A 118544-nucleotide genomic window follows, 5' to 3' on the forward strand; every position below is an offset into this window, starting at 1 on the left:
AGAGGACTAGTGGTTTTTAGTAGACTTGGACTATTTGTATTTGCTGTCTTGTATTAAACACTAGTTGGATGAATGTACTAGAACAAGATATGTTTGTAGGTTGTAATATAAATAAAGAACTTGTGCTTGTGTACCTACATTAGAATTAATGTTGTAAAACAAAAAATTTGACCCACTTTTTATATTAATGATCCATTTAATCCCAAAGAAAAGAGTTAGAGCCCGGGTCCCCACAACAGGTGGTATCAGAGCAGTAGGTTTTGTAGATTGAGATAGAGTAGAATGAGCGGGGTAGATCGAGTCATCTTCCTTGCTTTTGATTTGCTAGCATGATTATTGCCTTCCTTATTATGTGTTGTACTTTATCTGATTTGATTATAGCATGTAGTTGACTGAATCAGAACCGATTCTGGATTAGAGGTAAATGATCCAAGGAGGGCTGAGACAGTATATATAGACTATATAATAATTTGTTGACTATCAGATACATGCCTCCTAGAAGAGCAGCCGTGCCTTTACGACCCACAACACCAGAACAGGGTAGCACATCCGGTGATCCCATGGATGTGACTGCGACCCCTATGGAGACGCTATTGAAACGATTTCAGTCCTTTCGATCGCCAACGCTAAAAGGTACAGAAAATGCGATCGAGTGTGAAAGCTGGTTGGAGGATGTTGAAATGTTATTCGAGTCTTTGGAATATAGTGACGAGAAGAGAGTGAAGCTCATTGGCCATCAACTGCAAGACGTGGCTAAGTATTGGTGGTTGAATATCAAAAGAGCACTAGAACAGCGTGGCACAGAAATCACATGGAAAGTGTTCAAAGCAGAGTTTTATCAGCGATTTTTCCCTGTGTCCTACCGTAAAGATAAAGGCGCAGAGTTTGCAAACCTGAGGCAAGGGCAATTGAACATTGAAGAGTATGTCGCTAAATTTTCTTCTTTGCTTCGCTTTGCACCTCATGTTTCAGGTAATGATGAATCCGTAGCAGATCAGTTTATAAACGGCTTAAATCCAGATATCTTTACGTTGGTAAATACGGGAATACCCAACAATTTCGCTGATGCATTGAATCGTGCCAAAGGAGCTGAAGCAGGGTTGCTTAGGCAACGGAGTGTTCCGTATGTGGCTCCTGAGTCCGAGACCGCCACTACCTCCATTACAGCCTTCTCCCAGAGTTGAAAGTGGTGGTAGCAGTAGTGGACGCAAAGATCAGCTGAAAGCAAAGGGCAAACTGTTTAAGAGGGCAGGGAGCAGTTCGTCGAGCTCCAGCAGGTCAAGACAGAGAGGTCCTGGCCAGAGTTTAGAGGTGACGAGTGGATATTGCAGTACTTGTGGAGGTAAGCATGCCACAGAACAATGTCAGGGTGTATTGGGTAGATGTAATATATGTAAGCAACAGGGGCATTATGCCAAGGTGTGTCCTCAGAGAAGTGGTGCATCGAGATTTCAGGGTGCAGGGTCATCAACATCCGTAGCTCAGCCTGAGAGGCAAGCTTCCTCTGTTCACTCCTTTCAGCCGCCACCTGCACAGACTCAGCCTCGAGCCAGAGGTGGTCATACCGGGAGTCAGCCGACCCGACAACAGGCTCAAGTGTTTGCATTGACGGAAGAACAAGCACAGGATGCCCCAGATGATGTCATAGCAGGTAACTGTTTCCTTTGCGGTTATCCTGCTTATATATTGATAGATACGGGTGCATCGCATACATTCATATCAGAACGATTTGCATTATTGCATTCCTTGCCTGTTGAGTCTTTGTTAGATGTGGTGTCTATTACTTCTCCGTTAGGAAGTGGTTTGATATCGGTGACTACGGTTAGACATTGCATCTTACAGTTTGAGGGTCATGAACTTGATCTAGATTGCATAGTACTTGGGCTAGCTGACTTTGATTGCATTGTTGGCATTGATATGTTAACAAAGTATAGAGCCACCGTGGATTGTTTCCACAAGATTGTCAGATTCAGACCAGAAATGGCAGAGGAGTGGAAATTCTACGGTAAGGGTTCCAGATCTCGGATTCCCTTGATTTCGGCTTTGACTATGAATAAGTTGTTACAGAAAGGAGCAGATGGGTTCCTTGTGTATGCTGTAGATGTACAGAAATCGAGCCCGACACTGGAAGATTTGCCAATAGTATGGGAGTTTGTAGATGTGTTTCCAGAGGAGATCCCAGGATTACCTCCAGTGCGAGAGGTAGATTTTAGTATTGATCTTATTCCAGGTACCACTCCTATTTCGAGAGCTCCGTATAGGATGGCGCCGATAGAATTGAAAGAATTGAAAGCACAGTTGGAAGATCTGCTAGCCAAGGGATATATCAGACCTAGTGTATCTCCTTGGGGCGCTCCGGTGCTATTTGTACGAAAGAAAGATGGATCGATGCGGTTGTGTATCGATTACAGGCAACTGAATAAGGCCACGATAAAGAATAAATATCCATTGCCTAGAATTGATGATTTATTTGATCAGTTGCAGGGATCCTCTGTTTATTCTAAGATTGATTTGCGATCCAGATATCATCAGCTCCGAGTGCGAGATCTAGATATACCGAAGACAACATTTCGAACCAGGTATGGGCATTACGAATTTATTATCATGCCTTTTGGTTTAACAAATGCTCCGGCGGTATTTATGGGCTTGATGAATCAAATCTTTCAGAGGTATTTGGACGATTTTGTGATTGTCTTTATCGATGATATTCTGGTGTATTCTAAGAACAGGAATGAGCATGCAGAGCATCTCAGAATTGTGTTACAGACACTGAGAAATGAGAGATTGTATGCTAAATTGTCAAAATGTGAATTTTGGTTGAATCGAGTTGTCTTTTTGGGACATATCATATCTGGAGATGGTATTTCTGTAGATCCGAGTAAAGTGGAAGCTGTGATCAGTTGCCCGAGACCGACTTCTGTACCCGAAATACGCAGTTTCATGGGTCTAGCGGGATACTATAGACGATTCATCCAAGATTTCTCCAATATTGCAAAGCCAATTACACAATTGACACAGAAGAATACGTCATTCCTATGGTCTGAGGAGTGTGAATCGAGCTTTCTGGAATTAAAGAAAAGACTAACCAGTGCACCTGTCTTGATGATTCCTTCAGGTACGGGTAATTTCGTGGTATATTGTGATGCTTCTCACAGAGGTTTGGGATGTGTTCTTATACAGCGAGGTCATGTGATTGCATATGCCTCAAGACAGTTGAAGACTCACGAGACTCGATACCCCATTCATGATCTTGAATTGGCGGCTATCGTATTTGCACTAAAGATCTGGCGTCATTATCTTTATGGCGAGAAATTTGAGATCTACTCAGACCATAAAAGCCTAAAGTACTTGTTTTCTCAGTCAGAGTTGAACATGAGACAGCGTAGATGGCTTGATCTGCTGAAAGATTTTGATTGTGAAATCAAATATTATCCAGGGAAGTCAAATGCAGCAGCAGACGCCTTAAGTCGAAAGGTTTGCTCCTTATCCTTATCAACGATGGGTATTACCAAACTAGTTGAAAATTGCTGTTTCTCTGGATTAGAATTTGATACAGATAAGAGGTCACTACGACTTGCTGCTATTCGAGTTGAGCCTGATTTAATCATGAGGATCAAAGAAGCTCAACGAACCGATCAGAATGTACAAAGATCGATTCAGATGGTCAGAGCAGGACATTTATCAGAATATCAGGTACGTGATCATGTTTTGTACGTCAATAACCGTCTCGTAGTGCCAGATGTTTCAGACTTGAGACATCAGATTATGAACGAAGCACACTGTAGTCGGTTCAGCATTCATCCTGGTGGCAGGAAGATGTACAATGATCTGAAGACACAGTTCTGGTGGAAGCAGATGAAGTCAGACATTGCAGAATTTGTGTCTAAATGTTTAAACTGCCAACAGGTGAAGGCCGAGAGGAAGAAGCCCGGAGGTCTACTTCAGAGTTTAGCTATTCCAGAATGGAAATGGGATCACATTTCCATGGATTTTGTGACAAAGCTACCTTGATCATCTAGAGGCTGTGATGCGATTTGGGTCGTTATTGACAGATTGACCAAATCAGCTTGCTTTATTCCATACAGAATTACCTACAGACACGATCAGATGGCGGAGATATATGTTCGAGAGGTAGTCAGATTACATGGTGTGCCGAAGTCTATCGTATCAGATCGTGATCCACGATTCACTTCACACTTCTGGCACAGTTTACAGCAGGCCTTAGGTACGACATTACACCTGAGTACTGCTTATCATCCTCAGACAGACGGACAGTCAGAGCGGACTATCCAGACATTAGAGGATATGTTGAGAGCCGTGGTGTTAGATTTTGGCACTAGCTAACAAGATTCTCTACCTCTTTGTGAATTCTCCTATAATAACAGCTATCAGACGAGCATTGAGATGACACCGTTTGAAGCGTTATATGGCAAGAAGTGCAGATCTCCGCTATACTGGGATGATATCTCAGAAGTGCCAGAACTTGGGTCAGATATGATTCGTGAGATGACTGAGAAGGTGAAAATCATTCAGAAAAGAATGAAGACGGAACAGGATAGACAAGCGAAATACGCCAACATCAGACGTAGACCGTTAGTATTTGAACAAGGAGACAGAGTGTTTCTAAAGATTTCCCCATTCAGAGGCATTGTCAGATTTGGCAAGCGTGAAAAGTTGTCTCCTAGATACGTCGGTCCTTACGAGATCTTAGAGAAGATTGGCGACCGGGCTTATCGACTTGCTCTTCCTCCTTCGTTATCCGGAATACATGACGTTTTTCATATATCAATGTTGCGTAAATACATGCCTGATGTTTCTCATGTCATTCATCTTGACGAAGCTGAGCTTGATCAGACTTTAAGCTACATTGAGCAACCGATACAGATTCTTGATCGGAAAGACAAGAAGCTCAGGACGAAGACTATTCCGCTAGTGAAAGTCCAATGGAGTCGACATGGCATCGAAGAAGCGACTTGGGAGACAGAAGCAGATATGCGACAGAAACATCCCGAGTTATTTACATGATGTAAGTAATTCTTCAGTATTGATTATATTACTTTTCATGTATAATGTAAAGCCCAAAATCAGTATACGTAAAATCCATGCATATATTTAATTTATGAAATTTATTATTTTAATTATTTATGTTTATTTAATGTATGTTAAAATGTTTTCTAGAGTTTTATGTTTCAGACGATTATTCGAGGCGAGATCGAGGAAAAGAGATAGGGACGATTTTTTTTAGTAAATTTTAATGCAGTATTTTATTTAAGATAATGATGGAGCATTTTAAATAATTTAATTAATTTTAGTAATTTAAGAGCTTAATTATTTAAATGATTAATTGATTTTAAAATTTTAGAGTTGTAGTATTTGTGCATCTTATTTAAATTTAAAATTTATAATGGGGTTAATATGAGATTTATTTTAAATTAGTATGTTAAATGTTTTTAAATAGATTTTTAGTATATTAAATACATATGTTACAATTGTTTATATATATGTAGGTATATATATATATATATATATATACACATATATATATATCAACACACAAGCACACACACTTTGACTCACACACACACTCACACATTTACACACACATATACACGTACACACACACAACACAAAACACAAAACAAAACATGCTATTAAATTTTTTTGACTAAAGAGAAGGTTGTGTTTTTAAAACACTCCTCTCTCAATTTATTTATTTCATTTTCTTCCTTCTTCATTTTTTTTCATTCAACGAGCACATCTCCTCTAAAAATTTCCAGCATATATTTAGTAAGTTTTCTTTGAAGAAATTGAGCCAAGTTCGTCCCGGATCGTCTCCCGTATCATCTCCGCTTCGGTATCGTCGTTTCGGTATTTTTAAATATCAAAAGGCACGTATAATCTGTTCTTGCTACATCGATCATGTCATATTATGTATTGAGTTGTTTTTAAGCATAAAAACTTATGTGTGATGTAGTAGTTTGAGCAGGAAATTCATTGAATATGTTTTGAACCAATTTTTAGATCCGAAAACTCATGTTTCACTGTTCTTTCGAAAACTGAAATTTTTCTGTACATATTTTGAGAAAACTTTCAACTACAAAAACGTAGAACTTTTTGATACCTTCGATTTGATATAAAATTCGAAATATTTGGATAAGAAATAAGTGAGTTATGATTGTTTTCGTGGGACTGCTCAAACTATGAAAATGTGTTATTGACATGTTCTTGAAGTTATTTGTTGCAGGCTTCGTTGGACATCGCCGGGCATGTGTTACTGCATTTAGATATGTTATGGGATGTGTTTAGGTGTTATTTGGTGGTTCGTGTTGGTCGGGATTGGCTTGGAATGTAATAGAAGTCGTAGAAAGCGAAACGATATTGAATTACGGCTTATTGTTGTATTGAATTTACTTGTCGATGTTTGGGGACGTTTGAGGTGTTTGTACGGGTTTGAATCAATGTAATAACATCCTAAGATGAGTCTTGAGGTATTGGTTTATGGTCTTTAGGCTTAGATTGGAAGAATGAAGGAATAAGATAGTGGATTTTCGTGAGTTTCCATGTCTCGAGGCTACCCGGACCCCTTCCCGGACCCCAACACGGAGTCCGTGTCCTTTTTCCTTCAAAAAATTCGATTTTTTCGAGCCTACCCGGACCCGTACCCCTTTAAAAAAAATTTTTTTAAATTTTTTTAGGATTTGCTTCGGGGTTCTATATCATGGTTTAGCACCATGGTTAAATTTATTTATGTAAAAATATAGGATTTGTTTTTATGGTTTTATGTCATGGTTTAGTACGATGATTATGCGAGGTCAAGTCCTGAGCGAACTAGAATGTCATGAGCTACTTATTCACTTTGGTTGTGAGCTCGAGTACCTACGTCTAAGACATGTAAGTTAAGTATTTTAAATTCATGTTAGTATGTGCAGCAACGGCCCGATCGAAGTCCAACGAATCCCTCAACGTCAAGTAAGTATGTATGACGTGCAAAGAAAATATTTGAAGTTTTTGAGGTATGCTAAATGTCTTGTGACCAAAAGTGAATGGGTTTGGAAGTCGGTGAACGTGGCCGAGGACCTCTCCACCCCGTTAAATTATGAACGGGTTTGAAGTTAGGATTGGAAAGCGTTAAATTATGAACGGGAACCAATCCGCCCGTTAAATTATGAACGGGTTAGATCGTGGTTGTGAAGCATTAAATTATGAATGTGGATCAACTGGCCTGTTAAATTATGAACAGGGATCTCATGTATGTGGCAGTGGATACGTCCCTGTCAGCCCAGTACTGTGGTTTGTCTGATCAGATATTTATTATGTTATGGGTCACTTGCTTTGAAACATCCTCTACACAAAATGATGAAGTTAAGTATGTTGAAGTATGAAAGCATGTTAAAGAAAAGTTTATGTGATGGCACGTCATATTATGTATGCAAATATGTTCAAAGTTTATGCAAAGAGCAAGTTTATGAAAGTTTAAGTTTATTATGCAAAGTTCAAGTTTGAAGTATGTACGATCTATTTTGAAGTTGTATGCGATTTTATTATGTAGTACTCGTTATTCCCAGTTTATACGTGTTGAGTCTTTAGACTCACTAGACTTGATCGATGCAGGTGAGTATGTTGATGAGGAGACAGGAGGTGGCGACCAAGGGGCAGTCTTGGACTGAGCGGAAGGCTAAACCCGAGGACCACTATGTTTATGTTTTATGAAAACTTTAAAATATTATGTTTTTATGTTGGTTGTAAGATAATTTGGAATAAGTACTTTGTTGGAAAATTTGAGTATGGGATGTTGATTTTAAATATTATTATGTTGAATGATAAGTAACGACTGTATGAATTTTATGTTTAAGAAAATTTTTAATTTTTCCGCAAATTTTGAATGGTAAAAAGTACGGTGCGTTACATATAAATTAATAGATTGCCTGCGATTTCGAGGACGAAATCATTTCTTAGAGGGGAAAAATGTAAAGCTCAAGAGTTATTAGTCTTCAATAATGCGATATTTGAGGACGTGAGAATGCATGACATTTCATGAGAAACACTAAGTAAAATGGGAGTAGGAAAAAGATGAGAAAGGTTAAGAATAGATGTAAGGGACCGAAGCTATGGCGCATATGCGCGAAGAAATGCGCGCATATAAATGAGAATTATAGTAGCATCGGCGCATATGCGCGAAAAAATTGGCGCACATGCGCGAAACATCCAGAGGCATCGGTGCATATGCGCGGAAAGAAGTGGCGCATATGCGCGACCCCTCCAGTAGCCTTGGCGCATATGCACGAGAAAGAGTGGTGCATATGCGTGAGTGCCATATTTGCCAAACTGCCGAGACAGTAGGTCTCGCGCATATGCGCGAGTAGTGACCGCGCATATGCGCGAGACGTGTAGTGAAAAGGATTAGCCATGTGTTCGAACCATGCAAGATATATATAGTGTGTGGCTTATTTCCTTCTCATTTCAGCTGAAAATCACCGGGAAACTCCATAGAAATTCCTCAAGCTTCAATCATTTTAGAACTTAGATTTTACAAGATTTACACATCCAAACTTTGATAAAAGTGGAGATTCTTGTTCCTCTCATCAAAGGCTTTAAGAGGATGTAAGTATCTTTGAATTCCAACATGATTCAGATTTTATGTGTTGGAGAAATTAAGATGTGATAGTTATATTGTGTTCTTGATGTATTGAACATGATATATTCGCAAACGGATCAAAGAACGGATGTCATATGCTATTGTTGCTATTTTCTAGCATTTTTAGAAGTAAGATATTCAGATTTTGAGTAATATCATGTGCTTCTAATGATGATTAAGAGTTGATGAGTTTAGATTGATGAATTGGTTGAGTTATCGGTATCGAGAATTACGTCGTTATGCCGTTAAAGTTCATACCGAGATTGATCATTGATAGTATATGTATTGAATTGAGTTGGGAATTGATATTGTATGTTTCAACATTGCCATTTCAGATTTGGAGTGACAGTTTGTATCCCGACTTCGAGACTTCGATTTAGTTTACAACAAGAAAGGTATAAGCCATGTTTTGTTTGGGAAGCTACAACTCAAATAAGATATTATTTGAGTTCCCAAACCAAAATCACATACTAGAATTGTTGTACTTATTGTAACATGTTATGAATTGTTTATAGAATTATATTCAAATGTTGTAACATGATTATGCTTTGATTATAGAATTGTATTCAAACATATAAGATCATTGTGATATTCAGATATGAATATACGTATGATTTGTTTACAGATTGATATTCATTGCATTTAAGATAGGAGAGTCGTTGACAGCCATTGTCAACTATCTAGATGTTCGGTGTATCTCAGCTTAGGAGCAGCCCTGACTCTTATTGCAGCCGTTGATACAGCCCAGACCGAAGTCTAGGAATAAGACGTACAGTCACCCCGAGTGGGAGGGTAGGTGACAGCCATTGACATCTTATTCACACCGGGATCCCTAGAGTTATAGTCGAGTCGAGTCTAGACATGATTTGATTCGCCTTGCCTGTTTATATGATGTCATTCATAATAGCACGTTTCATGTTTTACATGTTTTAGATTGTTTATATGCATGTATACATGTTTATACTGGGATTTGTTCTCACCGGAGTTTCCGGCTGTTGTTATGTCTGTATGTGTGCATAACAACAGGTGGGGCAGGATCTGGGTCGAGACAGAGACGAGATTGATATAGCGTGGAGACTACGAGCGCAGCAGAGGACTAGTGGTTTTTAGTAGACTTGGACTATTTGTATTTGCTGTCTTGTATTAAACACTAGTTGGATGAATGTACTAGAACAAGATATGTTTGTAGGTTGTAATATAAATAAAGAACTTGTGCTTGTGTACCTACATTAGAATTAATGTTGTAAAACAAAAAATTTGACCCACTTTTTATATTAATGATCCATTTAATCCCAAAGAAAAGAGTTAGAGCCCGGGTCCCCACAAGTATGGACTTCATCAAGAGTGGCATCTTGAATGAAGAGATGAGGCGGAGATCTCAAGGATCCTCTACCTCACAGTCAGATGTTTTGGCTGCTGAGTCAAGGGGGAGAAGCAAGATCAAGAAAAACACAAATCAGAAGCCAAGATGAAGCAAGTCTTCAGGGAGATATGCCAACATAAAGTGTTATCGTTGTGGAGAAAACGGACATATTAAAAAATATTGTCGGTAACCGAAAAACAAACATGAAACCGACGATGAGCAAACAAACACCATTGACGAGTTCAATGTTGTTCACGAGCTAGAGCAGGAGTCCGTAAATTTGGCAACTCAAGTAACTAGTTGGGTGATCGATAGTGGAGCAACAGTCCACGTCACATCTCGAAGAGAATGCTTTACATCCTACACACAAGGGGACTTTGGTGTGGTGAGGATGGGGAATAACGACTTATCCAGAGTCGTGGGAAAGGGAGATGTGAGCTTGACTACCGTGATGGCTCTACACTGATCCTGAAAGACGTCAGGCATGTGCCAGATATGCGCCTGAGTCTAATATCGGTCGAAAGACTCGATGAAGAAGGTTTCTGTACAACCTTCCGAAATGGGGTATGTAAGATTTCAAGAGGATCATTTGTGGTGGCAAAAGGATTAAAGATGTCAAAGCTGTATGTAGTTCAGGAAAATCATTCTGGAGGTGTGAGCTACGCAGGGGAAGAAAACTCAACAGAGTTGTGGCACAGACGTCTTGGTCACATAAGTGAAAAGAATCTTAAACGCCTTGTGAGCAAGCAAGTTCTGCCCGGTATAAAGCAGGGTCATATAAAACAATGCACAAACTGCTTAGCCAGAAAGCAAAACTAGATATCATTCAAAAGTTCACCTCCTAGCAGAGCTGATAAAATACTAGATCTGGTGCACTCAGATCTATGTGATCTGATGCCATTGTTGCTCGGAGGAGCGAGGTACTGGGTAACTTTATCGATGATCATTCTCGGAAAATTTGGGTGTGGACACTCAAAACCAAGGACCAAGTTGCGGAAACATTCAACAATTTTCTAAACTTGGTTGAACGGCAAACAAGCATCAAACTCAAATGTATTCGAACAGATAATGGAGGAGAATACATTGGAACTTTTGATGAGATATGCAAAAGAAACGGAATAAGACATCAAACAACACCACCAAAGTCACCAAAACTCAACGGATTAGCTGAGAGGATGAATAGAACTTTGGCAGAAAGAGTCAGAAGCATGCTCTCACATGCAAAGCTGGCTAAGGAATTTTGGGGTGAGGCTGTGGTTGCTGCTGCATATATATTGAAACGCTCACCTTGTGTTCCTCTCAATTATGATGTCCCGGAGCAGGTGTGGCAATGCAAAGAAGTTTCCTATAATCATTTGCGGGTATTTGGTTGTGTTTCTTATGTTCATATACCAAAGGATGAAAGACAGAAGTTGGATGTCAAAACAAAAAAGTGCATATTTATAGGATATGGCGAGGATCAACTTTGTTACAAGTTTTACAATACAGATCTCAAAAAGCCTATAACAAGTCGTGATGCCATATTTCAGAAGAATGAATTCTTAGAGACTGCGGAAAAGGAGAATTCTGGATCTGAACAAGATCTGGAATGGTGGCCTTCAACGGTAAATCCACAACCGGTTGAAGATGAAGAATTGCAGAACGATCATGAGGATGATGATGAGATCCGTGTTCACAGTGAACCACCAGCAGAAAGTTATCATGGTACAATGACCACATGTTCTGGAAGAGAAGTGCGACCCTCAACCATATATTCCTCAAATGAATATATCCTGCTAACTGACGGGGGAGAACCAGAGAGCTTCGAGGAAGCTATTACCAGTGAACACAAAGATAAGTGGATGGAGGCTATGCAAGAAGAAATGCAATCATTGCATGAGAATGAGACATTTGAGCTGGTGAAATTGCCGAAAGGAAAGAAAGCTTTGAAGAATAAGTGGGTGTTCAGATTGAAGCACGAAGAACACAGTAGTCAACCAAGATTCAAAGCTAGGATTGTCATCAAAGGTTTCGGACAAAAACACGGGGTCGACTTTGACGAAATATTTTCACCTGTGGTGAAGATGACATCCATCCGGATTGTGCTAGGGTTAGCAGCTGAGCTTGATCTGGAGGTGGAACAAATGGATGTCAAGACCGCATTCCTTCATGGGGATTTGGAGGAAGAAATCTACATGGAGCAACCAGAGGGGTTTGAAGAGAAGGGGAAAGAGGACCTCACGTGCAGATTAAAGAAGAGTTTGTACGGTCTCAAGCAAGCACCAAGACAGTGGTACAAGAAGTTTGAATCGGTTATAACTCAATAGGGATTCAAGAAAACCACTGCAGACCATTGTGTGTTTGTCAAAGATACCTCTGATGATTATTTGATGATGCTTCTACTCTATGTAGATGATATGTTGATTGTTGGCAAAGATGCTTCTGAAATCAAAGGCCTAAAGAAGCAACTAAGCAAGACTTTTTCTATGAAAGACTTGGGGCCAACAAAAAGAATTATTGGCATGGAAATCCATCGAGACAGGTATGCCAAGAAGACCTGGTTGTCGCAGGAGAAGTATATTGAGAAAGTACTTCAGAGGTTCAACATGGACCAGGCCAAAGCGGTTGGATGTCCTCTTGCCAACCACTTCAAGTTGAACTCAAAGCAGAGTCCTATTACAGAGGATGAGGAAGAATAAATAAAAAGTGTTCCATATGCTTCAGCTGTTGGAAGTCTGATGTATGCCATGGTATGTACTCGACCGGATTTAGCTCATTCAATAGGTGTAGTGAGTAGATTTGTGAGGCCCGGGGCCGAAGAGGGCGGGGGGTGATCACCGGTGCCATCAGTTGCACGGACAATGAGCGGCTCCTGGCAGGCTTCTAGGTGGAGGTAACATGAATGAACCGACCCACACGGGAATGAGAGGGATTCCGAGACTGTGCAATGTAATGGACTGAACAGTTGAAGAGGGCTTAAAAGATTTGATTGGTACTACTCATATCACGAAGGTGCATCTTCTTTTCGATAGCTCATCACATAAGAACTCCAAAGTTAAGCGTGCTTGACTTGGGGCAATTTTGAGATGGGTGACCTCCTGGGAAGTTTCCTAGGGTGCGTGTGAGTGAGGACATAAGCACGCTGAAAAGACCCGTCTTGATATAGTGAGGCCAGTCGTCAAATCTGGGGCGTTCCAAGTGGTATCAGAGCCGACCTCTCTTAGTACGGTGTGGTTCGGGGACGAACCAAGCGGAAGCTGGTGGGCATGTGAGGCCCGGGGCCGAAGAGGGTGGGGGGTGATCACCGGTGCCATCAGTTGCACGGACAATGAGCGGCTCCTGGCAGGCTTCTAGGTGGAGGGAACATGAATGAACCGACCCACACGGGAATGAGAGGGATTCCGAGACTGTGCAATGTAATGGACTGAACAGTTGAAGAGGGCTTAAAAGATTTGATTGGTACTACTCATATCACGAAGGTGCATCTTCTTTTCGGTAGCTCATCACATAAGAACTCCAAAGTTAAGCGTGCTTGACTTGGGGCAATTTTGGGATGGGTGACCTCCTGGGAAGTTTCCTAGGGTGCGTGTGAGTGAAGACATAAGCACGCTGGAAAGACTCGTCTTGGTACAGTGAGGAAAGTCGTCGAATCTGGGGCGTTACAGTTGGTATAAGAGCCGACCTCTCTTAGTACAGTGTGTTTCGGGGACGAACCAAGCGGAAACTGGTGGGCATGTGAGGCCCGGGGCCGAAGAGAGCGGGGGGTGATCGCCGGTGCCATCAGTTGCACTGGATAATGAGCGGCTCGTGGCAGGCTTCTAGGTGGAGGGAACATGAATGAACCGACCCACACGGGAATGAGAGGGATTTCGAGACTGTTCAATGTAATGGATTGTACAATTGAAGAGGGCTTAAAAGATTTGATTTGTACTACTCATATCACGAAGGTGCATCTTCTTTTCGGTAGCTCATCATATAAGAACTCCAAAGTTAAGCGTGCTTGACTTGGGGCAATTTTTGGATGGGTGACCTCCTGGGAAGTTTCCCAGGGTGTGTGTGAGTGAGGACATAAGCACGCTGAAAAGACCCGTCTTGATACAGTGAGGCCAGTCGGCAAATCTGGGGCGTTACAAGATTCTTTTCAAAACCGGGAAAGGAACATTGGGCTGCAGTAAAATGGATATTCAGATATCTACGGGGAACCTCTAAATATAGATTGAGTTTTGGAGGATCCAGACTTGAGCTTTTAAGCTACACAGATGCATATATGGCAGGAGATGTTGACTCCCGAAAATCAACATCAGGATAGATGATTACATTTGCAGGGGGAGCTGTGTCATGGCAGTCAAAGTTGCAAAAATGTGTAGCATTGTCAACCACTGAAGCGGAGTTCATTGCAGCAACTGAGGCATGCAAGGAAATGTTATGGATGAAAGGGTTTTTGGAGGAATTATGTTTTGTGCAAGATCAATACAAGTTGTTCCGTGACAGTCAGAGTGCAATTCATCTTGGAAAGAATCCTTCAATGCATTCAAGATCAAAGCATATTGATGTTCGTTATCATTGGATACGAGATGTATTGGAGAAGAAGTTGTTGAAGCTTGAGAAGATTCACACGGATGAAAATGGATCTGATATGATGACCAAGACATTGCCGAAATGGAAGTTGAAATACTATAGAACTGTTGCAGGTTTGATCGAATTCACAAAATGGGCTTGAGGGGGAGAATTGCTAAGTAATCAATCAAGCAATCTTTGAATTCAAAGCCACCTAAATTTGAATTCAAAGAACACTATTTTTGAATTATAAACACATGTGTTGATTAGTCAAAAATTATGAGGTAAGTCATGATGTTTTATTTTTGTTTTTTTTCCCTAAACTTCACCTATAAATACCCATCCATTCTTCATTTCAAAAATACACCAAAACACAAAATCCTCTCATCTACAATCATAAGTGTAGAAGTGAGATAAAGGATTTAGTGTGAGATTTCTTAAGGAGTGTTTATCCTTGGAAAGAATAAGATTAGTGGAGAGAAAGTGAGTGTTAAAATCAGAGTGTTCTGAGTGAAATACTTTGTATTCTCAATTCTCTTGTTTTTTTTGTTATTAATAAAGAAGTGATCTCCTTGAGAAGTTTAGAGTGGACGTAGCCCAATCTTGGGGTGAACCACTATAACTATTGGTGTTCATCTTATTCATTGTTGATATCACTTATGATATTTCGCTGCGATGTTACCTCGTTTATTTTTCTGATATCCCAACACACACACGGTTCATACTTTTACAACTCCTTGCATTTTTGCACACATTAGTATACTTTTCTTCACTTTTTTTTTTAATAATTTCCTTATATATTTAATAGTTTTTTGATACTTTAGTGTGTAAAATCGTTTTGATATGGTTAGTTTTAATAAATTCGTTATATTTATTATTTGAATATATCCAACATATCTAACTTTATTTTTTAATTCATTTTTTGCTTCTATAGCCAAAGTTTGGCATTAATTTACACATGATGCCAACTATATAAAAATATCATGTTTAGGTATTGATCTTTCCTCCTATATAACCTGAGTTTCATTAAAATAATCATTATAGATGGGTTATTGTCACTTGCCGTAATTTCTACGAAAATTTTGATTGATCTCCATTTAAAAAGAAAAAGAAAAAAAAGAATAAATCAAAACTATTTTCACTTGTTAGTTGATATAGATCCTATGCATCTTAATTCCTAACAAAAATATTAAGGCACAATAAAATATGTAATTATATATGTGTATTTAATTTTTCAATCTTAATCAATTGCAAGTGATGCGAACAACAACGCGCGAGGCATATAATAAAATCGATCTTTCTTTGATACTAGGTTTGTCCTTTTATGATATGTTAAGACTAGAAGATGACATTAGTCCTAATTGTTATACGCACAATGAACATCATTTTTTTGGTTTGTTTTTATTGGGTATTTTATTTTTGTTATCTTCAATCTTCATGGTTTGAATTTGAATAAAATGTTTTTAATAGCTTAAATTAATTAGAGATAATTATTTATGACGAAAAATCCTAATTGCACGCAAAATTAATGCACGGAATTATTTTTCCAAGTCATTAATAGATTTATCATATTTAAAAAAGAGAAACTAATTAATTAAAATTATTATAAAATCAATGTAAAATTTAGAATCATACGGATTAATCATCCCTATAATTACTCAAACTTTATTCACAACTTCATCCTTGAAATTCAACTTCCCCTCTTGTTCATCAAAACCAGCAGCACTTGCCTCAAGATCCACGCATTTATACCACTTGGCGCACATCACATAAAACACAAAATCCACAACAGTTAGCGCTGCAATCAGAAAATAAAACTTGTCCATATGCCCCGTGTTCAAATCCTCTGGAATCCAACCAGGCTTGTTATCTTTTGCAGTGATTCCCATTACCATGTTCACCAGCATGCTGCTCACGAAGTTCCCTAATGAAATCGACGCCATGCACAGCGAGCTCCCGAAGCTCTTGATCCCATCCGGGGCCTGCCCGTTAAAGAATTCCAGCTGCCCCACATACATAAAAACTTCTGAGGCCCCGACTAGAACGTATTGCGGAATCTGCCAGAATATGTGCATGGAGCTGATATGCTCTCCGGGTATCACTTGTTTGAGCCTGCCGAGTTCTGTTAAGCCTGCAGCGACCATGGCTAGCATGCCGATCACGAGTCCTACGCCCATGCGCTGGAGCTCCGTCAGGCCTTTGGGGTTTCCGCTCAGTCTGCCGACCAAAGGGACCAGGATGTGGTTGTATATTCCTGTGCAGACGAGCACGCTGCAGATGTCGAAAGCCGACATGCTGGCTGCAGGGAGGTGGAATTTTCCGATTTGGGAGTTCATAACTTCACCTTGCTCGACGAATAGTGAGGCCATTTGCGTGAAGATTACCGAGTATACGATCGTGCAGAGCCATATTGGTAGCATTCGGAAGATGATTTTGGCTTCCTCGATTTGTGTTACTGTACAGAGGCGCCAGGGGTCAGCAGGGCCCAAGCGATCTTCTTCTGTCTCTATTGCTGCCTTATCAAGACACCTGAAAAAAATGATGTTTTATAGAACTTTTAAGTTCTAGAGGTACAAAATGATTCTAGCCAACAAGAATATGAGTGTTTGAAAAATCTTAGTGAGATCAGGTTAAACAATTTTGGCCATCAATGACACTTACGCAAAACCATCGGTATGACAAATTTTTCGACTTCCTTTGATGCTAGATTCAGTCCCTTGAACCTCATATAAAGCCTCGCCTTCTCTAAGAGTAGCATTCCGTTTCTTGTTTGCAGCAACAAAGACTTGCATAACTCGCGGTATCGGGTTCCCGCACGGCTCTACATTCCGGTAACAAGGCGAACCTAGAAGAAATCCTGCCAGTGCCAAAACGGCTGAAGCCGTAGCCGCCCAGAAACCAAGTGTCCACTTCCCAGTATCCTCGTAATACACTAATACAGTGTTTGAAAACAGAGAGCCTGTGTTGAGAGCGAAGTAGAAGTAGCAAAAGAAAGAGGCTCTAGACTTTCTCTGTTTCGGATTTGACTCATCAAATTGATCGGCTCCTAAGGTGGCTACTGTGGGCTGGTAGCCACCGTAGCCAAATGCCACCATGTATATAGCCAAGTAGAATACAGCGGAACCGTATGTAACGGCCGGCACACAGATTTTCTTGCCATCTCCACAGCCCTCAGGCTTTAGCAATAAAGTCCAGGATGACACGGATACAAGCACCAAGCCCTGGAATTTCGAAATTTTTGAGATAAATCATAACTTTTTTAATGAGTTATTTTATTTCAATCATAATAATATATGTTACCACGACAAATATGCATTGAAAAATTGCACAGGTGAGGTAACGGCCCCAGTATGAATCGCTGAGAAATGCTCCTATTAAAGAGCACAAATAAACAGTGCCGGTCCATTTGCTGACATTATTTGCGGCAGAAGCATTGTCTTGTTCAAGAACTCGAGTTAAGAACAAGACCAAGTTAACCCCAACAGCAAAGAAAGCTAGAGTTGCGAGGCCTTGATTTACTGCACCGTCGAAAGAGTCGAATTTATATAAAAAAAATTAAGATAGTAGAAAAAGACTGTAAAATCCGCGGATTTGATGAAAAGGAAATTAACCTAGCAAAATAAATGCTGCGCCCCAGCCTCCTTTTGAAGTGTTCTTGCTGATAAATAGTTTATAACCACCAGCCTTTTTTCCATTATCTTCGCTATTTACGGGACGCGACTCTTGAACTTTGGTGCTCCAGTTTCCTGAAAGATCAGAATATAAATTAATGATAACATATACTTAAAATTTAGACAAAAAGATCATTAAAGGGATGTGGTTATAACCTTTAGTGCAGTTTCCATGATCAAGGCAAGGGAGTCAATTGGAGTGAATCAAAGATTTCTCTGTAATAATGGACATGAGATAATTATTAGATATACATGCAGTGCAACACCTACAGCCCCTACATGAACCTCAATTCTGTGCAGCTGTATTTTTTCTAGTTCCAGCAACCTAGCTGCCACTACAGGCCATGAACCATCCTAACAAGACTCATCCTAGGACCCTTAGAGACTTCCTAAACTATAGCCAAGAGCCCTAGACCAGCCCATGTGCAGAATCGAACAACCAAACCCAAACAGCCCTTAAACTCAAAAAAAGAGGCAGCATGTGTTCTCCCTATCCCATGCGCAACCAAACCCTTCTAAACCATATCTAGCCCATACCAGGCTCCTAACATGTCCCTAACTCACGTCCCTAACCACAGCCACAAGCCCTAGACCAGGCCCTTCACCAAACCAGATCACCGAACAGCCACAGCTCCTACTCGCATGCGAAACGAATCGCACCAGATCATATTCACTTCCAGGGGCTGTGCTGTCCCTCTAGGCCCTTTTGAGTCCTTACCAGATTACTTAACCATGTCTAAACACATCCCCTAACCTAGCCATACACAGCAGCAACGTTCCAGAGGGATCCACCGAAGGTTCAAATCAAGAAAGCCAAGAACACGACAGTTCATGCACACAAATTTTCAGAAAAAGTTTCCCAATTTACTTTGATCTTAATTTTGCATATGACCAATAATTTCATGCATAATTTGACAATCACAATAATATGGATTTGAATGGTGCAAAAAGAATGGTTGAAAACGTGCCTTTGCATTAAAAACGCTCGAATCGTCGATAATCGTTTCGGAAAAGTCGGTGGGTGATCGAAGCGACGGCTATTTTTCTTGCATAAAAATTGCGTGAGACAATAGTGCTTCGTATGACGAAGGATCGGTGATGGCTGGATCGAAGGAAACAAACAAAAAATCAAAGTCCAAGGCTAGAAGGTTACTCGCTGTTTGTGTGTATTTAGTGTGCGTGAGTTTCAAAAATTAAATCTAGAACTAACTAATTTAATTGCTTCCGGTGGAAATATATATATACTGATAATAATCTTAAACATAGTTTAGGTTTAAGTAAAACACTAATACATAACTTAAACATTAGTTAGATAATTAAATTAACCTAAAAGTTTTATTTAAAAATTTAAATACATGATCAAGATAAGCTCTAATTTAAAAGATTGTTATTTCTATCTTCAAAAATTGCGATAAAAATATTAAATTTCACTTAAATACTAATTAAATAAATTAATTAAGGCGTAAAAATAATCATAAATATTTCACAACAATTTCAAGAATTAAATCCTTAATTTTCAAAAATTTACATTTTGAACACTTTAAATATTAATATTTTAAATCGTCTAACAACTAAATTCGACTTTTAAAATGCTAAAGTTCATTAATCATTTAAAATAAATAATTTATTGGTTTAATATAACTTTTAATTTTAGCATCGCCGATCCTCTTTCCTCAGTCTGACATCGATTATTCACCTGAAAAGCTAAAACTTGCGAAAATGTTTTAAATTGCTTAAAGTAAACATGTAAACCTTTAAAAATCATGTAAAGAAAATAAATCAGCAAATTTAAAGTTTTTCATGCATGTGTTCTACGTGGATGAATTTTTAGGGCGTTACAGTTTTCATGCATCATAAGCACAGTCCATGCACGGTTTCCTTACAATATATCCAACAAATATTTAATTTTTACAAATATGTGGCATAAAAAAATTCAATATAAGATTGATTTACCTTTTCCTGAATTTGACGAGAGATAGAACAAGGAGCTCTGGTACGGTACCGGATTCGAGGAAAGGTGTAGGTCTCGCGTCGATGATCAACGGTGGTGATGTTGGCCGTAAAATCACTCCACTCAACACAAAGAATTCAAAATAGGGGTGTCAAAATGCGACACGACCCGTCAACCCGACACGACCCAACACGAAAAAAATCATGTTTGGGTTGGGGTTTTTCGGGTTCGGGTTGGGTTCGGGTTGAGTTGATTCGGGTTAGTGCCATGTTAGGCGGGTTTCGGGTTGGGTCGGGTTGGGTCGCGGGTTGACCCGCGAAATTTTTTTTAAAAAATATTACCTATATTTTTATATATTGTATGTTTGAACAAAATTTATTGTGTATATATATGATATATTTTCTTCATTTAATATTTATTTTGCATATTTTTATTTTTTTAACAATTTTTTATTTGATTTAGTAAATATATTTTTAATTTTCTACGATTAAACATTCAAATTTAAATCGAAAATTTTGTTATTATGTGTTAAAATTAAAATATTATTATTATTTTTTATTTTTTTGAATTTTTTCATTAATTTTTTTTAAAAATTAAAAAATAAATAACATTCGGGTTATGCGGGTTAGACGGGTTGAATCGGGTTATACGGGTTCGTGTTCGGGTTGGGGGTTTTCGGGTTGCTTCGGGTTCGGGTTGAAAAAAAAAATAAAAAAAATTTCGCGGGTTGACCCGAAACCCGACCCAACCCACCCGATTGACACCCCTAATTCAAAACCAGTGATACTTGTTGTCATTTATGGTGCAAATAGGGATGTCAATGGGTCCGGATTTTACCCAGACCCGCAATGGACCCGTCCCGTCTGGGTGCGAGTTTGGGCATACTAAATGGGTTATGGGACGGGCCTCGGGTCCAATTTTTCAGACCCGTCTGGGTATGGGCGGGTCATGTGTCCTACCATACCCATCCCATACCCGTCCCATATATGTGGAGGAAGATTATCCTGAAGATTGTGTCTGAAATATTGCTAACAAATGTTTCTGAAATATTGCTTACTCGCTGATTTTATATTGATCTGTTTAAGTTCTACTATGAGTTATTTTTGGGGATGTCAAGACTTTTTTTTGGAGAGCTAGTAACTCTTTTTTTATGTAATTTATTATGTCGTGAAAATATTTTGTTTGTTATTATTAAGTGTGATCGAAGACATGAACTAGTTTTTATTATGTTGTATTTAAAGGCTTGTTTGTTTCATAATTCAGTCATGTGATAAGAAGATTACAGTTTTCATTTAAAAAGAATTCGGGTCTCACGGGTCTCGCGGGTCTACCCGGCCCCATTATGTATTCGAGGTGGGACGGGTCCGAAAAATATTGAACCGAGGTGGTGCGGTTAATGGGTTAAAATTTTCTTCATGGGGCGGGTCTTGGGTTTAGACATACCCGCCTCATACTCGCCCCATTGACATCTCTTGGTGCAAAAGAGAGAAAAAAAAAACAACTTTTTTTTTCTTAGCTAGTTGACATAGACAAATTCTGAAACTTTAATCTTAAATGTATTGTTCAATCCAAATATCTAAAAAAATAGTCGAAGAGAAAGAACCCTTTCGTCTGGAACAATTTTCAGAGCAAGTATATTTCGAACCAGAATATGAATAAATCTTTATAATAAGATTAGTATTTTAAAGAGTTTTCGATATAACAAAATTTCTATCAAGCTCCTATCTTCACTCAGTTTCTTAGGTTTCAGTTTGAATCTTTTAAACTCTTGGTGACATTTGGACTAGGACTTTACAAGAAATAGGGAATGACAAAGTTAAAAGAAAAAAATTTATTTGAATTTATACATATGGAAAAATATGAAAAAAAAATCAAAATGAAATATATTTGTAAAGAGAACTTTTTAATGTTTTATAAATGTCATATTATCATACAAGAATATCAAAATTTAATATTCCAAAACATCAAATTTCCCCCAAAGAATACATGAAAAATGAATTACATGTACTATTTTTACTATATTATGTGGAACACACAAAGTGTATTCTCCCATGTTTCCAATATCTAAATTATATATATATATATATATATATATATATATATATATATATATATATATATATATATATATATAAATAAAAGATTTGGTTCCATTAGAAGGCTTACAAACAGATTATTTATTTATTAAAAAATATTTTGCTTATTTATTAAAAAATATTTTGCTTAGTATACCATCTTATAATTTTATAAAAACTTGAATTAGAATGAATATTTATTTATCTATTTAGTATTTCATTATATTCATATATATTGTAATTATATATATTTTTACACGACAATTTTGTAAATTTTTATCTCAATTTCTAGCTAATTGATACAAAACCATGTCAATCTTATTCGAATTTAGATAAAAGATTTGTTCCAATCTTATCTAAGTTCAAATTATTATCACTTATGACATAAAAATAATTAAAATTTTCATATTTAAATAATTATTGGAATCGATCATTAAAAAGTAATATTAAAAACATACTATATATATATATATATATATATATATATATATATATATATATATATATATATATATATATATATATATATATATATATATATATATATATATATATATATATATATATATATATATAAAAGCAATACTAATTTTAAAAATAATTAAAGATAGTAGATAGATGATACGAGTCATCACTCGGAGGCCATGCAATTGCAACCAATTCCATAAATTTAGCACTATTTAATTTAATTTATTTAGTTTGTTTGTTTGTTCCGACGAAGATGTTGGTTTTAGCTTTTAACCAGTGATTCTCCTTAATCTTAGCATTATTTATTATTCTTCTAGTATGTTACCTTATTTTATTTTATTCGAAACGTTAAGAATAAGATATATACGAAATAATAAGATATATACGCAGATATTAAATCAATTTAATTATTTAGAAAAATCAAATTTGATTGATGATAACTGGGTGAATCGGGTGTGAACTTAGTGGGCGATTACACCGGGTCGGGTTGATGAATTGTAGGTGATTGCTCGAGAACCTGGACCTGCACTCTCGAAAGAAAAAGAACATTAATGGGTGCAAGAAAATTCTCCGTCGTGATTACTCTGACGCTCAAGTCAGTGAAGTGTTTTGAGAGAATCTTGTATTAAAAATTGTATGCAATATATGAGAGTGAATATATGAATATGCCAATCCATTGAATGTAAATCGAACATGCTATTTATAGGAGATAAATCTATGATTACCTCATTGTCAGTGACCACTTACTATTTAGGACAAGATGATTGCTCATACTCTACTTTCTGACAACTTTTCTGACACGTCAAACCCTTGTAATTTTGACAAGTAATGATTAACAAACATAAGACATCTCATACTTGTACACTCGAGTGATGTGCTACTTTCGAGGTAGCCCGGGATGATGATATATCGAGCATTAATTTGCCCGACTACTCACAATCCCTTGCTGCAAACTTACCATTATTCGGGTTATCCATTTAATGTCCCGGGTCATATGACCCGGGCTATTATGAGGTTATCATTGATATTCAACCAAGTTTATATTTTTTATGGGAAAAACAAATAACATTCGGTTCATTTATTAAGGAGATATGAAAATTCTGTATAGTTTTAGTGAATTATTATTAGCGACGGTTTTTTACATCTATTGCTAATAGCGACGGTTTTTATAATACGTCGCTAAAAGCAACGGTGAATAAACAGTCGCAAATAGCGATGGTTTACACCACCGTCGTCGATTCCACTTTGCGACGGTTTAACTAACCGTCGCTATATTGTGGCAAATTTTGAATTATTATCCTCTTCCACATCATGCTAATAATATGCATGCCGTGAATAATAATATTAACCCTACCCATATTTACAATAAAAAGTAGTACTCTTAACATAAAAAATAATAATTTTTCATGGATGACCCAAATAAGAGATCCGTCTCACAAATACGACTCGTGAGACCGTCTCACACAAGTTTTTGTCTATTTTGTTTATATAGATAAACAATATTTTTTTTGGATTATTAACGATATGTTCATTTAAATTTTAGATAAGATTAAGATAGTTTTATATATTAATGAGTTCATAATTATATAGTTTTTTTAATATCTAATATTTAATAAAAATAAGATATACTTGGTATTAAATAAAAATATGTGTCATCAAACAAAATTTTAATTAATACAGAAAGTTAATTCTTAATAATAATAAAATAATATATATATCATGTATTATATATATTAAAACAAATAACCTATATAGATTCATAAAATTTTAGAATTTATTCCAAATATATACTAGTTTGTATTCGAATTATTTACTCGGCTAGGTTTGAAATAAAAAAAATATTTAGAATTAAATTCGAACCCAACTAATATTGATATTCCGTTAAATATAAATTAAGAGATTTTGTATTGTATATATATATTTTTGAACAAGTTATATTGTATACTTAAATTAAAATCAAATAAATTTACAAATCCAATCTACAGTTTAAAATTTATATTTGTAATAATTTTGAATTCTATTAAGACGAATATCAAATATCAATTAAAAAATAATTAATTTTCAGACTCTCGACAGACCCAACAGCAAACATCTACCGCGCTCCTCTGTCCTCTGAAACCCATTCGTTTCAGGTCTGTATCTAGTCTGTAGGCTTTGTTCCCCTTTGAATGGAAGGATTTATGTAGAAAAAATAGTGAAATGGGTGTAATTTTACTCCATTAGCTTTGTGTGAAAATTTTTGGGGGAAGAACTGGCTATTTGTTGCTCATTTCAGGAGTTTTTTATGTGGTTGATAAAGTTGAAGAATTTGGATGCATTATTCTAGTGTTTGGGTTTTAGTGCATGTTGTTTGCTATGAACGTGCTCAAATTCACGGATTTGACTGTTAGTTTCACTCCCTTTCGCTTTCCTAATTATCAGTATTGTTAGGTTGGAGGATTAGAGAACTGGGAAGACTGGAAAAAACATTAAACTAATTGAAATTTGATGAGATACGACTTAGGAGTATTGGGTTTGATTTTGAGAGCTCAAGTTACATTTTTTGGAAAATGAGGTATACCTCTTTGAGTAAGTTTTGTTTGGCGTTACTAACTGGTAAATGTAATTTATTTAACTGTGTTGGTTCATTGGGTAACTTTTCATGCTAATGAAAAAGGAAAAGTAATGTATTAGCTGTCGGTGGGGAACTTCGCTAAGAAAACTATGCACACGATGACACTAAACCTAGTTCATTTGGTTATATAGCCCTAATCACTATTTGTTTAGTGAGGGGATATGTTTACGTTTTCTGAAAGGGTGGTCATGTTTTTAAATAAAGATCGACGGTCCATGTAACCGTGGCTAGAATTTTTTTTTCCCCAGTTTAGACCACTTTAGTTGACTTGGATGGAGTAAATGAATCAGATTGTTTTCGTCTTGTGGAAGTTTTGTATGAATATATATTCTGGACTTGCTTTGTATTATAGCAATGGGAAGTGTTCATTATAGCAATGGGTACATATTCAAATAGTTTTAATTAAAAAATGCACAAAACTGTGTTAGACAATAATTCCTGATTCAGCTTGACCGGCTGCCAAATAATGACTTGTTTTAGTTTCTTAATGGTAATCATCTCATCTTCATCCGACTATCTGGGATTTTGTCTTTATGCTTCTGAAACATAGTTTTTGGTCTTTTTGGCAAAGTGGTTCTAATTTGATGATATTTCATAGGTTTGCGCTTTGAAAATGGCAGCTGCTGCAGCTTCAAGCATTCAGATCACGGCATTGAAACCAGCTCTTTTCCCAGCAAGAAATTTTTTTAGAGTTAGTCTGGCAAAAGTTGGCACTGATTCCCAAGAAGCCCCCTTGTCCAGGTTATTACCCAGTATATCATCAGGACAATATCTCAGACGCACCCTCACATCATCTCCTGCAAGATTTGACAAAGTAATCACCAAGGCATCGTCTGAAGCTGGTGAAAACAAGCTTGCATCTGGATTGCCGATTGATTTGAAAGGTTTATTATTTTTTTCTTCTATCTTAGAATAGTTTTAGCATGAAGATATCATACAACCACATGATTCATCGGCATCGTCTGAAGCTGGTGAAAACAAGCTTGCATCTAGATTGCTGATTGATTTGAAAGGTTTATTATTTTTTTCTTCTACCTTAGAATAGTTTTAGCATGAAGATGTCATACAACCACATGATTCATTTTTGCTTCTATAAGTTATTAGTTGTGATTTGCAGGCCATGTCAGACAAGGTTCTAGTTTATGAAATAAATTCAGAGAAAAGGCTGGAGTTTTGCCTAAATTCCACAACTGCATTATTTTGTAAGTACAATTTCTTGAGTTTTGAACTGATTGTGTAATTTGCCACGCAGGCACTGAACATATTTGAAACAAGTCTACGTCGTGGGAAGTTCGATGAATCAGGCGTGTATAAATTTTAATTTACATTATGTTAAAGATTTATTTATATTTTCCACGTGGCAAAGCAAATATTCTTATGCAGGCTGCCTGATGGTTCTTTGATGGAGATCACCAAAGTCTATGCATTAGATGCGGTTTTTGACACGCCAGAAGATGTTCCTGAAGATGTAATTTCTACATATGTAACTTAAGTATTACTAACATATATTTTTCAAAAACGTTGTTTAACTCTGCTACTTTGTTCCATGTCCCCTCATGCAGATAAAAACAAATAAATGTTATGCAAGATCAAGTAATTGGACTGTCGCGGTACAATTTATGGTTTTGCCACCTTTTGTTCTTAAATTTACCCTGCACGAGGCTGTCATTTTGACGGATTCAGTTATAAGAACAGTCAGTATTGTCTTTGATTTTAAAACTTTCTTGGGGTTGTAAACACGTGCCGATTGTGATTCTCGTGGTTCATAGCACGACATATCCCTTGTCAATATCTGTGCGTTGACGAGTCTTGAATCATGAAAAGAATTAGTTATTAAAAAAATTACGTATGTTGTGGATTTGCTTATTACCAATTGTTGTCTCGAAATGGAGGTTGCTAATCTCAAAGTAATGCTTTGAAATTTTATCACAGGAAGTAGCAGAATGTGTGAGACGGGATTTTGGCAGCATTAACATTCTTGTTCACTCTCTAGCTAATGGGCCAGAGGTATTGATTGACTCATGAGCATTATGCGGGATATTATTCGTTGGCTTCTTTAACAAAACCATTAAAAACTAGGTTACAAAGCCTCTGCTCGAAACCTCTAGAAAGGGATATCTTGCCGCCATATCTGCATCGAGTTACTCTTATGTTTCCTTGCTAAAGCATTTCCTTCCACTTATCAATCCAGGCATGACTTTTTCAAGAATACTAGCTATTATTTATGTGATGATTATTTGGCCATATAATATCATCAAGACTTGGTATTTGAATTTAAATGATGGTTTTGCTGCAGGTGGTTCTTTACTCTCTCTAACGTATATTGCTTCTGAAAGAATCATCCCAGGGTATATATACGTTTTCAAAATATCTAATCTGGCTATGACCTTATTTCAAGTGTGATAATCCTGTAGATAGCTTTTAATCATAAATATTGAACAGATACGGTGGTGGAATGAGCTCTGCAAAAGCAGCACTAGAGGGCGACACAAGGGTGCTTCTTTTACTAACAATAACTATATACTTTAGTTTGTTTTTCATTAAAATTTCTCGAATTAGTTCATTGATTTCTTCAGGTGATTGCATTTGAAGCAGGAAGGAAACACAAAGTCAGGGTCAACACAATATCTGCCGGTATTTGTCTATCGCATTTTTTTTCTATCATAGCAATTTACCTGACGTGAATAAGCAAACTCCTTGACAATTTGTTGGGGAGCCATGTGGGATGTGTAATATAAACAGTTGTGCAGAGAGCTTCATATGCTTGTAATTTACGTATGCTGATTCTTGTGTCCAAAGTTCAGGCCCATTAAGAAGCCGTGCTGCTAAAGCGATTGGTTTTATTGATATGATGATCGATTACTCCCTGGAAAATGCCCCTCTTCAGAAAGAATTATCTGCAGGTAAATCAGGAAAATGCCTTCAGTCAGAAAGTACCCATGATTTGTTTCCTTTTGTTCTTTGCATCCACTTTTGCTCGGAACTAAATATCATTCTGCACAAATTGGACAGATGAGGTGGGGAACACTGCAGCCTTCTTGGTATCACCACTGGCTTCTGCCATTACAGGCGCAGTCATTTATGTCGACAATGGTCTGAATGCAATGGGTGTGGGTGTCGATAGCCCCATATTTAAAGATATTAACATACCTAAAGCCAGCTAGTTCAAACTATTTGGAAGCTTATTACTGGATTATAGAGGATTTTTTTGTCATAACCAGGAATAGCTCGGTTTGCAGCTTGTCTTGCCTCTGGATCTGTCAATTTTTGTTATGAGCTAGTTGTCCGATGTAACGTAAGTTGAGTTATTAATTCTTCACTGAATTGACTTCAATTTGTGATAATGACCTGACAAATTTTACTGTATCAGGTTGCATTTTTTGTAATTTTTATCTCGTTATATTTTCATTTCTGTAATAGTTACTCTTTCAGTTCAAGTTCTCATAATTTATATATATAAAAACTCTATCCGTGTCATAATTTAACTGTATATTAAATCTTTAAAAATTTATACACCACTAGAAAACTAAATATAACATTACATCACCCGGCCAACACAATTTTATATGATACACATGCGTAACCAAAATATTTTTGACGACAATTTTATATGATACACATTCATAACCAAAATATTTCAGTCAAAAACAAAATCGATGACATACTATAACGTCTGAAACATTGCACTTGCACTTACTACAAAAGGCTTTCTTAAATCTAATCCTAAATAGTAAGAGCAGTACTGCCCAAAAACTACTGGTTACTGCTAGATAAAGTCTTAAGCTTTGCAGAACTGTACATGCCAAAAGTTTCAGTCCAGGCTGAATTTACAAGGAACCAAGAAATGGCAACCACCACTACATATGTATAGCTCACATTTGGCTTCTTTTACGCTTGCAAGGGACATAACCAACTTCAGTCAACTCAGATAATTGCATAAAGCGGCCAAAGTTTCGGGAAAACTTCTTGACTGGTGGCGTATATATCGGTTGAGAGCCGTTAGAAATCGAATTCACTTGGCTCAAACCTTTACAATTTGGTTCTTGTTTTGCTTCACCAATGATTGCATCCCTGTGAGGCATCAGCTCCTTCCCCTCGGGCACATGACTCTTCATTAACTGGCATTCCCAAGCTCGTGATTAGATTTTGAAGAAACAAGATTTGGCTTACTTTCAAAGAACCAAATCAAATTGAAGTAGATGAAATAAAACCGAATAGGGTTTGGCGTAGGTGCAACTCAAGCACCATGTTTCACTATGTGGTACATAAATTGTTGCACAATTTATATAGGATCAAAAGCTTGTCTTAGCATTAAAAAAACTACAATTGATAGCGTGGAACCCAAATAAACTACAAAAAACAAAAGGACAATTATTGATATGGCTTCTTGTATAGTGTATCGATGAAAATGCAATATATCAGAACACATCTGTGTGGTTAGGGGTCTAGGGGTGAGCAACATTTCGGCCAAACCGAATTAACCTTTCGAATTGTTTAATTCAAAACTTGGGTTCAATTAATTCGATAGTTTAGTTATATATATTTTTAGAAAAATAAGTTAAATTGGTTTATTCTCGATAAATTGAATAAACATTAATTTTTTTTTGGAATTTGTTGGTCAGACAACTGAATATCACAAAATTCTAATAAAATTATCAAGATATAAAAATGAAGTATATGTTGTTTTTTTAACAAATATAATATTCAATTTTATTTAATCCATTTTTAATAGTGAACTTTTGAATTAGCACTTGATTTTTAAAACAAAAATCATTTGGTTTTTATAAAAACAATTCGGTCGGTTTCAACTTGTAAAAAAAAATCATTTATAAATTTACTGTTTTTGAAAACCATGGTCGGGTTTAACTTTAGAATCTTAGCACCTAAATCTCAAACATTCTTAGTAGATGTTTCTAATATTACCATATTTTGTTTATTAAATTTATAAATTTGTCTGATATATAATTTTTTTAAAAAAAATTGCTATTAAAATCTATAAATTTCTTATTATAGCCAACTCTCTGAATTTTTCTATCAAATTCATATTTTATGTTATTATTAATATATTAACATTCATAATTATTGATATAAATTCTATTAAATAATTTATTAAATTCTTTACTTTCAATTCTTAGTTAAAAAATAATAAAATATATTAGTAATAAATTTTATATTATTATATTATTATATACTTATCATGTTATTGTATTATTACATATATAATTATTTTTTTCTTATATCTTCTTATGATTCTATAGTTTATTACTTAATTAGAAACTATATTAAAATATTATTACAAAATTGCATTAAAATCATAAAATATATGTAGAAAGAAAATAAAAAAGATAAAATATTTAAATATAGTATAAAGATAGATTATTTGAGAAAATTAATAAAGGAGTTACATTTTATTTTTTAAGTGATATAAATTACTACAATCAATGTATATTGTAGTGATAAATTCATTAGAATTTGTTAGACTATTAATTATATATTATGTGGAATAATTAGGCTACTAATTAATTATATATTATGTAATGCCCGAGAATTTGATTAACGTAATCTGATATGAGTTGTTGATTATGAACTGATGTAATTATAGCCGGGCCATTCCGAGATCAGATTTGGGCAAAGCATATGGAATTATATAAGTTTGGATCGAAGGTGTTGCGCCCTCCCGAGCGCTATTTTCTAATGGAAGAAAGTCGAGAACCTCGCGCCCGGGCGGAAGTCTTTGTCCGCCCGAGCGCGATTGTTTAATGGATGAGGGCCGAGCATGCCGCGCCCGGGCGGAAATTCTTGTCCGCCCGAGCGCCAATCGATTTTCATGAAAAGTTAACACGTTGCTTAGACATGCAACCTGTGAATATATATATGTATACAACCTTCAGAATTCAGTAGAGAAGGAAGAAAGAAAATCGAGAAGCCTCCAGAAATTCTTACGCCTCTAGATTTCGATCCGCCCATCTGATTTTGAATCCGACTTCAATACTGTGTTCCTATCGATGCAGGCTACAACTGGACGTAAGTTTTATTGAGTTTTGGTATCATTTGAAAATATGATGTTGATGGAACTGAATAGAATTCATATATGATGTCCTCGACATGGTAAACATCGTAGAATCGAAACCGAACTGAAGAATAGATACTGTATGGAATTATTATGAATTGCGGAAGGAATTGATTGAGATTTGATATCAGATTTGTATCATTACTGATTATGAATTGAGATTTGATTATTATTATATGTTCTGGATATACTGATCAGTATATAATTGAAGTCAGATCGAAGAACAGACTGTGTATATAATTGTTTTGATTTTCAGAAGTAATATTACTGAGATGGTACAGATTTGGTATCATGATTTGTTATTATTGAAGATTATGAATTGTAGTGACACTGATTATGAGTTGTGATAGTATATCTGTGATATTGAGATTGACGGGGTTACTGAGACTGTATTATTATGTCGTCAGGACATCAGTAGATTGGGATTTATCAGATTCAGTATTGATTGAGACTGTATTGAAATGTTGTTGACATTGATCAGAGTGTGTTTTGATTTGAGTATTAATCAGAACAGGCCTTGAATTAAGTTATACATCGATACAGTGTATTCGATATTGTTATTGCTAGATTGATTTGACAGGCAGTGAGTTTGAGACTTCGACAGAACGAAACGAAAGGTATAAAATTGATGTTGATGCGGGATTGTACAACTCGAGTTGGATTTGACTTGAGTTTCCAAAAATCACATACTTTATGTTATTGCATTGTTATTTGCAATTGAATGTGATTGTTATCTTTGGTCTATGGATTTATAGACAATGTATGTGTTGAGTCCTGGGCGGATGTGCCTAGTCGTATACATTTGATCTCGTGACAGAGGTGCCTGATTGTGATGGAATCGTCACTGGCCCATTGCACGTTGTCACCGAGGTTTGGCTATATCGAAGTGGATAGAATTAGAGTTTCTTCTATTACTGATGTTCGATATGGACGCCAGGGTCGATAGGCCCAGTCTGTGGCTAATTCGCCAAGACACCAGACGTTTGGCTATATCGGAGTGGATAGAATTGGAGTTTCTTCTACTACTGGTGTTCGATATGGAAAGAGCCAAAGTCCGTGAATAAGAACATACCACCACCCCAATCGAGAGTGTAGGTGGGTGTATGTTCTTATTCCGATCGAGATTCCTAGATTAGGATTGAGTCGAGTCAGAGTTGAAGAGTCACGGAGTGTGATTCAGAGTTTGTATTGAGTTTTGTTTCTGATGTGATATATTATTCAGAGTATGATTTATAATTTGATATTGATTCATGTTTCTGACTTTGATACATGTTATGAATATCTATCCCATGCTTTTATAATTTTTTATATGAAATGCATGTATACATAATTTATACTGAGAATATAATTCTCACCGGAGTTATCCTGTTGTTGTCTTGTTTGTATGTGTGCATGACAACATGTGGGACAGGATCAGGGTCAAGACAAGGAGAGAGAGAGATCATGATTAGAGTGGAGACTACGGACTTGGATTAAAGATAGGGTTTGAACACTTGATAATTAGTTGTTAAACCTTAGTTTTTATTGAATGTAGAATGTACAGGACTTGTACTTTATTTTATACGAATATGTATATTAGTTCCATTCCATTACGTTCCGCATTTAAAGAAACCAAGTAAGTGGGCTTTTGCATTTGCAGCAACCTAGTCGAAGCTCTACCGCAACCTTGTTCGAACGAAGTTCTTTTAGCATGTCTTTCTAGCGCATTAATCCAAACGAAACCAAGTAAGTGGGCTTTTGCTATGTATTTCTTTGTAACTTAAACTTTGTATAAGTATTTCATGGCATATTTGTATGTGTGTCAAACCATTTTCGAAAATGCTATTATATATTTCATAAAATCTCGATCGATGTACGATATGTTTCTTCTATTTCCGAAGTTCTTTGATTCTGCTGAGTTCATTCAAAAATTCCGATAAGTGTTGTTCGATACATCTGATTCTGTGGTGCACTGTTATGATTCGAGTGGGATATGGAACGAAGATTGTAAATTTATATGGCCCTCATCAGTGGGATAAAAACTGTGTTTCGGCCCCCATCAGTGGGTATAAAACTGTGTTTCGGCCCCCATCAGTGGGTATAAAACTGTGTTTTGGCCTCACCCCTTAGAGGACTAACATATTGGGGACAATTTGACCATGGATAACGAGATGAATAACAGTGTTTTCGTTTGTTCTGATTCGCTCTGTTCTGAATTGTCTGATAATCTTTGTTTCGCATTTAAATTCCGATTTTGATCTGATATGAGATACTACGTTTTGAAAATCAGTTGCAATATGGGTTTTAAATTATATTTATATGTATTTGTGGTAATCGATCGGCCCCCACTTGCTGAGTGTTTTCCCAAACACTCACCCCTTACATTTCTCCCCAGATAAGAATGAAGATCAAGTAGACGAGGATGAATAAGACATGTTTCGGAGTTGGAGAAGAAGTTTCGAGATATGAAAATTTCTCACTTATGTTCTTCCTAAGTTTCGATTCAAGTTGTATAACGCTTCCGCACATTTTATTTGGTTTGGAATTTATCACTGTAAGACAAGATTATTTTGAGTTAATTATGAAATAGACTGGTTTTGGTTTATACTGAACTACGAGGCTTGTTGTTTGGCGATTATGTGATTGTTGAACAACGCCGGTGTCGACTAACCCCGGTCTCGGGGCGTGACATTTAAGTGGTATCAGAGCCGCCAGGTTCATAATCCGGCTGGGGATTTCGATAGACAAAATTTGACGAACAAATTTTGGCAAAAACTTAGTCATTCATATCCACCCCAATTTTTTATTTGAAAATTTTGACTTCCCATTGGAAATCCAAGAATTCGACTCCATTAAGTATTCTGGACTGTTCTCGATGTATAATCTTCAAACCATACGTCAATTCTCGAATTTTCCATCTTTGAACCTTTTCTAAATTAAAATCTCGAATGAGATGACTATGAAATTTACCATTTGATGTTTATTCACGACCTTATCATTTTGTAAGCCTTCCATTGTTTTCTAAGAAATGGCTTCATACGCTCTCGTAACCACGCTTAGTTTTTGCCATTTAGGGAAATTCTCGTAGAACTTATAACTCCGCATAGGAAAATCAAAATCCAATTCTGGTAATTGTTTTTTTTATCCTCATGAATTATTTTTAGTTCATATGAAAATATTCTGACTTTTTTTTTAATATTCCATTGATTTTTCGCCGAAAATTTGTTATCCATATGCATAGGCATGTTTAAAAAAAAAATTGGGAATATTGTTTATGTAAATCGGACGATTGGAATTTCAACCGTCTAGGAGATTTTTTGTTTTATTCAAGTTAAATTAACTGTATTGGGTTGTAGTTCGACTTTTAAGAATTTTATATTAGTGTCTGAATACAAAATAATAATGATGACAAATAGTGTTTACATCACATGGTCGAAAAAAAATAAAAATAAAATAAGATATGATTTTTGGGATTTATACGAAATCGATTCTAAGACTAGTCCTATGTTAAATGGTCAATAGAAAATTTAAGTAAGGTTAATTTTGGGACTAGTATCGGTATTAAATTATCGATAGAAAGTTTTAAGTCCTGATTTTTCGGATTTAAGTTAGATTGATAGTTAAGAAAAAGGTGATACTCATGACTAAATTATCAATAGAATCAAAAAATTATATGTAGGATTTTAAGAAAATATATGTTCTGAAAATATATGTTCTTGATTTGAAATATCGATCCCAATTCTATTTTTAATGTCAAATAACAAAATTTTCATTTGTTTAAAAATGGTCTTAAACTATTATTAAATTTTTGTTTGATAAATTTCATAACATCATAAATATTAATGCAATTGATTGAACCGTTTAATCTTTGTGTCTTAAATCTCTAATTTAATTTATATAAATTCTTCTTGAACAAAGGAACAATTCACATCTCAAATTTTTTTGTCCTCATTTTTAAGCTGCCAATTATTTATTGAGAACTAAATTTATAATATATTTCTTGGGTGGATTATATATCATGTCTCTTTTCTAGAATCTTATTTATTTATCTACTTGTTCCTATCCAATCCTACCCATATTTTAGAATTTTCATTTATTGTTCGAAAATTCTTCATCGAATGACGCTTCTTTTAATTAAGCATCATCATACCTCCAATCTTTGCAACATCATTATCGATCTATAAATTTTGAAAGCCACCTTAAACATTATAATTTAGCCTTCACATTCACCTAAATGAATAAATATATAAAATATATATAAAAAAAATTAAAAATTGAATCAACCGTAGCCTTACTTTCAAAAATCGTTTACTATAATTAACATGTGATTTAAGGCTTCTTATTTTTTTTTTAAATTTAGAAACATCCATTGACCCTAAAGTTAGCACTCAATTAAGTGCTAATTATAACAATTAGAATGAACTAATGACAAAAATTTTTGTTACCATTCATCTCACCGAAAGTAGTTTATAAATGAAGAAAGTCACACACACACAAAATTCACAATCCTCTCATATTCTCTCGTGGCACCATTCAAGCAATTCTTGAACAAAACAAAAACTTCTCAATTTCGTGTTCGCAAATGACGACGCAAGCCAAGACTGTTAGGGAACTCGAGCTAGAAATCGAGCAACTTAGGGGTACCACTACGAGTTTACTTCATGACAAAGAGGAGTTGAAGAAAGCTAGGGATCGCCTTCAAGTAGAAGTGGGACAACTTACTTTCGACAAGAAATTTGCGGAAAAACAACTCAAAGATTACAAAGAAGAGTTGCAAGAGTCGCAAAATATGGTCAACAAATGTTTGCCACCTCCGAAGCTTGGTGCAACCACTATCACGCTAAGAAATGGTTTTGTGACCAACTTGAACAGGAGTTCAATGCCTATCGTCATGAAATGGGAAACTATGTGCAACAACTTGAGCTCAACAACCAAAACTTGCGTGTAGAAATCGCCAACCAGCAAATTGCACTCGAGCATATGCAACAACCACTAAATGCACAAGGAGAAGACGATAACGAGGAGTTAGGAGACATAAACATTATTGATTAGATTAAGCTCCCATAAGTCTTTTGGAATAAGGACACTCTTGTCCATATTATTTCTTTTTACATCTCACTACTTGTGTTTTGAAACCTATCGTATTCGTAATATAGAATTCAAGTTTAAATTTTTCCTTGAATCAATTGAACTCGAACCATAGATCATTCAACATGGATTTAAATTTTGAATTTACCAATCATTTCATATCTACATCGAGTTAACTCAAGTTTCGAGGACGAAACTTCTAATAAGGAGGGAGGGATGTGAAGACCCAAAATCTTGCAACGAGAAAATCTATACAAGTCATAGGAAATTTCAACTCATTTTTGGCATAACATTTTTTAGTTCCATACAATCATAATAATGAAAATTTGAATAATCATTGTCTCTTCATTATTGACCATCTATCACCATATGGAAGTACACCAATCGTGGAAGTGATTCATGTAGCCAAAATCACTCTCCATTTGCACTTAAGGAAAACCAAAATCACTCATGAATCTCGGGTGTGTATCTTGAATCAAGAAGAGGCCATGTTCATTTAGGAGAGAAAAATGCAATCATCACGTTGATTAAGCAATCAGCGACATTCTTGGAGTGATACGAGCTTACCTTTATAGTTGATTATTCAAGCTTATATAAGAAGCAAACTCACTCTCCATAACTTCTAGAATTCGAATTTAGCATTTGCAGTAACCTAGTCGAAGCTCTACCGCAACCTTGTTCGAACGAAGTTCTTTTAGCATGTCTTTCTAGCGCATTAATCCAAACGAAACCAAGTAAGTGGGCTTTTGCTATGTATTTCTTTGTAACTTAAACTTTGTATAAGTATTTCATGGCATACTTGTATGTGTGTCAAACCATTTTCAAAAATGCTATTATATATTTCATAAAATCTCGATCGATGTACGATATGTTTCTTCTATTTCCGAAGTTCTTTGATTCTGCTGAGTTCATTCAAAAATTCCGATAAGTGTTGTTCGATACATCTGATTCTGTGGTGCACTGTTATGATTCGAGTGGGATATGGAACGACGATTGTAAATTTATACGGCCCTCATCAGTGGGATAAAAACTGTGTTTCGGCCCCCATCAGTGGGTATAAAACTGTGTTTCGGCCCCCATCAGTGGGTATAAAACTGTGTTTTGGCCTCACCCCTTAGAGGACTAACATATTGGGGACAATTTGACCATGGATAACGAGATGAATAACAGTGTTTTCGTTTGTTCTGATTCGCTCTGTTCTGAATTGTCTGATAATCTTTGTTTCGCATTTCAATTCCGATTCTGATCTGATATGAGATACTACGTTTTGAAAATCAGTTGCAATATGGGTTTTAAATTATATTTATATGTATTTGTGGTAATCGATCGGCCCCCACTTGCTGAGTGTTTTTCCAAACACTCACCCCTTACATTTCTCCCCAGATAAGAATGAAGATCAAGTAGACGAGGATGAATAAGACATGTTTCGGAGTTGGAGAAGAAGTTTCGAGATATGAAAATTTCTCACTTATGTTCTTCCTAAGTTTCGATTCAAGTTGTATAACGCTTCCGCACATTTTATTTGGTTTGGAATTTATCACTGTAAGACAAGATTATTTTGAGTTAATTATGAAATATACTGGTTTTGGTTTATACTGAACTACGAGGCTTGTTGTTTGGCGATTATGTGATTGTTGAACAACGCCGGTGTCGACTAACCCCGGTCTCGGGGCGTGACAGAAATGGTTATCTTGGATGCATTCGTTGATCACATAAATTATTTCAAAAGCAATATAAAATTTTCTAGTTCTACATCTTAAAACAATGATTACAAACTCCATGCATGTTACTTATTTCCATTTATGCCAATTTTCTATGCCCAAAAATATTAATGCATGCAAAATAATCACATAACTGTATTTATTTATTCATTTAATTCTTTTATGCAGATAATTTCATAAACTTAATAAATTGCAAGTGATGGCGAAAGACAACCACCAACAGATTCCCAACAACAACGTGGCATATAATACCGTCGATCTTTCTTTGAGACTAGATTTGCCCTTTTATGAGATGCTAAAACTAGACGACGATATTAGAATGCAATAGAATGGCCAGGTACTACACCTTTTGGAGTATGATTATGTATGATATGATTTTGTAAATATCTTAATTTCATAAAATATAAATATTAATTATTAATGTCGATCGGGTGAATGGGCCCTTGCATCCATTTCGAAGCTCTGGGCAACTTTGGTGGTCTATATGGACTTGACCCGGCAAACCTTGTGATCTACAATGGTCATGTACTGGCTCGAGCCGTGTCGGTTTGGGTAAATTTTTCATGGCTCGAATTTCAACGAAAAGTTACTAGCTCCTTAAGAAAAATTTTTGGTTAAACTGGTTTTTACTATAACTCATTCAATGATCAATTATTTCTAGACTCCAAAAAGCCTCGGAAGGGAATTTTAAGTTTATTTACACTTGTTTGAATAAGAAAGTGAGTTGTCGTACATAGTGTTTTTTAATTTTAAAAAACTCACCATCTCCTTGTATTTTCACCATTGCAAGATCCCTGATCACCACACTCGGTTCATACTTTTACAACTCCTTGCATTTTTGCACACATTAGTATACTTTTCTTCACTTTTTTTTTTTTAATAATTTCCTTATATATTTAATAGTTTTTTGATACTTTAGTGTGTAAAATCGTTTTGATATGGTTAGTTTTAATAAATTCGTTATATTTATTATTTGAATATATCCAACATATCTAACTTTATTTTTTAATTCATTTTTTGCTTCTATAGCCAAAGTTTGGCATTAATTTACACATGATGCCAACTATATAAAAATATCATGTTTAGGTATTGATCTTTCCTCCTATTTAACCTGATTTTCATTAAAATAATCATTATAGATGGGTTATTGTCACTTGCCGTAATTTCTACGAAAGTTTTGATTGATCTCCATTTAAAAAGTAAAAGAAAAAAAAGAATAAATCAAAACTATTTTCACTTGTTAATTGATATAGATCCTATGCATCTTAATTCCTAACAAAAATATTAAGGCACAATAAAATATGTAATTATATATGTGTATTTAATTTCTCAATCTTAATCAATTGCAAGTGATGCGAACAACAACGCGCGAGGTATATAATAAAATCGATCTTTCTTTGATACTAGGTTTGTCCTTTTATGAAATGTTAAGACTAGAAGATGAGATTAGTCCGAATTGTTATACGCACAATGCACATCATTTTTTTGGTTTGTTTTTATTGGGTATTTTATTTTTGTTATCTTCAATCTTCATGGTTTGAATTTGAATAAAATGTTTTTAATAGATTAAATTAATTAGAGATAATTATTTTTATTACAAAAAATCCTAATTGCACGCACAATTAATGCACGAATTATTTTTCCAAGTCATTAATAGATTTTATCTATTAATGTTGAACTTGCATATTCAAGAAAGTTTGATTCTTGTTGAAAAATCACTGATTTGTGCCCTGAAGTTGATGCCTTTTACTGAAGTAGAAGGTCTCAACATATTGAAAAAAGTCTCCAAATTTGAAGGGTTCATTCATTTATTTGAGCAAGGGAGCTCTTGCATCAAGAAAAGCTTATGTCTCATAGTGGAGGCAATTTCAACAAGACTAGATAATCGAGACCTCTGCGAAAAGATCGGTAAATCGACAAAGATTTCGACAGCAATCGTCCATCTCATCCTTCACGAATCCGAGGAAGTAGCAGCTGGGATCAGGGCAATGTCAGCACTATCCAACCTCGAAGCGAACCGCGAAAATCTAGTACTCGAAGGTGCGGTTCAAGCGCTGATATCCTACGTATCGAACTTCGAAAAGCACGAAAAAAAGTTAGCATCGATCGCAATCTCGACAATTGAAAGACTTTTATCAGTGGAGACTGCAAAAAGAGTTGTGGTAAACCATCCGTTCGGAGTCGAATCGCTCGTGAAGATGGTTTTCAGAGTGTCGAATCACGAAGGCAGCGAAAGCGCGGTGAATACGCTCCTGATCATATGTTGTGATTCAAGAATCGGTAGGGAAAAAGCCATTGTTAATGGGATTATAACTCAGTTGCTGCTGCTTCTGCAGAGCCAGTGCAATGGGAGGACTAAGACCAAGGCCAGGATGTTGTTGAAGTTGCTTAGATCCATGTGGAGTGAAAACTCTAGCCATGTGTTGTAGCCTTGAGTTTGATAATATCTTTCTTTTTTCTCTCTGTTTGTATACGATAATTGTATATTTTATTTTATTTTTGGATTTTTTGGGCCTTAGTTTGATTTACAATATCTGTTAAACAAATTTTTTTCCCAGTTATATAACCTTATGTGATATTTTGTTTAAAACATACAATCTCGAGTATGAGATTTGACTCGTGAAATAGAGTAGGTCTCTTGTGAGACGGTCTCACGAATCTTTATCTGTGAGATGGGTCAACACTACCGATATTCACAATAAAAAGTAATATTTCTTCCCACCAAACGATGCTCGAGAAAAATTGTATATATTATAGACTGGGTTCAATGATTAATATTTTTGTGGGTGGTAACAATGTTAAATTCCTTTTTAATATAAGAATGGATTTCTCCCCTAATTGTAAAATACAAAGAATTAAAAAAAAAAAAATCAAGTGGAAGATTATTCTAAATGAGATTGATTTATCTTGAATTTTCTAAGATAAATGTTAACCTCTACATAATTATTTTTAAAAATGATTTTGTAATAATTTTCAATAACCAAGATTTAATTTAGGAATTGATTAGGCCAATCTAACGTAACATTTTTATTTATTCCATGCAAAAATAAAAAAGTCGAACATATGTTCATCTTTTAGTCACTCTTTCGGCCTAAAAGTGAATATCCTTGGACCACAAAATGTTTGCTTTATGACTAATTTTCAGGCGGAGAATTCAGTAGGGAAACACCAACATATTTTTTTTTCATTATATATGTCACATTATAATATATAAAATTTTAAAACAATCCGTATATTTACACTCGTTCAGAAAGGGACAAATGTAATATTTTCCATATATTCATAAGAGTATTTTCGATTTTTTTTGGTTCGTTTGATACGTAAGATGGGATAATTGAATGATTAATAAGACGGTTGATGAGTTATTGATAAAGTTTGATGTGTAATATATTATGACGATTATATTATGTATGGTGTGAGTTTTAAAAGTGAGATAAATTAATAATTTTTAAATTTCTGACCAAAATATCACCACATTAAAAAAAATAGAACGACTTCTTTTATCTTCACAACATTTAGAAATATTTTGTTCCAAAGCATACGATGTTCGAACAAACAACAACATAATAAACTCTCTAGAGCTATGAAACTTGACCAACTACAATAGAAATCAGGAAAAAAAAATTGTGAGATGGTCTCATAGGTCGTATTTATGAGATGAATATCTTATTTGGGTCATCCATGAAAAAATATTACTTTTTATGCTAAGAATATTATTTTTTATTGTGAATATTGACAGAGTTGGTCCGTCTCACAGATAAAGATTCGTGAGACTGTCTCACAAGAGACGTACTCTAGAAACCAACCTCATTGATACCAAGTCACACGTTTGAGACGAGGTTTATGTTCAATTGTAACAAATCTATATCTCGAAGAAAAAAAATATAGAAAAAAATAAATCGTAAAATTGCTTTTTTAAAATAGCAATAATTTTGAAAATTAGAAAGCTGTAAAGCGGAGATAGGATGGCTGTTTTAATTAGGAATAAATGGTGCCGGGATTCTTGAATAAAGCATTCACTGATTCACACTTCTGTTGTTTCGGTCAAATTCTAGAGCTCCTATAACTTCAAATCGGTTTGAAATTCAACTTCCCCTCTTGTTCATCAAAACAAGCAGCACTTGCCTCAAGATCCACGCATTTATACCACTTGGCGCACATCAAATAAAACACAAAATCCACAACAGTTAGCGCTGCAATCAGAAAATAAAACTTGTCCATATGCCCCGTGTTCAAATCCTCTGGAATCCAACCAGGCTTGTTATCTTTTGCAGTGATTCCCATTACCATGTTCACCAGCATGCTGCTCACGAAGTTCCCTAATGAAATCGACGCCATGCACAGCGAGCTCCCGAAGCTCTTGATCCCATCCGGGGCCTGCCCGTTAAAGAATTCCAGCTGCCCCACATACATAAAAACTTCTGAGGCCCCGACTAGAACGTATTGCGGAATCTGCCAGAATATGTGCATGGAGCTGATATGCTCTCCGGGTATCACTTGTTTGAGCCTGCCGAGTTCTGTTAAGCCTGCAGCGACCATGGCTAGCATGCCGATCACGAGTCCTACGCCCATGCGCTGGAGCTCCGTCAGGCCTTTGGGGTTTCCGCTCAGTCTGCCGACCAAAGGGACCAGGATGTGGTTGTATATTCCTGTGCAGACGAGCACGCTGCAGATGTCGAAAGCCGACATGCTGGCTGCAGGGAGGTGGAATTTTCCGATTTGGGAGTTCATAACTTCACCTTGCTCGACGAATAGTGAGGCCATTTGCGTGAAGATTACCGAGTATACGATCGTGCAGAGCCATATTGGTAGCATTCGGAAGATGATTTTGGCTTCCTCGATTTGTGTTACTGTACAGAGGCGCCAGGGGTCAGCAGGGCCCAAGCGATCTTCTTCTGTCTCTATTGCTGCCTTATCAAGACACCTGAAAAAAATGATGTTTTATAGAACTTTTAAGTTCTAGAGGTACAAAATGATTCTAGCCAACAAGAATATGAGTGTTTGAAAAATCTTAGTGAGATCAGGTTAAACAATTTTGGCCATCAATGACACTTACGCAAAACCATCGGTATGACAAATTTTTCGACTTCCTTTGATGCTAGATTCAGTCCCTTGAACCTCATATAAAGCCTCGCCTTCTCTAAGAGTAGCATTCCGTTTCTTGTTTGCAGCAACAAAGACTTGCATAACTCGCGGTATCGGGTTCCCGCACGGCTCTACATTCCGGTAACAAGGCGAACCTAGAAGAAATCCTGCCAGAGCCAAAACGGCTGAAGCCGTAGCCGCCCAGAAACCAAGTGTCCACTTCCCAGTATCCTCGTAATACACTAATACAGTGTTTGAAAACAGAGAGCCGGTGTTGAGAGCGAAGTAGAAGTAGCAAAAGAAAGATGCTCTAGACTTTCTCTGTTTCGGATTTGACTCATCAAATTAATCGGCTCCTAAGGTGGCTACCGTGGGCTGGTGGCCACCGTAGCGAAATGCCACCATGTATATATGTTAGGTGGGATTTTAATAGGTGGGGCCCACGTCTGAATTTTATATTCATAAAATCTCTTATCCCATGTCGATATTTTTTGAAAACTGAATTTAGGAATTAGTTATAAATAGAGCTCAATTTATTTCGTTATTGTATCCCAAAATCAAAAGCTTTTCAGCTTTGATAAATAGAGAGTGCATAGAAAAAAAAGTGTATTTTTTTCTTGAGTGCGGGTATTCTCTTGTGTGAGTTAGAGAAAATATTTTCTCGGTTATACTCGGGTTGGGAGTGTGAGATATTGAGTGTCTTGTGTATACACTTGTTGTAATATTTCTTCCAGTTATAAAAGTTGTTGCAGTGCTCCGTGGACGTAGCCTATTTTGGGTGAACCACGTAAATCTTTGTGTCGTTGTTGGTTGTTTTATTCCGCAAGTTTGGGTACTATTATCATCGTGGTCGGCATCACTTCGGGGTAATTACCCAACAATATAGCCAAGTGGAATACAGCGGAACCGTATGTAACGGTCGGCACGTAGATTTGCTTGCCATCTCCACAGCCCTCAGGCTTTAGCAATAAAGTCCAGGATGACAAGGATACAAGCACCAAGCCCTGGAATTTCAAAATTTTTGAGATAGATCATAACTTTTTTAATGAATTATTTTATTTCAATCATAATAATTTATGTTACCACGACAAATATGCATTGAAAAATTGCACAAATGAGGTAACGGCCCCAGTATGAATCGTTGAGAAATGCTCCTATTAAAGAGCACAAATAAACAGTGCCGGTCCATTTGCTGACATTATTTGCGGCAGAAGCATTGTCTTGTTCAAGAACTCGAGTTAAGAACAAGACCAAGTTAACCCCAACAGCAAAGAAAGCTAGAGTTGCGAGGCCTTGATTTACTGCACCGTCGAAAGAGTCGAATTTATATAAAAAAAATTAAGATAGTAGAAAAAGACTGTAAAATCCGCGGATTTGATGAAAAGGAAATTAACCTAGCAAAATAAATGCTGCGCCCCAGCCTCCTTTTGAAGTGTTCTTGCTGATAAATAGTTTATAACCACCAGCCTTTTTTCCATTATCTTCGCTATTTACGGGACGCGACTCTTGAACTTTTGGTGCTCCAGTTCCCTGAAAGATCAGAATATAAATTAATGATAACATATTAGATATACATGCAGTGTCAAATCCAAGATTATTAAGTTTTCAACAAATCAAAATATTCGGTGAGATGAATATATATGTTACATGGAGTTTTGTTGTGCCTTAAATGGAAAGAAACAGGAAACTGCTCTTGAAGAAGCTTGGCAAACAAATGCACATTTATACACAAACATATCAGCAAGATTGGAATTTGGGTAATTTCCATTATTATATTTTGTGGAGACATGATAGTTTTTACCTAAACAAGGAGATGCTGGTGGACGAATACAAGGTTAAAAGTGCAACAGGAGTTGGGGCCATAAAATGTGCCACTTTCTTGAATTGTTTTCGAATATGATTTACAAAGTTTCATGAAGAGAAAACCACTGTGTTTCTCATCTTCAAGTGGACATCGCGTTGATTTTGCTAATAATCAACGCGATGGGTGAAACTATAAATCACGCTTCAGTGTTATCTTCTGACCAATAATTTATCTTTCACATCGATTATTGTTGTTTTCAAAAGAAACTTTTACATCATCCGTTATAGAATAACGCAACATACTCAAAAAAAACAGAGGTAACTCAATTAAATAGTCATCTTGATATACTTTTAGAGGCAAAATTATCAACAATAAAATCATATTTTCCAAAATATTATTTTTGATGCATAAAATTGCTAATTCATTCAGGATATCTCGAGTCGTGGTGGTCTGTAAGTAAGATTTTATTAATATTAGTTTCGAAAAACTTATTTCGACATATGTCACTGCTACATGTATTGTCAATTATATTCTACAAGCAATCTCCCATTCAAAATTTACTTATATAAGACCTAACAGAAATTTTCTGCAAGTTTATACAAATACACGACAATTTGATCAATTAGCTCATTAAAAAAAAAAAGAATCACTCAAATTTATGCTCAAGAATTTAAAGAACCATAAAGTATTATCTTTTAAAAAATAATCACTCAACAAAGCAATTAAATGATAATAATTAATAAAACTATCTGAAATTAACAAATGATCTATATGAAGACAACTTTACTCGATGTGTGAAAACTATACTTGTGTTATCAGTTTTATGCCCATGATAAAACAACCTTATTATCCCGAATCACATTCACTTGAAACACAGTATATCACTCTATTAAATATATTCTTAAATCATAAAATTTTACGAAATAAAAAACCAAAATAAAACACCATAAAACTGACAAAAAATATAAAAGCTGGCGATGGTGAAAGATGAACTTGTCGACGACTGGTCTAATATTTCTTTTTTAACAGCGAATTCCAATCGTTTTCATACATCATAAGCACTGTCCATGCACGTTTTTCTTACAATATATCCAACAAATATTTAATTTTTACAGATATGTGGCATAAAAAAATTCAATATAAGATTGATTTACTTTTTCCTGAATTTTACGAGAGATAGAACAAGGAGCTCTGGTATGGTACCGGATTCGAGGGAAGGTGAAGATCTCGCGTCGATGATCAACGGTGGTGATGTTTGCCGGAAAATCACTCCACTCAACACAAAGAATTCAAAACCAGTGATACTTGTTGTCATTTATGGTGCAAAAGAGAGAAAAAAATCAACTTTTTTTTACTTAGCTGGTTGACGTAGACAAATTCTGAAACTTCAATCTTAAATGTATTGTTGAATCGAAGGATCTCAAAAAGTAGTCGAAGAGAAAGAACCCTTTCGTCTGGAACAATTTTCAGAGCAAGTATATTTCGAACCAGAATATGAATGAATCTTTATAATGAGATTGGTATTTTAAAGAGTTTTTGATATAACAAAATTCCTATCAAGCTCATATCTTCACTCAGTTTCTCAGGTTCCAGTTTGAATCTTTCAAACTCTTGGTGACACTTGGACTAGGTCTTTACAAGAAATAGGGAATAACAAAGATAAAAGAAAAAAAAAATTATTTGATTTATACATATGGAAAAATATGCAATAAATCGAAATGAAATATATTTTTAAAGAGAACTTTTTAATGTTTTATAAATATCATATTATCATACAAGATAAACACCAAAATTTAATATTCCAAAACATCCAATTTCCCCCGAATAATACATGAAAAATGAATTATCTGTACTATTTTTACTATATTATATGGAACACACAACGTGTATTCTCCCATCTACGTTTCCAAGATCTAGTCAATATATATTTGTTCGACTCATAAAATTTGGTTCCACATTAGAAGGCTTAGAAATAGATTAGAAGGCTTTGAAATAGATTATTTATTTATTAAAAAAAATTCTTAGTACACCTCTTATAACTTTATAAAAACTTAAATGAGAATGAATATTTATTTATTTAATATTTCATTATATTCATATATATTGTAATTATATATTTTTTTACTCAACAATTTTGAATATCTCAATTTCTAGCTAGTTGATAAAAAACCATGTCAATCTTATTCGAATTTAGATACAAGATTTGTTCCAATCTTATCTAAGTTCAAATTATTATCACTTATGACATAAAAAATTAAAATAAGTAAAATTGTCGTATTTAAATAATTATTGGAATCGATCATTAGAAAGTAATATTAAAAACATACTTCATACATACATACATACATACATATATATATATATATATATATAAATATATATATATACACACACTAGAAATGATCACGTGCGATGCACGTGGGTGATTGATAATGAAAAATATAATAACGAGATTTAGATAATTTTTAATATCGTTTGAATAACATCTTGTTTATGAGTATTTATTAATCTAAATATATCAAAATACAATAAATAAAAATACTTCATGACGATAAATCAAATATATTCACTTAAATATATAATATTTTTCAATTTGCATGATTACAACATAATGACAGCTCTCTCAAATTAACAAGATATTTTTCATCCAAATATCATTCATAATGAAAAACAATAAAAATAAAATTAAGAGAATAGTAAATTTTACTAAAACCAAAATCATAATATATTTTCATCTTTGTATCGTGTTTCACCACGAATTACTCAAACTACATTTTCATATTTTTTTTGATATTATTTAAGAAAATGTCAAGATTCTGTTCCGTCGCAAGCTCACTGTATTCCAATTATTAAACTCGACTAAGTTTGAAATAAAAAAATATTTAGAATTAAATTCGAACCTAACTAATATTGATATTCCAAATAATTTTGAATTCTATTAAGACGAATATAAAATATCAATTAAAAAATAATTAATTTTCAGAATCTCGACAGACCCAACAGAAAACATCTACCGCGCTCCTCTGAAACCCATTCAGTTCAGGTCTGTATCTAGTCGGTAGGCTGTGTTCCCCCTTGAATGTAAGGATTTATGTAGAAAAAATGGTGAAAATGAGTGTAATTTTTACTCCATTAGCTTTGTGTGAAAATTTTGGGGGAAGAACCGGCTATTTGTTGCTAATTTCAGGAGTGTTTATGTGGTTGATAAAGTTGAAGAATTTGAATGCATTATTCTAGTGTTTGGGTTTTAGTGCAAGTTGTTTGCTATGAACGTGCTCAAATTCACGGATTTGACTGTTTGTTTCCCTCCCTTCGCTTTCCTAAGTATCAGTATTGTTGGGTTGGAGGATTAGAGAACTGGGAAGACTGGAAAAAAAAATTAAACTAATTGAAATTTGATGAGATAGGACTTAGGAGTATTGAGTTTGATTTTGAGAGCTCAAGTTACATTTTTTGGAAAATGAGGTGTACCTCTTTGAGTAAGTTTTGTTTGTGCGTTACTAACTGGTAAATGTAATTTATTTTAACTGTGTTGGTTCATTGGGTAATTTTTCATGCTAATGAAGAAGGAAAAGTAATGTATTAGCTGTCCGTGGGGAACTTCGCTAAGAAAACTATGCACACGATGACACTAAATCTAGTTCATTTGATTCGATAGCCCTAATCACCATTTGTTTAGTGAGGGGATATGTTTACGTTTTCCGAAAGGCTGGTAATCTTTTTAAATAAAGATCGATGGTCCATGTAACTGTGGCCAAAGTTTTTTTCCGGTTTAGACCGCTTTAGTTGACTTGGATGGAGTAGATGAATCAGATGTATGAATATATATTCCGGACTTGCTTTGTATTATAGCAATGGGAAGTGTTCATTATAGCAATGGGTACATATTCAAATAGTTTTAATTAAAAAAATGCATAAAACTTTGTTCGACGATAATGCCTGATTCAGCTTGACCGACTGCCAAATAATGACTTTTTAGTTTCTTAATGGTAACCATCTCATCTTCATCCTACTATCTGGGATTTGTCTTCATGCTTCTGAAACGTAGTGTTTGGTCTTTTTGGCAAATTGGTTCTAATTAGACTTTATTTCATAGGTTTGCACTTGAAAATGGCAGCTGCTGCAGCTTCAAGCATTCAGATCACGGCATTGAAACCAGCTCTTTCCCCAGCAAGAAATTTTTTTAGAGGTAGTTTGGCAAAGGTTGGCACTTATTCCCAAGAAGCCCCCTTGTCCAGGTTATTACCCAGTATATCATCAGGACAATATCTCAGACGCACCTTCACATCATCTCCTGCAAGATTTGACAAAGTAATCACCAAGGCATCGTCTGAAGCTGGTGAAAATAAGCTTGCGTCTGGATTGCCGATTGATTTGAAAAGTTTATTATTTTTTTCTTCTAACTTCGAATAGTTTTAGCATGAAGATATCATACAACCACATGATTCATTTTGGCTTCTATAAGTTATTAGCTATGATTTGTAGGCCATGCCAGACAAGGTTCTATAAGCAATGTAAAGGTTTATGAAATAAATTCAGTGAAAAGGTCTATGATTATAAAATAGAGTGAACACAATCACAACAATTTTGAAAGGGGATCCGGTAACAGTAGTATTTTTTTACTAGAGAATCTGGATCATCTGAATGAAAGTGCTGGAGAAAGCAGGCATGGATTCTGGTTATGGTTCTTAGATTTTGTTGTTAATTTTATAACCTGAATTCATGTTCATCCGACAAATGGAATCGAGTGATGAAGATTTTTTGATGAGTAAGATCATTTATGTCATGTTACAGGATATTATATATTATGGATTACCTGGTATGTAAATGCTGCTTGTAGGTAAGAGGGCATTTATTGCTGGTGTAGCTGATGATAATGGATATGGTTGGGCTATTGCAAAATCATTGGCCGCAGCTGGAGCTGAAATTGTCCTTGGCACGTGGGTGCCAGTAAGTTTATGCCTTAATTCCACAACTACATTATTTTGTAAGTACAATTTCTTGAGTTTTGAACTGATTGTGGAGTTTGCCACGCAGGCACTGAACATATTTGAAACAAGTCTACGTCGTGGGAAGTTCGATGAATCACGCGTGTATAATTTTTAACTTACATTATGTTATGATTTATTTATATTTTCCACGTGGCAAAGTGCAAACATTCTTATGCAGGCTGCCTGATGGTTCTTTGATGGAGATCACCAAAGTCTATGCATTAGATGCAGTTTTTGACACTCCAGAAGATGTTCGTGAAGATGTAATTTCTACATATGTAACTTAAGTATTACTAACATATATTTTTAAAAACACGTTGTGTAACTCTGCTACTTTGTTCCATGTCTCCCCTTATGCAGATAAAAACAAATAAACGTTATGCAGGATCAAGTAATTGGACTGTCATGGTACAATTTATGGTTTTGCCACCTTTTATTCTTAAATTTACCCTGAACGAGGCTGTCATTTTGACGGATTCAGTTACAAGAACAGCTAGTATTGTCTTTGATTTTAAAACTTTCTTGGGGTTGTAAACACGTGCCGATTGTGATTCTCGTGGTTCATAGTACGACATATCCCTTGTCAATATCTGTGCGTTGACGAGTCTTGAATCATGAAAAAAATTATTTATTCAAAAAATTATGTATGTTGTGGATTTGCTTATTACCAATTGTTGTCTCGAAATGGAGGTTGCTAATCTCAAAGTAATGCTTTGAAATTTTATCACAGGAAGTAGCAGAATGTGTGAGACAGGATTTTGGCAGCATTGACATTCTTGTTCACTCTCTAGCTAATGGGCCAGAGGTATTGATTGACTCATGAGCATTATGCGGGATATTATTCGTTGGCTTCTTTAACAAAACCATTAAAAACTAGGTTACAAAGCCTCTGCTCGAAACCTCAAGAAAGGGATATCTTGCCGCAATATCTGCATCGAGTTACTTTTATGTTTCCTTACTAAAGCATTTTCTTCCACTTATCAATCCAGGCATGACTTTTTCAAGAATACTAGCTATTATTTATGTGATGATTATTTGGCCATATAATTTCACCAAGACTTAATATTTGAATTTAAATGATGGTTTTGCTGCAGGTGGTTCTTCACTTTCTCTAACGTATATTGCGTCTGAAAGAATCATCCCAGGGTATATATACATTTTCAAAATATCTAATCTGGCTAAGGCCTTATTTCAAGTGTGATAATCCTGTAGATAGCTTTTAATCATAAATATTGAACAGGTACGGAGGTGGAATGAGCTCTGCTAAAGCAGCACTAGAGAGTGATACAAGGATGCTTTTACTAACAATAACTATAGTTACTTTAGTTTGTTTTTCATTAAAATTTCTCGAATTAATCCATTGATTTCTTCAGGTGATTGCATTTGAAGCAGGAAGGAAACACAGAGTCAGGGTCAACACAATATCTGCCGGTATTTGTCTATCGCATTTTTTTTTTCTATCATAGCAATTTACATAAGCAAACTCCCTGACAATTTGTTGGGGAGCCATGTGGGATGTGTAATATAAACAGTTGTGCAGAGAGCTTCATATGCTTGTAATTTACTTGTCCAAAGTTCAGGCCCGTTATGAAGCCGTGCTACTAAAGCGATTGGTTTTATTGATATGATGATCGATTACTCCCTGGAAAATGCCCCTCTTCAGAAAGAATTATCTTCAGGTAAATCAGGAAAATGCTTTCAGTCAGAAAGTACCCATGATTTGTTTCCTTCTTTTGCTTGGAACTAAATGTCGTTCTGCACAAATTGGACAGATGAGGTGGGGAACACTGCAGCCTTCTTGTTATCACCATTGGCTTCCGCCATTACAGGCGCAGTTATTTATGTCGACAATGGTCTGAATGCAATGGGTGTGGGTGTCGATAGCCCCATATTTAAAGACCTTAACATACCTAAAGCCAGCTAGTCCAAACTATTTGGAAGCTTATTACTGGATTATAGAGGATTTTTTTGTCATAACCAGGAATAGCTCGGTTTGCAGCTTGTCTTGTCTCTGGATCTGTCAATTTTTGTTATGAGCTAGTTGTCCGATGTAATGCAAGTTGAGTTATTAAATCTCCACTGAATTTGCTTCAATTTGTGATAACGACTTGACAAATTTCACTGTATCAGGTTGCATTTTTTGTAATGTTTATGTCATTACATTTTCATTTCTGTAATAGTTACTCTTTCAATTCAAGTTCTCATAATTTATATATAAAAAAAATCTACCAGTGTCATAATTTAACTGTTTATTAAATTTTTAAAAATTTACACACCATTAGAAAACTAAATATAACATTATATAACCCAGCCAACACAATTGTATATGATACACATGCATAACCAATATATTTTTGACAACAATTTTATATGATACACATGCATAACCAAAATATTTCAGTCAAAAACAAAATCTATGACATTCTGCAACGTATGAAACATTGCACTTGCACTTGCTACAAAAGACTTTCTTAAATCTAATCCTAAAGAGTAAGAGCAGTACTGCCCAAAAACTATTGGTTACTGCTAGATAAAGTTCTAAGCTTTGCAGAAATGTACACACCAAAAGTTTCAGTCCAGGCTGAATTTACAAGGAACCAAGAAATGGCAACCACCACTACATATGTATAGCTGACATTTGGCTTCTTTTACGCTTGCAAGAGGTATAACCAACTTCAGTCAACTCAGATAATTGCACAAAGCGGCCAAATATTCGGGAAAACTTCTTGACTGGTGGCGTGTATATCGGTTGAGAGCCGTTAGAAATCGAATCCACTTTACAATTTGGTTCTTGTTTTGCTTCACCAAAGACTGCATCCCTGTGTGGCATCAGCTCCTTCTCCTGGGGCACATGACTCTTCATTAACTGGCATTCGCAAGCCAGTGATTAGATTTTGAAGAAACAAGATTTGGCTTACTTTCAAAGAACCAAATCAAATTGAAGTAGATGAAATAAAACCAAAGAGGGTTTGGCATAGGTGCAACTCAAGCACCATGTTTCACTCCGTGGTACATAAATTGTTGCACGAGACTAAGGGGATAATCCTAATAATTGCTCCTAATTGCAACTCACTGGTCTTGACTTTTGAAGTCAAATATACAGGATCAAAAGCTTGTCCTAGCATAAAAAAAACTACAATTGATAGCGTGGAACCCAAATATAAACTACACAAAACAAAAGGACAATTGTTGCCTGCCAATATATGGTTTCTTGTATCGTGTATGGATGAAATGCAATATATCAGAATACATCTGTACGTGTGGTTAGGGGTCTAGGGGTGAGCAACATTTCGGCCTAACCGATTTAACCTTTTGAACTTGTTTAATTCAAAAATTGAGTTCGATTAATTCAATAGTTTAGTTATATATTTTTTAGAAAATTCAGTTAAATCGGTTTATTCTCGTTAAATTGAATAAATTTTTTTTTTATATAAAAAACGTAATATTATTAAATCTTTTAACAAAAAATTATTAGGATATATATATATTTGGAAATTGGAATGTGTTGGTCAGACAACTGAATATCACCAAATTCTAATAAAATTTTATATATCGAGCTACAAAAATGAAGTAAATATTGTTTTTTAACAAATATAATATTCAATTTTATTTAATCCATTTTTAATGGTAAACTTTTGAATTAGCACTTGATTTTTAAAACAAAAATCGTTCGGTTTTGATAAAAAATTCAGTCAGTTTCAACTTGTAAAAAAAAAATGGTTACTTGGATTTTGTTAAATGATCACCCCTATTCGCCAGGTAACATTTGCTCAAATATGAAGAAAATTTCATGACATGCTTAGTCACGTACCTTCCAATCATCAAAGTCAAATCTGAAAATGAATTGGTGGCTAGTAACGACTCCATTCTCGATGTCTTCTGCAGAAGGACCATTTCTAGGCACTGGAATAGAAAAATCATTACTAATCCAAGAACTTATTAGAAAATATGAACCAAAATATTTCCATAAGAACGTCAACAATAGGTATACTTGCTATTTGAGATCTATTTTCATCAACATCTATGTGTACTCTTCCATCTTTAACCAAGAAAGACATTGCAAATAAATTCTCAATCGTCTGAGCAAAAGAATTTCGGTTGAACATCAGATTTTCCACTTTAGTTTTCTTCTCCTTCTTTAACACATCAAACATTGTGAGCATGTTTCTGTCAGTGTCCGTAATCACTTCAGCAACTTTTTCGACCTGTGATTTGAACAAATTGTGGACAAAATCATTGAACAAGTACATGGAAAGACACCAAATTTAATGATCAAATGAAACTCGAGTTCACCACGTTTTAACAGCATAGAACTGGTAAAAGAAATACTGATGCTTGATGTTTGGTTAGAAAGTAATATGAATAACAAGAGTAGCATAAATAAATGCAAGGAAAAATTCTCTATAAATATCATGAAGCAGCAACTTTAATACACAAGCATGCTAATAATAAGGTTTCTTTGCAAACTTTTAAAAACAAAAACTACGGCACTTGCAGGATAGAAGTTCACAATATGCTACTAGTAAATTAATTACTAAAACTCGGTTTTTCCATTCTACCTCTTCTGGTCGACATTTCCCTTTTGTTCTTGAACGTTTTGCACGAAGAGTCAACTTCCGTTGCTTAAGCTCATTTTTCATAGGTCCAATCCGGAAGGAACAATACAAAAAAATCAATAAATTCTACCATATTAACATGCACATTCACAAGCACAAAAATGAAAATTTGAGGCGAAATAGAGTTGTGTAATTTTAAAACACTCACATTGTCATGCAACTAAGTCCATTCATGAAAGTGGATGAAACAAGATCACCAATGTTCTTCCACGAAATTATTGGTTCAGCTCCTGCAATTCCCTTGATACTTTTTCGTCGCCCAAATTCTTTTATCAAACAGGATAAAAATTCAGCAGGGGTAACGCCTCCACTAGCTAGTATGCATCTTAACTGAGGCACCAAAGAGCTTGTCAGGCCTAGCAAAGTCTCTGCGTCTGCAACTTGCTCCCTCGGCTTGCTGACTGAAATTTTCACACATTTAAGGATTTAAAAAATATTTAGAAAAGTTTAAACGAAAAAATTGTGCAAAAACTGTGCAAACATTTAATATCTTGTTACCTTAATATCCTATACGCGTTGAAGAAATTGACTTTTCATATATTCAACGATGATAAATGGTTTTACATGAAGAAAAAGTAGGGGTCTTTTGTTATCTAACACCGATGAACTATTATTTTAAAAAAATGACTTTCTGCAATGTATTTTCAATACATTTGTGAGATATGAGTGACCAAGTTCATTTTCCTAAATATGCTAGAAAAATATAACTCGTGTACCCTGATTCTTTATAAATCTTTCACTAAAAATATGACACACCTAAACACAAAAAACTAATTCTGAGAGCGATATTCATTTGATTCAAGAATCAACATCTAATCGTAAAAAACTTCCGCAGCAGCATTCTGCAAGACTAACAGATTAAAGGTCTTAATATGATAATATCTTTTACAAACACTGAATTTCACACAACAAGAATCTCTGCTTCCAAAATGCAAAAGAAGTGCGAGAGAACATAAATAGTACCATGTTGATGCGTGGTTTCCACTTCGTTCATGATGACCATAAACTTATCTGAATAAACATGTGCTATTTCGTCTTTTTCTTCTGCAAAGGGCACAAAAATACAATTAACAGAAAAGAGAAACCTCAAAGCTCAAGAAAACACTATCAACCGTAAAAAGAAAAAAAAAAGAAAGCCCACATCGTCCCGTTGATGTCGTTTGCTATTTCAAAAGAACCAATACAAAGCAAAATACTCAAGGGAGGCCATTTACAAACGACAAAAACACCAAATATCCATACCATTGATGCGGTTCTCTATTTCACGGTAATAGGAACGAATAGTACTTCTGCTCTTTGATAAAATATCTTCCTCCTGAGTCAACTCCTCCATATTTAACTTCACTTCCATAGCACACATTCCTTCCATCATTCACAGTGTGTGTACGTGTGTGTGTCTTTTTATTTTCCTGAGAATTTCAAAGGTTTTATGGAAAAATTTCATCTTTTATACGGTGATTCGAAGAGCCATTTTCATTTTGATATTCATCGGGTAAGTGGGAGGGAAATCATTATATTTGTGGGGCATTTTTTTTAAACTCCGTCGAACTATTTTTTTCTTTGTATTCAAAATAAACTTGAGAAGTATTTTTTCAAAAAAAATAGGGTAAATTGCTCATAAATCCCCAAACTCAAACTCAACTTTACCCAAACTCCCTACACCTCAAAATATTCCTTTAAACTCCCTAATACCTTAAAATGGACAAAAATACCCTTATTCCTATTTTATGTTTAATTGATCCTCCGCGCTTTCAAAATGGTATCAGAGCGAAAGGTTAATTTATTTCAAACACAAATTTTATTATTACTAGTAACTAATTATATGAGAAGGAGATTTTCGAAACAATTATGAATCCGAACTTTGGTTCGAGAAAAATAATTTACAAGGAATATTCCAATATCTTGGAATATAAACAAGTGAATCTAACTATTGTTAGATATCAGAAGCCGGAAGGGAAGCATCAGCACCCTCAGGTAAAATCTCAGGTAAAGTAATGATTCAGAACAATAAGTTTCTGGAAATAGTACCTGATTTTTCTAAGCTTTCATCAGATCTGAGAGAGATCCAGAAAACGGTACAAAGTTATGGCACTTTGCTATATTATGTACCTCAACGAGTCGAGAAAGTCCTAGAGAAACAAGAAGAAATTCTTGTGACCTTAAAGGACATTCAGACAAGAATTCAGAAACTAGAACAACAACCAAATTCTAGTAAAAGAACTTCAGGAGGATGGTTACCACCATCATTTGGTACCGAACCTTTGTTACATCAACCAGGGAAGGCCAGAGTGGTGTCAAAACCCTTGACTGAAGAAGAAAAGATGATCAATATAATTAAGTCTGTCTCAGAAAAGAAATTAATCTGATGACAACTTTAGAAAGAATTGGTCTGGAGGATCTACAAGAGCTTGCGGAATCTTTCGCAAATCTCAAAGTTGTAGACCTAAAGATGAACACAGCAGTAGGTGAAACACCACTTGCTATAACTTGGGCATCCTCTCAAGAGCCACCAAGGGAAAGTATGGGATCTCATAATATGAGAGAATCTCAAATTGACTTCCATACTGGTGGAGGATCGCACCCAGCAGGAACAAGGGCAAGGAGAAATCAAATTCCTTTGCACCAGACACCCTATGGAAAAATTGTTTTGGATCCTATACATCCTTACGGAGTTATGATTAACCTTGATGTATTAGATTTCAAAAACAGAGAAGATCTCATAGACGATTGGACATCTGCTATGAGAATTGCAGCAGGAACACTTGATCTCAACAAAGAAGGATTCATTAAACTGTTAGAAATGAGTCTTATGGGATCAGTGAAAATTGCTTGGGATATGACTTCTTTAGACATGAAAGAGTCAGTCCTAGCTGGTGAATCTCTTAGTGAGATCGCTGGAAAAATGGCTACCCTCTTTAAAGCACACTTTATAGGGGTAGACTATTTTAACAGTCAAGATACAGAGAAGAAAAAGAAATACACTCAAGCTCTGTATAGTCTTGAATTACATGATATATATTTGGTAGATGAATACATTATGTTATTCACCAAATATAGATAGAATTCAGGAGTCGAAGAAGATATAGCTATGCAGCTTTTCTTCGCAAAAATGCCAAGCCCTTGGAGAGAAATGCTCATAAGGGAATATGTACCTGGAAATCCAGATACGCTGGCATGAAGAGCCTCTTTCCTCAAAGGAAAATTGGCAGAATGGTGTCATATGGCAGCATTACAAAAGAATTAAATACGCTTAAGGGGTATCAACAAAAGAACTCCTTTGTGTTGTAAAGAAAATGATCTTCCAACAATTATTGGAAGTAAACCACAGAAGCATAAAAAGAAAAGTTTGAGGACTCATCTTTATGCCCGAAGTGGAAGAAGTTATTGGAAACCAAGAACTGTTTGGTCTAGACAGAAAGCCAGATCTTACAAATCTGGACAAAGATGTGGACCATCAAGAAGTAGGACATCATCCCAAGCATCGAGTACATCTCGAAGCACGGGAAGAACACCTACGAAGAAAACTTTCAGAAGAGCTCATACTCGAGCCAATGAAATTTTCAAGGATTGTAATTGCTGGACATGCGGAGCAAGAGGGCATATCTCAACCAACTGTCCGGAAAATGAAAAAAGAGGTATTAAACATTTCGATCCTACCCCGGATATTGAAGAAGCAGTTTACTACCAAGATCTTATTCAGGTATACCGATTTGAGGACATTGCCTCAGATGAAAGTGTATATGAAGAAGAAGAAGAAGAAGAAGTCTTAAGTCAGGAAGAATCTGATGGAACAAAATCGGAATCTGACTGAAGACGAGGTGTTTCGAAACGAAACACATGAGGATCTGTCTGGATTTTTCAGCCAGACAACAATATCTCATAACACGGTTCAAAGAATTGAGAGAAAATCCGAGTCTACAGAGATATCAAGGTTTCTCTGCAGGACAGGTAGAAAAATTCTTAGGAAATCTTGGTCTGAGAAATAGAAAGCATCATCTAATCTATAAAGTTTCTAGAAGGGAAATGGCAATCCCGATGGAACTTACAGGAAATAGAATGGAGATGCAGCTAATTTCTTCCGAAGAAATTAAGGAGGAATTACAAAAACTCAAGATAGAAGTAGCAAGGACTATGTCCTGGATTCATATTGGAGCAATCCAGATTATGATAAAGGCTACTTTCAAAGAAGGGATAGATTCACCGATCGATATTGCTATATGCGATAAAAGAATGGAGAATCTACAAGATTCAGTACTGGGAACAATCTCAGGAAACCTCTGTGCAGGAAAGATTGTAGGAGTAATATATCCAAGGATAGCCTACAACCCGGCAGATCGAGATTTCAGCCGAGCCTTGACATTGCATCAGAATTTCAAGGAAAAAAGGTTGATGAAAGAAGGTAATAGGCCATATTCTATTACCTATCAAATTTCATATGCTCTATCTAATACACATCATTCTGAATTGTTTATTAGAACTGAGTTTATTGAAATCCCTGAAATATTCGGAAAAGTTGCTCAGGCAATCTATCCAGAAAGAGTCGAGTTTCCTTTAATACAGGAAACAGATATCCAGATCCAAGACAAACCGATTCTACAGAGGAATCAAAGTCTTAGACTGGAATCAAGAAGACTATCTTTTCAAGGAGATAGAATTACAAGTTACAGATGGGATAAAAAGCCTGTCATAGAAACCCAACAGGAGCTAAAAAGTTTTTCTACAATAGGAAAACTTAGATGCCCAGAAGGGTGGAAGGAAGTAGAAATAGTATTTGATATTACGAAACAAAAGAATCAATTTTCTTGTAATACCATATACTATTTAGAACAACATACGATAGGAACTTACCAAGGGCTGATTAATATCGGAGAATTGGAAGTCCATATCCAAGAGATTCCAGAGAAAGAATCAGATCGACTGATTCTTGGACTAGAGTTTCTTGAGGAACATAAAACTTGGAAACGTCTGGAGTATGGAATGGAGTTTATAGCAGATGATAAAATATGGAAAATCCAATGACCACAAGTCCATTCTCGATATACATTCCAGTAGGAATGTTATATGAACAATATAAGACAGAATACTTTGCTGCTTATATTGATTCAGGGGCTGGAATTTGCATAGCAAAACGAGGAGTTTTTCCAAACAATTTGGAAGAAGAATTACCCAAGATTGCTGGAAGAGATTTTTCCAGAAGAATCTTAATCTTATGTAAAGAGATTAAGATGACTGAAATCATGATTGGCGGTGCTGGACAAACACCTTGGTACAAGGTAAAAACACCACCGATTTATTTTCATGATACAGGAGCTGACATATTGTTGGGAAATAATTTCCTACAGATGTTCAAGTCCTATACTCAAGAAAATGAGACTAGAAGATTAGTGTTCACAACACCATGTGCTCACAAAATCATAGTCCAGAGACTTAGAGAGGCATTTTACAAAAAATTGCCAATCCAGTTTCGCAGCAAGCGTGGTGATTCAGGAAAACTTATGAACCCAAAAATGATGGATTCTAGACGGTTTGGAGAAACAATGCTCCAGTTAAGAGCAGATAAGGAACTCCAACCAGAAGATATAGAATTCCTCAAAATAACTCTACAGACAAATGAAATAGAGTTTGAATCTAAGGTATCACTGGAGGATGTCAAGAAGAGGATCAAAGAAAATTATAATGAAGATCCCTTGGCATGGTGGGACAAAAATCAACTCAAGGCTTGCCTTAAGATTAAGGAAGGCAAAGAGTATGAATTTGTTCGTTGAAAACCCATCCCAATGAATATCATTGATCAAAGGGATATGCAGATTATAATCAAGGAACATTTGGACCTTGGTTTGATCAAAGCAGGTATGTCACCATATAGCAGTCCAGGTTTTCTAGTAAGAAATCATGGTGAGATTAAACGAGTAAAACCCAGACTAGTTATTAATTATCAAGAAATTAATAAAATTATGGAGTTTGATGGGTATTTTATACCTAGTAGAGAACACTTGACTAGTTGCATACGCAACGCCAAGATATTCTCTAAGTTTGATTGCAAGTCCGGATTCTATCAGATTCAGATGCAGGAAGAAAGCAAGAAATTCACATCTTTCTCCACACCTCAAGGACATTATATCTGGGAGGTATTACCAATGGGATTGGCTAATTCACCACAAATATTTCAAAGAAAGATAGATAATATTTTTAAAGATTATTTTAAGTTTATGTTTGTTTACATTGATGATGTTTTAATAGCATCTAAAGATATGAATGAACATGTTAAATATTTGGAGATTTTCTCTAATGTTTGCAAGAAAGAAGGACTGGTTTTATCTGAAAAGAAAGCAGTCATTGCCACAAGAAAGATTGAATTCCTCGGAATTGAAATCGATGAGTCAGGAATAATTCTGCAAGAACACATAGTGGAAAAGGTGCAGAATTTTCCAGAGAATCTCAAAGACAAGAAGCAACTTCAAAGTTTCTTAGGAGTTGTTAATTTTGTTGGAATGTTTATCAAAAACCTAGCAAAACACAGGAAGGTGTTCAGTCCATTGTTGAAAAAAGATGCTAGATTTATATGGACAGACGAACACACAAAAGGACTTATCCATTTAAAGGAGGTTTGCAAAAATTTTCCAAAGATGGCTATTCCTCAAGATGAGGATGATCTGGTATTGTATACCGATGTCAGTGAACATTGGTTGGCTGCAGTATTAACAAAGCTCACACCAGATGGAGAACAACATTGCCGGTATTGTAGTGGTTCATTCTCCGATGCAGAAGCCATAAGATGGCATATCAACGAAAAAGAATTTTACGCAGTAAAGAGGGCTTTTGAAAAATAGTTATTATTCTTACTTGCAAAGAAATTCACTTTGAAAGTTGATAATACACAGGTGAAAGCTTTCTTAAGGAATAGAATTGAATCTAAACCTGAGAAAGCCAGATTATTAAGATGGCAAGCACTATGTCAGAATTATATTTTTGATATTGTGATAATTAAATCTCATGAAAATATTCTTACAGATTTTTTAACAAGAGATGGACAGCATTGACATTGATGCTATTCTCAAGATGCAAAGGCATTTAAGGGAACACCTTGAAATGCTTCAAACCGAGTTCAACAAGTTGGCTGTTAACGCAGAAATTGCGGGAAGGCTACAACAAGCTGATAAGAGAATTGTCTCTAATCGAATTACAGGTTGTTTACAGGCATATACTCAGTTATGGTCTGTAATGCAAAGGCCTATCCTCCAAGGCATTGAGAAGCCATTGGTTTCCCAAATGGAGAGTTTTTTATTACAGGACTCTATACCTGTAGCGGGGGATTCAAATACCACTTGCACAAGTGTTAATTCGGGATCATTACTAGATGAGTCGGCTAAAACAAAAATCGAGACTCTTGATCCTTATCTTGAGTCTTCAAGTCAACCCTTCACCTCGGGGATTGAAGAGGGAGAGATCAACCTTATGCCTCGTATTGACAAAGGCAAAGCTAAGGTTGGTACTAATGAAGGTGTAATTTCTCCATTTCAGGTTTATCAACAAAATTGGGAGAAATTAAAAACAAGAATTGGCATTAACCCAGCTACCAACAGGATTGATGTTTCAGGAAAATATCCAAGGGTATGGATGAAACAAAATTCATATCCAAAGGAGGTCAATGCATGGTATGAATTCGGGGCTCTTGCCTCAGTTTATACTACATCACCCAGCTTTCCGGAAATATCAGGTCTACCAAAATGGATCCAGGAAGCTGTTCACGAGACTTGGGCGAACAATGATTATTTGTCCAGAGGAGATGTTTTGGAGCTATACTTCTTTAATGCAGCACCAGAACCAGCAGGAAAAGGCTCACATGAAGCCTTTCATTTCATCAAGTTATAGAGGCCGGATACAAATGTTCAAAAATTTATCAAGGACCCTCCGACAGAAGAAACACCCCTTGTTGCTTCAATTTCTGAAGATGATATGTCTACAAGAAGAGCTTGGGGTCTATGGGTCTGTCTCACTGAGATGGACAAAGTTAAGTTTCCGTTCAAATTTTATAATTATTCAGTGAACGGATCATTCCTGTTGAACACCATGACAGGGAAAACCACAAGTTTTGCAGAAGATTTATTCGAGAAAAAGAGAAATCTTTTGTGGAACAGCAAGCTACCGGCTAGTAAAGAGACTAACCGAAAATTCTGTAACATGGCACACATAGGAAGATGGTCAGAAAACATCTGTCTTGAATGCCAAAACCAGAAGGAACCGGAATTCGGTAAAGGATTCAAACCGAGATCTGATCGGAAACACTTTACCGACACAAGCACAAGTGGGGATGGACCACCTTCACGTTTTCCTCGAGGACGACGAAAACCAAAGATTCCTCGACAAAATTAAAGGTGTGCATGTGATCAACCCACTAGCAAAAAGAAAACCCACCATGAGAGTGGAAAGACAAGGACCACCAATAATAGGTGGTAGGTGACTCGTTAACCACTAATAATAAAGTGAAAAAAGACAAGAGAACATTGGATACCAAAACTAAAGAGAATCCAATGAAGAAAAAGCAAAATAACTGGTCCCGAAATTTTATCTATAAATAAGGGCATAATGGAACCAGTTAAAGAAACCAAGATCAAAACTTTAAAAGATGTATCGGCTATATCTAAAAGTTTTGAAAAAGAGAATCAGTTATAAAAGAAAAGAAGCAGAGGCTCTTAAATGGCTGGTTCAGCGTTTTCAGGAGAAAAGAGATCAGATTACTGCAGATATCCTACATACTCATCGACACTGGTTTCTCAAAGAAATAAAAGAAGATGAGAAGTTAATTTCTAGATTAATAATCTAGAAAAAGACAGGTCAAGAAGGGACCACTCAACCACTACATGGTCCCCAAGCAAGCTGTAAAGGCTTATGAAGATTTGAAATCCGAGTTTCAAATCCGAAGGAAGCCTTCTATAAATAAAGAAGCAGAAGGAGATGAAGGCATCGATCAACCTCTTCATTTTTCTTCAAATAATTTGTAATATTTTCCTTTCCAAGTTTATGTGTGTAGTGAGTTCAGCTACTGTGAGTAGCTCAACAAGTTTCTCCTCCTCTACAGGAGGTTACTATGTATTAATAAATGTTTGATGTTTGAATAAAAGAGATCTTTGCTCTCAGCCCCTCTCACGTATTATTTTCAAAATGTTATCTTTTATTGTACACCCTAAGGTAGGAAACGAATTACGGTTGAGCCAAGTACTGCTGAAGGAATCTAAGTCTGTAACCATCGGTTGCGATCGTGTGGTTGGACTGTGAGGAGCAGTTCGTAAAATACGGTGGATATAACCCGGCGGTACTCCGGTCAAAGAGGTAAAAGATTTAATTTATTTTACGGAAGCATGATGGGCCATTATTTACAAATGAAAAATCAATTATTCAAAATAAAGATCTACGGGTAAATTTGAAAATTTAAAAGATATGGGGAGTTGAAACAAACTTTTAGTGGGATGGGGAGTAAAGATAAAGATGAGAATGGGTATAGGGAGTTATTGAAAGTTTGCCCAAAAAAATATTTGACTAAGAAAATTCTCAAGGATGGTGTCATGGAAGAGTCTCAATCTTGTTTTAAAAATGAAATCTTTATATTCAGAAGCTTCTTGCGCCATTTTTTGATGGACCACCCCATTGTTGTTTGCAAAGCCCAACAACATATTTCTTCAGTAAAGAAAGCTTTCAATTTATCCTCAAACAGTAGTTTTCAGGAATAGTGACCTCCAACCAAAAAAAGATAGTGCTACTAAATTACTTTGGTTTGTGAATGAGATGTTACAATCTCCTTTCATCCGAATACCAAAGTGGAAGCAAAGTATACGAATGCGTGAATAATTTATTTATTCCACTCTGCAAATATTTTTATCTCAAATGTTTCTGAAGATTCTTACTGTATTTATGTAAATTAATTAAAGGAAAGCGTTGATTAATTAGAGGAAAGCGTTAACAAGAACCTCGAAATCAAGCTGAAGTTGGTATCCCTTCATTTATAAGGTAATTATAATAATTATTATTTTTTAATTCGAGATTTTTGGTTCGTTAACCGATGTTGATGAGTTTGTTGATTGTCGTTTTGTAAAAGTGGCGTGAATGTGATTTGTTCATTTTATGAGTTGTGAAACTGGTGTTAAACTTCTGTAAAAATTGAGTCATTTTTACAAGAATGCACAAAATCATATGCTCATATTCACCACGAGATACCTCATGGAATCAACTCCCAGCTGCATAAAATATTGGTCAGCGTTTCCATTTTTACACCTGGTTTAATTATTTGACAGCCTTTTGTTATTCTTGATTCTCAAATGATTGTGCCAATTATCTAAAGGTTGTATTTTGGTTTGCTATGTATTTGGATGTGTAATCTTGCTTCAATTGGTTGGGAATGTTTGGGTGGAATGTTTCAAATGTTTTGGGGTGTTAGGTTGCTTGTGAGTTCTTTTTTTGCTTTTGTCTACTGGGTTTAAGGGTTTGCCATATCTTTGGTTCAGTGTTTTGAATCCAATAGAAAGCTTGAAAATTCAAAGATGGACTGTAGCTCGAGCTACTCAATGACCCAACGGTTATCATATAAGCTGATTCATGGAGAAAAATGTCTGCAAAAGGATACAATGGAAACAATGACAAAGCCTTCTATGACTGATACTCACCGCCACTGCACCACAACCATCCTCCACTACCACCAAACCCCCATGTGGTGCCTCGGGCAGCAGTGGACTTGCCCCATCAAAATCCATTCTATATCACAACCTCACAAGTTTTCCGGTCTTTTCACAATCTTCTCTACCTTTGGCAAAGTGGCCAAAGGCATGGTCCTCAAAGTTTGTGCCACACTCCAGAGACTGGGTGTAACATTCATCCTCTTCATGACTGGTGATGATGCCTTAAAAGCAGCAAAGGCTATGGATGAAAAATGCTCACCTCCATTGCTGCAGATAATGGGCGTGCCTCAGAATATATTAGAAAAAAGGTATGCAAGAGTAAAGCCGGTGTGATGAGTGTGGAGTATAGGGACATTCATTGTATGAGCGCTCGATGAATATTTTGGGCCCAAGGAACGTCCGTTAACAAAGTAAGGGAAAAAGGGTGGTGGAGAAGAAAGTGGAGGGAAAAATTATGAGCACAATTTCTACAAATCTGGGGCGGATGTGGAAGAAGTAGAGGAGGATGTTGGGCTGTTTTTGAATCGGGGAATCGTGTGACAGCCTGTGGCCGGTGAAGTGCAGAGGAGAGATTATCGATAGGTAGAGGCGATAAGGAAGGGATGACAAGGGAGGAAAAAAAAGCAGAAGAAAAGGTATTTTTGTGATTAAAGGATAACGTAGAATAAATATTTGGATACAAATGGGAAATTTTAATTTGTTTTTGGTATTGGTGTACGTTGGAGTGTTTTCTTTAGGGTTTGTTCTGTACTTTTGCTTTCTTCAATTTTTTTTTCTTGGTTTTCACTTCCCAAAATTTGAGTAGGAAATCTTGGTTAGGATAAAAGTTGTGGATAAATTTGGTTTTTTGTTTTCTTATTCTAAGAATAGAAATATATTTCAATGAAATTTTTCATTGAAGAAGATATACGCAGAAATGATCCTAGAGATGTACGTTTACTGGAAAACCCCTTTTCTCCTTGCCCGTAGCCCAAGCTAGTAAAACAAAACAAGAATGAGAACTGAATGATCCTCTAACTTACTGTAACATGTCATTGTTCCCTTTACTCCCCAAATATTCAGTGCCCGCCCACACCAGTGGCAGTCATTGGATCGCTTTTTGTCATCATCTTGATTCTCTATCATGTAGGAAATGAAAGGTCCTCGACGCCTTTGGGTGTGGAAGATGGGTGTAGTTAATTACTTGGAGGCACTTAAGCTGCAAGATGAACTCACATCCAATAGAAAAATACTCAAGGTTACGGATATTCTTCTGTCCCTACAACATCCTCCTACATACACTCTCGGCAAAAGGCGAACTGATCACAACATATTGGTTTCCGAGTCTGAACTGAAAGCCATGGGTGCAGACCTTCACTATACACAACGTGGAGGTGATGTCACATTCCACGGTCCTCACCAGGCCATTTTATATCCAATTATCTCATTGAGAGATATCGGCTTAGGGGCGAGACAGTACGTGGAAAAGCTCGAAACAACAATGATTCAGTTAGCATCTGTACACGGTGTTGAAGCTCGTGCTGGACAAAAAAGTGAAACGGGAGTGTGGGTTGGAGGGAGAAAGATTGGGGCGATCGTAGTACGTATATCTTCTGGGATTAAATCTCATGGGTTGGCATTCAACATCAATCCTGACATGAACTACTTCAAGCACATTGTGCCATGTGGGCTTGAAGATAAAGAAGTCACTTCTTTGCAAAACGAAGTAAAACAGGTACTTCCTCCCGATGACGTAATTCATGAGCAGTTGATTTCTTGTTTTGTAAGCACATTTGGATACACTGATATTATTTGGAAAGATGGTTCGTCTGTAGTTTCATTTGATCAAGAAAGTTGAATTTTCATATTATCATAGATCTTTACACTCTGTTCTCGACTTCTTGTATTTGATTATTTTATGTATACAGCTCACATTCCTTTCTTTACACATTCAATTTGAATATGCAATTGCTCATACTTAAATGGAACCATTCAGGCACATATGCATTATATCTTATCTAGCTCGAACTTGGTACCTAAATATTTGAAAGCCTTGTTTGATTCTTTTTGAACTGAAGGAATTAAATAGATTACTGATACCAAATGGAGTTCACTCAATTAAGTGAGCGAGATTAGACATTGACATAGGTGTTCTCCATTGCAAATTGCAATGAAAGGAGATAATTAACTTTTAATTAGTCTTCAATCAATCTATTCAAGTCGATTATAAGAATATATGTTTTGGGTTTGAATTTAACGTGTGTAAAAAAAACATAATTCAAGATTATTTATTTTCATGCGAACATTTAATAATACTAATAAGGTGACTAATGTGACTGCCCTCGTGATCAAGCCACTTGACACATGTTCTTGATTATTTAAAGATTGGCGAGCACATTGGTAACGGTAGTCAAATCAGTATCACATCTTACAAGTTTCTTAATGCCGAGTCAGATTCACATTTTTGACTCAGTTGATTCAATCTTGTCTTGAATCTGAACTTTAATTATTGTCAATTACTTTTTACACGGAAACACATGCTTTGTCAGACTTAAGCACGAGGCTACAGCCAAGAAGTCACACTTGAACTTCTTTTTATGAGCAATACCAATGATGACATTCCTTGCTTCTTCGTTTCTTTCAAACCATAGCTATGAAAAACATCATTAATCAAAGAACAACTTTTGTTCTTCTTTATGTACTTGTAACGCTTCTGCAATTACACCCACGCCCTTGTTTTGCAAAACATTTGTCCAATGGAGTTGAGAATTTATTGCCCTCTGGAGGAAGAATCCATTCAAGAAAATTGGTGGGTTCTGTTAATTCCCTTTCTCTGAGCAAAAGGAAGTTGAGTGGAGCAATGGTAGAGCCTGAGAAAGCTGTGGAAAATGGGTTAAGGCAAAAGCCTCCAAGTTCTTCAAATCCAACGCAGAATAGTCGAGGTCTTCCTTGAATTGTCCATTTCGGATGAAACACTTTTGAAATTTTACGTAAATTTTTTCTGAAATTGTAAGTTTAATCTCTTTCAGCCTTCTCATTGAATTTTGTAATCTTGTAGGTCTGTAATGCTTAATTTCCATACGTAAAATTAGCAGAAAGAGAGAATCAAATGAATGTACTTCTCTTTCCATAATTTTTGCCGTGGATTTCTTCCTCGATGCATTAGAATAGTTTGTTTTATGAGAAATTAAAATACCAATAGAGTGATCCTCATCTTCTTTGAATGGCATTTTTCTTGTTTTCTTACTTAGCAATGCAACAATTCTCTGGATCTATATATGTACTAACAATCCAGAATTTGATCTCAATCTTTAACTTGCAAAATTGCTTTAACTAAAGAATCAATGGCCAAAACAATTTGATACCAATTCTATATAGTTTGATTTCACTTTAAGATGAATTCATAATTTGTAAAAGAAACAGTTCATTACTTTTGAAAGCACAATCGCCTCATATAAATATTATTCTCGATTATAATATTTTTTTTCCGATAAAAATAAAAGAAATAATGTAACTCCAGATACAAGATGGAAAAATCCTAAGAATTTCTCAAAATTGGCAAGAATTTCATTGAAGAAAAAATAATGATGGACTGAGATATATATTTGAATATTTCAGACGTCTGAAAAAATAGATGGTGTATATTTCTCTATGAGGTGTGTATGCTTAGGGACCTCAATCGCTCTATTTATAGGCATTTTTTTCATACCATCGATGAATGTATCGGGAGTCGAGATTCAGAAGGAGAAACGTGTACGCATCTCATTTTTCTAAAGTGAGCACGTTTGTCAAAATATGTAGGCTTCTTGGCCGTCGCCAACTCCTACACGGTACGTCTTCCTTTAAACATGTGTCAAATTTCTTACATATATATATTTCCACCGGAAGCAATTAGATTAGTTAGTTCTAGATTTAATTTTTGGTAAACTCAAGCACATAAAATTGTGAAGGTAGTTCTAGATTTAATTTTTGCTAAACTCACCCACACTAAATACGCACACAAACAGCCGAGTAACCTTCTAGCCTTGGACTTCGATTTTTGGCTTGTTTCCTTCGATCCAGCCATCACCGATCCTTCATCATACGAAGCACTATTGTCTCACTCAATTTTTACGCAAGAAAAATAGCCGCAAACGTCGCTCCGATCACCCACCGACTTCCCGCAACGATTATCGACGATTCTGGAGTTTTTAATGCAAAGACACGTTTTCAACCATTCTTTTTGCACCTTTCAAATCCATATTATTGTGATTGTCGAATTATGCATGAAATTATTGGTCATATGCAAAATTAAGATCAAAGTAAATTGGGAAAAGTTTTCTGAAAATTTGTGTGCATGAACTGTTGTGTATGGGCTAGATACGGTTTAGAAGGGTCTGGTTGCGCACGGGATAAGGGAGAACACATGCTGCCTCTTTTTTTGAGTTTAGGGGCTGTTTGGGTTTGGTTGTTCGATTCTGCACATGGGCTGGTCTAGGGCTCTTGGCTATGGTTTAGGAAGTCTCTATGTACTAACAATCCAGAGTTCGATCTCATTCTTTAACTTACAAAATTGCTTTAACCAAAGAATCAATGGCCAAAACAACTTGATACCAATTCTACATAGTTTGATTTCACTTTAAGATGAATTCATGATTTGTAAAAGAAACAGTTCATTAATTTTGAAAGCACAATCGCCTCATATAAATATTATTCTCAATTATAATAGTTTTTTTCCGATAAAAATAAAAGAAATAATGTAACTCCAGATGCAAGATGGAAAAATCCCAAGAATTTCTCAAAATTGGCAAGAATTTCATTGAAGAAAAAATAATGATCGATTGAGATATATATTTGAGTTTATAAACTAGCACCAAAAACTGTAAATATCCTTCTCCTCCTGGATTTTACAAGGCAAATGGTTGGGAACAAATTTAGAAATTCGAAGCAACATGAAATATTTTAATATATTTTGAAAAAAAAAAATTAGATTTTAAAATAATTATGTTTGATCACACCATTGCATTTGTCAAAACGAGTTAGCAAGACGGGATGCCTGCAACCCACCCTAGTCAAGTTTACATGTAATTTGACGGGTTAAGCGGCAGGCAACTCAGTCCACCTATTTTAATAACACTTCTATGTTTCTTATCGAAACCGGAGGTAAGATTTCATTTGGGTTCTGTTGATTTTGAAGTATCAGTTACTCACATGGCTTAACAGATTCAAACAAATGATGGTTTAACTGCATTCCCTGCAAGAACTGTAGTCCATGGATCTGTTCTTGATTTGTATTTAGTTTCAATCGGCTATCCGATCTTTTAAAAATTGTTTCTTTCTTCTCTGCATGTATTTGTTTACGGATTTTGTTCTCTGATTATTCTGGTGTATTTATTTGAATATTTACTTGTGTTTTCTCTCGATTTCTCAGCTTGTAAGCACATTTGGATACACTGAATTACCTGGAAAGACGATTCATCTTATAATAATTTAATCAAATTCAATATTCAAGCTATCATGTCTTTACGCTCTGTTATTGACTTCTTGTATTTGGTCATTTTATTATGCAAATGATTTTAATATTTTTAATGAAAACTCTACTTTTTATTCAAAAATATATTCTTTTTAAAAATTGTTATTTTTTTAATGTATTTTTATTATCAAATATCTATTCAATTTTTACGTAATATTATTTTCAAAGTTTTTTTATGTTGTAATTTTCTATTTAAAATATAAAAACATTACTATGATCCTCATGTATGTAATGAGTTAAAACAAAATGCATCAATTAAATGAATAAGCAATACACCGACTTCTACAAATCCTATATCTCAAATTTGATCATAAATTTTATATATTTTTTTCCATCAATGCTCATGCAATTGATACAAACAATTCATAGTTTTTGGGAAATATCATAATATCACAATAGAAAAACTCAAATTCAATATCTCAAATTTGACTCTAAATTTTATATATTTTTTTTCAAAAATGCTCATGCAATTAATACAAACAATACATAGTTTTTGGGCAATGTAGTAAAATCACGATATAAAAACTTTGCTCATTATATATACTTTTATAGGTGTGTGTGTGTGTGTCTATATATATATATATATATATATATATATATATATATATATATTGATGAACTAAACAACTCCACAGTATCCCTGGATGAAGCTCTTGTCGACAACATGAGAATGATTACTACTTTAGACATTCTCAAAGAACAATTAAGTAAGCTTTCTCAAGAAATTTAATGTTAATGCGAGAAAGGAGTTGATGCGAAGGGTTGCATGCATGGGCATTAATGGATAACTTCGTTTTTGCTTGCGTTATGTTGATTATAATGATGGATTGAAGAGATATACCCAAAGCTTTCAGCTGCATGGTTTAGGAATCTTTTGCAAATTTTAATACTTGAGTGACGTCGATGTGATCAGATTACCAAATTTGATAAATTTTGTTGAAACTACTGAAACGATAGGATTGGACAATAAAAAGTGATGGATTAATATTTACGTTCTTTAATTTTCTCGAGTAGCCCGGCGTAGAATTTTCTTGAATGACATCCTTCACGAGTTTGAATCAATCTTCCAAAGAGGAATCCACCCATGCATTTAGTTTCCAGAAAATGAAAATTGTTCTCCCAATCACCACAAGAAACAGAGGGTCAACAAAAACAAATAGGGAATATTTTATTTCGCGGCTAAAAGTTGTTGATCAAGACACGAAATGATTAGATGGAGATGCTACCCTTTCCTGTCACGCCAGCACTAGAAGACGGCTTTAGAAGTTCATATGGCACTACTCCAGCTCCTGTCCTATGGCACAAATCTGTATTTGCATTTCTAGCATCGATTATTCCTTCTATCTCCTTCAGTCGCCCTCTAAACCGTTCCAATGCAGCTTTTATAACTTTATCTTCGGCTAGGCACGACTGCGCCTCCATTCCAAGATACTCCTCATCCGGAGAGTGAGTCGATAAAACATCAAGAATCGACATGACAGTTGTTGCTTGAACTTGGGATGGGAAGCAATCAAGAAGGAACTGTTCAGGTCTCTCTAAAAATTTCTTTTTCTCTTCTTCCGACGGGTTTTCTACAGGCATTGGTGTTCGAGCAATCGTGGGCCTGTTAGGGAAATATCCAGCAAAGTGATACTGGCCAAAATTTACAGCAGCATGGTGACACGAAACCACCCATATCATCGTAGTTATGATACCGATCAAATCAGCCGAAGTTTTTAGCTTCGGCCACCATGGTTCATCTTTCTTATCCCCGTGCCCCACTGTTCGAATTTCTGTCCACCATGCCTGGAGCTCGGTATCCGATTCAACAGCGGTTTCTTCTTTATAGTAGTGTGTTACATAGTCTGTGACCCACTGTTTAATAGCATCCCACATAAGCAAGCCATCATTGGCATAAGGGTAGTCTTCGATTGTTAGTTTCAGACCATGAGGTTGAGTTGGGTCCTCCACAGCCATGCCCCTAATCCTTCAATGATTAAATTCATAAAATTATTTAATTTGAATAACAGATTATGCTCTGATTAGCATATAACATAATTATTGCCAAATTGTTCACCTGTTGATTAGATCAGCGGGCAATGCCTCCTGGTCAAATCGCCATAACAGGTCATAGGCAACAGAGGACAACTCAATAGAGTACTTGGCAGGAGAGAAACTGCTTTCAATGATCCCACCAGCGTTAATAAGGGCTTCACGTGCCAAAGCATTTATCTCCATTGTGTATCGAAAATGAGGCTTCAACAGTGCATGTATAGGGTGCATTGCACTAAGTTGCCTATTTGTCGCTATTATGTAAGGTTCTGTGCAGGCATGTGTTCGAAGCCTGCAATAAAACGTGGGCGTGATCGGAATCGCAAAGGTACGGTAGTGTACCACAATGAAGCGCAAACAATTTCTTTAATTGTCACGCCCCAGGGACTCAATAGAGCTCTTTGTTTTACAAAAATAATTTACCAAAGGAGAATCTATTACATACTTTTATAGTCACACACCTCTTTCACAATTCGACACGAGTAGGGGTATTATGTCAGTAGTATATATGGACATACCAGTGACTGACTAACTGATGATAACCAGTGTCATGAGCAATGGCGTGAGTTTTGGCGAGTCTCCACAACCAGAGGCCAGGTTAACTCATATAATACTACAGAAAATTTTCCACTTGCTCTGTTCCTCTCGCATCCAAAAGGCTTTCCATCTACTGGTGGCCGAGTCAGCTCAATGGCCAAGAGCGACAACGAGCTATGCTCTGTCAAGAAAAACAACGTTCTTGATCCATAAAGAGTCGTCCCTTTTATCTCCCTTACCTTGTTGACATAAGGCATGAGCACATCATGATGATCTAAAACAAAAAGCCTCTTCTGTTTCAAAATCTGCATGAGATAAATATCTTAAGAGATGAAGTTCAAATAATAATGTTACAAAATTTATCAAGCTCAGATGCAGGGCGGGGGAGGAAAACAAGATTGATTGACATCAGGAAATAATCTTAATTCTTAAATTTCGAGCTTCGCCCCGGGTCAATAATATCTTTGGGATCGTCCCAGATTACATCAAGCTTTAATTAATGTGTCGAGTCTTGCCTCATCAAAAGTTAGTAAGCTTTTGCTTTCACATTCTACCATCTCTTTTGTAAATCCTGACTCAGGAGGTCCATATGTCTCGGGGTCGAGCGCACTCTTTAGTGGCCATTCCTGCAAAACTTTGTCAGCTTGTTACTTTTGAACTGTGGGGAAATTTTGAAAAATAGCCTAGTGTGTGTTTTGCACAAGGCCTAAAAATTAAACTGCCCCCAAAAAAATACATAGACAGGGGCAGATTTGGATGATTTGTCTTAAACACGCACCGTGACTAGTTTGATGCAGCATGGATTCAAGCCTGCTAGAGTTTGACGTGCAAGTTCAGAATCTCTAAACCAAGCAAACTTGTCTCCTGCAGGCTGCAACATTAATAAAAAGTTTTGAAGGAAAAAGCACATTTTAACAGACTCAGACACAAATGGATAGCAAGATGATGGAATTACTGTCGATCAATTCAGGGGTCTCGAAACGCAAGACACTGTTCCTGCTTTCAGAGAGAGTCCTCACGAGCCTAGGTATAACGTTTCTTAAAAATCCGGATGTCGGAATATCTGGCAGCAGAATTCCTTCGTCGAACAGGTTGTCAATAGCTGTGAAGTATGGAAATCCCTGTGTTTGGTCTATAGCGGTAGCCCCCAATGATGGAACCAACGCATGAAGCACTGAGTATAACGTTTTCGCGGAGAACGTAGCCTGCTTTACCTCTGCAAATTCTTCATCTCTAGGCACGTATACGGTGGAGCTCCTTGACTCGGATAACGGGTCTGCATATTCAAATCCACAAATTCAATATGAGTACACACAAATCCAAGAGTTTAAAGGGGTCAACTGTCTTCATATTGGAAATACCAGATAATGCAAAAAAAAAAAAAAACTCCCAACCCGGCATTTAAACAAACAGATGGACTGCAAAGGAAGATTGACAAAATTGTCACCTGTCTTCGCTCTTGGTCGACCAGTTCTGCACCGGCGAGGATAGGGGTGCTTTGCGCCGCCAAGAACCGGGCGTGCCGTTTCGGGTTTGTTATCGGGATCACCGAGGTCGTTGTAGACATCGTAATCATATATTCTTTCACCCTTCTTGCGTTCGCCAGTTCCATCGCCTCGCAGAACTGTGAGCTCTCTGTCTCGGTATCTTGTGAGCCCACTTGGAGTTTGACTTGGCAAGTATGGCTGCACAGCTCATTCAATTATAATATATGTTATTTATGATTTCAATATATTTAATGTTTAATTAGTTAATTAGTTTTCTCTCTTTTTAGCACAATCTTTAAAATTAACTTGTTAAATTTTGACAAGTAAATCACTTTTTTTGCCAACAAAAATAATAAATTGCATCGATAAAAATAATTATTTATCATTATATGTTATGAAAACTTTATTATGAATGCCATTTAATTTGAAATACATCTATATCATTTGGGAGGCATAGTTCTTTAATTAATTTATTTAGTCAATTTTTTTAAAAAAAATTATGTTAGATTTTTAAAACGAAGTGTTGTTTTGCGTGTCTGGAAACTTATATTATTATTATCATTATTATTATTATCATTATTATTATTATTATTATCATTATTATTATTATTATTATTATTATTATTATTATTATTTACGTTTGAGATTTACTTGGGGTACGTATATCAATAATCACTTCTAATGGTTTTATAAGATCTAGTAGACTAATTCGTATTTAACTAAGTAAAAATATTAAAATATTTGTGGATTCTTGATTTGTTAAACAATTTACCTCGTTGAATATTAAAATATTAGACTTATTTTAGTGAATTTGCATATGATCTATCTACCATATCTTAATAAACTACTTATCTATATTTCAAACTTTTAAATTAAATAATCATATCATTCATTGCATAAAAAATAAAAAATAATTATAAATCAATTATTTTAAATTTTTACGTTTTAATCAATACGCGTGCCAATGACCTCAAAGTGTATAATACATTTGGGTCATAACAAAGACAAAATAATATCCGAATATGATTTTTATAATTTCGATAATGACCATCTTATTTTTCTTTTCTTTTCATGAAAATTTATATTTATGTAAAATATATTTCTAAAAACTTACTAAAAATGGGAAAAAATTTGTTTTATTTTATTTTCAATTTTAATTTCAATTTTTTTGTTAGCAAGAGTCGAATGATTATGCATGCAAGGTGTGATTAGTAGATTTACATAATTACCTTGGTAAAAAAAATTCTCTTCTCTGGATTAGTAAACTTGGGATGAATCCAGGAGTCACATGTGACCTCCACCGTGCCAATAGGCAACCCATTGATCACGATTTTCTGCAAATACATTTCTGTGCGATGTTCATTCTCGATTAAAATTGCACCAACCTCCCCAAAGTCTTCGGGAATGTCAAAATTGCCCGTCTCGTAATATTCCTTGTTGTCTTTAATTTCTGTCCTACGTGCATATGACTTGATTGTTGCCTTTTCTTCTCCTGTCTCTCCAAATCCATGTGCATAGTTGGGTGAGGATCGGACTATGTGATATATGATTTGCTTTTTGTCAAAGTTTTGGTCGTCTAATTTTAGAGAAATTGTATATTATGGTCACTCCATTATAATTATGTCCATTATTTCCAATTTGGAAAACTCGTATTTCTGTACGTAGCACAATCTCCCTAATCTTCGTGACTAAATCCTGCGAAAAACAATAAAAAAAAAAACTGAAAAAAGGCCGAACAAAGACAGAGAAAAAATAAACAATTAAACCCGTCAAAAAAATTCCTCGACCTAGGAAATTTAATTTAGATTATGTTACTCAGTCTCTAGTTTTATCATGCCCGATTTCTCTAAAACTGACTTTGTTTAAACGTGATAATTATATATATTTTTTCCTTAATGTTTTCTATAAAAAAATGTTTATAAATTTCTCTTTAAAAAAACTGTAATTTTATTCATGTAAGTTAGTTTGTTTGAGTTTTAGTCACGTAACTTGCATAAAAAAAAAAATTGACAAATTGAAAGACTAAACTAAAAACAGATATCTTACATTACTAAGTTTGTAATTTGCTCAGTTTTTAATGATAAATTAACTTCGGGAGGATGCTAAAATGGACGGAAGAATGTTTTTTTACATATCACAACGATTTTGGACCAAAGAATCATAAAGAAAACATGAAATTAGCCGTAGTTTCCATTATGGTTTTGATAAAAATACGAGCAAGCTAAGGTACTGCATGCGTGAGCCCCCAAAAAGCCTCTGAAATTTATATTTATATAGACTTACTAGGATCTGCGTTTGCAGCCACCAGCTCAACGAGTAGGGTTTGGCCCATTAAGTCGGTTATGTCGTCCATCCCTCGGGAAAGGCCAAGATGCGAAAGCGCTCCGCCCACAGTTTGCAGCACGGTAATGTCTGCTTTAACTGTAGGGGCAGCAGTTTTATTCGGCGTCATGAATATGGCTTTGACTCCAGTCGAGGCACGCCGGCGGACACGGAGTCCTCGTTTCGACTTTCTTGCGGGGATTGAGTCCTTCATGCCGACTGAAAATGCTGCGCCGAACGACAGGAGGCCAGGACTGTGAACGGCCGGAGTCATTAAGGTTCGAGAAGTGCATGATTTTGATGAGTTGAGATTTTGCCTCAACATTTGCTAGTTTTCCAAGAAAATTTCAAGGGAATTGGTGTTGGGATATCAGGGAAATAAACGAGGTAACATCGCAGCGGAACATCATAAGTGATATCAACAATAAATAAGATGGACACCAATATTTATAGTGGTTCACCCCAAGATTGGGCTACGTCCACTCTAAACCTCTCAAGGAGATCACTTCTTTATTAATAACAAAGAAGACAAGAGAATTGAGAATACAAAGTATTTCACTCAGAACACTCTGATTTTAACACTCACTTTCTCTCCACTAATCCTATTCCTTCCAAGGATAAACACTCCTTAAGAAATCTCACACTAAATCCTTTATCTCACTTCTACACTTATGATTGTAGATGAGAGGATTTGTGTTTTTGGTGTGATTTTGGAATGAAGAATGGGTGGGTATTTATAGGTAAAGTTTAGGGAAAAAACAAAAATAAAAACATCATGGCTTACCTCATAATTTTTGACTAATCAACACATGTGTTTATAATTCAAAAATGAGTTTCTTTGAATTCAATTTAGGTGGCTTTGAATTCAAATATTTGTGGCTTGATTATTTAGCAATTCTCCCCCTCAAGCCCATTTTGTGAATTCGATCAAACCTGCAACAGTTCTACAGTATTCCAACTTCCATTTCGGCAATGTCTTGGTCATCATATCAGATCCATTTTCATCCGTGTGAATCTTCTCAAGCTTCAACAACTTATTCTCCAATACATCTCGTATCCAATGATAACGAACATCGATATGCTTTGATCTTGAATGCATTGAAGGATTCTTTCCAAGATGAATTGCACTCTGACTGTCACAGAACAATTTGTATTGATCTTGCACAAACCTTAATTCCTCCAAAAACCCTTTCATCCATAACATTTCCTTGCATGCCTCAGTTGCTGCAATGAACTCCGCTTCAGTGGTTGATAATGCTACACACTTTTGCAACTTTGACTGCCATGACACAGCTCCCCCTGCAAACGTAATCAGGTATCCTGATGTGGATTTTCGGGAGTCAACATCTCCTGCCATATCTGCATCTGTGTAGCCTACAAGCTCAAGTCTGGATCCTCCAAAACTCAATCTATGTTTAGAGGTTCCCTGTAGATATCTGAATATCCATTTTACTGCAGCCCAATGTTCCTTTCCCGGTTTTGAAAGGAATCTACTCACTACACCTACTGAATGAGCTAAATCCGGCCGAGTACATACCATGGCATACATCAGACTTCCAACAGCTGAAGCATATGGAACACTTTTCATTTCTTCTTCCTCATCCTCTGTAATAGGACTCTGCTTTGAGTTCAACTTGAAGTGGTTGGCAAGAGGACATCCAACCGCTTTGGCCTGGTCCATGTTGAACCTCTGAAGTACTTTCTCAATATACTTCTCATGCGACAACCAGGTCTTCTTGGCATACCTGTCTCGATGGATTTCCATGCCAATAATTCTTTTTGCTGGCCCCAAGTCTTTCATTGAAAAAATCTTGCTTAGTTGCTTCTTTAGGCCTTTGATTTCAGAAGCATCTTTGCCAACAATCAACATATCATCTACATAGAGTAGAAGCACCATCAAATCATCATCAGAGGTATCTTTGACAAACACACAATGGTCTGCAGTGGTTTTCTTGAATCCCTGTTGAGTTATCACCGATTCAAACTTCTTGTACCACTGTCTTGGTGCTTGCTTGAGACCGTACAAACTCTTCTTTAATCTGCACATGAGGTCCTCTTTCCCCTTCTCTTCAAACCCCTCTGGTTGCTCCATGTAGATTTCTTCCTCCAAATCCCCATGAAGGAATGCGGTCTTGACATCCATTTGTTCCACCTCCAGATCAAGCTCAGCTGCTAACCCTAGCACAATCCGGATGGATGTCATCTTCACCACAGGTGAAAATATTTCGTCAAAGTCGACCCCGTGTTTCTGTCCGAAACCTTTGACGACAATCCTAGCTTTGAATCTTGGTTGACTACTGTGTTCTTCGTGCTTCAGTCTGAACACCCACTTATTCTTCAAAGCTTTCTTGCCTTTCGGCAACTTCACCAGCTCAAACGTCTCATTATCATACAATGATTGCATTTCTTCTTGCATAGCCTCCATCCACTTATCCTTGTGTTCACTGGTAATAGCTTCCTCGAAGCTCTCTGGTTCTCCCCCGTCAGTTAGCAGGATATATTCATTTGAGGAATATCTGGAAGAGGGTCGCACTTCTCTTCCAGAACGTGTGGTCATTGTACCACGAGAACTTTCTGCTGGTGGTTCACTGTGAACACGAATCTCATCATCATCTTCATGATCGTTTTGCAATTCTTCATCTTCAACCGGTTGTGGATTTACCGTTGAAGGCCACCATTCCAGATCTTGTTCAGATCCAGAATTCTCCTTTTCCGCAGTCTCCAAGAATTCATTCTCCTGAAATATGGCATCACGACTTCTTATAGGCTTTTTGAGATCTGTATTGTAAAACTTGTAACCAAGTTGATCCTCGCCATAGCCTATAAATATGCACTTTCTTGTTTTGACATCCAACTTCTGTCTTTCATCCTTTGGTATATGAACATAAGCAACACAGCCAAATACCCGCAAATGATTATAGGAAACTTCTTTGCCTTGCCACACCTGCTCTGGGACATCATAATTGAGAGGAACACAAGGTGAGCGATTCAATATATATGCAGCAGCAACCACGGCCTCACCCCAAAATTCCTTAGTCAGCTTTGCATGTGAGAGCATGCTTCTGACTCTTTCTGCCAAAGTTCTATTCATCCTCTCAGCTAATCCGTTGAGTTGTGGTGTCTTTGGTGGTGTTGTTTGATGTCTGATTCCGTTCTTTTTGCATATCTCATCAAAGGATCCAATGTATTCTCCTCCATTATCCGTTCGAATACATTTGAGTTTAATGCATGTTTGCCGTTCAACCAAGTTTAGAAAATTGTTGAATGTTTCCGCAACTTGGTCCTTGGTTTTGAGTGTCCACACCCAAATTTTCCGAGAATGATCATCGATAAAAGTTACCCAGTACCTCGCTCCTCCGAGCGACAATGGCATCGGACCACATAGATCTGAGTGCACCAGATCTAGAATTTTTTCTGCTCTGCTAGGAGGTGAACTTTTGAATGATATCCTGTTTTGCTTTCCGGCTAAGCAGTTTGTGCATTGTTTCATATGAACCTGCTTTATACCGGGCAGAACTTGCTTGCTCATAAGGCGTGTAAGATTCTTTTCACTTATGTGACCAAGACGTCGGTGCCACAACTCTGTTGAGTTTTCTTCCTCTGCGTAGTTCACTCCTTCAGAATGATTTTCCTGAACTACATATAGCTTTGACATCTTTAATCCCTTTGCCACCACAAGTGATCCTCTTGAAATCTTACATACCCCATTTCGGAAGGTTGTACAGAAACCTTCTTCATCGAGTCTTTCGACTGATATCAGACTCAGGCGCATATCTGGCACATGCCTGACGTCTTTCAGGATCAGTGTAGAGCCATCCACGGTAGTCAAGCTCACATCTCCTTTTCCCACGACTCTGGATAAGTCGTTATTCCCCATCCTCACCACACCAAAGTCTCCTTGTGTGTAGGATGTAAAGCATTCTCTTCGAGATGTGACGTGGACTGTTGCTCCACTATCGATCACCCAACTAGTTACTTGAGTTGCCAAATTTACGGACTCCTGCTCTAGCTCGTGAACAACATTGAACTCTTCAATGGCGTTTGTTTGCTCATCATCGGTTTCATGTTTGTTTTTCGGTTGCCGACAATATTTTTTAATATGTCCGTTTTCTCCACAGCGATAACACTTTACGTTGGCATATCTCCCCGAGGACTTGCTTCTTCTTGGCTTCTGATTTGTGTTTTTCTTGATCTTGCTTCTTCCCCTTGACTCAGCAGCCAAAATATCTGACTGTGAGGTAGAGGAACCTTGAGATCTCCGCCTCATCTCTTCATTCAAGATGCCACTCTTGATGAAGTCCATACTCACGGCTCCTCCTGGTGCTGTGTTCGTGAGTGATACCTTCAGAGTCTCCCAAGACTCTGGCAATGAAGCTAGCACAATCAGAGCTATCACCTCGTCATCAAGTTTTATGCTCATACTTGATAACTGCTCCACGAATCCTTGAATCTCGTTCAGATGATCTGCGACCAGAGTTCCTTCTTTGTATCGAACCTGGACAAGCTTGCTCAAATAGAACAATTTGTTGTTACCACTTTTGGAGGCATATAGTGTCTCCAACTTTGTCCAAAGCGTACGAGCATGTGTCTCGTTAGAGATGTGATTATACACGTTGTCATCGACAAATTGTCGAATGTACCCGCAGACTTGCTCGTGCTCGAAGTTCCATTCAGCATCTGATTTATCATCTGGTTTAGACTCGCTGAACACCGGTAGGTGCATCTTGGTGACGAATAGAAGATCTTTCATCTTAATTTTCCAAAGTTGATAATTAGAGCCATTAAGGCTAATCATCTTGCTTGTGCGTACCTCCATCTTTTGTGAATGCTACCAACGAATAATCGTCAAAGCCTGAACACAAAAGAACCACTTCCCTAATACTGTCTAGAAAGCCTTTTCTGATGTGGAAGTTCAGACTAAGCTGCAACCACAGAGCATACGAGGACTTCCTATAGTATTTGAGAATCTAGCTCTGATACCAGTTGTTGGGATATCAGGGAAATAAACGAGGTAACATCGCAGCGGAACATCATAAGTGATATCAACAATAAATAAGATGGACACCAATATTTATAGTGGTTCACCCCAAGATTGGGCTACGTCCACTCTAAACCTCTCAAGGAGATCACTTCTTTATTAATAACAAAGAAGACAAGAGAATTGAGAATACAAAGTATTTCACTCAGAACACTCTGATTTTAACACTCACTTTCTCTCCACTAATCCTATTCCTTCCAAGGATAAACACTCCTTAAGAAATCTCACACTAAATCCTTTATCTCACTTCTACACTTATGATTGTAGATGAGAGGATTTGTGTTTTTGGTGTGATTTTGGAATGAAGAATGGGTGGGTATTTATAGGTAAAGTTTAGGGAAAAAAACAAAAATAAAAACATCATGGCTTACCTCATAATTTTTGACTAATCAACACATGTGTTTATAATTCAAAAATGAGTTTCTTTGAATTCAATTTAGGTGGCTTTGAATTCAAATATTTGTGGCTTGATTATTTAGCAATTGGATGCTTTGATATTCTGATATTCAAAAATCAAGCTCTATAAATAGAGTGGTATATTGCTTGAAAATATTACAGAAATTCCTCTTTCATATTTCGAGCTCACGAAAATTGACGTGGATTGAAAACGACTATTTGGGAATTGAAAATTTAAATTCTGTCTGTATATTTTTTAAAAAATATAAGGTTTAACAATCATAAGTCACTAAATATATGATAAAATTTTCAATTATAGCTAGATTTGAATCCATCGGTACTCTTGAATTTTATAAATCTAAAATTTGCAACTACCAATTTTATCTCATTTATGAATCAATGGCATGTATGTGAAAGGAAACATGGCATGGCATGTAAGATAAAATTTATTCCTTAATTATTTTCGTTTCTGATAATATTACGTATTAAAATACTCAAGTAAATATTCAAGTACAAGAGTTGTGTTTTTCTAACTAATGCTATTAAGAGTAGGTCTTTTGTGAGACGATCTCACGAATCTTTATCTGTAAGACGGATCAACCCTACCGATATTCAAATAAAAAGTAATACTCATAGCATAAAAAATAATACTTTTTAATAGATGACCCAAATAAGAGATCGGTGTCACAAAATGTGAAGACCCAAAGAATTAACACACAAAGCCATGAATTCAAAACACATTCAAGCCATGAATTCAAAGAAGAATTTGAAGAGCCATAACAACACGTTAATGGTGTTTAAGGCCATTAAAAAGGCCATAAACATGGTTGTAATGTTAGCCTTTTCACCTCCCTTCCATTAGCCTATAAATAGCGGCCAAAGGGTAGGAGAAATCACACCTTCCAGCAGCATTTCAGCAACTCATTCTTGTCCATTTTCGAAGCACCGCAGCAGCCCAATTCTTGTCCGGTACGACGCAGTCCAGCAGCTTTCGTGTCCGAATTTTAGTTGTCTTTCCCTCAAATCTTTGAAGATTATCATCAAGTAAGTGAGTTTTTGTTATACACTTACGTACACTTGCATTTCATAAGTGTACTATTTGATATATATATCGATATACTTGTTCTTCGTAAGTATATCCATAATTGCTTAAAAATACATTATATATGTTTGTTGAAATTCGATCGTCATGATATATTCGTTACCATTTGTTATGAAAATTCTTGAACAATTTGTTGTTGGATATTAGTTATAATATTTGAAAGCATGTTTGAAATATTTGAAATGCACTGTAATAATTCGAATTAGAAATGACAAAAAAATTCCGATAATCGATCTTTTTTGTTTAAGGCCCTGATACGGTGGGATATAATAACCGTTCTTTTGGCCTCACCTCCTTAGAGGAGTAACATATATGGGACTGATCAGTAAATCATGGAAATAAGATGATTTTCAGTGCTATGTTTGTATTTTGTTCGTATTCGCTTCAACATGTTTATGATTGAAATTATGATAATGTATTCAGATAAGTATAACTTTGATATTCGTTATGCCCAATCGACCCCCGTTTACTGAGTATTTTCCAAATACTCACCCTTACATTCTCACCCCAGATAAGAACGAGGAACAAATCGAAGATAAAAACAAGAATATTTTGGGGATGGTGATGAAGCCAAACCGATTCAAGACAAGTCCTGTCATTCAATCTTTTAGTTATTTCGCGCTTCCGCATTTCGTTGTAATCGCATTGTAAAGACGATTATTAATTTATGTAATAGACTGGCTTTTGGCTATTTGATGTACTACGTGACTTGTTGTTACACGATTTTAAATTATTAAACAACGCCGATAACACGTCTTGGTTCCGAGGCATGACACAAAATACTCACACAAGAAATAATGTATCTCCATATACAAGATGGTAAATGTACAAAGATGAGTAAGTTTTGTTTGTGCGTTACTAACTGGTAAATGTAATTTATTTAACTGTGTTGGTTCATTGGGTAACTTTTCATGCTAATGAAGAAGGAAAAGTAATGTATTAGCTGTCGGTGGGGAACTCCGCTAAGAAAACTAGGCACACGATGACACTAAACCTAGTTCATTTGGTTAGATAACCCTAATCACTATTTGTTTAGTGAGGGGATATGTTTACGTTTTCTGAAAGGGTGGTCATGTTTTTAAATAAAGATCGATGGTCCATGTAACTTTGGCTAGAATTTTTTTTTTCCCGGTTTAGACCGCTTTAGTTGACTTGGATGGAGTAAATGAATCAGATTGTTTTCGTCTTGTGGAAGTTTTGTATGAATATATATTCTGGACTTGCTTTGTATTATAGCAATGGGAAGTGTTCATTATAGCAATGGGTACATATTCAAATAGTTTTAATTAAAAAATGCATAAAACTGTGTTAGACAATAATGCCTGATTCAGCTTGACCGGCTGCCAAATAATGACTTGTTTTAGTTTCTTATTGATAATCATCTCATCTTCATCCGACTATCTGGGATTTTGTCTTTATGCTTCTGAAACATAGTTTTTGGTTTTTTTGGCAAAGTGGTTCTAATTTGACGTTATTTCATAGGTTTGCGCTTTGAAAATGGCAGCTGCTACAGCTTCAAGCATTCAGATCACGGCATTGAAACCAACTCTTTTCTCAGCAAGAAATTTTTTTAGAGTTAGTCTGGCAAAAGTTGGCACTGATTCCCAAGAAGCCCCCTTGTCCAGGTTATTACCCAGTATATCATCAGGACAATATTCCAGATATAAGAGGCACTAAGTCAATATTCCCGATCCACCCCAGTAGTACAAAGATGTATAGAGAATTTGAAAGAAAGTTTCTGGAGAAGCAGAATGAATATAGATGTCGCCGAGTTTATACATAAGTGACAAGTATGCCAACAAGTGAAAGTCGAGTATCAACGATTGGAAGGACTACTGCAACCTTTAGAATCCTAGAATGGAAATGAGAATATATTTCCATGGATTTCGTTGTAGAATTGTCAAAGTCAATACAGAGTCACGACATGATACGTATAATCGTAGATAGACTCATAAAATCTACGTACTTTCTACTCGTCCGAAGGAATTATAATATTGACAAGTTGGCTACTCTACACATGTATAACATTATACGGCTACACATAAAGTGCCTACAATCATAATGTTAGATAGAGATCCAAGATTTGTGTCACGTCTGTGGAAGAGCTTTCAGGAGGCCATGGGAACGAAAGTGACCCTAAGTATGGCTATCATCCTCGAACCGATGGGCCAACGGAGAGAACCATCCAAACCTTAGAAGATATGATGCGAGCATGCGCTCTTGAATTCAGTAGCAACTGGAGCACTCATCTACCCTTAATTGAGTTCGCTTACAACAACAGCTATCACAGCAGCATCAGAATGGCTCCATAAAAAGCTCTTTATGGAAGGAAATGTCGGTCACCACTTTACTGGGATGAAGTGGGAGAGAAAGCCTTGGTGGGACCCGAGCCAGTACAAATGACCGTGGACAAAGTTAAAATTGTCCGAGAAAAGCTCAAGGCAGCTCAAGACCGACAGAAGAGCTGGGAAGATCTTAAAAGAAGGCCGGAGAGTTCAACGTGGGCGAGAAGGCTTATATGAAAGTCTCGCCTATGAAAGGAGTTGTCCGATTCAGTAAAGTCGGGAAACTAAACCCTCGATTTGTTGGATCCTTCGAAATCTTGGAAAAAGTGGGCGCCCTAGCATGCAGAATAGCATTGCCACCAGATATGCGAAGAATCCGCAATGTATTCCACAAGTCCAAACTAAGGAAATACACCTGAAATCCAATCCATGTTATGGAAATTGACCACTCATGGTCAAAGATAACATGGGGGAAAAGCTGAAATATGAAGATGTCTCTACTCATATTGTGGACATCAAGGACCAAGTATTGAGAAAACATGTCATTCCCTACGTAAAGGTTCAAAGGTCAAACTACACAGAACAAGAAAACTACTTGGGAGTTTGAAGAGAAAATGTGCAAGCAATATCCCTATCTTTTCAAATATCAAGCCGAATCAAGTTTCGAAGACGAAACTTCCAATAAGGAGGGAGGGATGTGAGAACCCAAATTTTTGGGCATGTGATTAATTAAATATAGACATGTATAAGAATTTATTTTCAAGTTATAATAAATTCAAAAATATTAAATAATACATAGTATTGAAATTCCAAGACAATAAATACATGAAATTCAAAATTCAGTACAAATCATGTATTAATTTCGAAATAAGGCTGGATATCAATCAAATTTGGAAGAAAATATTACATACAAGACAACTTTTCTCAACAAAGAAGCATATCAATAATTTATGGAAGGAGCATCTCGCAATTTTGGAAGGAAAATCAATCGGTTTATGGTAAGATTTTCAACTCACCCCTATAAATAGGAGGACCCTCTCATTCAAATTTCACACATTTGTACAGAATTTTCGAAAATTCTCTCTAATCTCTCCCAAGAATTTTCGAATTCTTCTCCATAAAATTCTGCACGAGTCATCAAAATTCTGTCCAAGTTCAAAAATTCGTTTCTCTCGCTTGGCTTTTCGGAATCCGATCTCCACCGTTCAGAATATTCTTCCATATGTTTAGAATAACATATCCAAATTTTGGCCAAATCCAACGGTTAGTTTTTTGTTTATTGTCTTCGCAAGAAAACTACTCAGATTTTAGGCGAGAAACAGCATACCTACTGTTTTTCTGTATGAACAGGTCTAAACGACTTCCAAACCCGATCTCCACCGTTCATAATTTATTTAACGTACTTGTGAATGTACTGTAAAATTTTGAGTCCGATCCAACTGTGCAATAAGACGCAGTGATTTTTACAAGACGGTTGATTTTTCGGTAGAGGTGCTGTTGCGTTTTCGAAGCATAATTCTTCTATGGTTTCCGAGTTCTTCACGTTTTCTTCAAGTCTAAGGTAAGTGGGCTGTTTTAAATTTCGGTTTTATGCATATGAAGCTTTCGGTTTTTGGTTTAAAATTGCGGTCGAGTACCGTCGTTTTGGTCTATACGTTTTTACGAAGTTTTGGTACGTTTATGTTTGACACTGTGAGGATTCCTTGAAAATGGGTGGAATTCCAACATATGGCCCTTAACAGTGGGATAGAACTGTTTTATGGCCTCGCCGCCTTAGAGGATTAAAACTTAGGGACTGACCTCAGTAAACCGTTGAAAGGTGAAAAATTGCAGTGTTATTACATTATGGAATTTACGTTACGATTATGAAAAGCATGTCGTATGTATATGTATGTTTCGAAAATGTTATAAAACTTTTATGTGGTGTTCAATGTCCCCCATTTACTGAGTATTCTCAAAATACTCATCCCCCTTACTCTCCCCTCCCAGATAAGTCCGAAGAACATGTCGAAAACGAAGAGTCGGAACAATTTTGGGGTTGGTGAATCGCCAGATTAGTAATAGGTTTTATTTCGAATTTTCTGATTTAAAGAATTGTAAGACGCTTCCACATTATTTACTATTTCGTTGGATTTCGTTATCGTAAAGACATTTTTATTTCGTGGAATTATGATATATAAACTGGTTTCAGTTTAACTGTGATACAAAGGCTTGTTGTTTTCAATTGTGTGATTGTTAAATGACGCCGGTGTCAATCCCGAGTTTCGGGACGTGACAGAAAAAGACTGTAAAATCCGCGGATTCGATGAAAAGGAAATTAACCTAGCAAAATATATGATGCGCCCCAGCCTCCTTTTGAAGTGTTCTTGCTGATAAATAGTTTATAACAACCAGCTTTTTTTCCATTATCTTCGCTATTTACGGGACGCGTCTCTTGAACTTTTGGTGCTCCAGTTCTCTGAAATATCAGAATATAAATTAATGATAACATATACTTAAAATTTAGACAAAAAGATCATTAAAGGGAAGTGGTTATAACCTTTAGTGCAGTTTCCATGATCAAGGTAAGGGAGTCAATTGGAGTGAATCAAAGATTTCTCTGTAATAATGGACATGACATGATCATTATTAGATATACATATAGTGTCAAATCCAAGATTATTAGGTTTTCAACAATTCAAAATATTCGGTTAGATGAATATATATGTTACATGGAGTTTTGTTGTGCCTTAAATGGAAATAAGCAGGAAACTGCTCTTGAAGAAGCTTGGCAAACAAATGCACATTTATACACAAACATAGCAGCAAGATTGGAATTTGGGTAATTTCCATTATTATATTTTGTGGAGACATGATAGTTTTTTTACCTAAACAAGGAGATGCTGGTGGACGAATACAAGGTTAAGAGTGCAACAGGAGTTGGGGCCATAAAATGTGCCATTTTCTTGAATTGTTTTCGAATATGATTTACACAGTTTCATGAAGAGAAAACCACTGTGTTTCTAATCTTCAAGTGGACATCGCGTTCATTTTGCTAATAATCAACGCGATGGGTGAAACTATAAATCACGCTTCAGTGTTATCTTCTGACCAATAATTTATCTTTCACATCGATTATTGTTGTTTTCAAAAGAAACTTTTACATCATCTGTTATAGAATAACGTAACATACCTAAAAAAAAAAACAGAAGTAACTCATTTAAATAGTCATCTTGATATACTTTTAGAGGCAAAATTATCAACAATAAAATCATATTTTCCAAAATATTATTTTTGATGCTTAAAATTGCTAATTCATTCAGGATATCTCGAGTCGTGGTGGTCTGTAAGTAAGATTTTATTAATATTAGTTTCGAAAAACTTATTTCGACATATGTCACTACTACATGTATTGTCAATTATATTCTACAAGCAATCTCCATTCAAAATTTACTTATATAAGACCTAACAGAAATTTTCTGCAAGTTTATACAAATACACGACAATTTGATCAATTAGCTCATTAAAAAAAAAGAATCACTCAAATTTATGCTCAAGAATTTAAAGAACCATAAAGTATTATCTTTGAAAAAGTAATCACTCAACAAAGCAATTAAATGATAATAATTAATAAAACTATCTGAAATTAACAAATGATCTATATGAAGACAACTTTACTCGATGCGTGAAAACTATACTTGTGTTATCAGTTTTATGTCCATGATAAAACAACCTTATTATCCCGAATCACATTCACTTGAAACACAGTATATCACTCTATTAAATATCTTCTTAAATCATAAAATTTTACGAAATAAAAAAACCAAAATAAAACACCATAAAACTGACAAAAAATATAAAAGCTGGCGATTGTGAAAGACGAACTTGTCGACGACTGGTCTAATATTTCTTTTTTAACAGCGAAGTCCAATCGTTTTCATACATCATAAGCACTTTCCATGCACGTTTTTCTTACAATATATCCAACAAATATTTAATTTTTACAGATATGTGGCATAAAAAAATTCAATAGAAGATTGATTTATCTTTTCTTGAATTTGACGAGAGATAGAACAAGGAGCTCTGGTATGATACCGGATTCGAGGGAAGGTGAAGATCTCGCGTCGATGATCATTGGTGGTGATGTTTGCCGAAAAATCACTCCACTCAACACAAAAAATTCAAAACCAGTGATACTTGTTGTCATTTATGGTGCAAAAGAGAGAGAAAAATCAACTTTTTTTTACTTAGCTGGTTGACGTAGACAAATTCTGAAACTTCAATCTTAAATTTATTGTTGAATCGAAGGATTTCAAAAAGTAGTCGAAGAGAAAGAACCCTTTCATCTGGAACAATTTTCAGAGCAAGTATATTTCGAACCAGAATATGAATGAATCTTTATAATGAGATTGGTATTTTAAAGAGTTTTTGATATAACAAAATTCCTATCAAGCTCCTATCTTCACTCAGTTTCTCAGGTTCCAGTTTGAATCTTTCAAACTCTTGGTGACACTTGGACTAGGTCTTTACAAGAAATAGGGAATAACAAAGATAAAAGAAAAAAAATTATTTGATTTATACATATGGAAAAATATGCAATAAATCGAAATGAAATATATTTTTAAAGAGAACTTTTTAATGTTTTATAAATACCATATTATCATACAAGATAAACACCAAAATTTAATATTCTAAAACATCCAATTTCCCCCGTGTAATACATGAAAAATGAATTATCTGTACTATTTTTACTATATTATATGGAACAAACAACGTGTATTCTCCCATCTACGTTTCCAAGATCTAATCAATATATATCTGTTCGACTCATAAAATTTGGTTCCACATTAGAAGGCTTAGAAATAGATTAGAAGGCTTAGAAATAGATTATTTATTTATTAAAAAAAAATTTCTTAGCATACCTCTTATAACTTTATAAAAACTTGAATGAGAATGAATATTTATTTATTTAGTATTTCATTATATTCAATATATTGTAATTATATATTTTTTTACTCGACAATTTTGAATATCTCAATTTCTAGCTAGTTGATAAAAAACCATGTCAATCTTATTCGAATTTAGATACAAGATTTGTTCCAATCTTATCTAAGTTCAAATTATTATCAGTTATGACATAAAAAATTAAAAATAAGTAAAATTGTCGTATTTAAATAACTATTGGAATTGATCATGAGAAAGTAATATTAAAAACATACTTCATACATATATATATATATATATATATATATATATATATATATATATATATATATATATATATATATATATATATATATACACACACATACACACACACACTAGGAATGATCACGTGCGATGCACGTGGGTGATTGATAATGAAAAATATAATAACGAGATTTAGATAATTTTTAATATTGTTTGAATAACATCTTGTTTATGAGTATTTATTAATCTAAATATATCAAAACACAATAAATAAAAATACTTCATGACGATAAATCAAATATATTCACTTAAATATATAATATTTTTCAATTTTCATGATTACAACATAATGACAACGCTCTCAAATTAACAAGATATTTTTCATCCAAATATCATTCATAATGAAAAACAATAAAAATAAAATTAAGAGAATAGTAAATTTTACTAAAACCAAAATCACAATATTTTCATCTTTGTATCGTGTTTCACCACGAATTACTCAAACTACATTTTCATATTTTTTTGATATTATTTAAGAAAATGTCAAGATTCTGTTCCGCCGCAAGCTCACTGTATTCCATTTATTAAACTCGACTAGGTTTGAAATAAAAAAATATTTAGAATTAAATTCGAACCTGTTGAAAAATATATTTAAAATATGTGTGTTGAATATTTGAATGTTGAATATTTGAATGTTGAAAATAAGAGTTGTAAAAATTTGAAATTTGTGTGTGATGATGTAGGTAATGATGTATTTTATTTTTGGATTATTTGTAAAGATTTTCTATAAATAGATCTCTCATTTGTGAAAAAAATCACAATTGAGTAGAGAGAAAAATATTATAAAGTGTGTAGTTTGGTAAATTTTGAGAGTTTGAGATTTTTACTTTTTACCATAAATTTTTACTTTTTCACAACACGTTATCAGCACGAAACTCTAAAAGTCCTACATACTTTTCCAAGCTCCAAACAGAAGAAAAAAGTAACAAAAGTAATAATATTTATTTTACTGTTATTTATTTATTGTGTATTTATTTAATATACAATATAATGTTATTATTAGGAAAAATAAAAATAAATTTTTCATAAACTTGTTATAAATCCCGGGAGGATGTTAAGACGACATCCCACACTCCCGGTAAAGGATACGACAAGTATAAAAGCCTATAAAGTTTTTAAACAAAATAAATTATGACACTCATTATAATATTATGATATGATATACATAATTATTTAAACATGTCTAATATTATATACATCATATTATTACCATAAAATTATACAAATATATACATTTATTTTTTTGTATACCAACGGTAACAAAACAGGTAGTTTTTGCTCTATAAATATGATCTCACAAACACATTCAATCACTACAACTTTATCTTCTTCTCTAAAAATTATTCTTCATCAAAATTTTCGAAGAAAAAAGAAGATGACTTTCTCAAGGTTATTTTTAATTATTTTGGTTATCATACTCACGAGTCTTGTATTTATCGGAAAATATCCTCCTCGTGTGTTTTCTTTATTTTTACAAATACTTGTACTTGTTGTTTATCCATTACTTTGTATTGCAATATTCATTAACTAATAAAATGCATCGTAATTTTTTTTAGTACCACCATGTCAAACTTGACAAAGCTCGAATTCATCGCTCTTGATATTACGAGAAAAAATTATATGTCATGGACTCTCGATGTAGAAATGCATCTTGAGTCATTAGGTCTAAATGAGACCATAAAAGAAAATGGCATATGCACATCACAAGAAAAGACAAGAGCCATGATATTTTTGCGTCGACATCTCGACGAGGGATTAAAATGTGAATATCTGACTGAAAAAAATCTCACGGCTTTGTGGAAGAGATTAAAAGAGAGATTCGAACATATAAGGGAAGTTATACTTCCGATCGCCCGGGATGAATGGAATACGTTGAGATTCCAAGACTTTAAAAAAGTCAGTGATTACAATTCGACGATGTATAGAATAATCTCGCAATTAAAATTTTGTGGACATGAGTTCACAGAATCTGAAATGCTTGAAAAAATATTTTCCACGTTTCATGCATCAAATATTACTTTACAGCAACAATATAGCGTACGTGGATTTGCGAGATATTCTGAACTCATCGCCTGTCTTCTTGTGGCGGAAAAGAACAACGAGCTATTAATGAGAAAAAATCATCAGTCACGACCCACTGGATCAACAGCATTTCCAGAAGTAAATGTTGTACATAAAAATGAATTTAAACCTGAAAACCAAAATCAAATTCAAAACAAGGTTTTGGTCGAGGTCGAGGTCGTGGTCGTGGACGCGGCCATGGTTTTGAAAATAATCGAGATAGTTACTTTTATAACTCATCTCAAAAGAGCGTCCCAAACCATCCACTGAAAAAGCATCATGAGAATACAAGTGTTAATGAGAATCACTCAAAAAGATATGAAAGTTCTTGTTTCAGATGTGGTACTCCAGGACATTGGTCCAAAATTTGTCGATTCCCTGAGCACCTTTGTAAACTTTATAAAGAATCATTAAAGGGGAAAGAAAAGGAGACCAACGTCACTGAACGCAGTGACCGTTTGAGTGATTCAACTCATTTTGATAATGGTGATTTTATGAATGATTTCTCTGGAAATGATCAATATGTTGGTGGGATAGAAATGAACAATATTGAGGTCTCCTATGGCCTTGCTTGCTATTTTTCCTCGCTTCATGAGAAAGTCGAGGTCAAGCATAAGTTTGCTCTTTGATATGCTTTTCCTCATCATGTAAAGCATCATTCTCACTAAATTCCACATCTTCTTGGCCTTTTTTGGTGTGGGTTTTTCCATTTCCATCCTCTTTTGTGGGAGAGAGTGAACGAGGAAATGAGTAGTTGGCAGGGTGCGTATATATAGATCGAGGTCCATAAATTGGGACAATAAATAAATATTATTTATATTCATAATGATTAACGATAACCCTACAACCAAATACCAATCAATCATGATGATTCGGTAGTGGTTAAAAAGTGAGTCTTTTTTGGTCACTAGAAGTAAAAGTTGAAGCTTTACCCAATAAGTAGTAGTTCAACTTAAGCAATTTAAAGCTTCCTCCTAATGAAGGTAGATGAGGATAAAATTATCTCAAGAAAATAATCTAATTACATTTTGGGTTGAATTTATATATTTTTAAATTCATATACTAAATCTATTGTGCTTGTTCGAGAATTTTTATTGAATATGTCTAATTTGAGATGGATCGGAGTCATTTCTAAAGTGACATGTAATACTTTTGAATATATGAATAAAGTTTATGTTATTCTCTTGTTTGAGGGCAATAAAAATCATTTGACAAAAATTTGTGTGAGACGATCTCACGGGTTGTATTTTGTGAGACAAATATCTTATTTGAGTCATTCATTAAAAAATATTACTTTTTATACTCAGAGTATTACTTTTAAATGTGAATATCGGTAGGATTGACGCGTCTCACAGATAAAGATTCTTGAGACCGTCTCACAAGAGACCTACTCAAATCATTTTTATCTTCCGTAGACATGATCCATCCCATTTACTGAATTGTTAGGCATTTAGGACGGTAGGATAACTCGAGTTATGTACCACAATTTCTATTTCCCATGCAGAGAAATAAGTAAAAACTTCTAGTAATTGTTTTCACACGAGGTCATTCGTGTATAAATTAAGCTTATAATACTTTTTGGTTTATGATTTTTTTTATATAATTCTTTAAATTAGAAGTGATATTATCATTTCGTGGTACATTACATCATAACGGTAAAGTTGTCACGCTTTGAACCCGGACCCGTGCCTGTATAATGAGCCTCTATAGCAACCACTTCGTATTCGTTCTCGTTTTACGAAAATGATTAACTCAAGTTGCTATAGAAGTCCATTGTAGCCCATTATAAACTCATTTTAAATCTTTAATTTTTAAGATGTGAGACAAGAGGTATCACAATCATAAACTTAATAATAAATATTTTACGAAGATACAATAAAAAAAATTTTTGTAAAAGATTTGGAAAATAATTTATTTAGTTATAGATAATTTGCTTTAATAATTTGCAATTTTTAAATTTCTTAATTCATGTATTTCTTAATTTCCTGTAATATATAAATTTTAATTATGTGTAATTTTAAATTTTTTTAATCATGCTATTTTATTTTGTGTGTAAATACTCATATTTAATTAAATAAAAATTAATATTTCAACGTCATATCTATAACATTATCTCCCTCTCACATAATCATGTGATGAAGTTATCATCGCTGACATCAAACATGAAATGAAGTTATCAACTTTATCATAGTAACATCCTCACACTATTGAACATGCTCTAATTAATGTTGCAATTGATTATCAAGGCAAAAGAATGAGTAGGAGTGGTCAAATTTCAAATTGGCTCAGACAAGAAAAATTATTAAATCAAAGATATCAAAAGTTTGAAAGTAAGACATACATATTATTGGAGAATTATGCTATTTAGAAGCTCATATGGCACTACTCCATTTTTGTATGCGTTTCTAAACTGTTCTGATGCTGCCTTTATTAATGTATCTTCAGCCAGAGTCGGCTGAATCTCCGAACCAAGATACTCGTCATGCTGGAACTTGGGTTGGGAAGCAAACAAGGAGGAACTGTTCAGGTCTCTCTATAAATTTCTTGATGTTTTCCTCTGTTAGTGTTCTGTAGGCATCAGTGTTCGAGCAACGGCGGGCATACAAGAAACATAAATCGGGCAACTTGTCTTAAACACACACCTTTCACTAATTTGATGTATCATGGATTCCCACCTGCTAGAGACTGACGGAATTGTGTAGGCCTCTTTATAAATTCTTTTATTCTGCAAGCACAACATTAAACAAAAACACGTATAATATTGTCCAAAACTAACATAATTCACTTTCATTCTTATCACTAATTAAGTGCAAAACTCGCAGTTATCAAATTTGGAATCCCTAAGCCTCGCAATCTTATCTCCTGCAATATATTAATTAGTAAAGAAAAATCAAGTGCATTTGCACCGGGATACATGTGAATCGGAGAATATTGAATTACTGTCGATGAAATCAGGGGTCTCGAAAGCGAGCTTCGTGCTGATATATACGACTTCGAAATCACATATAATATTAGTTTCAAAATAATTTAGCATAATGTTTCATATAATAATTATAATCGTAAATAATCAATATGATTTCATACCCAGCCTTTTCTTGGCGGAGCAGCAAGGGCGTGGGTGATTCTTAAAACTTAGCAAAAATGCTAGTTGAAATCACAATGCTACAGGCATTATCCTCTTCCAGAAGATGCACTGCTGTCACTTAATATTGTATTCTATGATTGTTGATTTCATATTTATATGATGCCGGATGAAAGAAATTACAGGTCTTGTATCGGGAAATTAGTCGCACGTTGCTACATATTGTGGAAATTTCTCATTATTGATTTTCATTAGTTAGATTTTAACTAAAGAAAACAAGGGACATTACAAGTTTCTGCTTTATGATGCAAAAAATTTCATATTGTATCCCTAACTAAAAGCTCTGCAATTACATATCATGTGTGCCACAAATTCTAAAGAACCAAAACCGACCAATCTTAGTTAATAAACTCTCCCTTCATTGCCAGGGAGAGAGCTCCCAGGCTACCTCTTGTTCCCACGGTCACTCCAGGCATGGCCACGGCTCTGCTTCCCACAAATCCGCCTTGCCCAACGACAATCTTTCCATACTTGACTTTACCCCCTTCACCCTCGTATATGTGCCCGAAGAGCAAAGCTTCTCTTTCCACAGAACCATATTCCTGAACTTCAACCAGTTCAGGATTTAACACAGCACCAATACTGTCCACATAAACACCTCTGTCCCAGGCAACTTTTGAACCCAATAGCTTCATCCATATTCCAAAGAAAAATGACCCAGTTGTCATTTCCATGAAATATTCCCCTACCAGTGTCCTTATTGCTTGCCAAGTAGTATCCATGAATATCCCTATGCTCCAAATTGGCACGATTTCGCCTTCTTTCTTGTGCCCTACCAGAATCCATTTGGTCACAGCACAAAGAAGTCCTGCTAGGATGCCTGAACATATCCAGAAGAATGGCAGCAACCATTGCATTTGTATTTTGCTGATCTTATTAAGGTAGAAGATGCAATTCAGTGGAGCAAATATTACCAATCCAATCAGAAAATAAGGGAGAAAAGTCTGTATAAATGGCTGACCAGACATCAGCCACAAAGTCACATACCAGGGCCTTGCCAGTGTCACTTCTTTGGCAACCTTTTTTTGCAGTGATGCTGCCATTGGACAGCCTGTGAGGTCAACTTTAACATCAGACGGATTCAAGAAAATCTTCCAAGCCTCAGGAAGAGGCTTTTTCTTTCTCAGATGTTGGCATATTGCATAAACTACTGAACGTCCATGATCCATTGATGCACTTTGATTGCATGACGAAGCATGGATTACATCCACTTCATTACATCTGAGATAAGGGTTAAACTCCAGCTCCTCTGATTCCTCTATGGTGAGCACTTGATCAACGGTAATCTCTCCCACATCAAAGTGCGGAAACTCAGTTTCATCCCATGGCTTGGTGCAGTCAAGTGCTATCTCACGTGCCATTTCATCATCTGGGACTGGCCGGATCTGCAATTGAAGAACTTAGCGTACTCTCTCTGGAGAATTTATACGCCTTTTGAAGTCATTGGCAAGGAAAAGTAAAGGACGCTTGTCATTCTCATCTCTTGGGATTGCTCCTGTTTCTGGTGGAAGTATACCCTTAGGCTCCACCTTTCAAGTGTCTTCACCAAACTTTGTATCAAAGGGCCTCAGCTTGAATTTCACATACATTTCTTGTCCATTGTTGAATCTAAACAGCCTGCAGATGTTTGAATAATAATGAAGCACGGTATACGACTCTGTTTGCCTTAAGGATCCCCACATTGCATCTCGAATATGAGCAGCGTGCTTCACATGTTCTTCTCGTGCTGCTGCTCCACAGACAAGCCACGCGGCAAAGTCGCCGATAGTTCGTGCATGAAATGCATTCCCTGTCTTCAGGATCAAATCTAGCAGTGGTGACTTTTCTTTTGGATCATTTGAAAGGATTCTTATTGCTGCGCCACGAGGGTCAAGTCGTGCATCATCGTCTGAGCTTAAACAATTACTGTGGCGCATGATAATGGGGTATTGCTTTCCTCCGGAGAAGATTAGATGATCAGGCAGATTTGGTATTTGATCGTAGAACTTTATAAACCCCTTCCCAGCGGCACCAATCCGGTGGAAGTATCTTGAACCTACTTTGAGGGTTGATCCAGCAAAATTTGCTGCAAGATTTCCCAGGACTTTTTTATATTTCACGTCCATCTCCTCTATCCTATCATCGAAAGAGTGAATGGTGTTCTTGACCATGACTGGAATTGTAGAACCGACAAAAACACCACCTGTCTGGAGGACTGAATCCATTGGAGCCACTGAAAGTGCCCCGAGAATGACATCTTGCTCAAGGACAGAACCGGGTAGGATTAGGGCATGACTCCCTACAACTGAATTATCTTGTACGTTTATTTTTCCTGAAATGTACCCATTGGAGGCGTAATATCCGGGGATAATGCGGCTGAAATCCCCTAAATGTACACCATCAGCAAGTGAAATGAGTTCTGGGTCTGACACAGGATTGATGGCTCTAAGCGAACAATGTTTCCCAACTTTAGATCCCATATAGCGCAAGTAGGAACAGAAAGCTTCTGTTCCAGAAAGAAACTTCGCAAATCTTAGGTGGCAAGCAGTCACAATCCGGTGGAGAAACTACTTTCTGATGGGTGTAATTTGCATATCTCGATGTCCTGATATGCATGATTTCAGAAAGCAGGTTAAGAAACTGAGGATGAGGCCATAAGTTGTGTAAGCCATGGCTATGGAGATGGCAAAAATGGTTGGGCTTGAGTAGACCCCATCAAATGTCACTGTATAAGCGACAATGGTATAAGGAAACCAGTGAAACGCTCCAGATAAACAGAAAAATGAAAAGTGATGAGGCGTTGGAGGCTTTTGTAGTATCCAGAGGTAGATGAAATAAGATATGGCAGCTGATAAGCTGCTCAGAAAGCCAATTGCGTAGATGCCAAATAAGTGAAAGATAAGTGCATAATTCTCTGGCCTTTGGCTAGCTAGTTGTTGTACCATTTCACCCTGTCGTCAATGAGAAGATGAAGAAAGTCAGTTTTCTCTAAATCTAAAACACATTAACCCACTGGTAATTCAAGTATAATTTAGATTTCAAGTTTCAAGTACTTGATTGTTATCTGCTATTAGAAGTGGGAGCAAAAGACTGAAACTGATAGACAATGAGTGTGATACAGAAGTGCGACGGCTGTTCTGTTATTGCGTCTACTTTCTAAGACATTCTCTTGTGGTTGGCAAACTAGTGAATTAACAAGCGATCTTTTATTCCAAGTTAACATCTCATCAGATTTATTTTTGGACTAATATAATGAGATTATATTTCGAAATTTGGCATAAAAATGAACTGCGGTTCTATATATGTTCATTTATTTATGTTAAAATGGATGAAAATGCAACCTACATTCTACAGCAGAACTAACTAAGAAAATATGCTTGTTGAGACTAACCTTTATGATATTATCTACGTTGCAGTTTACTCCTCCAGAACCCAATGCAGGTATTTCATCTCCATCTTCCACCACCACGCCTTTTTGAAGACAAGCATATGGGCCCACTGAAGATCTTGAACCAATTTTGATCGGATTTAAACTCAATACTCCATTTTTCACTTCATGACTCTGAAGCAACGCGCCTTCTGCAATTATTGCTGCTTCCCCAATTGAAACTAAAAATGGGTCAGTGATGTCTGTGGTGTCAATTAATGCAGAGGATGAAACTTTGGCTCCTAGCATCCTAAACCAGTAATTCATGAACACGGTGCCTCTCAGATGAACTGCTAGAACTTTCGAAGAGACCTCTTCAACCTTATACAGTGTCCACCACTTGACGAATTCAGCTGACCAGATTGAAATCTCTGGATCTAATGCATAGCTTGGCTGCAGAAATGGAGTGCCAAGAAACGCTATGCAGATGCATGTGTAGAAAATGCATAGCATCCAAGAAAGAGGAGCGCATACCAAAGGAAGGAAGTAACCGAAGAGAGTATTGAGCTGCATCTGTGTGTGGCTTGTGGACATCCAGCGTGTAAATTTGGAAATGGATATGTATGCAGGAAATAATATCAAGAAGGTAACATATGCAAGTCCTACAAGTTGCATCGACCAAATTGCCAGCTTAGTAGACAAAGAAGGCTCGATAACTGTTGTGGTTGCTTTTGACCTCATCTTTGTAGAATGCAGCAGTTCAGGGGCTGATTGAGAATGGGAATTCTTTAAAAGATTTTCGGCAAAGTTTTCCAAGTCGTTGATGCAGGTGGCAGTAAAAATGTCAATTGCACCAACAGGCACTCCTAGAAAATCTGAAAGCTTTTGAGCTGCACGAACCCCACCAATGGAATCAACCCCATATGATACAAGACTTTCAGACGTGGAGATGTTGGCAATAGAAATTCCAGTCATTTGAGAGATCAGCTCCATCAAAAAATTTCTTATGTCCGTCTTGGTAATACTTGAATGTGTCGAAGGGTGACCATTTTTGCCTTGAGGAGCTGCTGCATTAATCCCAATCTGGGGCTGTGACTTTTCTCCAGTAGTTAGTTGACCAACAATAGCCAGAGTTCCATCAGCATACCTTTTGAGACATTCAAATCGCTTGATTTTTCCTGATGTCGTCTTGCTAATGGTCTTAGGTTTGATCAGAACGACGGATGCAACCACTATCCCATGTTCCTCTGCAACACAGGTCTGAATCTGTTTAATAACTTCATTAGGAATTGACTTAACATCGCGTACCTCTGCAATTACCACCAATCCAACTTGATCAAAAATTTCAGTGACTGATATTCCTTTTGACGAAAGAATATCTTTTGGAACACCAATTGCAGCGCAACAGCCTGGGCGTAGAAGTTCACACGAGGTTTCAACTGTTTTCTCAATATCTGAGCAATATATGTTCTTCCCTGCAATTATCACAAGTTCTTTGATTCGACCTGTGATGAATAATTTTCCATCTATAATTCTCCCCAAATCTCCGGTCTTTGTGTATTTTTTACCAGTATCATTCAACTCATTTCTGAATGTCTTTTGGCTCAACTCCTCCATTCCCCAGTACCCAACTCCAGCACTAGGACTACTAATCCAGACCTCCCCTTCTTTTTCAAAATTTTCTTGTTCCTTGCCTGTTTCGGGATCAACAATTTTAATATGAACATCAGGATCATCATCAGCATCTGGATTAACGTATCCGCAACACACCCTATCTTGCCAATCGACCATAATCTCTTTACCTTCTCCATATGCACTACATACATATACACAGTTCTCTGCTAATCCATAACCTGGAGCCATTACTTCTTGAGACAATCCAAAAGGTTGAGTAAATTCGAGAAACTTTCTCATCGTTGTTGCTCTGATTGGTTCAGCAGCAACCATGAGAAAAACCATGGACGACAAATCAAATTGTTGTGTTTTGTTGGCCTCTAACCTACGAACAAGGAGTTCGAAGGAGAAATTGGGACCGGCACTATGAGTAGCATGATAGGTGGTTATAGTTTGCAACCACAAGAGAGGATTCCTTATGAATGTTAGAGGAGAAAACAGAACTGCGGATCCACCACTTACCATACTTGTAAAAAGTCCCCCGATCAGTCCCATATCATTATACTGAGGCAGCCAACTTACAAGCACTGTATTTGATGTGCTCTTGTATTTTCTTCGCATCATCTTTACATTGTGAATTAGCCCACCATGAGTTATCATGACGCCTTTGGCCTCACCTGTTGAACCTGATGTATATTGCAAGAAGCACAAATCATGTGTTGAAGGTTCATATAGCTCAACTGTATGACTGCAAGGATCAGAAATTTTGGATTTTTTCACCCAAGAATCTGTATGCAACCAGGGAAGATCAGGCCAGCATGGAGATGATTTGCTCTTCCCTTTTAGCAATAGAATATTTCGAGCAGAAGCGGCCTTCACGGTGATGTGGTAATTGACTGTTGATAGAATGGCAACTGCATTGCATGCTTTTGTGATGTTAGACACATGAAGAAGTGCTTGTCCGCCGGTTTGAGATGGATCAGGAGGAATTGCAGGAACTGGTATGACTCCTGCTCTCAGACACCCGAAGAAGGCGTCAATGAAGTCTAGACCTGGGAGATAGACCAAGAGAACCCTATCACCCGTCTTGATGATTGGGTTACGGCTTATCAACAGTTTCTTGGAGATTTTCGTAGCATTGGATTTAAGTTCTTTATATGTTCTCAGTGCTACAACCAATCCCTTTTCATTGATCCAAGTATATAGCGCCTTGCTCTGAGTGACACTGTGAGTTCCCCAATATTGCAGGTAGACATCAAGCGAGGAAAGAGATGGAAACTCGACACCAGGCGACTCATCCAATTGCTTGGGAACTAGCCCCCCATGTTTTGGTTTCAGTGTCAATAATCTCTGTACTCTGTAGCAACATACCATGAAGTCATCAAAAAGATAATTTTTTTTTGTGCAACAAATAATGTAATGAAATCGATGCCGAAACTATTATTTTCCAACAAAACGTGATTCAAGGATCATTACCTTTACGTAGGGGTAGCTTGGTTCCAGGTTGTTATTCGAGAAATGCTTGCGGACTAGCTCGAAGGCATAACTTGAGTTCCTCTCTGTCAGCTCAAATGCCATGAGCCCGCCAATGTAGTAAGTATTTTGCTGACCTTGCAATAGAAACTCTAACTTATCGTAAAACCCGTCCTTCATCTCTTTTTTCAGAAAATTAAAACCAATCATTACAGCTGTTCTGGGAATGCCTATTAACGCTTAATCTTTTGGTGAGTTAAGCATACCTTCACTGCTGACATGAGGAAAGTACTTGAATTTCCGCTGTAAAATTATTTCCTCTATTTCGCCTCCAATTCGTTTAGCTGCATCAATAGCTAGCTCCGCCACCCTGGTTCCCTGGATATCTGCCGAGTTCCCGTAGGACCAGAACAGGAAAATATTCGTGTCCCCATAAAATCTCTGCATCGCTACAGGGTTTCCTATTGATGCAGGATCTTCCATGAACTTGTCGAAGTAATAAAAACCCTTTGGAATGTGCTCCAATCCTTTTATCTTCAAGACAGTGGTGTAGTAGTCAACAGTTTGAACTTTACTAAACAACTCTTTTTCTAGCTCGCTGAAATCCATATGATCTTTGGTAGTTTCTGTGCAGAGGAAATAGTTAGATGATAGGGAGGAAACTATTCCAATGCTTTTTGTCTTATTTGACTAAGCAAACCTGATTTATTCTGGGAAGGTGATCTGTAAGTATTTCCACTGTTGAAGGGAAAAGAACCAGAGACAATCATTTTATCAAAATCCATGACTTGTACTTCTTTATTTTCAGTTAAAATTTCAACTTTGATGCCAGATGAATCCCGGTTAACCGATTGAACTAGTGCGTTGCAGTGGTATTTTACGGGCAGGCGTTCACTCAGCTTCTTCCAAAGACTTGTGTAACCTCCCTTGAACCGCCGGATGTTTCCGGCCATTGAGGTCCTAGTGAACTCGTGAATGTATGCATAAGGCATGTCTTCAACGAATCCGTATCCAGATGCAGTGTATCCGTATATTACCGACTTGGGAACGGATTGAAAGCCTTGAGCCTTTAGATATTCGGGAGCCAAATCTGGAGCAATGTTACTCACTGCATGGACTCCAATTCGACCAGATGCCTTAGCTTTATCCTGCAGAAACAAAACTTCAATCAAAATGGTCCAGTGTCAGATTAAAATATGTGCATATCATGTTTCCTGATTTGCCAACCTGGAGTTTCAGAGTAAGAGAGATTACAGATACGTAATCCTCCACTAACTTCATTTCTTTGAGAGCTCCGGTTGTATGATCAATAAGGGCAAATTTATGAGTGTCCATTTCCTCTGTTTCAGCCCCAACCTCTCCAGCTAAGTGGAAGATTGAAGGAGCACTATTTGCAGCAAGGACCTGACCTCCCAGATCATATATTCTTCCTGTAATAAGACATTAAATTCACACATATTCAAGTCATGAACATACTCACTCGCAAACTTTTGCTGTCACAAAGATTTTCTTGGTTTATTCACCTTCGATTTCAACTGATTCACACATGCCACCTGGTGACTTATGTTTCTCTATTACTGTTACATCAGAGTATCCCAGTTTACAGAGTGCATAAGCAGCAGAGAGCCCGCTTGGTCCAGCTCCAACTATGGCAATCCTCGTCTTTGGAGGAAAGCTCGGGTGTAGCTTCGAGAATTGGTCATCAATCACCGATCCTCCGTCCATTATCTCCAATGGCCGGTTTTCTGCAAGTCTGTAAAATCTTGTCAAATTAGCTAAAAAGCATATAATAACATGAACACGTGATCATTACAAAGAATGCATGCAATAGCCTACAGGGACAGATCCAATGGAACTAAGAGGACAAAACTTCAAGTCTATAAATTATTATACATAAAATTTCCATATTTTCACGCTTGGGTGGCCTCCCATTGGAAGGTTGATCTTGCATGCAGAAACAAAATGATGTAGAATATGTGAAATTAACTGGCAGACCTGGTGTTTTGAAGTGGGAAAAGGGTATTACGTTTTATGAATTTAATCTGAATTTATGGTATGTACAGTGCCTTTACTTGGCCGCGGGTCTTGAGAGAAACATGCAGCAATATATCGCGTTTATATAGCATTCGGAGTGAGGCTACAAGCTGGTGTGGCTAAAAGACACGATACCTTCTTCTCTACCCTTGGGTGGACAAATTCCAAGTACACATCCGTGTCTGAATATTTTCCTATTTATCGTTTATTCCAAAAGAGTCCCCGTGATTGAGGGTAGTACAGGTATTCCCTGTTTGCTTCTCGTCTGATGATAATGAATTTAATTTTTTTTTTTTAAAGTAAGGACAATTTTTGTTTATTGTTGCAAATATAAAAAATATGTAGCATTAAAATTAATAATGGGAATTTGTTTCCTTTGAAAAGGTAAACTCTTCCTAGATAGAAAAAGGCAACGTGTTACAAAATGCTGTTTTTTTGTTTTTGTTTTTTCCCGACCTATCCATTGAATTGAAAAGATCAAATCTTTCCGCAGCACATCGGACATGACTTAATTGGTAACCGTCTAGACTTGGTTGCCAAAGAAAATAGAAATAGATATTCCAAGTCTACGATCTACATAGAATTTACCGTACTTTTTATTAATTAGATAACAGAATAAACTTTCTCGAACGTGATATCTGAGTTACTGTATTATTAATGCCGGTTTCTTTGGATATTTCAATTATAGATAATAAGTAATAAGACGCTGGAATATTTGAATACGGATATTCTCAAAAACCCTAACCATTCTGCCGTGTGATGTTAATTTTTTCGGGGCATATCCTGTATTACATTCAGCATTTTGATGAATCCAATCCGGTAATTTAAAATAGTAGCGGTCTTCTTGTCTTTGTTGCTTAGTATTTTCCTTCGGTCCCACATTAATTTTTCAAATTTTAAATAAAAAAATAGTAAAATATTGGCAAGATTATTTGCGTTTTGTTTAACTACAGTAATTGTATCTTATGCTGTGGCTATAATAAGTAAATTATCATTTTTATATATAAAAATATAATCTCATTCGCATGAATGTTTCACGAATTAATTTAAGACACGTTTTGAAAATAATTTTAATATATTATATCATATGTGCAATAGTAATTTAAAACATACAGAATATTTAAACTTAATTTTAAACTCGATCTCGAGCATATATCACAAATAACTACAGCAAAATTTGAGTTAAAAAATTAAATAAATTTAGTAAATCTTGTATCAAACCAGCTGGATCGGTCAATTTATGGTATAAGTTACGTTTTGCTATCGTTTGTTAGACCAAATGAGCTACGTTGAATTCTAATTAATTTCAAACCTTCCTATTACATTTATTTAAATATTTCATTTTCTCAAAAAATTTCTGTAAACCAATTAAATTATATTCTCAAAATTTATAATTCCTGTCTATCAACTATTTTTATTTATTTATTTATTATGAGACAATGATGCCGTCGATTAGAGATGTTATCGAGTCGAGCCGAGCCGAACTCTTGAATGTTTGAGCTTGGTTCGTTTATAATCGAGCCGAGCTCGAGCTTTATTTGACGAATATGTGCATGGCTCACGAGCTTACTCAAGCCTTTATCGAGGCTAAACAAGCTTAATAAATATGAATTATACATTTAAATTTTCATTCAATTAATTAAAAAGTAAATTATATATTTAAAGAAAAATATATTATTCTTATTAAAATTTGTAAATTTATTATAATAAATAAATTTAATAGATTTGTCTATATATTTCATAGGTAATATGCAAAATCAATAAATCAAATATCAAAACTATTATTTTTTCATCTAAAAGATTACTCATGAACTTACCAACGAACATGTTCACGAGCTAACGAACCGAATACTGTAAAGCTTGAGTTTGGTTTGTTTATCTTGAGCCTCATTAAACGAGCTCAAACGAGCTTTTATCGAATCGAGTTTCGAATAGCTCACAAACGGTTTGGTTCGTTTACATCCCTACCGTCGATACTTAATTTCTCTTAATTGCGTAAAACATCTGGCAATTTTGATATTCTAAAACGCTAACTACTTGACATTATTCAAGTAATTCTTATTTAATATGACGTTTTTACTTGAAATCTATCTAATAATCATATGTTATCTCAATCCATATTTTTTTTTTATCCAAAATATATCAGGGGTTCATACTGATACAAGTTAACATTTCGTTTTATCTTTAATATTACTTGCTATGAACATCCTTGCTTTAGGCTCTAACTAAACAAGAATTTTTGACTCCATATATTCCTGGGCTAGCTTGTAATTGGACTTGGGCTTCAATAATTTTAATGAATATTGTTGGGCTTCACCAACGAGATGGTCATATTTTTCGGCCAAATTTTTTAATCGATCGCCACGTGGCAGCCAAGCTGATTCCATCCAAGTCCATTGTATCTGGACGTTTTCCATTTACTTAAAGGACAAATATAATATAGTATAGATAATAAACAGTATTTGTGGAGACGTATAAAATTATTGTTTTTGGCGACAATGCCCTGGTTTTGATTGTGAATCTTGGAATAAATATATATTGACAAAAAATTGTTTGAGATGGTGTTACATGTCGTATTTTGTTTTTTATATAGATAATCCATGAAAAAATATTATTTTTTATGCTAAAGTATTATTTTTTATTGTAAAAATCGATAAAGTAGATCGTCTAACAGATAAAGATTTGTGAGATCGTCTCACAAAAGACCTGCTCATGTATATTTTTTAATTTTTTTTATTAGAATTGTCTCCACATTCATGAGATTAATTGATTATCAGGTACCTGTTTGGCTCGAATTTTTAATTTATTCATCCCATAAATTTGAAAAATAATAAAATCAAGATTTGACTTAATGCAGCCGTCTCCTCGAAATTCGACTCGCTCTTCCATTTTGCGTTTTGCTTGATAAAATTCGGAACAAAAAATGTCACTCTACACCGCATTCATTTCTTATGTGTGTTTTTTTATATATATATTTCATTTTGTCGTTTGTTTTTAATCATTTTCATCACCATGTAATTAAGGATACCCAGCTCTGATTTAATTCCTCTGTTCCAAGACCCCAAATTCTCGACTGGGTTTTGTGGGAATATATTAGAGATAATTTTTCTTATGGCTGTCATGGAAGATATCGGCGTGGATATCAGGTCTGATTGATTGATTTATTTTCTTCGCAGACCGTTCTCTCTGTTCAATTCCGCATCTTTTTTATTTTTTTTCCCCGGGAACTACTTTAGTACTAGCGCTTATAAAACAAATGATCTGGGTTTGCATCAATTCTGTCACGTGTAAACATTACTGCTGTAGAGAGATGATTCAGTCATTTAGTGTTTTGACTTAATAAAATTTTTCATTTTTACTTGTTTCTATAATATTTTCGGTTCGTATTTTTTTTCTTGAAAATTCACGATCGAATATATGTTAATCTCATCAGTTTGGTATTATAGGTATTAATATCCGTTCTCTTTTTGCGTTTTAAAAAAATGATGGTGGATTTGTTTATTACTGAATTAATCATGGAAGGAAGATTTGTGCTGAAGTTTAATTTGTATTCTTATGTTATCGACTGTTCCTGTTCAACTTTATGGGGATACATTGTGAAATAGTTCGGATGTCGAGGTTCATGACATACGAGCCGCTGTTAACATGGACGAGAAAGATGTTAGCGATGAAGAGATTGACGAAGAAGAATTGGAGAAGCGAATATGGAAGGACCGAGTCAGGCTCAAAAGGATTAAGGAAAGACAGAAGCTTGAGTTACAGCAAGCTGCAGAGAAGCAGAAAGCGAAGTCCTCCACGGATCAGGCATGCAGAAAGAAGATGGCTCGCGCTCAAGATGGCATTTTGAAATACATGTTGAAGCTCACAGAAGTCTGCAATCCTCGTGGATTTGTGTATGGCATTATTCCGGATAAGGGCAAGCCAGTTAGTGGTGCATCAGAAAATGTTAGAGCGTGGTGGAAAGAAAAGGTTAAGTTTGACAAGAACGGCCCTGCGGCCATTGCTAAGCATGAGGCCGACTGCCTTTTTATAGAAGATGGGGGTGGCGGTCAAAATGGTAATTCACAAAGAGTCCTTCAAGATTTGCAAGATGCCACACTTGGATCTCTTTTATATGCCTTGATGCAACATTGCAACCCGCCACAGCGTAAGTATCCACTCGAGAAGGGCGTCCCTCCACCTTGGTGGCCGACGGGGAATGAGGAATGGTGGATTAGACTGGGATTACCTAAGGGCCAGGCTCCTTTGTATAAGGAGCCGCGTGATCTGAAGAAGATATGGAAAGTGGGGGTGCTGACTGCTGTTATAAAGCATATGTCACCCGATATCACAAGGATAAGGAGGCTAGTTAGGCAGTCCAAGTGTTTACAGGATAAGATGACTGCTAAAGAGAGCTCAATATGGCTAGGTGTTTTGATCAGGGAGGAGTCTTTTGTCCAGCATCCAAGTAGTGACAATGGATCATCTAGCATAAGTGAGGCACCTTCCAAAGATCGTGCAAGTAAGAAAAAACCTTCTGTTGACAGTGACAGTGATTATGATGTCGATGATGTTGATGGCATGGGATCCGTTTCTTCTAAAGATGTTAGGAGAAATGAATCTACAGATAGATTACCTTTTGAGCCTCCTGTTCGTGTTACACCTCAACCTGGCAAGAAACAGCATGCAGGGGAACGATCCCGGAAAAGAAAAAACCCAAAATCCAGCTTTGTTAACCAACTGGGAGTACCTTCTGTTAATGAAAATCCACGAAAAAGAAAAATCACAAAATCAGGCTTTGCTGAACAACTGACAGTGCCATCTCCCAGTGAGCATCAACACGAGGATCTTGATGGCATGGTGATGAACAGAAACCACAATGAGTCACTGTCTGGATTATTGATCAGTGAGAGGCAGCCAGAAAATGGTGGAACAACCATGAGGCCTCATGAGGACAATGCTCAGGACAATGCCTGCTTAGAAGCACCTGATATTAACTTATTCTACTCATTTTCTTCTTCAAATGCTGCCTCCATAAGGAGCGTGCCTTCAGATAATGAACGCTTACCTTATCCATCGGCTCAGAGTGCTGACCTTGAAACTCATGCAGCTCATATTTTTCCCGCATCTCAGAATTCTCAGTTACAAAGCAGACCTCAACTTGTTGAGTTACATGAAAAAACACAAAATTTTGTGTTGAATCATGAATCCCAAGATGCAGGGTTGAATCATGGTCTCCAAAATTCTATTTGGCGTCCAGGACCGCAAGATTCAACTGTTCCTCAAAATTCCCAGCTGCATGATGTATCGACTGGTTACTTGTATCATCCATCAATAACAGTTGGATCAAGCCATCAAGGACAGATGTCTGACCCAGCATTCAGTGAGGTGCGATACAGACCAGAGGATTCTGGCTTCCCTTTATCAGTGTTGCGGAGGAACGGAAATGATATTTCTGGAGAAGGGTTCCCACGGTTGATGCCAAACGCATTTCCAAACGATCCAGATAGGCATGTGGACACACAGTTCACTTCTCTCAATAGCTTGTCATCTGAGTTAGTAGCGTACAGTCCATTTAATCTTCCCTTTGATGGCACAAGTTCGTTAGATACTGTTGATTTCGACTTTGTTGTCGATGATAATTCAGCAGATGACAGTAACTTCGCTGAATTGATGAAGTACTTTGCTTCATAAATGGCAACAGGATTCACATGTGAGTCATCTAATAAAATAAATTTGCATAACTCAGCTCATGTATTTATGATCTTATAATTCTCTGTCATTTCAGTTTTCCAGGGACGGGAAAGAGTTGCTAAAATTGAGGCATACTTTTTCTTCTCTGCCGGGTGCTTTCTCGGCTCGCTATTTTGTGGAATGCTCTGACTGTAAATTAATTATGTGTCCTCATCTTCTTCTTCACTTGGCTATTCAGCTTTTAGAAATAACATTTTAATCATTCTTTGGGTTGTAGTTGGCCATAATGCTGACATCTTGGAGACCACTGACTGTTACTTGTAAATGAGTGTTTCCTCGATTGTCAACTGTAGTGACCCGTTCCAGAATCACCTACTAATTGAAAACTAAGCATGCAATTAACTTAATAATTACTAATCAGAGATAATAGCGGAAAAGTCAAAAAATAATGGTTATACAACCCAATCGAAGTCTAGAACAATTCAAAATAAGGTAAAGAATATCTGGTACAACCATATCGAATCAAATGATACCGAAACTAAACCAACCGGCTACTCAACGTCCTCCCCCTGCTCCTCCGGAACCATCCAACCTGAGACCTGCCCCGAGGGAATGGGGTGTCCAAGATAAACAAAACCGAGGACGTGAGCGATAAGAACGCCCAGTACAAAAGTATGAGTATACAGACCTATATGAAATGCACATGCTATGATCATGATACCGGGGTAGTCAAGAAACAGGAATCACAAAAGGATCTCAACAATGCTCAGTCTAGAGGCGCCAAGTGGATAGTGCCGCGCGGTCCAACCTCTGGGTCACTGCATCCACTACAAGACAGACGTGGACCTAAAATGTCCCGGACCACCGAAGCCCTCCCGACCCGTCGGCCACTGTGTACTCTCGGTGTCCATGCGTCCACAAGACAGGGCTGAGCGGCCCCAAGATATAGCTTATCTCGAAAGAGATACAGCTCAACAGCAAAGGCTATCTCGAAGGAGATACGGCTCAACATGAAATGCAACGTGCAGTAATAAACGTGACATAATAGCATGCATCATATGACATATATCAATGCACCACATAATCATGCAACACATATATGAATGTATACTCAACCAGGATATCTCGGATAGTACTTTCGTACCTCTATCACAGCAATCCTAATCCACTGGAACAACCAGACAACAGGTCTAATCCAAGCCTATTCATCAAGTGAAAACCATCACTAAACTTATCTACCAGACTTAACTAGATAATCCTGAGATAAATACTGATAAAATTCCAAACCTTCGTCCGTCGCTAGCCCGCTGATGCCGCTAGCTCCCAACTAGAGCACAGCTCTGCTACAAGACCAGCAGCTCCCCGCTAGTGCCCAAATCTCGGAACAAGACTAGAACCTGTCAGAAACGACTGAAATGCTATGGAACTCTCTGAATTGGCGAGTCAAAATGAGGAAATCCGACCACTATTTATAGGCCATGTTCGGATCCTCCGAACACCACTTCGGAACGTCCGAACGCTACGTGTCCACTGGCTCTTGACAGCTCATGATCGGATCCTCCGATCATACACTTCGGACCGTCCGAACATGCACGTGTCCAGCTGCTCTTGACACCTCATGATCGGATCCACCGAACCTACACTTCGGAACGTCCGAACTCCCACGTGTCGATCAACTCTTGACACCTAATGATCGGATCCTCCGATCTCACTTCGGACCTTCCGAACTCTTCGGTGCTTCCGAACCATCTTCGGACCTTCCGATCATGATTAATCACCATTAATCCGTTAATTACCCAATTCGGCATTCGGGCTACTACATCAACAGCCAAAGGGGCGTTCTTTTGATTGTATAAATTCAAAGTGAAGCATGTGCTCTCAACTTTTCAATCATTTGCAAATTTACTAATATTTTTTCCTGCTGTATAACAACCTCAAGTGACCGTAAGAACTTTTCTGATCCTTGGTCGTTGTTAAATGTTTTATCTTGTCTTTTTTATGTACTAATGATAGCATCATGGATCTTTCCGTTCACGTATGTAAAACAAGTCAAAAGACGTACTCGAGGGTTGAAGTACCCCATAAATGTTTCCGATTGTGCGGCAGATGAAGAGGAGGAAAACCACCTCTTTGCTCATGTTTTTTGCTGATCGATTCGGCGTATTCCATGCATTTTTTAATGCCAGTGGAGGGTAAAGCAATGCTTGCTGGTGCACCACATGGTTGAAACTTCTGCACATGAAAATTGAAACCATGCTCTGGATGAGTTTTGGCTGCCTGCTTTCCCAGGGCGGCTGCAGCACTTTTCCATATCAAACTGGATACACGGGTAAAAACTCAACTTGGAAAACCAAACAAACCATCCGCGCAATCAAATAAATCAACAATTCATTTCTTCTCGTAAACAATTTATTTAATCGAATAAGATCCTATGTTAACAAGAGATTGTCATTTTTCATAATAGCGACGTAATTGTTGAATACAAACTAATTTAACCGAGTGCAATCCCAAGATAAATAAGAAATGATGGATATTTTGAAATTAGTTATTACAGTTAGCCCTTGACAACTCAACTTTATTTTTATTTTTTTAAAAAAAAAAACTATCAATCAATGTTTATTTTAATTAAACAGATATTGAGAATGGTTTCTATTACTTTACCTTCTTATGTAATAAATAATAATATCAACTTATTATAAAATTTGAAATCAGTTCTAACTCATCATAAAAACTTTAGTTTTTAAAGTTGTAAACAATCTAAAAAATTGTGAATTATTATTTAAAACATTAAATTTAATAGAAATATTATATAAATAATTTCGAAAAACCACAAAAGTTCGACAGTTTAAAACTTGAAACAAATCACTGCCCAAATAGAAAAATGATGTGAGCACATAAACACACACATATATAGCACATCAAACCGAAAGCATATGAAACACGGATAAAAGGCATAAATTCTTTTTAATTTCAGGTTTGTTTCTCCACTAAAAACGGGCACACCAGACTTTAGAAGTGCATGTACACATCAAACTCACAATCTTGCCGAATAACAAATTAACTGTAGACTACTGATCTAAATTATCCATCTATATCTGTCGCGTGATGTCATTCCAAAGATCATCCATGCTGTAGAGAGATGGACCAAAAGAGTCCATTAATGTGCAAGGAGTTGAATCGTTGAGAAGATGGCAATCTCCGCAGGATGCATCTGCTGGTTTAGGGTCTACCAAGAAGCTCTCACTGGCGTTTTCCTGCGGATACTCTATATATACTTGCCCAACGTTGTCCGAAGTACTTCCAAAAAAATAATAGAGCGGTCCATCAAGATTTTTGCTCTGACCGTTGATGCAACCCGGGTCAAACAGTGGAGTCGGGTCGGGAACTCTACCGGGTAGACTATCAAGAATATGGAAGGAAATATGAGCCAAACGTTGAATCGGGAGGAAGATTCTTCGTATGTCTTGAAAGATCTGCGGATAAGGAAAAACAAACACGTGAATGGGCACCGGAGGGGTATCCGGCGTGGCCACTCTGATGCTTAAGTCAGTGGATTACTCAAGCAAGGAAACCAATGTAGTCAAGTGATGGCTGTGGTGATTGGTGTATAATAAATGAGAGTATTAAATGTTCATTAATATCTGAATGCATGAATAAATGCAAAACCTGGTATTTATAGCGGAGGAGATAATTGTGACCTCGTTTTTTGGGATGTGAGCATTAAATATACTAGGGTGGCTGATTATACCCTATTGTTCTGACATGTCAAATTGCACACTAATCATATCTCATCTGTCTAGTCATCCATTAATGTTAACCAAAGAAAGACAGGTCGGCAGCGTGCACTTCTATTAAGTCAATGTTATTAAATGCTTCCCTCGCATCGAGATGTCAGAGGAGACAATTGTGTCAGAACTCGGGTGCTATGCTTTGAATCAACAACCCGGGAGATGGGCTGTCCTGATCCGGGCATCGCTTATGGGCCTGACCCATGACCCGAGAACCCCCGGGATCCATCAATGTCCCGGGACATATCGGGGCATCATCACTCCCTCCTTAAATAGTCGGGCTAGAGTTTACTCGCTGTCCCGATTGGTACCTCATGCCCGGTCAGGAAAGCCACTTCGGTACACTTTCTGGACTGATCATGGTTACACAGATGTTAGTACGTGGTGAAGACTTGTGATATACATCAATCATATCTCCCACGTTTTTATATCTTCGAGGATGATTTATCGCAATATTTCGATATGCGTGTACGTCTTTTCAACTCTCTGGTGCAATTTCCAATGTCCATCTTAACCGTCTACGTATCCAAAGATTCGACGGTTGTGATTAGCCCTTTGCTATTATAAATATAGCAACATCTTTTTTTCCAAGTCGTCATTAACTAGTTTGCTATAAGAGTCAAATGGCGAGTTCCAGTAATCCGGAGAATTCAGATATGGAGGAAATCTCATGGCGGTTGGTTGAGAAGAAGAAAACCGAGATAGAAGATGAAGTGTTCTATAAGATTATTCATTATTGGGAGAAACTCCAGAGATTGCAACTTCTTTACGAGGCCGGGGAAGCTAATGCTTCGAGACTGGTGGTAAAGATGGAAAAGTACCGGGAACGTCTGAACGTTACCGAGGAGGTGAACATCTTTGAGGGCGACTACATATATCAACTGATGTTGCACAAAGAGATGAAAATCCTGTCGGGCATTACGAGCACCGATAGCTTCCAGAAGTCTTCCACAAATGAACTAAGAAGATGGAAGACCATGTGGGTACTCTTTGTAGAAGAAGAATGTTCGAATGTAATTAGTAGGAATGCCCTTAAATAAATAAAATTATTCTTTCGTTTCACCCTTGCTTTTTGCCTTTAAAAATCCTGTCTTGATCTTTGTCACTGAGTGCTTGCTAGCAAATCAAATGAAGATATCCAACTAATAATCGGAATGATTAATTACCGGTTTTAATATACGTGGCTTAAAACATTGTACCGGGCCTTCGCACTCTCCTGATAGGGGGACGAAGCCCCAGGACTTGTGATATCCTGGTAATCATAATGATGCATGGATTATCATTAAATACTTTCAGGAAACCTTTCATATTCTGAGTCGCTTCGATAATCACGCACGCCCTTTGGTCTATCCCATGTGATTTTTGAGGCCTTTATTGATTGTCCACGTGCACGGGTTTTAATGGCTTTGATACATTCTCTTTCCCGGTGAATGACAGTATGCTTTAATTAGCCTTAGGCCCTTCGCATTCCTTTATTTCAAACGTCTTTTTCCCCCCCTCTCCTATAAATAAACCGGAGGACAAGAGGCATCAACATTAGCGGAACAATGTCAAGCTCTAGCGATTCAAGTACCTGCAGCAGTGTCATCTCCTCTGATGGTGCGCAAAGTCAAATCCCAGCGGAGTTACGTCCATATGTAGAGCTTTTCAAGAAGAATGTTGACGAGTACATTCTGGCCAAGGTCATATGTACTTGGCACAAGCTTCAATTCATCGGCCTTCTATATTTGAATGGCACGGCCCTCACTCGTTCTCAAAGGATGGTGATGAGGAAATATAGGCGGGAGCTAGGGGTACCCCGCATTGAAGAGTTGTTGACTGACCAGAATCTGCTGCATGCCACGTTGTGGAAGGAGTGGCGTCATCTAAATAAGGTTTCGAGCACCAACTCCTTTGCCAATCTTGGTATCCAAGAAATTACTGACTGGATGGATGAGTGGAAATGTCGAGTGGCCTCGGAAATTTCTGTAATACGACGCCGACCATTCCCTTAATGAAAATTTCAATGATTATTTCTTGCGTCTTCTTTTAAGTTTCTGCAAATGTCTTAACATAAACTAATCATCAATCGGGAAGTCAAAAAGGTTGACTTAAAACATCACAAAACGCCGGGTCCCCTATTCCCGAGTTATCTCATAGGAGGCCGGGACTTTGTATCTTTAATAATGGATAACTGTACGCTGCTTTCATTTGCGACCATGATAAAAATATTCCATTGGCGCATATTATCTCTTTACTTTTCCATGCATGGATATAGAAGAATAATCATTCGATAAATCAGAAAGTCACGGTCTTTAAGTACAGTGGACATCCGTTCTTCAACTTCATTTCTCCCGGGACATGAATGAGACCGAGATATCGTATTATCTCAATCCTCCCATCCGCTTTTCCAGTCAATTATCGTGCAATCACAATGATAAAATTCTGCTGACGTGTTGTCAGAGTCTGTACATATTCTCAGCTATCATGGCGCCTCGATTCTAGCACCCGTCTTTTCAATTTTCCCGCCGAATGATGCCGCACAATTTCCAAGGCTGATCTGGCCCGTCCAATCTATGCTAGATCAACGGCATAGGTTCCATTTCTCCCCTATATATAGTAGTTCACTGATTTTTTCAAAAATCACTTGCAAATTTATTCTACGGCAAAGCCCTGTCTGTTTCTTTTTTCGGTCTCTCTGTAGATTTCTCCGGCGATCTCTCCGGCTACCAACCATCATTTTCACTTCCTTTCAGTAAGTCTCTCTTTTCCGTGTCTCATTTACTTCTTTTCCACCATGTCCAATTCTACTTCTTCTACCTCTGGCAGAAATGCTAGGGGTCGATCGGAGGACAACTCCCCCACATCTTCTGAACAATCTGTTCAGATTCCAAGGGGCATTCCTACTGTTCCCTCTGAGCCTTATCCAAGAAGACTGCCAAAGCGTCTCCTTCCCGACCCCTGGGCTCCCCGAGTAGAGGGAAAGATAAAATAACAGGGCCCTTTTGGTTTTCCACGGTGACTTCCACTCTCCGTCCGGGTAGTTTAGGAGACATCCGGTCTCTGGGAGCTATTCCCTCTGCTTATGACATCAGAATTCCCGGGCCAAACGACCATCCTGACACCCCTCTCCCCGGATACCATGCTTTCTTCCTTGAGCAGCTTAGGAGTGGTCTCCGCTTCCCCGTTCACCATTTCTTTGAAGAAGTTGCTCGATTTTTTAATCTTCCTCTTAGTCATCTTCATCCCAATGCCTTTCGTATTATGGCAGCTACTTTTGTTTTGTTTCGCATGAAACTTATTCCATTTGACCCCCCCATCTTCCATTATTTCTATTCTTGTCGGTTTAATGATGGGGTTTTCTCTTTTATGGCCCGGATGCATTACTGGTTTTTAACCGATATCCCTTCCTCTTTAAAGGGATGGAAAACAAAATTTTTCTTTCTTCAATTCCCGACTCCCCCGTCTTGTACTTTGGGGTTTCTGTCTTCCCTGCCCAAACAACCTGAACTTCCTCGAGATTTCAATCTTCTCCCTCCTTTTACACATGCCTGGGATACCTTAGGGAATCAATCCTTCTTATCCTCGGTGCTGATCGGGACGAATAATCTGATTTTCTACGGGATCGAGTCCCGGCCTGAAGACCCCGTAGATCAGATTATCGATGAGTTTGATCAACCCGGGTCACAGGCGGGTAAATTGCTTTTCTCAGCTTTCTTATTTTCTCGTGCCTTCACTTTCCTGACCCATTGTGTTTTTGATGTAGCCGAAGAAGATATGATCAGAGCGAGCTTCCAAGAGGCTGCCGCTAAGAGGAAAGCGGAGCAAAAGAAGATTAGGGCAGAGAAAAGGGCTAGGGAGGCCCAAGAACAGGAGGAGCGCCGGGCCAGGGAGGCGGCCAAAGCTGGCGAAGCGGAAGCACGTCGAGCCAGGGAGGCAGCTGAGGCTCAAGAAACGGGAGAACGCAGGGCCAGGGAGGCGGATTCGACCCGGGAAGCAGAGACTATTGCCCAAGTGGAGGCCATCTCTCCCCGGGAAGAGCCTATCTCCTCGGGTAAGGAGGAAGATCCGGCTCCTCTGATTTGTGGCAAGAGGAAAGCCACGATGGAACCAAGGGTGGAGACGGTAGTGGTGGAAGACGAGCCCGAGGAGATGACTCGTTCTCCTTCTTTGGCGGGT

At 36.4% G+C, this 118544-nt stretch overlaps 11 protein-coding genes and 1 pseudogene across 18 annotated transcripts; 5 read left to right on the top strand and 7 right to left on the bottom strand.

The window, feature by feature from the left end:
• Positions 1-16188: 16188 nt before the first annotated feature.
• LOC140839219 (protein NRT1/ PTR FAMILY 7.1-like) lies at positions 16189-23676 on the bottom strand. Its single transcript, XM_073205856.1, has 5 exons — positions 23658-23676; positions 18146-18280; positions 17835-18052; positions 17196-17755; positions 16189-17063 (listed from the first exon to the last, which is right to left on the bottom strand). The coding sequence occupies exons 1-5, from the start codon at positions 23674-23676 to the stop codon at positions 16193-16195; spliced, it is 1803 nt and encodes a 600-aa protein (XP_073061957.1). The 3' UTR covers positions 16189-16192.
• A 1028-nt stretch (positions 23677-24704) lies between these two features.
• On the top strand, positions 24705-52223 carry LOC140839470 (enoyl-[acyl-carrier-protein] reductase [NADH], chloroplastic-like). 5 transcript variants are annotated; one of them, XM_073206191.1, is made up of 12 exons: positions 24705-24831; positions 25912-26197; positions 49901-50010; positions 50098-50153; positions 50230-50314; positions 50412-50459; positions 50782-50856; positions 50929-51040; positions 51146-51197; positions 51292-51482; positions 51632-51730; positions 51824-52223. In XM_073206191.1, the coding sequence occupies exons 2-10, from the start codon at positions 25927-25929 to the stop codon at positions 51413-51415; spliced, it is 933 nt and encodes a 310-aa protein (XP_073062292.1). In that variant the 5' UTR covers positions 24705-24831; positions 25912-25926; the 3' UTR covers positions 51416-51482; positions 51632-51730; positions 51824-52223. The 5 variants fall into 5 exon arrangements, with proteins under 5 accessions (XP_073062292.1, XP_073062295.1, XP_073062291.1 ...); XM_073206194.1 differs by lacking the exon at positions 25912-26197 and adding an exon at positions 49157-49441 and having other exon boundaries at positions 24730-24831; XM_073206190.1 differs by lacking the exon at positions 24705-24831 and adding an exon at positions 24842-25084.
• LOC140839471 (enoyl-[acyl-carrier-protein] reductase [NADH], chloroplastic-like) lies at positions 26589-28663 on the top strand. The gene is made up of 9 exons (XM_073206195.1): positions 26589-26621; positions 26697-26781; positions 26876-26923; positions 27246-27320; positions 27393-27661; positions 27756-27807; positions 27890-27947; positions 28118-28216; positions 28326-28663. Exons 2-9 carry the CDS (start codon positions 26716-26718, stop codon positions 28475-28477), a joined length of 819 nt encoding a protein of 272 aa, XP_073062296.1. The 5' UTR covers positions 26589-26621; positions 26697-26715; the 3' UTR covers positions 28478-28663.
• On the top strand, positions 39842-40665 carry LOC140837833 (U-box domain-containing protein 25-like). Its single transcript, XM_073203929.1, has one exon. It carries the CDS (start codon positions 39842-39844, stop codon positions 40598-40600), a length of 759 nt encoding a protein of 252 aa, XP_073060030.1. The 3' UTR covers positions 40601-40665.
• LOC140837834 (protein NRT1/ PTR FAMILY 7.1-like) lies at positions 42240-45024 on the bottom strand (annotated as a pseudogene).
• A 207-nt stretch (positions 52224-52430) lies between the features above and the next one.
• Positions 52431-56183, bottom strand: LOC140839472 (non-structural maintenance of chromosomes element 4 homolog A-like). Its single transcript, XM_073206196.1, has 7 exons — positions 55910-56183; positions 55631-55711; positions 54816-55068; positions 54611-54701; positions 54043-54256; positions 53863-53954; positions 52431-52917 (listed from the first exon to the last, which is right to left on the bottom strand). Exons 1-7 carry the CDS (start codon positions 56037-56039, stop codon positions 52669-52671), a joined length of 1110 nt encoding a protein of 369 aa, XP_073062297.1. The 5' UTR covers positions 56040-56183; the 3' UTR covers positions 52431-52668.
• An 8181-nt stretch (positions 56184-64364) lies between these two features.
• Positions 64365-67204, top strand: LOC140839468 (octanoyltransferase LIP2, mitochondrial-like). Of its 4 annotated transcripts, XM_073206184.1 has the most exons (4): positions 64490-64505; positions 64615-64672; positions 65167-65972; positions 66467-67204. In XM_073206184.1, the coding sequence occupies exons 3-4, from the start codon at positions 65940-65942 to the stop codon at positions 67172-67174; spliced, it is 741 nt and encodes a 246-aa protein (XP_073062285.1). In that variant the 5' UTR covers positions 64490-64505; positions 64615-64672; positions 65167-65939; the 3' UTR covers positions 67175-67204. The 4 variants fall into 4 exon arrangements, with proteins under 4 accessions (XP_073062286.1, XP_073062285.1, XP_073062287.1 ...); XM_073206185.1 differs by lacking the exon at positions 65167-65972 and having other exon boundaries at positions 64365-64505; XM_073206186.1 differs by lacking the exons at positions 64490-64505; positions 64615-64672; positions 65167-65972 and adding an exon at positions 64710-64914.
• Positions 67205-71787: 4583 nt separating this feature from the next.
• On the bottom strand, positions 71788-77575 carry LOC140839469 (linoleate 13S-lipoxygenase 2-1, chloroplastic-like). Its single transcript, XM_073206188.1, is given in 10 exon segments — positions 71788-72788; positions 72885-73151; positions 73378-73454; positions 73456-73701; positions 73912-74022; positions 74175-74260; positions 74352-74672; positions 74844-75081; positions 76113-76381; positions 77167-77575. Coding segments are annotated over 10 exon segments (2730 nt in total). The 5' UTR covers positions 77531-77575; the 3' UTR covers positions 71788-72037.
• Positions 77576-96283: 18708 nt separating this feature from the next.
• LOC140839473 (uncharacterized) lies at positions 96284-97819 on the bottom strand. Its single transcript, XM_073206197.1, has one exon. It carries the CDS (start codon positions 97817-97819, stop codon positions 96797-96799), a length of 1023 nt encoding a protein of 340 aa, XP_073062298.1. The 3' UTR covers positions 96284-96796.
• A 171-nt stretch (positions 97820-97990) lies between these two features.
• Positions 97991-98917, bottom strand: LOC140839475 (uncharacterized). The gene has a single exon (XM_073206198.1). It carries the CDS (start codon positions 98915-98917, stop codon positions 97991-97993), a length of 927 nt encoding a protein of 308 aa, XP_073062299.1.
• Positions 98918-99004: 87 nt separating this feature from the next.
• LOC140839220 (uncharacterized) lies at positions 99005-104727 on the bottom strand. The gene is made up of 7 exons (XM_073205857.1): positions 104415-104727; positions 104119-104321; positions 103592-104039; positions 103158-103517; positions 102895-103073; positions 99829-102768; positions 99005-99388 (listed from the first exon to the last, which is right to left on the bottom strand). Exons 1-7 carry the CDS (start codon positions 104614-104616, stop codon positions 99005-99007), a joined length of 4716 nt encoding a protein of 1571 aa, XP_073061958.1. The 5' UTR covers positions 104617-104727.
• Positions 104728-107803: 3076 nt separating this feature from the next.
• On the top strand, positions 107804-110945 carry LOC140839476 (ETHYLENE INSENSITIVE 3-like 3 protein). Its single transcript, XM_073206199.1, has 3 exons — positions 107804-108071; positions 108531-110617; positions 110693-110945. The coding sequence occupies exons 1-2, from the start codon at positions 108037-108039 to the stop codon at positions 110596-110598; spliced, it is 2103 nt and encodes a 700-aa protein (XP_073062300.1). The 5' UTR covers positions 107804-108036; the 3' UTR covers positions 110599-110617; positions 110693-110945.
• The last annotated feature ends 7599 nt before the right edge of the window (positions 110946-118544 follow it).

This window comes from Primulina eburnea, chromosome 8 (genome assembly GCF_022965805.1).
Source record: "Primulina eburnea isolate SZY01 chromosome 8, ASM2296580v1, whole genome shotgun sequence".
NCBI classification, from domain to species: Eukaryota; Viridiplantae; Streptophyta; class Magnoliopsida; order Lamiales; family Gesneriaceae; genus Primulina; species Primulina eburnea.

What these genes read in the sequence shown, in the direction of transcription:
- LOC140837833 (XM_073203929.1), top strand. Translation starts at nt 39,842, where the DNA reads ATGTTGAACTTGCATATTCAAGAAAGTTTGATTCTTGTTGAAAAATCA.
- LOC140839219 (XM_073205856.1), bottom strand. An exon ending in CGCAGCATTTATTTTGCTAG is followed by an intron (nt 18,053 to 18,145) that starts GTTAATTTCCTT and finishes TCGACGGTGCAG; the next exon opens with TAAATCAAGGCCTCGCAACT. An exon ending in TTCAATGCATATTTGTCGTG is followed by an intron (nt 17,756 to 17,834) that starts GTAACATATATT and finishes TCGAAATTCCAG; the next exon opens with GGCTTGGTGCTTGTATCCGT.
- LOC140839476 (XM_073206199.1), top strand. Translation starts at nt 108,037, where the DNA reads ATGGCTGTCATGGAAGATATCGGCGTGGATATCAG. An exon ending in GATATCGGCGTGGATATCAG is followed by an intron (nt 108,072 to 108,530) that starts GTCTGATTGATT and finishes ATTGTGAAATAG; the next exon opens with TTCGGATGTCGAGGTTCATG.
- LOC140839475 (XM_073206198.1), bottom strand. Translation starts at nt 98,917, where the DNA reads ATGGGATCTAAAGTTGGGAAACATTGTTCGCTTAGAGCCATCAATCCT.
- LOC140839472 (XM_073206196.1), bottom strand. Translation starts at nt 56,039, where the DNA reads ATGATGGAAGGAATGTGTGCTATGGAAGTGAAGTTAAATATGGAGGAG. An exon ending in AATAGAGAACCGCATCAATG is followed by an intron (nt 55,712 to 55,909) that starts GTATGGATATTT and finishes TGCCCTTTGCAG; the next exon opens with AAGAAAAAGACGAAATAGCA. An exon ending in TTGACTTTGATGATTGGAAG is followed by an intron (nt 52,918 to 53,862) that starts GTACGTGACTAA and finishes TGCGAATGCCAG; the next exon opens with TTAATGAAGAGTCATGTGCC.
- LOC140839470 (XM_073206189.1), top strand. Translation starts at nt 48,284, where the DNA reads ATGCATTATTCTAGTGTTTGGGTTTTAGTGCAAGTTGTTTGCTATGAA. An exon ending in ATTGCCGATTGATTTGAAAA is followed by an intron (nt 49,442 to 49,900) that starts GTTTATTATTTT and finishes TGCTGCTTGTAG; the next exon opens with GTAAGAGGGCATTTATTGCT. An exon ending in TCTTCCACTTATCAATCCAG is followed by an intron (nt 51,041 to 51,145) that starts GCATGACTTTTT and finishes GTTTTGCTGCAG; the next exon opens with GTGGTTCTTCACTTTCTCTA.
- LOC140839471 (XM_073206195.1), top strand. Translation starts at nt 26,716, where the DNA reads ATGGAGATCACCAAAGTCTATGCATTAGATGCGGTTTTTGACACGCCA. An exon ending in CTCTAGCTAATGGGCCAGAG is followed by an intron (nt 27,321 to 27,392) that starts GTATTGATTGAC and finishes ATTAAAAACTAG; the next exon opens with GTTACAAAGCCTCTGCTCGA. An exon ending in TCAGAAAGAATTATCTGCAG is followed by an intron (nt 28,217 to 28,325) that starts GTAAATCAGGAA and finishes CAAATTGGACAG; the next exon opens with ATGAGGTGGGGAACACTGCA.
- LOC140839220 (XM_073205857.1), bottom strand. Translation starts at nt 104,616, where the DNA reads ATGGACGGAGGATCGGTGATTGATGACCAATTCTCGAAGCTACACCCG. An exon ending in ACCTTCCCAGAATAAATCAG is followed by an intron (nt 103,518 to 103,591) that starts GTTTGCTTAGTC and finishes TCCTCTGCACAG; the next exon opens with AAACTACCAAAGATCATATG. An exon ending in TCCTCATGTCAGCAGTGAAG is followed by an intron (nt 103,074 to 103,157) that starts GTATGCTTAACT and finishes TTCTGAAAAAAG; the next exon opens with AGATGAAGGACGGGTTTTAC.
- LOC140839468 (XM_073206184.1), top strand. Translation starts at nt 65,940, where the DNA reads ATGACAAGGGAGGAAAAAAAAGCAGAAGAAAAG. An exon ending in AAAAAAAAGCAGAAGAAAAG is followed by an intron (nt 65,973 to 66,466) that starts GTATTTTTGTGA and finishes TCTATCATGTAG; the next exon opens with GAAATGAAAGGTCCTCGACG.
- LOC140839473 (XM_073206197.1), bottom strand. Translation starts at nt 97,819, where the DNA reads ATGGCACGTGAGATAGCACTTGACTGCACCAAGCCATGGGATGAAACT.